The sequence below is a fragment of the Hetaerina americana genome, unplaced genomic scaffold, assembly GCF_022747635.1.
Source record: "Hetaerina americana unplaced genomic scaffold, ioHetAmer1.1.p SCAF_7, whole genome shotgun sequence".
Classification (NCBI taxonomy): Eukaryota; Metazoa; Arthropoda; class Insecta; order Odonata; family Calopterygidae; genus Hetaerina; species Hetaerina americana.
In genome coordinates, this window is record NW_027287316.1 from 48,842,417 (window position 1) to 48,986,595 (window position 144,179).

At 38.2% G+C, this 144,179-nt stretch overlaps 1 protein-coding gene and 1 non-coding gene across 2 annotated transcripts; both read left to right on the forward strand.

The window, feature by feature from the left end:
* Nucleotides 1-11,388: 11,388 nt before the first annotated feature.
* On the forward strand, nucleotides 11,389-110,431 carry LOC139696476 (platelet-activating factor acetylhydrolase 2, cytoplasmic-like). The gene is made up of 11 exons (XM_071595260.1): nucleotides 11,389-11,704; nucleotides 68,026-68,341; nucleotides 72,874-72,971; nucleotides 74,417-74,528; nucleotides 77,187-77,418; nucleotides 78,659-78,776; nucleotides 80,550-80,663; nucleotides 83,239-83,330; nucleotides 84,656-84,871; nucleotides 86,455-86,603; nucleotides 110,177-110,431. The coding sequence occupies exons 2-11, from the start codon at nucleotides 68,275-68,277 to the stop codon at nucleotides 110,311-110,313; spliced, it is 1,335 nt and encodes a 444-aa protein (XP_071451361.1). The 5' UTR covers nucleotides 11,389-11,704; nucleotides 68,026-68,274; the 3' UTR covers nucleotides 110,314-110,431.
* Nucleotides 110,432-133,351: 22,920 nt separating this feature from the next.
* On the forward strand, nucleotides 133,352-133,425 carry TRNAN-GUU (transfer RNA asparagine (anticodon GUU)). Its single transcript has one exon. It is a non-coding gene; the product is annotated as a tRNA-Asn (tRNA).
* The last annotated feature ends 10,754 nt before the right edge of the window (nucleotides 133,426-144,179 follow it).

Here is a 144,179-nt window from a genome sequence, read left to right on the forward strand (position 1 = left end):
TCGACCATATCTGTAAATAGCCATATGAAGTCGAAGACAGGCAGTAAAATCTATCTATGTAGATGACAACAGGTAAGAAAAGAGTAAAACATATCCGTCGTTAGCAACAAATCACCGAGAGTACACATAATTCTGATATACCCAATATAAAAACGCAGCACTAGAAAATCAAGACACAGGATGCTTCATATGAATGATTAAATACGAGGGTAATTTGAAAAGTTCTCGGAATGGAATAGAAATTAACGACTTTCCCTGTGAAACTTTTTTATTTTTCAATGTGTTCTCCCTGTACACTAAAGGACTTGGTTCAGCTATGTTCCAATGCCTTGCTCCCATCTGGAAAAACAGATTCCTTCGGACCTGCAAAATACCCGTCTACTTCGGCTGTTAGATCTTTGTTTGGAGACGATCTCCGTCCACCGAGGAAAATGTTGAGCTTGGGGAAGAGATGGAAATCTGATGGAGCCAAATATGGTGGGTGTGGCAACTATTCGTATCTTAGTTCACATATTTTTGCCATTGCAACGACACTTGTGTGTGGGCATGCAATTACTTGACGAAAGATGACTTTCTTCCTTGCCAAACCTTGCCTTTTTCTTGTACCTTTTGTTGTCGTTGGTCTAGGGAAGATAAACTATCAGCTGAATTCCTTTACATGCCAGAAAACTGAAGCCATCACCTTTTCGGCCGACCGCATTACCTTTTCTTTCTTTGGTGGTGGTGAATCAATATGCTTCGACTGCTTTGACTAATGTTTTGTCTCTGGGGTATAGTAGTGGACCCAAGTTACATCTGTGATCACAAACTGGCGCAGAAAATCTCGTTGGTAGCTCTTAAAATGGGTGAAACATTGCTCGGAAATTTCCATTCTAATGCGTTTGTGATCCTGCATCAAGAGTCATTTGACTATAGGGTCATCATTTATTAACTGCTTAAGAAGACCTATAGAAAGCTGAACATTTGCAGAGATATCCTCCACGAAAAAAAGTCGAAGGGATTCTTGTTACATTGAATGGCGTCTAATAACCTATTTTTTCAATTTTGGAGATCATCGTTTAAGCTAGGTTTTAAATGGACACAGCTACTTTGTAAAGCCTCGCCTAACAAGACTACCCGTTACCCACACTGCAATAAACTCTCTCTCAATTCCGCATACATTCCATTTCCCTTCATTCCGTCCAACATACCTATTCTGAAAAGGAGTTAAAAAAACAAAATCTCCAGAAGACATCATCCATACTTTCAACTCTCTCTCTCTCAAACACGCTATTTTCCTCTTTTAAAGTTTGGTTTCCAACCTACAGCAATTGCGGAAATTTCCTATACCCTTCCCGAACCGAACCTCCAAGATTTACGACCTCGTAATTTCACTAACGAAATTCAGTTTTGCCAATTATATCAATTTCTGAAGTTTTATTACGACGATTTTGGATGATGATAAATATGAAACAGGCTAAACGCTCATCTCCACAAAAAAGGAAAGGAATGACATTATAATTACGCTAACACTTCTTAGCCTCGCCTAACAGGACATAACCTGTAAACCCACGCCATAAAAAACTGCTCTTCAATTCCGAAAACTTTCTACCACCCTTCATTTCGTCAAACATTCCTATCCTTTTCCTTCCACTATCTCTATTGCTCAGTGTCCTTTTCTTAATCACAATATTCGGTATTCCATCGCCAATCAACATTCTCTGTATTTTTCCTGCCTATTTTGGACTTCCCCCCTCCCCCGCCGACGTGCCTAGTATATACTTCTTCGTTATTATTTATTTCTGTCAATTTCATTAAAATTATAGTCCATTGAGTCAAGTTGGAATTCTGAATTATGTAAAGGGGGAAAATACAACATGAATAGTAATACTATACCTTGATGCTAACCAAGGATCACCGATAATAACTCATTTCATTCCAGGCACCATCTTAATTTTGATGATACCCACATCTCGTTCTGACTACCTTAAAAACGCCTTTTCCCTTTAATATTTTTTCAAAGACAAAATTAGGGTTCTAGGTTAAAAACAAAATGGTTTTTAATTATTAGCATTACCATTCCTTTAGCAAGATCACTTCAAGCAAAAAAACAGCACGCCTTAGAAACGGAAGAATTAAGTCCAAAATCCTTGAGATTCTTTTTATCTTTTAAATTCTGTTAATTCCTAACATACGAAGAAATAAATATTTTCAATCCCTGGCATCCCATCGCTATTTCCCATACATGCATATGGGGACTATCTTTAAATTACAGTCTTAGGCCTTTTAAGAGGGCATCATTTCATTGTATTGTCTCACTTGAGGGCTTGAGGAGGAGTCATATTAAAGGTTTATTATTGCATTATTTCAGCCACAGTTTAAAATAAAAGGGACCTCAGTCAGTTGATTGGGCGATTAATATTATAAATACGAAGTGTTAATTACTATTAATGAGCACGATATGTCTGACTCAACGGCAGATATGGCAGAGTCCCGGATCAAAAGCGCTGGAAAAGCGCAATCGAGTCGCCCAAAATTGCGAATCGTCTTGAACATTTCTCCCTCGCCTCTAATCTAGGATCATATGCATAAACCAATGCAGCCTAGTTATAAGCTATAATTTAGATAGTGTGCAGAAAACCAAGGGCAAAATATACACGATTTCTCGTAACTGAAAAGTATTATTATTTTGTCAATCCTATTTTTCCTACTGAAATTCTTTTCTTTAAGTCCAAACTACTTTGCCCTTTCTCCCCTCAAATCGTTTAAAATATATGAACTTTACAGCCAGCACTGTTCTTCTCTCTTCGATGGTTCAAAAATAGCTAGTGATAGGTCACAAATGGTTTTCTGTTTACCATTTCCACCATTGATATTCCCCCGATAAGTGCGCTAATCTGTGTGAAATTATTAGCGATGAAACATGTGGATAGATACCTTTAAAGAACAAATGAGGGATTCCCCGTTTAATGCAATCGTTCCACGAGTTCTTAAAGAGTAGAGTCAACACCCACCTCTAAATGAACAGTGCGTACGTGGTTAGCAATAGTGTACTCTTGTGCAAAGCTTTGACGGGTTCTGGATAAATAGAATTTGAAAAAAGTTTACTCGAGGTGTCCAGGAGCATTTTCTTGCATGTCATTCTCCACTGATTCGCCAAGAATCAATAGTTCTAAAAAAATTCGGTTAACATAAAAAATGCCAACGAAATTATTAGATACTAAAACAATATATTTAGAAAAATTATCTGAAAATTTGAGCATCATAAGTATTCAAATCAAAGGTTTTTTATAAAATATTTTGGAAATACTAAACGAAACATGAGAAGTTGCAAGGACGTGTGCGATAGTAGTCATTGATCGAGCTTGATGTCACAAGTATTCCTAGAGGTAAAATTATATATTTGGCGCCTATGGATGAGTAATAGCAAAAACTGCTAGGATCGGCGGAATATAGAAATTAAAAGCCTTCCCTTCGTACCTATTAGTGCGTATTAATATATATATACACGCACATGTATATACAGGGTGCAGCAACACAACTTCCTTTTTTCAAACGCAAATCGCTTTCAAAAAAGGATCTTATGTTGCCACACCCTGTATACAGTTTTTATGTTTAACTAAGTTTAGAACCAGAGTTTACACATATATTTGTGTTGTCACTAAAGAGCAATAATTTTGGAAGATTATATATATGTGTGTATAAATAAATAAATAAATAAATATATATATATATATATATATATATATATATATATATATATATAAAATTCTCGAAAAGGATTGCTCTTCAGTGGCGACACATATGTATGTGTATAGTAGATCAGCGTAGTAGCATATATGTAGATTAGCTATGCACAGAAAATTAATTTTAGAAGAGAGACGATAGTAAGTCGGCTGATCATCATTTCTTACGATCGTCGTTAACCTAACAATATGAATGAGTAACTTCTGAGAAAGGTCAATGCAAATAGGAAAGGAGAATGGGTTGAGACAATGCGAGGAAAAACCAACCCATGTTTCGAAAACTCCGGGGTGTTCATAAATGCAATTACTCACGCGCTCATCCGCAGTTGTTCATGAGCAGAAGGAGGTAACACTAGGACCTCTTCTAGGTGGATGCGGGTGTGCTACTGTGACGAGTCTACAAATTGATCTTGATCGACTCAGATTCCTATCCCGAGAGGTTTACGCACCCAAACTACGGTAAGCTCTATTGTTCTTCCACGAATTTTTCCCTGAACTGCTTCGAATGAAATGAGGTAATTCATCCTTATCAAACTAGAACATCGATACTTGTAATCTCATGACTGATGTAGTGGCAGAACTAATCCATGACTGCAAGTAAAACCCATTTTTTCACGTAATAATGCTTTTTCGTACCACGAGGTTAGACTGTTAAGGTAATTTAAAAGTAAAATATCTTGTTTTCGAAACTGGCGCAAAGCATCAGAATTAGGAATATCAAATAAAAAACTTTATTTAGAAGTTTATTGCAGGAGTATTTCTAGTAATTATTCAACACCCGTGGTTTAATTTGCAAGAAATTACGCTGACACCTGATTGAAAAGGGTGACTTCTGCTAATCACTACATTTAATGACGAGCATGAAATCTTGTACTTGAGCTATTTATCGAAAGGCATTTTTTAAATCACTGCTTAACGTTTCAATACATTTTTGAAATCCATGCAACTCCTCGAACTAAAGCCAAATTTACAACTATTCAGAGTAATTTATGCCTCCCCAATATCTGATTATTAAAAATGAAATAAAAGGTGAGTATAATGGAATTCGAGTCGCGTTTTTGGAATGAAAGAGATAATATATCATCATCCTAAGCATGGGAAGATTTGTAATCAACGACTTTTCCATTACTTTACTACTCCTCATTTTCCTAAATACAGGTTGGTGCAAAGAGCATACTTAGGTCTCAAAGGTGGATTTAAAAAAAATAAGTGTTTAGGAGAGGAGATGTATTGATTTCCAGCTGATTGAATCATGATATTATGTTTGCTTCCGGAAAAAAATTACTCCAATTTTAGCACAGCTCTGTAAAATTAAAGAGCTGTTAAATAGGACATATTAGCAAGAATTTTTTCTGACATTTTTATTTTTTACGAGTATTTTCGGCTTTAGTTTGGCTGCTTCTTGCATTCTAAATGCTTTTCATTCAAATCTCTACGTCTTAGTCTCACTTATAGCCGTTTCTATTTCAATACTATGCTCCTAATTTTTCCCATGCTCATTTTCTCCTTTACTTTAAATGTCAGTTCCAGATCTTAAGTGATATTCTACCATCGTCCATACCACGTAAATGGTCGTGCCATTTAAGAGTTTTCAGTTAATGCATATACATATAACTGTGAACACTCCGCAGACCTTCATCTTATTTTTCGTTTTTAACATGATCTGATTATATTAAATCGGGGTATCTTCTCCAATATACTATTTCTACCTACCATTGACAATTAAGCCATTTATTTGTTTATTTTCAATACTAGAGTCCCACACGTAATCGCATTTTTCAATTGAAGCTGCAGAATGAAAAACTTTAAAACTACACACCTAAGCTGTTTGGGCCTATTGGGATGATTAAGAGAACATTCAAAAGTATTTAGGTGCATCGGGAGAACCGCATGCAAAAGTATTAAGCTCGAGTATAAGAGTTTAATCAATTCGCATGAAGTACCAAGTAGAATATTAGAGCACGAGATTCATCAAGGAAAACGTACTATTTAGGAGTAAGTACCTGTGTATGCTATGGAATGTTAGATATATGAGCTCATGATAATTATTCAAACTTAAAGGTAATATCCTTAGCAACTTGCCAATATATTCAAATATTTTTCCCAGCTCTTCCTTGTTTCAAAATTGGAAAAGAATTTATGTCAAAAGTGAATTTTTCAAACGCGATACAGGATTGCGCCCAGAAAAAGTTCCAGTATGTAAAAAAAATCATCTTTCAAAACATAATTCTAGTGCTAATTTGAAATACCCATAGCGGAAACGCATCCCATATAGCGAACATTTCTTTCTCTCGGTGCGAAACCATATTTCTTTGGATAACCGTAACTTTTGAGCTAAACTCAGAATTTACAGATATTTTGGGGAGTCGACCGACATCTGAGGTCATTTTCGCCATAGTGGATGGACAGGAAAGGATGAAGGGTAGAGAGAAACCTAGCGTCGGCATTGGCCTACTCTTAACGAAAGGCGCCAAGGGGTCCGCATCTTAACGTCCCATCCGACGGACGCCTTACTCACCCAAAGTGCTCTCCACAAAGCCCCTCAAGTAGGGATCGAGATACCTCTGAAAAATATTCAACACCGCCGGGATTTGAACCCGAGCTCTCTGGGTGGGAAGCCAGTACGATGGCCACCACATCAATCCCGATCCACCCCCAACTTTGGTACATGTATTCCAGTAGAAATTTACCTGAACGAATATTTTATGTACAGACCTGAGTGATAAGTTTATTCAGAGTCGGGTATTGCCACTGCTTCCGAAAAACATTGAAATTAGAGTATAAAATAGGGCAACGCAAACTATGTCCTTTATACTTAATATTACGCATTTACATTTTACAATAAATGGAAACAAACGTCAGACCTATTGGGTGGAATCTCTGAATCGGTGAAAATAAATAAGATTTGGCAAAATTCCACAAATACGTCTTTTCATTGATACCACAAGACCGATTCCACCAGTTAGGGCATCATTAAAAATAATGCACATATGTGTCAAAATATATCTGACGATTCCCGGATGTTTGAGACCGTTTGGTTGACTAGGAAAAAAAAAGGTTTTTTGAAATTTACCAATTTTCAATTCATTACGCCATTAAAATAATGATTTGGAGTAACTTTGCCTGACCCTGAATCATGCAATCGCCACTTAAGCTCGAGAAGCAGTCATCTTACCATTAATTGAGCAGGTACTAAGGGAAAAATAGGCGCAAGGAGAAAATTTGTTATTCATCCGCGAAGTGTCAGATTTTGATTTCGGACTAAAGCTTGAGTGGTCGGGAGAGAAGAGACTTGGTTATTAAGACCTGTAATGCACACACCGATCGGGCAGCAGGTCGCGAGTTCGTGATTTACCTCTAACAAGGATATTCCGGTTTCATAAAATAGATTTTTGTGAATTTACGCTGCCATTTGGTCTGAGATACAGAAGTAACTTCAAAAGTGCATTGCCGGTAAAACTTGGCAGAAGAAAATGTCAAGTCTGTTGTTGTTGATGATGATATCTTTACACTCGACTGATCGTACATTCACATCCGACACTGTCAAATCAGGCACATTTATGAACGGGAAACTTTAAAATAACTTTATAATTAGTAAAATCACCATATAGTTTTATAGGGTTTGAACTGGGAACAAAAGCGGACGGTGAGTTAAGTTAGATTTGCAGATGCTTAAGCAAAAGTGAGTCAAACAGACAGGGGATTGCAGTTATTATTGAGTAATTTAGATTTGTGTAATAGTGGTTCATGCATGAGCAGTATTTTTAGAGGAAAAAAAGCTATAAGGAAAAGAATTAAGTTCAGAGGGGAGGCATTTAGAATAAGAAGATATCTGATGACGGGTACACTGAATAAAGATGTGAAGAAAAAATAAGACTCTATTATGGAGCGGTGTGCTTTTTATGGATGGGAGATATGGTCTTTGAGGTAAGAAGATGGGAGTAGATTGGAGGTTTATGAGATATGGGTGTGGTGAAGAACGGAGGAAATAAGTTGGAAAGAAATGCTGGCAAACGGCTGTTTAGAGACTAACAAGTGAAGATAGAAATAATATTGGGCAAACAAAGTAGAAGTTCACTCGATACTCAGAAGTAAATAGCCCTTAGGAACCGTCCAAAAGCTGCCTTTATATCAGCAGAATACGCGTACCTTTTTTTGACCATTCCTCTCTGCAAGCTCCAAAGGAGGTGATTCTATCAATTCAGGACGCGAGAGAAACAAGAATGGAAGAAATCCGACAGGAGTTTAAAGACCAGTTTATTTAGACCCTAAGTTGGCTTCACAATTGACAATACGCGATTGGTACCGAAGATACAAAACGAGCGCAAGCTTCTCTTAAATGTGCCGAAGCTCCTCTAACATTTCCTCAGATGCTCGTGTTTGCGCTTCAACTTTCTCTCGACCCTCCCTGAACTTCGTGCACTTGGATTCCACCATCAAGAAGGGACGCACTCGAAGTTCACGGACTGGAGAGAGATCGCTTTTCAAAAAAACCTTGAAACATATCTCACCTTTTTGATTTTCGCTCTTAAAATTTCTTCTTGCCTGGCCTCTGTGCGATGCCGGACACTTAAAGTTTGTAGCAACCTACGTAAGTAAGTACGGCAACCTACCACATAGTAACCTAATAAGAGTGAATATCGATACCTTTTACAGCTCCGTTTAATAAAAAAACAGACTGAAATCCCACGCTACAGTAAATTATTCTTCAATCAGTATACTTCCTACCTCTCTTCATTCCGTCCAACATGCATATTCTTTTCCTCTCTCTACCTTGCTTGCGTCACGCTCTTCCCTTTATCACAGTCTTCAATAATCCATCCTAATGTGGAAATCTCTGCAGCCGCCTTTCTTATCTCCTTTAGGTTTCTCTCAAAACTTCTCCCTCCTACCCGTAATACGCCTTGTACGTCCTCCTTGTTTTTCCTTTCTATCCATTTTATATTTTACATCCTTCTCGACAGCCAAATTTCAAAAGTCAACAATCTTCCGATCATCTGGCTCCAACGACGCATGTTGCCGCGCCGTACGAGACCACGCTCCATACGAACGTTTTTGAGTGTTTTCTTAACATTCTAACTCATCGCCCATACCATAAATACATGCATGTGAAAGTTCCCCCTCCCTCAACGTCCCAAATACTTTGACTCTCTTTATCCAAAACACTGCCAAGATTGATAAACTATTCCACCTTCCCCATTTTTGTCCTGTTTTAACGTTGGACTTAGACTTTCGTATTTTTTGACAACATCATAGCCTCATTATGCACAATTTAATAAACCTGAAATAAACAATTTATGAATGAACTTACTGTTTGAAAAGAATGCACAACTGCAGGTTAAACTTGGTACATTTTTGCTATCCTCTGACTTCAGCATCTTCAAACTATATTGTTAATATTTTTGGCTAATATTGGGGGAATTTTTTAAATAGAGTCCACGGAACCCCAGAGTGCCACACTCTGCCAGAATGTAACAACATATTATTTCCTTAGTTACAACCGTATTTTCTTTAAGCCTAGCAGTTGCGTCTTAGTCATAAACGCCTGCTCTCCGCTTGATGACTGCCGTACTTCTACCATTCCATTTTATGTTGCTCTCCAGTTAGGTTAAAGATTCCACTTGCTCCAATTGCCTTCTTCTTAGAGCAATAGATGGCCTTAGTTTTTTTCCTTCACACACGGAGATTTTAGTTTTGGAAAAATGGCACGGGGTTAAGGCCACAAGCCAATAAGGCAATTAGTGATATTAGCGCTGGATACCTATTTAATTGGGGGAATTCAGAATTTTCTTGTGGTGTTCCTTCTACTATTCCGGGCAGTGAAAGTGCGAGTGAACAAGGATTCCCTTGTTTCGGCAGTCAGTATCACTTCTCATCGTAGTCTTACAATGCAACCCGCGGAAAAAAGTAGCTACTTCTGTAACCGCAGTGAATTCCAATTATTTTTATTTTAATGAAAGTCTGAGTCGTGCACACATACTTCGTGCTTCAAGTGGCTCCTAACCCACGATTCTCGATAATGATTGAAGTCAGAAAGCTTCTTTTCGTTCATAAGGATTTTCTCATGAAAATGGCAGATTTACAATATCCCGTAATTACCATTAAGTCCCTCGATCCCTTCCATGCTCCTCATCATGACATTTCCATTAGAGTGCAATACGTCCAATATCTAATTAAATACTGGCATACTCCTCCAACCGAAGGACAAAGAGTGTGAAATTTGCTTTGGACAATGGGCACCTGTTCGCTTGAAAAATATAGATCGAAGAGTTTCGCTAACCATGCCTCCGAGGTCGGCGAGAACGAAAGGTAGGTGGCCGAAACGTTTCCCCGAAAGGTTTGAATTCCCTGGGGAGGGGATGCGGGGAACAAGGCACAAGCCCTCACAGAGATGTAGGAGAGGCTAGGGTGGGGCTTTGAAGATAGTGTCCTAGGATGGAAATTGAGGATTTTTTGGGATGTTTCTTTCTCATGAAGACGTTTCGGTGGTATTGCACCTTCCGACTTCAGGCCCTTTTTTCAACATTCAGAGCTGAAGGTGTAAACTTTGATTACTCGGAAACGCAGTAATGAGAAGAACACCCTGGCGGATTCATGGTTTTTCAGAGGAATGCTGAGAAAGCCTCGAACATGGTTATTGACGTTTACGATTACTTCGTCATCAGTTATGGATAAACAGCAATGAATGCATTAAATAAAATACTTTAAAACCGGTTCGTTACGTCCTACGTACATATTAATACGTATGCAAAAATCCTGAAAACTCTTCAAGCCTTCTTAACTCCTAATTCTTACACCTTTTGCCTGCGACCAAATATTTAGGTTTGCAAAATATTCACCGCATTGATGAGTTCAATAGTTTATTTTCCAAGAACTGTCGTGCATAAATTAGGACTCTAACTATTTCAATCTTCTAATTCATCTACTCTCCTACTGTTGAGATCTAAATTGGGAAGAATGGCGTCTCTTACGAATGGCATGCAGACGTAATTCGCTGAGAGCTAATCGACCACAGCTCCTGAGAATGGTTGTGACATATCATCTATCCGTTAACGCCTACTGCAGGAAAAACCTGACAATTAGCTTCAGACTTTTATTCAATTCGCGAACAGCGACGTGGGTCCCACACGAATCGCGGAGCACACATTCCAGGTGCGACCCAAACGTCATGAATTCCAGGTGCTCCGCGACGACTCCTCCTGGGGGAAGCCCGGGTTAGGGCGATTGTGGACACTACTCACATAGTCAGGGGACTTGTGCCCGACTGCAGGCACAACTCCCGGTGCGCCGTCGGCACGCGAGGGACTTGACTACTAGGTGACGGCGTGCGAGTGACGCGACGGCGACGACCCAGTGAAAAGACAAGAGGAGAAAGATGGGAGGGAGGGAGAGGGGAATGGACAATAAACGGGGCGGAGGGAGGCGAAAGAGAAAAGGGGGAGGGTAAGCAGAGGGGTAGGGTGGGAAGTGGAAGAGAAGGAGCGGAATGAAGGAGTGGGGGAGAAACGGCGAGAGAGGGGTGGGACGATGGCGGCGCCTGATTGGTCCCCCCCAGACGCTCGCGCCTCCGTCAAAGAACACCCGAATAGTGGAGGAATATAGTCGCTTGGGGGCTGCGGGCTGATAAGATAGCACTTAACGTCCATCCACCAAGGAGACCGGATTGAGCGCCGAGTGCCATCCCTTGTTCCGGAGTTGGGCTCACTTACCCCCTCCGGCCAATTGATTTTCCACCTTTTTCTTCACTCAGGGGTGCGAGAGAAGAATTCACGTGTCCAACTTGGGGGTTTCTATTATCGAAGTTTCCCGGGGAAAGGGTTTCTTCGTGGAGGGAAAGGGTGGACGTGAGCGAACGAAGTGTGTTCCCCAGGCATTTTGCCAGTCTCCATAGAGAGGGAGTCTCGGCCCATGGACCACTGACGCCGAAGTGTGAGGTGAATGATCTGCACCGAAAACAAAGGGCGAGATTCTTCGATAAGGTAAGGAAAGTGGAAAAGAAAACCACTTCTGAGGTGTGAAGGATAACTGTGAATCATTCTTCTACGGACTTGAAGAAATCTGAATGCAAGAAATCTAATATTAAACTAAAGAATTCAGATCCGTGGAAATTATTTTTACTTGGGACGTTTTATCCATGTGACTGGTACGAAATAATAGAGTGGAGCAGATAATACGTCACAGCATTTCCATTGACTATATTAATTCGTCTGTTTGCAGTTACCATGCACAGGAAGAGAAACACTAGAATTTTTCACACACACTTTCTACTACAATACTCGGGGAGCATTCTGCCTGTGTTAGTCCTTACAAACCCTGACTCTAAAAATTAATCAATTATTGCCATGCATCTAAAACGCAACTAAAGCAATTCTGCCAGTTTTCGGTCTAATTTGGTAAAATGAGCGGTAAAGGAATAAAGTGACCGGGAATGGCAAAATCTCTCGGGAAAGATAATGTTCTAGGAAGTAGAAAGATGGTGGAGAAGACATTGGTAGTCATGGAGTGAAGAAAGTGCACACATATCGAGTGGAAAACTACTGAGAATATTGTATTTTAAAGTATGGCGCAATACTTGAATTACGCACTGAGGCTCAATTCAATTTCTTGAAACTCCCATTCATGATTCACTGCGGACCTCCTAGAGAAACTACTAAAAAAACTTGCCCTCAACATAAATGTAGATTTTTGATTAACTTTTATTTGATTTTTGATTTGATTTGAGTAACTGGGTGGTTTTTTAAATCAAAACTGAATTTTCATATGCGTATTAAAACAGATAACGTGATAATTTTTCATTCGATCGATATTATTTGCCAAATCTACAAGGCCTTCCTTCTTCAGAAGATATTGTTTGCAGCAGAACAGAGCGTTTGGTCATTTCCTTAGATCTTTCTCACAGCCCTCCTCTATCAATACGTAACGGGATTTTAGGTGGTTAATTGATTTGATGACAAGAGAGAAAAATAAATGAGATTCACAACACTAATTAGCATGGTTAGGGAAATATTTCATGAGTCGTTCGGGTAGTCACTCAGGGAGTTAAACCAGGAAAAAGTAGGGAATTCCTCAATGTATTCAAATATTTGGAAAGAAAAGAGGAATATGGCTACTTAAAAATAAACTGAAATTTGAAGCTCGAATCTGTTTTATGGAATGAGAATCAAGTACCCCAAGTTAGAACAATGAGCGATCAGTTCATGTTTGCCGTAGCCCAATGCGCATGCGGGACCTGGTAAATATCATAACTATAATAATACCACATTCGAATATATCAGTAATACTCGATTCAATAAGCTTTATTCCAATTTAAAAAAAATACAACATGAATTTACAAACTCTCGGGAGAATATTTGGAAAGATGACGGCGTGCTCGTCGGGAAAATTTCGGCAATGGGAATCCAGAAAAACTAGTGATTGCCCTCGTTGTATATTCAACGTACATTCTCAGCTGTAGTGAAGTGGAACAAATGGCTTTCTTCCAAAATACTCCCACACGTGTAAATGTTGTGTCGCGCTGTCTGGGCAGTTCGTTTTCATAGGGCTCACTCTTTGTGGTGTGTCTGCAAAATAGGGAGTGAAGAATGTGTTACACTTACCATCTTTCACATACCCCTCCTCATTTTCACGTGATGTCACACTTCCGCAGACTGGTGACAGATGTGGACAGGTTTCAATATCTTTTTTGTTAAATTCCAAAGAAACTGCGGGAGATGCCGCAACAGTAACTTTTAACCGAGTCATCCGCTAATGTGCATTTCAATGCAACAATTTCAGAACGTAAAAATCATTCGCCTTGACTGGGACTCGAACCCAGATCCCTCAATATCCGGTCGAGTGCTTTAGCCACTTAAGCTACCGAGGCGTCCTCTTAAACTCTGAAATTTTGGGGCTTTTAAAGGAACTAGATGTTATGACGAAATACCGTACATACAATGTCACATGCATTCGTAGTCGTGCGCGAGGCGCCACTGTCCACGAGGTTAAAGCCAACTTTAAACACTTATGGTGTTTTCCCTTTGACAAATTCCAAAGATCAAGGTCAAGGCGAATGATTTTTACGCTCTGAAATTGTTGCATTGAAATGCACATTAGCGGATGACTCCGTTAAAAGTTACTGTTGCGGCATCTCCCGCAGTTTCTTTGGAATTTGTCAAAGGGAAAACACCATAAGTGTTTAAAGTTGGCTTTAACCTCGTGGACAGTGGCGCCTCGCGCACGACTACGAATGCATGTGACATTGTATGTACGGTATTTCGTCATAACATCTAGTTCCTTTAAAAGCCTCAAAATTTCAGAGTTTAAGAGGACGCCTCGGTAGCTTAAGTGGCTAAAGCACTCGACCGGATATTGAGGGATCTGGGTTCGAGTCCCAGTCAAGGCGAATGATTTTTACGCTCTGAAATTGTTGCATTGATCTTTGTTGTTATTTTGTTTCATTGAGGTCGACCCGTGGACGATTTCGATCCCAACAGCGAATTGGCGAAGTCCTTATTTAACAATGCAATATATATTCGTCTGTCTTGTTGCGCTAATTGAGGATTTTTTTATTAGGAGCTAAAATGTTTTACAGTTTCAAATTTTGGAGAAATAGTCAACTTTGAGAGAATTCCGTTTTGCACCATACATTATATTAGGCGAAGGAATTTTCCTTCATGTAGGTATTTCAGTTCAATTCAAGAATGAAAACGAATCCAGAAGGAAACATTAACGGTAATTTAACTCTCAATTTTTCGATACGTGCCTCTGTTATTTGTAAGCTGTACGCTGCAGTCTGGTAATGTTCCTTTGTTGAAACGGAAAACTGAAAAATTTGAAGGATTTTTATAACTAACTGTTCTGTATGTCCCATTTTATCGGTGAAAATATTGCAACTTTCATTCGGCTGGAAGAAGCAAAGCAAACGGAATAACTGACGCGCAATAGGACAAATTTTGGAAAAATGCAAGAAGTGGTTCTAATTAACTTTACGGCCTATTTACCTAAATCACTTGCGGTATCCTTTGAAAATTGGTTAGATAAAATTGAATTCAACATTTGGTTTGCCGGTTTGAACCCCCAAATGGTGAGTAGGCTTGCTATAAATATTATCATTGCATTAGCTATATTGAAAATCCACATTCACAACCGTACGTAGGAGAAATATAAAACAGGAGGGACATGATTACGTATATGCTACGTTTCGTACAGGAAATGGTTGCTTCCTTACGGTCTACCAATCCCTTGGGATTTGGTAGCAAAAACCATCTCATTTTAACTGGAATTGCACTAGCATATAATTTCGTGATATATTTGAAAGAATTTTATGTGTGTTTTACTAGGTGTGGAATTTCGACCACTGTACAAAGTTGAGTTGGGCTCATTAATAGTAGATGAAGTGATAACGACAGCGTTTGCAATATGAAAAGAAGATTGATTCATTTTTTGATGAAGATGTTTCCAAGTTCGTTGTTAGTAACATAAAAGATATTTACGCCCAGTTTAAAAGGCCTGCTCGGTCTTTCAAATGATACAGCTAAATCAGGAAATAAAGAAACTCTCCAAAAATCAAAGTGGTCACTCAAGACAGGGGCCGAATCCATACAGACAACCTCCATGACTCAATGTCCAAGGAAACTGCTAAACTATTTGGAAATATTACGCTTATATACCTGATTAGAATTAATTAAATTGAAACACACGGGAAAAATCAGACGCGGGTGCAACTGCTTCCGAAGTGAAGAGGTGTGAAAATTATATTGCAAACAGTAAGAACTTCACGAAGAAAATAACAATTTTCAGATACTTGATGTTTTTTCGCTCGTATGCTATCAGTGACTTATGAAGAAGGTATTTAGTAATAAAAAAAATTGGATTTAGCAAGTGACGAGGCATGCTGTAGGTACAGCAGACAGCCAGTGTCAGGCTTCAAGATTAATTTTTGTAGGGTCACAATTCTTAAATTGTGGGACATGACCTTCACGCCTAGATTATTTTTGATTGTTTTTATACTTGTAGCTTACAAAATGTGACGGTTTCTTGGTAGCAGGGTATCGTTTAATCATCAAGTGACTGATTACGGAACTTATTTAACGATTCCTAGGTTATCCCTGAAAACATATTGAGTTGGTTGACAGTGATGAAATTTTAATAAAAATTTGAATAAATAATTTACCATCTATTGTTCTCACATGATTTGTAACATTCGTCTTGAAATGTATGGACGTATTGCGGCGTAGATATCCTCGAGTTTTTCTAAGTGAAGAAGTTAATAGATCACACTGCATGCGGAATAAGTCCGGCATAAAATTAATTAGACATTTGTTTACATTTTAAAAGATGGCTTGTATTGCTCGTTATAGATAATGAAGTTCAAAGGCAGAGCACGCATTAGCTATCGTCTACTGTTCTCAAATGAAATCAATAGTGATCTGCGATAAATTATTGCAGGCCATTACATCCTCCAATATATCTTGCTCAAGTCAAAAACTCATAATCTAAGTAGAATAAATTAACTATGCAATTAGTCAAAGCTCTATGTTTACATGAAAATTGTGCAATGAGCAAAGTGGAACAAATATTTAAAATAGCATAACGGAAAAATGACAAAAGTCACTATTTCAATATTAAGTGGGAGTATTGTCAGAACAGTCATAATGAATTTGCACCGAAAGTTACCTTTCTTGTGCATAAAACTTCTCGTAAGAGAAAAACAGCATTCCGAATTCTGATTATGGCCATTTTTCCTGTTGAAATGTTCAGTTGTTTATGAAAATTGAAATATATGTTTAAATATATATTCCTTTTGAAGAACGATTTCCTATGATAAAGTAACTGAATATAATATACTTATGTATTGAGGGGCACCACGTTCAACGAATAGTGCACATTTCTCCCAACCGGTTAGATACGCAAGCATGGATCATTCCAGTAGCTCTAGGTCGGGACTCGTTCCTCCACACAGTTGCGCCTTCGAGATAGGCGTGGCCGGATTACTGTGTAACGACTGTGGAAGAATTACAGGGGGGAAGCATTCTCGGTGCCCGAACAAGTGAAACTCGGATTACATGCCAAGGAAGCAGAATGTCAGAATATTTTACAGTTATGCCTCCACAGAATTATACCGATGGCCATACCACCATAAATAATTTTACCATGCCCAAATAATACAAGGGATATAAAATGAGAGACTATTGGAAAGTGTGTTTAGTGTTTAATTGAGGAAAAAAGGGAAGTTGACTTTTAAATTTTGATTAATTATAATTTAGAAAACAAGAAGTTGAATAACCCTCCTGTATTAAAGAATTTACAATCTGTCGGCATGTCGATTTTTGGAATGTATCGAGTTGAATATGAGTCAAACTATAATAAAGCAGTCTTATGAGCTGATTATGGAACTAATGGCATGCACTACGGTTTGCTCAGCATTATCTCGACAACTGCTTAAAATATATGTAATTATAAAACAAAAACCTCCATGGAGTCAGTTTTACCTGAAATCTATATTCAACGAGGATTAACTATGACTGATACCTAATTGGAATTGTTCATGTATATCGTTTATTAACACTTGTTGAAACTCACGTATTACACTATTATACAGGTACTGTATTTCGTCAGTGGCAAAGATCAAGGTTGTGATAATGAATTCATATCCATTCTAAATGTGCAATGTTTCTTTGCTAATTCGATAATAATTAAATAAATGTGCACGCATAAAGTTTTTCATGTTTACTGGCGGGAATGGTTTGAAATACTTTATACCATTTGAGCTCAAGGTAAAAGTTTTCACGGACTTTGAATGAAAAAAATAAAGGAATTGTCATTTGTGACAAATTAAGAATTATCAAATTTTACGTCGCCGCTTGAGTTACTCATTTTTTATTGCGTTACTCAATGACTCAAAAAGATACAGCGAAGAATTACGATCAAGAATATGCAAAGAGATTTGGAGATAGCCATATTCGGGTTATTTTTTTTAATGAGGCAATACTTAGAATAAATAGTGTTGTCATATTTACCATATGTTTTATATCTGTGACGTTTTAAGATGCTTTCAAGAATTGATGTTGAAAAAACATAAGAGCGGAACTGACCTTTAACATTAGGAGTGGAATGGATGTCAAAGGTTTTTTGAAAACATTTAAGAAATATTGAAATTGCACATTCTGATTGGACACGCTTGTTGCCGTTAGTTTTCGGTGTAGTCAAAGGTTTAGTTCTGCAAGAGATACATTACCAAGGCGATGTTCGAATCGCAAAAGTTTGTTTGAAAGGTAGGCATCTCAAATAAACTCATTTCTTAGATACGTAACCCTTCTGGTAACTTGTATTTGTATTGTAAGATCCTCAATCCCTCCTAAATTAAGATACACATTACTAACGTTAGATGATGAGCAAAATTTCCAAGAAATACAGTTCTCTCTCACGCAATTTCTACGATATCTTCATTAAAAGGTAACCATGAATTTGACTCGGCGAAAAATATCTCTCTCGGAAAATCTTACCGCTCACCCAAAACGTTTAATATGAAGGTCGAACAGCTAATGAAAGCATTACATTTATAAAGATGAATCAAACACTTATGGACATTTTCTGAATATATCACAGTAAAAGAATGCAAATGACTTTTTATTGAACGAGGTAGAAATGTTTTGTGTGCAGTTAAAATCAAGACGACTACAGAAAGGGAAGCCAGAGAACCGGATCATCGGTGACGACCGATGACCCAGACACAAATATAGGCCACGGAGGTTTTTATGCGGACTAGCCACCGCTCGCATGCGTAATGAAGACGTGTCGAAAATACGTCTGACGTAGACATGTGGCGTGCCGCGCGAATTTTCCCATATCTTCACTTTCAATTCTCACCAAGAACTCAGCACTTTAAATGCAGACGGATCCTGGTGGATGACAACACGGAGAGACGGCAAAGAAATGGCAAAGAAAGCCGGTCGTACGCTGGTGAGCTAAGACGTTGCAAGAATTCATCTCACTTGATAGCTGCGAGATTTGGAGTTGATGTTGGTACTGGAGTAGCTGCCGGTACACTGAAACTGACGAACGCGGATGGCTTGAAAATCGAATCGTGCTCTGATGCCCTCAACCTGGAGGTTCGGAGTCGACAAAGAAGTCGTGGGTTCCACAATACCTCAAAATTAATTTATAATTCTTTCCCGCGGGAATTAAAACCCGAGGTTGACTTTAAAAGAGAGACTAGGGTATCTAAAAGCATGAAACTTAAATGCATATCATAAAGGAAAATGGCTTTCCTTGCGACTGAAAAATTAGTAGACAACTAATGGTGTCGTCGGACAAGGGTAGAGGGCTTATGTTGAACATATCCTCAGAAAACAATTACAATGGTCCAATGCGTTGTCACCGGAATCTAATAGACACTTCCTTGAATTTCACTATAGCGTTCACGTCTTGATAAACAAGGTTGAAAGTGACGCATGTTAGATCAATGAAACTATATGTTATTATGTAAATATAATCGTTTGAATATAAAGAGAAGTGAAAAAATAGAAATATTTTTCCTTCGAAATATTTTGATAAGAATATTGCAAGGCTCTTAAAATAACACGGTCAAAATGTTACGGCCTTCAGCGGAAATATAATGCTACCGAACGCTAGGGATTGAATTAATATCAATTTTGGATCGTGCAGAATAAAGATTTTGTTTATAATGTCCTTATCTGCATAAACTTCACCAATTACACCATTGATTTTTCTCCATTAGCATCCGACAGAGGTGCATGGAAACTCCCAGTTTCTTGAGGATTCTCATGCGTGAGATTTAAAATCTTCAAATTTGCGTGGATGACGATGAAATCGTATTGTATTCGAGCCCTAAGGGATGAATTAAAATAACATCCCCTCTCTGGGAATTACGGCTGAACTTTGAAGCTGAGAGAACAGTGAATTGAAGTGAAATAATAAATTAAAGCTACGAAGAATCGAAACACAACACTTCACCTGCACGCACTGAAAATTGCCATAATTTATCATTAAAAATCAAAATAATTATGCCGTTCATATCATCTTAGTTTAGAATAGACTAACACTACCACCTGGTATTTTCTTTGGCCTTCAGAGTACCTCTTAAGTCTCAGATGGTGAAACGAATAATGTTGATAAAGGAGGGGGCACACGGAAGATCCCTGACCTCACTTGACGTATCTCTTCCATCACAAGTGAAACATTACCCACGTCCAAGCACAAAGTATAACTTGGGGCCATTGTCAGTTGGCATTTCATGAAACTTCTAGTGGTTAGTTTACATTACTCTCTTGTTTCGCCATTCATGATAGCCAAGAGGAAACACTATAGTAAGAAACCCGAAGGTTAGTATAAACGCTATCTCTCCAAGGAAGCATGTTGTGTCTTTGAGAAAGGTCATCTGTTTTCTTAGCTTCAGCGCTTATTGACTCATAATATTACATCCTAAACAAAACTACTGACATTTGTTAAAAAGCTCTGCACCGAAATTTCGAGCGTATATCAAGTACGTTGCGTATTTTTGAGCGTGCTGTTAATTGGTTATGATACGCATAATTACGAGAAAACATATTTTCGGTATCGTCTTTTTCTTTAAATAGATTTCAGGAAGTTTGAATATTAGCAACTTCATCCATCGAGTTACCTTTCAACATATTTGTATCTCACAAATGATTTTTCTTTTTGATTTTAAGTTCCCTTGCTCCCGTTGCCTTCTATAAGTCTCTCTCCCGTCACTTTATAGCGTAAAAACCTATTAACTCTATTTTTTATCGAATTATATAAGTCTGCTGAGATAAATCACATCCTTGCAGAAGTTCTTGAGGGTTTATAAAATCTTGAAGTTTTTATGGGATAATTCTTATGATAAGTTAATAAATAAAATAATAAAAATCATGACTAAGAGGATGGACAGGAGGGCATCTGATTACTTAGGGGATGATCACCTTCGGTTCAGGAAGGGAAGAGACACCTGTTATACGTACCATTACAGTAATTAGGTCACTAATGGAGAGGAACATAGCATAGGATGCATCTGTCGAGGGATAGCGGACTTATCCGCACGCAGTACATATCTCAGAGTTCTTAGATGCGTACGTTGGATGGAGAGTCGGTCGGGACGGGCAGTGCTTCGTTGGAGATTGAGACAGGAATGTTGACTACCAACTGTCCTTTTTAATGTATATTTCGTGGTAATAGTAAGAGAGGTAAGAATAGGAATGTAAGTAGGGGTGAAAGTAGGTGGGGAGTTCATGATATTAGATTTTCGAATAATGAAGCTTTAGTTTATAATTCAGCCAATGAATTGCAGTCCAAGTGCATTAGAAAATCATTTTGATAGGTATTGGATGAAGATCAATGCAAAAAAACATAGGTTATAAGGTTTTCGAGAAGGAAGAGGAGTTAAAATTAGAGGACAAGGGCAACTAGGGGACAGCCCAAAGCACTTAAAATATTACCCGAAGTAACACTTTAGGTAATATATCTTTGAAGTGTTTTGGACTAAGATGGTCAAAAAAGGATGGACCAAGTGAAATGGACGGAAAAGAAAACAAACAATGAGGAGAGGAGAAGATTGTTGGAAGAAATCCAAAGAGGCAGGAAAAATGAATGCTGAGTGGCAATGAAGTATTGAAGACTCTGGTATTGGGGATGTTTTAGGCAATATATTTTCCATTAGGCAATCGAGGATTAGGGAGGAAAAGGATAGGCATGTTGAACGAAATGAAGGGAAGCATTACACGTACACGCGGAATCGAAAAAAAAGCTTTTGTATAGCGGGATCGGGTTGCCTTTCGGGTGAGGCAAAGAAATACATAGGTGTTAAGTTTGAGTCTGTCCAAAATATAAATATCCGCATGATGGTGGAAAACTAAATAACAATATTTCATCGTTACACGGGAAGAGAGTTGATGACTGGGCCATTTCAGCCACAGTGGTAACACTAGAGTGATTAGTGGAATTAATGCCATTAAATTCGGCACCATTTTCGATTGAATGTAATTGGAATAAAGATTTTTTTATTTCTCAGATAAATTCCGCAATTTCAACGGATTAGTCTAACATCCATCCGTCATAATCCGCGACAATAGTCAGCCACGCGTATCATTCGTCTTCTAATAACGCCGCATGCATCTACTCTTGGACCAACCGTGAATGATCAAGAGTGGGCAACGAAAACGAAAATGAACTTGAGTACTTCAAATTGCGAATTTCAATTGGAAAATTTCTATTACTTACGCGCCCGTGACAGAGGCAAAGCAATCGGTCGTTCGAAGTTCGCGGCCGCTTCCTCCGATGGCATTGCATTTCAGTCACGCCAAGGTCGCGTATTTGCTTGCTTCGTAATCAATCGCTGTTGTTCACATAACTTCGCGCATCTCCACGCCGACGGAAGTGAAAATATTTGCGCATCGACATGCGTGGATTCCGAAGAACCGAGCCACGAGAATGGGTTTCCACGGTGCTGACGCATCTCACTACCCGTTCTCGAATCTCAAGCGAATTATGATCGACACTAACGGCAAAAACAGGTCAAAGGCCTCAGGAAATACAACATGGACGTTGCTGAAGACTTGGGTGTATAACAAACATTATCACTCACCATACTGGGTCGCATACTCGTTACGGGATAGGGGGACTTCTCACGAAGACGTCACCGTTGCGTTACCCTACTCACGCAGGTGTCTCTATGTCCTTAGTAATTGCACCGCCATTTTACCCGGAAAGCTTTTCTTTCACACCACGAGAAAGGCAGTAATGATGTGTCCTGGAAAATAGAAAAATAGAGTTGATCCAAGAAAACACAAAAGGAAACTTGCTTTGGGAAAGGTCCTTAGCGACTTTTTCATGAAAGCCTGCTACAAGGAATTTTAATACAATCCTGAGTTGACACATTTTAATCCATTTCTAAGTTACATAATAGAACCCGAGAGAGCCAAAAATACTTTGTATTCATGAACTTTTCTCCAAATTAAATTCCAATTTTCTCCGAATCCTAATGTAAATGTAAATTTTCCATTTTGCTTGCATTGGAAAGGTTTGGTCAAACCTAGTTTTAATATTAGACAAATTCCAATGACGAGACGACATCTGCACCGATTACTTAGTCACCAAATGGAATTTTCCTCATTTCAATAAAATAAATTCGTCATGAAAATAATTCGAGTATATGCGAGCAAAATTGAGAACTATTTCAATTTAACAAATGGTTGAAAATAATAAAATAATATTTAAACATTATCAGACAATCTATAAGCTAGAACATTCAAAAATGCCCAATACAAAAATCAATATTCATGCAATATTACCTTCTAAGTCCCCTAACGACGTGTGGCAGATCGCACTGATACCAAATTGTACTTAATCTAAATTAGATGATTCTACAGACTACCTCCGCTAAAACAGTAACTAATCATGGTTTTATTTTATGTTTTCTACTACTATGATGGTGTATTTTGTAAGGTAAGAAGATTCCAAGCATAAATCAGGCGTATGAGATTACTGGACATATGAAGATTTGCTGTTTGACTGATCCATTAACTTATAAGAGACATAGGAAAATGAGGCGAAAATAAATCCGTACTAATACAAATATTCGAAAAATCGACAGGATTCTACTCACTGTAACTGAGGTTGCTGCAATATACTCTTGCGCGTCTTGTAAACTAAAATTAACCAGTAAAACAACATTCAGGTAAACTTAAGTATCGATCAACTTCTATCAATAAATATACATTTTAACATAAGAACACACTCATAGATAGCGTTGTTGAGATAAATTATGACCTGAATTTTTAAATGTAGGCTTTCACCTTATTCATTATCATATTTGCTATTTTTTTTACTACAAAATGAAGTTTTTCCGACCATTCCGTCAGAGAATTCAGGTCAAAGGTAAATGTGGCCTTCAAGTACATATTATGGATATGCCCTTGGACGTTACGGGTCAAGCGATTATGATTTTGAACTTCTGAAAGTAATACTTTTTATGCAGCCTTGTCCAGGAATGTGATCGCACGTATACATTTTTGACTTTGGGCATTTTACTAATTCTCTTGCCTCTCTCATTATTCTTGGGAAACATTCTTTTTGCTCCAAAACTGCGGTTTTATCATAGGCAATTTTATGTTCTTGGCCTAAAAAGACTGATTTTACTTAGGGCACAGGCCTAATTTGAACCGGCCTGAATTTAATTTCTTAAGGATTAGGGTATGCTGCAGTAGATTTAGGATGAAATAATTGTACTTAATAGCAAGAATTACATGGCCAATCTGGGAATGTAAACGTGTAAATATTGAAATTTACCTCATATTTTGCTGACAAAAAGTTATCGTCCATAAAAGTTCCTTTAGGTTTCTTTTCCTACAAGTCTATGTTCTGAGTGTTATTTTGGAGCCGTTTAAGTTACATACATTTTTGATAAGTATTTCCGTCGTGATTATACGACACATCAAAATACACAGGCGTATGCGTATTATTATTTTTACTATTATTATTGGTATTTTAGAGGGTTTTGGCTGGGCACAGGCAATATAAAGATACCAGGCATCCGACACTATAATGAACTCATCTTCAATTTCGCATACTTTCTTCCTCCCTTTATTTCGTCCAAAATAACTATCCCCTTCTTACTCCTTCCTCGTTTTCCTCTATGACAGTCTTCAACATCCAATCAAAATGCTTTACATCTTTCTTTCCACCCTTACCATTTCGGTCCAAAGCAATTCCAAGATAGATGAGCTGTTCTACCTGCTCTATTTCATGAACTTATATTTGTATATTTTTTTCAATAAATTAATATATTTATTACAGATATTTATATTGTTATTTATCTATCAATACAGCGCATAGCCCCTTTTTCACATTTATTCTCATTTCTTACCTATCACACTGACTTTCCAAAACGCTCAGCAATACTAGCAAACCCTAGGCTGACTGACAAACTAAAGCTTGATCATTCACAAAAATAACTGATTTTATAAATTTCCCAACTTTTATCCCTTTCTCTAGCTTCTCCTCTGACTCTATCCCCATTTCCTTCACAAATACGTTGAAAAGCAAAACACTGTCCAACTTGGCTCTTCATCCACCAAAGGCACCTCAGCAGTCGTAGACTTACAAATGTTGCGGATAAGTTGCCGATCCCTCTAATTCATTCCCATTTTCTGCAAAACATTCAATAATTGTACCAAATTCAGTTTATCCCGCCTTCTCTACCGTCCGAGCGGCAACAGATATTTTTCAGTGGCATCCCATTCCCTACTTGAGGTGCTTTGTGGAGGGCACTTTGAGTGTGTACGCCGTCCGTCGGATGCGACGTTAAGCTGCGGACCCCTTGGCACCTTTCGTAAAGAGTAGGCTAATGCCGACGCCGGGTTTCTCTCCACCCTTCATCCTTTCCTGTCCATCCCTAATGGCGCAAATGACCTCAGCTGTCGGTCACCTCAACTGAAAACTACTACTACTACGGGCCGAGCCTCAAAGTTGCCAGAACTCATGCTCAGATAAATATTCATCATTGTTTCTTGGAATAGTAAAATGAGACGGTTTGGTTGGCTTCCTTATTAATTTTTTTATCTTGACTCTTCGAGTAATCAGAGCGCACAATTGTTATGCATGTTTCATATAAAATAAATATATATGTTTAAATTTGTGAGTGTATATATATATATACACACACACATTAATTTATTTGGGGAACAACACACTGATTTTTATAGAAACATGTTTGCTCATGCTGAAAGTTTTCGAAGCAAACGAAAACGTAGCCTACATAAGGTAATTATAAAAATCCAAAGATGAACATGGCAACAGTAATGGAATGCTTTCACTCATGTTTTCTTGTCTCGTCATGCGACCGTATTTAATTTCTTTAATTGGATTTGTTGACTAAGATTTTTTTGAGGTGAATAAGTCAACACAAGACCCTACATATACGATGTGAAAAGGAGAAAAAAAACTTCTGAAAGACTCTTAAAAAGGGCTGCAGACCGAGTCAGATTTCATAGACATTTATGACACAGATGAATTTTCGTTTTCGCAAATATAATTTTTATTCATTAAAATGCTTGTTATCATTTGTCATTGAAAATGAGATGAAAAAATTTCCCTAATTTCTATACTTTCACGAGGGTAAACCCCAACTTATCATCCTTTAATGGCATCTAGAGAAAAAAAACATCACCCCAAATTCCGTGAAACGTTAACAGCGGAAAAATCAGCCAACGAGTGCGTCTTAAAAATAATTATCTTATTTTCAGTAAAATCGAAACTGCACTAATATATTACTGATTGAGTAATTAACGATTAATGATTAAGTATTAAATTGAGTAAGATCTAGTGATTTCAGAATTTTTGATCAGGTGTCGTATTTCTCGTCAAAGATATTTCTTATCATTCCGGTACCCCGAAATATCAAGCGTATTATTTTTAAGTAGCTTAATTGGTGCATCGCATTTGATATTCAGCATCAGAGATCGAAAAATCTCGTATTGTAGCTATTCGAGATCCCGTAAGGGACACTGCTATAATGATAAATGCTTTTCCAAACATACGCGGGACCGTGAGGTTATCCCATTATGAGGTTATCACTTAACGATGACATCGTAAGAGAAAAAAGGCTAAATGAATCTACCACACCGAATGGGAAACTTCAATGGAATTTCATTTGATCTTCCAATTAAGAAAAAAAAACCACATGGAATTTTAAGTTGTGTGTACAACAAAATCAGAGGTATTCACTTTTTATTTCTAAATTATAAACGCACTCGAATACACCCGTTATTGCATAATGTAGATAGGGATTAATGTGTGTGCTCGACTTGTATTTTTGTGTCTGCAAACACATATTTACACATATTTAAAAGTAAATTGTTGTTCGTAGGTAGATACCGTTTAAGGTAGTCTTTGGATGCACACAGAGTGAGCGACACGACGATACATTTTCACACGTAAAAGCGTGCTGTAATACCACCACCCGCCACACACCCTATAGACAGCTTTAAGTGTAGGTGTAGAAGTTGCTTGCCCCTCATTCAGTGAGACTCAACCCAAATACGTGGCCTCAACTTGAATGTGCGGGACGCCGCATAGTCTATGACGACGACGCCATTGAAATAAAAACTACGGATAATTGGACGATTAAATCAAGTCCGACCACAAGACAGTGTCTTCTTCGACCACTTTCTATTTCTGAGTGGACGGGTCCCCCAAAGAGGTGAGAGCGTCGAAGCGGAAGGCGTTTAAAAGTCAATGCCACCGCTATTAGATTCCGATAAGCTTTCCCCGTTATGACATCGGGGAGGTCAACAGCGAACGAACTTCCAACGTCACGCCTATAGGCCTTGTCATTCCTCATAACACCGTTGAGGGTGTCTGTCAGGTGAAATGAATTAGTATTAACATCATTTGATGATGAATTATTGGACGGAAGTGAAGCGCAAAACAGGAAAAGTCAGGTGAAAGAAAGATACCTTTAAGTACAACCGAAAAGGAAGTATTATTTAGATTAAGAAGTAGTTTTTTCAAACAGCAAGAATGTTTAAATGTACATACATTTGTTGCTACTCATTTTTCTGTTTTATTTTATATGGGACATGGAATTTTTGGAATAGAATAGGTGCTATCTTCCTTTGGTATCTCCAAAATTTAGACAAATGGCAGTTGTTGATCATACTATTTCAATGCCATAATGTTCCTTCTTCTCTATAGATTCCTCTGACGGCTTAATCATGTTTTCAATCGAAATGCTACGGCACACAACGAATGCTAAAAGAGGTAAAAACTCGCCAGATTGGGAATAAAGCCCATTATTACTATTACATCAAATCTTTCATCAGGTATACACAGAAGAATACACTTGTCAACCTTAAACAAAATAGTTTAATTTGACCGGATAGCTGGATTTTGTTCTCTTGACAGACGCGGCCGAAAATTTAACAAAGAGAGAGGGGTGTTAGAGAGAGCTGTTACTTCTATTTAGTTGGTACACTTTTGGAATACGCAGCAAGAATTTGGGATCCTTAGGATAAAAATTCAGCTTGGAAATGGACAAAATTCAGAGAAAATACGCCGTAGTTGTAAAATATTGCTAAGAGAAGAGCGTTATTCTGACATATATTGGAGGGATTAGGTTGGCCTCCTCTTGATTCATGAAGGGAGCAAAAAAGACCAAGACTTTAAGAAAAATACTGAATACCCGATTTCGCTTGAACATCGAGGAAATTATAATATCCCAAAATGTTGGGAGACAGGACCATATGGATGAAATAAGAGCGACAGACACCGTTACATTCAAGAACTCGTCCTTCTCTCGCACGGTGCACAATTATGATAAAATCAATTCGCACACCCGAACAGTTTAAATTTTAAGAGTAAAATTATATTATTTGTTCAAAAATACTCTCATTATTTCATGATATAGATAGGCTTGTATGTGGAATGTGTACGCGGATTTGTACGTATTAGAAAATAGATACTCATATCAGCTCATGCATGAATAGCTGGTGCCCTCACACCCGCCGCCACACGCCTCTGTACGGCTATGTATGCAGTTATTTTTACTTCGAGCTTGGGTTCCCAACCAGACCTACTTATCTCGTTTATAATTTACCATATGAACTGAATATGACGGGCGACATCCCATCTTCACAGCAGCATATTTCTTCGGATCGTATTCATGATTTGTATATACAGTATGTACTATACACAAATATATATACTTCAAAGAATCGCCCTTAGTTAAAATAGGATAGCATAAGTACTGAGCCGTTGGAGAATGGCCTAGGATTAGGAAGTGTACCATAGTCCGCTGACCTGAGGAGCCAGTTTTCCTCCATATTTTTCCTTTACCAATAACTTTTCACACCTAAATTATTTATCTTCATCTACATAATACCCCGCAAGCGCGTGTGGCGGGGGGTGTTAGGTCACCACCCGTAAACAGGAACACAACCACATGCAAAATAAACGCATACATGCAACACTATACCCACAGTGGCATATAAATTCATGCAAAAATCCTTTCATTCTACACGCATGCAAATACATATCATTTCACGAATAATGGCAACTTAGAATGCAGCAAGAAATTTATCCAATAACATGCAATTGGAAAAGTAGGAAGGCGAAATTCCACCACCATATGGACATGCAGCACAAAACGGTCTCTTCCGCAAGGAATATTAAATATAGTAGTCTCGCCTTGCCTACATATTTAATCTTAACGAACGACAAATATTGAGCAGAAATATGATTGCGTGACGTTTATTGGAAATGAAAATAATAAACATTTAGATCCCCCAAGTTTCCTACCATCGATATGTCTCCCTATTGAAGAGAACAGAAAGAGATAATACCTTCCTGGTAAGCGACTATTTTACGCGTTTTTGACTATTGTTTTTGCGGAGGCGACAATCCTCATCTTAGTGGAAATTACCCCTTATGAACGACTCAGTGTGTCATGTCACATCCCAGCTGAAGGACATCAGCATCGCTCTTCCATTCACGCACTTGAGCGTGATTACGCACCGAGGAGACCTCGAGTAGCCCGGAGAACCTCTAGCCCCAAGGCCGTTGAACAATAATCCTGCTAATAGCGCACACGTGGCATTAGGAGGAAATTGCCATTTACGAATTATGGGAGAGTACTGAAATTAATAATGAGGCTGGTGATATTATATACAGGTATGAACTCTTCTCTAAAGGTATGACAGCAATTTTTTCATCCAGATTCGCTAGCATAGACGATCATATTATATATACTATATATATATATACATATATATATATGTATACATTGTATCTACATATATATATATATATATATATATATATATATATATATATATATATATATATATATATATATATATTTATATATACAGTGGGTCGCGGTATTCCAGGGGGTAGAGCGTTGGACTGCCGACCGATTCCCAGGCAAGGCACTCTGGGCACCTGCAGCTCCACCCAAGCTTTGTGATTTTTCGGGTACCAGATCTTCCTGGGAAACCATAACCGGCACAGGGAAAGGAACTGGCCCCCCTACCCTGATGTGTGAATTTCACACGCCGTCGGGCTTAGTACCGGGTGAACTCTACCGTCACCTACCAAACCGACCTTCGGGTTGATTACTGTGTTTATGGTTTATGGTTATATATATATATATAATACGAGGGTCATCCGGAAAGTAGTACCCGTTCGTGCCGCATGAAGTGCTGACGACGCGAGTAGCCGCTGGACGAGGTCAGATAGCTTCAGTGGCTTGTCTGCCTTCTCTGAGCCAAGTTGCGTGACGCTAGCATTGCCTGTGTTGTTTCTGTGATTGTTTACAATGTTTAAAAAAATTGAGAACGCCGCCAGTTGTGAAGTGAGGGCAGTGATTAAATTCCTCAATGCAAGAAACGTTCGCCCATGTGATATTCATCGCCAATTAAAGGAGGTGTATGGAGACAATGTAATGGACGAGTCGTCTGTTCGGCGGTGGTGTCGCAACTTCAACATGGGGAGGGGGAACACACACGACGATGAGCGTTCGGGGAGACCGTCTGTCATTACAGACCAACTGGTGAGCTCAGTTGACGAATTCGTGAGGAACGATCGGCGCGTCACAATTGATGACATCTGTGAGCATTTTCCCAATGTTTCTCGAACAATTGTTCATGAAATTGTTAAACACCATCTGCATTATGCAAAAATTTGTGCAAGATGGGTCCCTCGCGTATCTCAATGAGCTGGCGGCGAAGGACTATGCAGCAGGAATACAGAAACTTGTCACACGTTATGACAAATGCCTTAATTTGCTTGGAGATTATGTTGAGAAGTAGTTTAAAGTATCCTCTTTCAAATAAAATTTTTTATGATTGTTAATATTTACTTTTGTGTCTTTATTTCACGAACGGGTACTACTTTCCGGATGACCCTCGTGTATATATATATATATATATATATATATATATATATATACACACACACACACACACACTCATACATACACACACAGTCAAATTCGAAAACTCGCCATATGGCGAACCAATATTTATTCCCATGGATGTAGGGTTAGAGATGTAAGGAAAGGGATAGGGACCCATATAAAAGACAAACGATCGCCTTTAAGCTCCTTAAGGTTTTTCGACCTGAGTAATCGATGATGATAATTCATCCCGTGAGAAAACACGCTTTTTGGGTAACCCGAGGGTCGGGGGGTTGCATCGTTATCGTTATTGGTTTTCGTGTCGTCACATATGCATGATGTGTTCCTGGGGAGAAATATTGGTGTGGCGCGATATGATTTCAATCTTACGACACTAACAATACATAAAAACAAAATCGATATCAAGCACGCAATTATTTTTATTTAAAAACGAAAATTGGGAAATTGAGCAATAATTACATGATTCTTATGGGTATATATGTGCATATAAAAAGCAAATTTATATTCATATGTATGTATGACTTTTGAGTATGTAGCCCTAACACCCTCTGCCCACCACATGCCCTGGGGGCGTGCATATGTGTACTTGAACCTTTGTAAATTCTGGCTAAACTTATTGGCAACTAAACGCAATTAATCTGATCTGGGGAATGCTTCCAACAATAAGCTTGAAATATTGATTGTTTAAATGAATGTACTTTAAACTAGTACTTACAATTTGAACGAAACTAAGGACGCGTCGCAGCGATCACCTGGAACTCCCTCCCTGAGATTTCATAACTCCTTTCAAACTTTTGAACATCCCATTTCCGAGCCATAATTTTCATAGTATTTACCTTTGCTCTGAACCAGTTCTGTTTGCGTTCCGTACATTCCCCAGTTTCCGAGGACTTTCACTCCTAGTCCTTCGTATCTCTGGACTGACTATTGCTCAAAACTTCCCCTTCTATGCAATGCTGAGTAAATCTCTTTCACCCCTCGAGCAAACACTATTTATGTAATGAAATATGATTTGTCAATACTTCTATAAGTACCGCAGTACAACATACTGACTCGCCGGAAGGGAGCAGAGCCGTTTCCTTTGTTTTGATGTGGTGTTTTAGTAGGCTAGTTTTCACATGCTTGCTCCAACAGCGGAAGCCTTATCGCAAAGCAAACACAAAAATTTCTTCAGTGTGTATCCATGGTACAACGATGCGCAGGCTTAAATTCGAATCCACAAACTTCAAGCAATCACAGTTAAAGAGGTGGCCAGCCACACTCTTTACTCTTCCTTCACAGTTGAAATAAGACGAATCAGCTTTTGGATGGAAAAATCTGTCTGGAAGCATTAGCACATTGCCTGTCAGGCATATTATTTTGATGCAGGCCGGAATCTCCTGTCTCCTCTTGGTGGTGATCATACCTATGCAATTAGCTTACCACGGCGTTCCATTTGAGAATAGAAGATGAAAGTTGGGATCGTAGCAATTCAAGATGAAAGAATTACAATACTTACATTTCCTCAGAAAAAACAGTATTTTTTATTCCCGAATGTTTTCGCTATATTGCAGAATCTTCAGGTTTCTAAAAATGCTAGAGTGTTACAAAGTGAAAAAAACTTTATCATTTGTAAACGCAAATATTTTTATTATTCTTTGTTTATCACTACGCTGTCGATTTTTCACAACCCGCAAAATAGCGCACATTGATTTTCCAAAAGGAACTATATCTGCGACAGCAACTTTGCGTTGATTGTATTTTTAAATTTTTCTTCCCGAGTTAAATATTTGTTCAAAAATTTAGGCATATACGAGTGAAATTTGCAAGTTTCGTGGATGGGTAATTTGGTGGCCAAACATGTCCCTCATACATCCCCAATCAACCTGACGTCTCGTATTCATAAGAAGCGAAAAATAATATGTAGAACACAGAACAGGAAGAGTTTTATGGGTTTGCAGCGCGAATTGAGAGCCAATTATTCTGTCATGCAAGCCATTCCAATTTCTCGTTAAAGATTTATGGTTACTGCAACGGCGTAACAGCACAATACATCACCTCCTCACAAGAGATGTCATTCGACTATTCCCACCGAAGTGGCAAGAGGAATATTTTTTTGAGAGCAAAGGGTTATCTCAATCTCCACGGAGAGTGCCTCTCTCCTTTCTCCCAGGATTGCTGCCAATGTTTGCAAAACGGCGGGGCGAGGGGGCGACGGTCGCATTCCAAATTTAAGAGCTTAAACGGTTGCAAAGCGAAAGTTGAGTGACTGAGGTAATAACAACTGAGGTGACAACGGAAATAATCTTTGTCGCGAATTCATATCGAAAGAAGATAATATATTTTTGTTTTTCAATGAGGTTGGACCCAGTACTTAATCTCTAAATAAGTCATGTTTTTAATGCCGATGAAACATACCCTTCAATTCTCATACATAAACAAACTTCTAATGCCGATTAATACCTCGTACTTGATTCTGACCATTTCCTATCGTTAGTATAAATAGATATATCCACAGTATCACTCAACCTGTAGAGAATAACAAAAAATGTTATATTTTACCACATTTTTCCCAGGGTTAGTAAGAGCGATGGATATCTCTGATTCTTTAAAATGCAGTCAAATAAATTTAGAATCCAACGAGAAGAATTTTCAAACCTTTACACTCTTTCTTTTCACAGTACAGTCTAAGTATGGGCACATAAAAAACTATCGATTTGAAGAAAGGAGTCCTATTGTGTACATGAAATTAGTGTTTTTCATGGAGAAAAATTGTTTCTCCATATCGTCATTGTGCACCCATATAGTAGAGTGAAATTCAATTTACAATGAACACAGACTTACATACACGAGTAAAAAACTGTGGCTAAATGACCCACGCCATATTTACTGGAGACAACATGCAACCTACTGAGTAAATACACTTTTTTCTGTCTAACATTGGCATGGGTTTCTTACTGCACACGGACCCATTCTAACACGCGCATGCGTCAGAGAAATTAGCAATGCGAGCTAACTTCAAAATAAGTTCAGCGACTGAAAATCATCCTGGTATCTAGGCTGATGACACCGCATTAAAAACATTTGGAGTTTCGGACATCAGAGCGCCTTCTTTCTTAGCAGGTGAAATAAGATGCTGCGCAAGAATAATCGCAAGAAATTGTCTGAGTTAATGGAGAAATAAATTCCATTCTCTTTCTCTTTGGACGGGGTGTATAAGGAAAAGAATAAACGGAAAAGTATGGGGAGGGATTGTGTTTTATAACCTGTTTTCGTATTCTCAGTATCAAATTATTCAACCTGAAAAATTTGCAGCAGGTATCATTAATAAATTGAAAAATTAATTCTCTATGTCACCATATGCTACCCTAAAGTTAATACATAAGTGTCCATTTCGATTTGGAAGAAAAATAAATTTGCGGGACCAAGAGATGGTATTTGCTCATCAATGCCGTGTGAAATGGATTACGCGGATAAAAAAATTTTTGCGGCCTCCCTTTCCTGTGATTTTAGAGAGTAAGTTTCCTAAAAATGACAGTCGCTATTATTGATGGGATAGTTAGTCTTCGTCCGATTACCCATAACTAATCATCAATTTAACTTTAAACGAGGAATAACTTAAGTCTGAGCTGAATTTAGTATGTGCACATATAATTTAACGCAGAACTTGATGATATTGGTTCTACGAGGGTCATCCGGAAAGTAGTACCCGTTCGTGAAATAAAGACACAAAAGTAAATATTAACAAACATAAAAAATTTTATTTGAAAGAGGATACTTTAAACTACTTCTCAACATAATCTCCAAGCAAATTAAGGCATTTGTCATAACGTGTGACAAGTTTCTGTATTCCTGCTGCATAGTCCTTCGCCGCCAGCTCATTGAGATACGCGAGGGACCCATCTTGCACAAATTTTTGCATAATGCAGATGGTGTTTAACAATTTCATGAACAATTGTTCGAGAAACATTGGGAAAATGCTCACAGATGTCATCAATTGTGACGCGCCGATCGTTCCTCACGAATTCGTCAACTGAGCTCACCAGTTGGTCTGTAATGACAGACGGTCTCTCCGAACGCTCATCGTCGTGTGTGTTCCCCCTCCCCATGTTGAAGTTGCGACACCACCGCCGAACAGACGACTCGTCCATTACATTGTCTCCATACACCTCCTTTAATTGGCGATGAATATCACATGGGCGAACGTTTCTTGCATTGAGGAATTTAATCACTGCCCTCACTTCACAACTGGCGGCGTTCTCAATTTTTTTAAACATTGTAAACAATCACAGAAACAACACAGGCAATGCTAGCGTCACGCAACTTGGCTCAGAGAAGGCAGACAAGCCACTGAAGCTATCTGACCTCGTCCAGCGGCTACTCGCGTCGTCAGCACTTCATGCGGCACGAACGGGTACTACTTTCCGGATGACCCTCGTATTTGTGCGCGTGTTAGATTTTGAGATATAGAGAATATGTGGTAGTATTTAGGGGCGGCGACCGACAGCTGAGGTCATTTGCGCCATAGGGAATGGACAGGAAAGGATGAAGGGTGGAGAGAAACCCAGCGTCGGCATTAGCCTACTCTTTACAAAAGGCGTCAAGGGGTCCGCTGTTTAACGTCCCATCCGACGGACGGCGTACTCACTCAAAGTACCCTCCACAAAGCACTTCAAGTAGGGATCGAGATACCTCTGAAAAATATTCAACACCGCCAGGATTTGAACCCTGACCCTCTCGTGGTGGGAAGCCCGTCGCGGTGTAAAGCCAGTACGTTAGCCCCCGCACCATCTCGATCCCAAATATAGGTTGGATAAGAATGGAAAAAAATGCTTGATTGGGAGTAATGATGAAAATGGGTGAGTTTATGTGAGAAGCAATATGCAAATGTATGAAAATCCAACATTGGCCGTAAAAAGATACCATTATGGTTTATACTAGCGGCGGATATATATATATTTCCGCTATATATATATATAATATATATATATATATATATATATATATATATATATATATATATATATATATAATAATGGGCTGACACAACATAACACAAATAGAAAAGAATAGACACATATAAAAGAACACTTACACGGTAAATTGTTCGAATTGTTTTATTTTACTTTCTATCTCTCTCTGATTGCGAACGTGTTGTTACGAGAGCGTTTCGGTAATATCCCGGTCCCAGCACACTTTCCCCTCCCGACCGCCATCCCTCCCATCTTTCGCGGGGCCTTCACACTATGCAGGTCACGTACGCGCTGTGCTACCGCCGTGCTCCCGGACCTCCCTACCCTCAGATCCTCCGCCCCACGGCCACGCAACCACGTGCTCGTGGGCATTTGGAGGCGCCAGGTCACGATCGCCGCAGTACTCTTACTTTCGGCGACATTCACTCTCACTTTCGCCCCGCGGGTCGTGTTTACCACACGCCAGCGTCGCCGGCGGACCCATCTCCATGCACCCCGCCCCCCAAAAACCTCTCCGCTTGTTTCGATAACTCTTCTCACCCAACTGGAAGTCACTCTCCCAAGTTTGAACGAGGGCGCGGCAGGAAATAAACACTTCAGACTTCTCTGTCTTGGCGGGAGTATGAAAAAAAACGTGTGAGGGTTTCCGAACGCATCCCACGTAAAAAAATCGAAGAAAAAAAATGCATTCAAGAGAATGAAAACAGAAACTATGGCTTTATATCAACGCCGTTAAGGTGAGAGATTCTAGAGTTCTTCACAGGCTAATGTTGTCGAAACAGGAGAACACACGTCATCAACGTTGGTTTTTTTTTGGTTTTAAAATACTTGAACTATTTGACCCCCCGGGACTATATTCTCTCTATTATGCGATGCAAAATATTAATGCGTTTCAGGATTTCAGAGTGTGACTTGAACAAAATCTCATTGACATCATCGTAGAGAAGGCATTGTAACATTAGTACTTCAGTGATACCACGTCTTTTCGGAATCAAGCCAATAACATCATAGATCATAGATAGATAAATACCGCCTAGCATTAGAATCCGAATTTAAAGGAGAGCGTATTTAATCATTTTTGAAGCCTTTTTCTCTCTGTTTAGAAAATTTCCACCGTTCTTCCTTCAGCCCTAACAAATATCCACAGTTAAATTCTACGTAAATGGAGGAAGAGGATTGAAATATTAATTATTTTCGATAGAAGTCTTTAAAAAAACACTTGGTGTTAAACAGTTATTAATGGATATTCTCGCGCGACTCTTCTTGGGTCCAGAACGCGCTTATGCTCTGATCTTAACATGTCAAAGTCAGAATACTGTAGATATTACACATTATGCACTATTTTTGAAAATATTGCTTCAAGTTAGAATGGATAATATAAAAGAAAATGAATCCTGGAGAAGGAGATAGGTCTATAATTGGGGAGAAAAATTTGAGATTAGCGCAGCAATTGCACTTTTATGGATGACACATGAACATTTTGTGATATTTATCAACAAATAAAGTCTGTATTTCGTCCAAGCAATGGGTGCTTCAGCTATTTCATTAAAATAACTAGGAAAATACTGCGGACTGCTACTGTGCTCGGTTCTTGTGTTTATTTCTGCAGGAAGCAAATATGTTTCAAATTATTGACATGGTTGTTAGAAATGTATGATATAATTAACCATGTTTCCAGTAAATCAACCGATACACTAGTTATAGCCGTACCGTTAGGTGTATTTCTGAAATGCGCAATGAAATATTTTGAAATCATACGATAATTCAGTCTTTCATTTTCCAACTGAAAAAAAATACTAAACGAAATAATATTCTTGATGTGATGTGGACTCGAAATTACTACTGATGGTGTTGAATTTCCCACCATTTTTCAAAAGATTCTCTAAAGAACTATTTAATTATTTTACCTAACGACAACACTCTTTTTCAGCATTTATATTCCATACTAACATTCATTAAGATAAAAAGGAACTGTAGAAAACTCCCTTCAAAATTAACCGTCGAGCGAATGAGCCAATATTAAAATAGTTAGGTAATGACGGAAAACAACGTTTGAACGCTTTGATGGGACGGTCCGATGTTAACTCCCAAGCTAGGTTGTCATCCCGTTAAAGTCTACTGGTAACTTCAAATTCTACATCCCAAGAAGAATAATTGCGATTGCTAATCATGTCTCAGAAGATAATATATTTGATGAAGCGAATCGATTAAAGTAATCGGATCGAATTTGGGTTGTGCACGCCTACTAAAATGGCAACTTTGCGGAACAGAAATGAAGCTTGACGATACCGTCCTCCTCATTTCGCGTCTTGAGACATTCTGTCAAATCAAGATGCCAAACGGCGCGTGATTTTAGGCAACACACCGCGTGCACGGATTTCCAGCGATCAATCCTAAGTATATCGCAACGCGTCCGCCTCCACCGCCACACCCGCGAGACGACGACTCCGAACTCCCTTGCCTCTCTCAGCGACGACGCATGACTACGAGTGGTAGTGCCTTAACCAGGAAGTTATATCATCCGGCGCAAGAAGCACGATCCATCGTCCTAAACGGACCCATTGACCCACTGGCCCGTTTCATTCGCGCCGGAGGAGAAAGGTGGGGAAATGGTGGCGTGGAAATGATGCGGGGGGCGGGGGAGGGGGGTTATAGAAGCCGCGGATTTCAAATGCGAGATCTAGCGATCACAAACGAAAGGTGAACTCGGGTGAGGGACTTGAGGCACTCCTTTCCGGCGATCGCACGTGGTTAGAATCCCCGGAAAGCAGCCAAGAAGCGGGAGAATGAATGGAATTTAGAAAAAAAAGGTTTTCCATTAATCGCCGACGCCTATGCCAACTACGCCTAATTCATGAAAACTATCTTCGAGAACTCCATCCGAAACAATCAAACGAATATTGAGTATTCTCCTGGCCTAAACCTGAAGGGCGTTGCTTTTGGCGCGTTCCAAAAGGTCCTAAACTACCCCGCAATGAGTATTTCTTCAAATTTTCACGCCCGTGTAAAAACATGCTTATTTGCAAGTAACATGTGAAGTTTCACGACAAAAGTAAAAAGTCTGATGCCTGTAAAACATATTTTGCTAACCAATCGATACATCTTGAGCATATCCTTATCTATTCATAATTCAAGCTTTGTCATCAAGTTAATAGATCTCTTTTTTTAGGGTGAGATATTTGTCAGATTAAACGTGACGGTTTTTCATGCATAACTCGTACAATGCTTTTTAGAGTTGATATCGACTCCTTTGCGTGCTTCCATATCTAAAATTGATTAACGTAAAATGTACGTCAATAAATTTTCATGGTGTATTTAGCGAATAAACGAAGATTTCAGAGTCTGTATAATACTTTGCACTATGAAAAAGTGAACGGAATAATATAGTTTCTAAATCCGTGGCTCTGTCTTTTTGAATCCGACAATCTAGCAGACAAAAACTGCCCGTAGGATGATATCCATTTAAGTAGGGCATGAGTAGTGCGGAAAACAATTCAAACCAAGCCTCTTTGCCAGTCTTTACTCTCTAATTCCCTCCATTCTCTTTTTATAGACATTACAATGCGTTCTGGTGCACATTGTTATAATTTATCTATTAAAGTTCTCATTATTTATTAACGGCTACTCAAAAATCTATGAATGGTTACGCGAAGTCAGGTCTGGGAGGATGTCTTTTAGGGACTAAAATTTATTTCGAGCTTTTTCGTATTTAAAGCTTCTCCATTCAAATGCAAAGATCATTCAAACCTATTTCCAAATTGAAGCAGAATTTAATGAGTTTAATTATGACATTCATGTAAGACTGGAAAAAGCATATAAATTTGCACTTTGAACCAAAGGGTATACACTGGTCATTATGATTGGCCCATTGTTTATCTCAGAATCCAATTTCCTTCGGCATGTACCAAAAATCGAATATTTTTAAAGTTTTCTGTGGCACATTATCATACAGGATATCAACTTACCAATGATATACATTTTGAATTGATTTTCCATTATAGTTTTAACAATATTCTATGCTCAGACTTTGAAGGATATTTTTTTAAACAGCCACATGGAAATAAATTGCCTTAAGGATCAAAATAATTCCTGTTATTTATCTTAAAATCCACATTTTTAATTTTTTTTCTGATTATCTTGTACAAGTGACTAATTTTCTGTTTAAGTCGAACGAATAATTTTGATGATGTTTTACTAAACAGGTGAATCCACTTTTTTCAATTTTTAGTAAATTAAAGGTCATTACCACAGTAGGCCAAATAAAATATAAAATAATAACCATTCTATCATCTGCAATCCCCTATTTCAAAAATAACTTGCACTCGAGTGTAGGCCTCAGGTCGTAACTTCATATTACTGGATGCCACTTTTACGTTGATCTTTCATTATCACATTTGCCAAAATATAATGGAACATAGAAATACAAAGGGGTCCGTATGCTCCATTATAATATGATATACGAAGTTACCTACAGGCTCTAGATAAAAAGTTTTCCTGATTTTAAATATTTTACCGACCTTGACGTGCCTCATGACAATGGGAAAAGTATCACACACTACCTCACAGAAGAACTGTTTTCAAATAAATTTAACGAACGATTTAACCAGCACCATATTTCTAAGTGATATTTTTGGCTACGCAAAGTGTGATGACCCCAAGATCGATTCCTCCGCTCACTCAGGACGACCACAAATTAAAATTGCTTGGCCGAGTGGGTCACCTGCAGCGATTGGCTTTTTTTAAGTTTTCCATGGACCTCGATCTCTTTCCAAACTCAACGGGATTCTTGCCACGCACGCCGATCATTTGGAAAATCGAGTGCCTTGGGCATTTATCAACTGCTGGTGATTGGCCTAAGGTGTTGAACCGCCTGTGTTCGTTTCGCAACACAAACGGGCTTCATATAGCCATGCTCTAAAAAAAACCGAGCTTTAGAGCAAGAAACAGCACGCTTATAAACTCTGGAAAAATTGAATTTACTTAGTAATTTTAAATAAGACCTGACATATTTTATAAACTCAACTGTAATGAATTGATTGGACTGCACCCTCTGGAAAAAAGTGCAATGCTCAAAGTTAGCGAAGTATTTGTAATTGTATTTCTCCATTTTGATCAATATAAAAAGATAAAATGGTTAAAGTATTTGGGCATTATTTTAGAGGAAAATGAGAATAATTGTCCGGATGAAGAATGGCGATCACGACAGAGATATTTCAAAGATGAGATTTGAGACAGATAAGTAAATATGCAAATAAAGGATTATTATATACGAATGGCGGATTTAAAACCTGGTCTTTCAGGTGAGAGGATAAGCGTAGATTGGAGAATTTTGAAATGTCAGTGTGAAGAAAAATGGAGATAATAAGCTGGAAAGAGAGGAAGAACGAAGTTTTGAGAATGATGGGTGAAGAGTGGAAGTTCCAAAGGGAATTCCGAAAAAGGCTGAGAAAATGGGTGGAAGAAAGGTAGCGGGATGTGAGTAACATCAGCGATAGCGATAGAAAGGAGAACGTTGGGTAAGCGGGGTGGAGGAAGGTAGAGAGTGGGCCTTACATACAGGTTGAAGGCAGGCAGAAGTTATGAACAAATAAATAAGTAAATACTATAGGGTAAACAAAAGGATGTTCTCATCATATGTAGAAGATAACAGTCTTTCAGGACCATAAAAATTCTACCTTTAATGGGGAGAATACCTGAAATATATAAATTTTCAAAGCATTAAAAAAAAACTAAATAATGACCACGTTTTTTTAGTGCATTTTCAACATTTTCCATTTCCCTCTTCAATTTAAAATGAGTTCAATAGCTTCACTCTCAATAGTTGCCGTTTCCATTTGCGAGTTGTATTCCCATGTCCCACATCTCAATTTTCAAAATAAAAGAGTTCGGCACCCGTTCACACAATATATACTCATAAAAAAGCAAACGCAACCCCACACCTATAACCCTAATTAAAGGATCATAATGTAAAACTTTAACCTAACACGCCCATTACTACATGAAGTAGAACGTACTGTGTGTGAAAATTCACGTGCATTTGTTTAAATATTTGCAGTTATATGTTTATGTACAACTGCATATTTATACGCTGCGGCAGTTTTCGGGGTATTTGGTAAATGGATGTATCAAACTCTACTCAAAAACTAGCTTTTTCTCTCTCATATCTCTCCGTTCCTCTAATATATGTGGCGTGATAGGTAGTATATGTAATATGTAAATAAAGGCAATCTTTAATCTCTGCCTGGAAATGACGATGAACTTTTGAAACCGGGGGTGGAAATAAACATTAAAGAAAGAATGTGACAAATAATGGTTCAATACTAGTTAAATTAGGAGGTCGCGTAATTTGAAAAACGAATACACTCTGACAACTTACATTCATCTTAAACGTGATTGAAAAGTGATTTAAGTGAAATGAGTAGGTCGCTGAGTGCTTGGGGCGCTAACCCGGACAGATATGCGAACAGAATATCTTCTAGCTACCTCGAGGGGATACGAGGGAAAATAATTCACAATCCTATTCAACCTTGGCAGGCAAATTCGAAAGGGAACATTGAAAGTGCGTCTCGTCTTTATTTCATAACTGAATCGAATCGGTCAGTCACTTAATTGAGTATCATACTTCACGTTGGATAAAAATATCGCTGAACGAATAAAAAAATTGGACGATGATTGTGCAGTCTCACGAAATATATGTGGACGTAGAACGCACGACAATTGACCGCAAATAACTGTATGCTGGGTCCTTGAATTGGAAGCTGCGATTCTCTAAGTCATCTTGCTACTGATTGGAGCTATGAGGAACAATGGGGGTTTTCCAGAATGCCAAGTTGAAATCTGTCATGGCAATGACTCGTTTTTATTCCTCTATTGAAAAAGAGAATAAATATTCATCGAATGGAGTAAGGCAACATTTACCACGGTGTAGAGCGTAAGTTGGGCATTTTTACCAGTCACCTTTATCAGGTACGTTTGGGACCTGTTTTTCAAAGGTATCAGTCATCTAACAATAATTCTAAATTTCTATTACTTTATTTTTTTGTTCACTTAAAATATGAAAACTAGACATGGGTAAAACATTTCTTGTGATTAAAAGGTTATTAAATGGCGAATTAGAAGAAAGTTTCAGTAGATTTGAGGTTCTGAGAAACAGGTCTCTGAACATTATAAAAACGTGTATATTAATTTTTCCACTCTGTATTAGAGGACAGTGGGATAAACATATATGCAACTCACATTCGAGGCTTTTTATCCTATAGTTTTATTTTCTTAGTAAAATGGAATTTTTTTTCCGTCCTGTCGAGTTAATAAACAACGGCAGAATGAAAAACTGTATTTTATGGTTGACTATGATTCCGAAAAACTTAGCAGGAGAGTAATTTGAAATGTCTTGAAAAGGATGTCCTTTAAAGCTACCAATCGGCTCATCCAGTTCATACGTAGCATACTCACTCTAAGAAATTTTTGGGGAATTATCATTTGCGAAAGTTGGATAATATCAGGAGGGATGTATCATCATTTCATGGGGGAATCAGCATTACCAGGCACTTACTCTGATGGTATATTGGAAACGCAAAGGCAAATATTTATTGTGAAGCTAAGGTTATACATATAAACCGTAATTGAAGTAAATGGTACATGGATTTACATCCTTATGCGTACGTAGTATTCATCAACTGCTAATTCTTCGTCCCGAATTGTTAAATATACAAAGTTGCATTCTTATTTCGGGTAAATACTTAATTAATTTTAGCTTTTTAAATGATAACCAATCTTTGGATTGAAAAATGAATCGGGAGTGAAAACAAAATTTGATCATAAAAAAGTAAATCAAAGTTCGCATTTTTCACATAGATAGCAACTTGTATGTTACCCACAACCGTATTTCCGTGGAGTGAATAACTGATCGCAGCACTTTTACACTTAATAATTATCAAGAGGAAAAGTGCTACGATCAGTTATTCATTATGTTCCACTTCCACCACATCATGCCTGAAGCTAATCAATTTCCGTGGAGGTCGTCCAATGAATATGGTTCTCTATATGCTGACTTTAAGGCAATGCTAACAATGACAAATATTTTGAGAATAGATTATCACCAATAGGTTAACTATAAACTTAAGAATTGTTTGTTCAAATTACTTAAAATATAATCATTTTGAATCATTCCAAATAGGAGAATTTTATTATAATCGAAAACTACCGTCCAAAGACACATTCGAGAAAGAGATTTGGTGTCTGTATTCCTTAATACTAAAACTTCCAGAAATTTTTAAAAGGACGTCAAACTTAATAAAGTACAGAATCATAGATGTTTTAAAATTTCTCACGCAAATTTTCCTGAGCGATCCTCTATTTCTGAACTGGTGATCAATACTTTCAATGTCACGTCATTAAACGCTCCATTTTCCTGCTATCCAGAGAGAGCACATGATAGATGACTTCACAGAACTAAATTTAACAATTCAAGTGACGCTCCATTTATTTTTGAAAAAGGAGACGGTCCCAAAATTATTATTATCAATCAAATTATGAGGCATTAGTAACTCAGTTTCACCATTTAAGGAAACCCAACAGCAAGTCACATTAAATAAATTCATTTACAATGGAAATAAATGAAAATTAAGGTAGGTAACTTAAAACTTGGGAGTTTAATTAAAGAAAACCTTAGGAGTAGAGAGGTATTTGCTTGGAATAACATCCTAAAGCGTTTAATTCGTCATTGGGAGTTAATTAATTTCAAACTAAACAGCCGGCGTATTAAGTGATCCGCAGACGCAAAATTGTCGTGAGCTTAGCTTTTACTTTCAAGTCATGCACTTCGACAACATCTCACTAAATATTTGTATGTACGCCTACCACTTCTCGGATTGATGAAGCAGCATTCTATTAACGTATTATCGTAAACGACGAATTGATGGATGTTGAAATTCCCGGGATAAAACCTAAAAACAAGTTGCTTCTTCAACTACTTAACTATATTAATGGGATAATCTCAGACTTAACCCATAGATTCTTGTTTACGTGGTGCTTTCTTCCTTTGTTTTTAGCCTTTCAGCAACCTAAAATTATAGTCGGTATTTCAAAATCTATTTGTAGAATCGTTCTAGTTCTCACATTTCCCCCCCATTTGGGACAACTTTCATTAACCTCGAGACATCAAGTTGAGCGCAGGAGGGAAAATAATTCATCATTGTCACCTCATTTCTTTTTCCATTTGATTTTCCTAAATGCCTCATAGACCGAGATAAAAATATTCAAGAAACAGGTGAAACAGCTGGCCCTTTGTATTGCCAACGTGACTTGTGATTTTCGTTTCAATGACCATTTAAATCCGTTACCCATCTGCTTCTCGTGCTGGGATACAAAAGTTGCGGGCGGCGGTGACGGGGTAATCGGTTGCGGTCACGGACAGCGCCGCGGGAAACATCCGACTAGCTAGCTCTCCCTAAATAGCAATTTGTAAGAAAATGATACTAGTCTCCAATGTGAATTTCACTCCTAGCCTTCCAAATCCGACTAGATGTTCCAAAAGGGCCATTTTGTGGACTGAATTCGTTCGCCGAAAATACAACGCCATCAAATGACTACGCCGGAGCGGATGACGATAAGTGGTAACCTAGTTTTTTGCGTGTAATGAGTAAGAAGGCCGATGGTTTCAACAGGTATATCTGTCCTCCTTCCCTTCGAGTGGAAAATCATCTGTGGAGAGACTCCAACAGTAACGTAGACTGCAAGCCAAATGTCTCAGTAAATAATTTATATTCAGACGTCTCGCAATCAACCAAAAGAAAAATTCCTTTCTATATTAATCAGGAAAATTCTCAGCACACGACGAAATAAACTATACGCCTTACAACAAGATGACATGGGTCACAATCCAGAATGATTCAGCATTCCTCGGTGCTGAGCCAATGTGTTAGACATAGCGCTCTGATTAAACATTATAACCGAATTATAATAAACTAAATTTGCGAAAATTGGCGAAACTCGGAAAGTAAAGATTCTAAGTAAACGTTGCCTTTGGCTCATGTACGTTCAAAAATTACATAATGGTTCAAAACTATTGAAATAGGATACGATTCCCCTTAATAATTCAATAATTATTACTACTAGTACTGATAGCTCAACCATTTAATTATTACTTTCTTGGAGAAACTGTTGCCGAGATCATTCGATAAAATCATCTTTCGGCTTTAAAAACCGGATACATTATTTCTCCCTTCATCCCGTCCAACATACCCATACTATGTTTACCCCTTCCTTGCTTGTCCAACGTTCTCCCCCTCCAATACGGTCTTCAACATTCCATCCTAAATCGAAATGCTCTATATCCATCTTTCCTGCCTCCTTAGGATTTCACTCAATAACCCTCTCTCCTCCCCACCACACCTGGTACCTCGTCGTTTGGTTTTCTTTACGTCTATTACCCTTTTCCAATCCACATCCACATCCACTTCTTAAAAGCTTTTACATAATATCTACTTCCAGTTTATCATTTTTCTTCGACGACCATGTCTCCGGGCCATAGAAAACCAATTTTTTATGCAATATAAGCTTTGGCTTAGCCTTAATTTTCCAGGAAATTACTCCAAGGTACACATTACTCCCGAAATTTATGTGGACGGCAATCAATTCGCTCATTTCAAGTATTTTTATGTATCTAAAATGGCATCGGCCACTTAAAAAAGTTTAGCCCACTCTTTGTCACTCAGTCCGCCACCTTATTTGTGGAAAATAGTTTTCTTTTGTCGCTATTTGGTCTGGCTGGTTTTTCGTAGCTGGGCGGAGGGCATCGAGCGGATACCCCACTAAGGGAGTCCATCCGACGACGCAGCTACTTTCTCATTCATGACCCGACTCCCTCGTTTCGTTTGACGCGGAGAAGAGGTTGCCCTAAGCTTGCCAAGCGCAAGAGGAGAGAGTTAGCAGCCACGATAGGTTCCGAAATCGAAAGTATGACGTGAGTTACCGTAATACTTATAACCACTCCTCTCTCCAGCACATTAAGAAAAGGCGATCGGCTGGAAGAGTTACGTGAGATATTTATTTTATGATCCTTTTGCAAAGTAACCGGTCTGGCGACTTATGAAATCGCCTCGTCGATGAGTGAATGACCGCGAAAACTTCATCGATTGCCATGGGTCGGAAATGACGCGCCACCGCCCACCTATGACTCGTCTCGTGATCCAACTGTCGTTTCATCTCTCGCGTAAATATTAATATCTTTTATTTGTCATTCAATGTTTCAGTTTGTCATAAACTGCTTTTCATTCTTTTCGTGTCTTTCATTCCCGGAAGAACAGTTTAATGTAATGTGGGGTGTCAAGGGTGTCATATTGGGCGAGGCCTAGCAATGTTGCGATGACAAGTCTGTACCCATCCAAAAACTACCTTAAACGGTAAAATAGCAATAATAATTGTAATAAAAATATTCATTTCACAGAATAAGGCACCTATTCATCCGCATAAACTTAACTTTCGTAATTGCATTCCCCAGTCTCAGTCTCAAACATCTCGCATATGAAAATATGCTACAGGAGCAATAGAACGGAAAATTTGCTTTTTAATTGCACGAAGTGGAACGGGAAAATAACTGGGTTGAAAAGCAACTTATATGCTGCAAAATAATATAAATTTATTAATCAATTTTCGTAAAATTATTGATACTAGGAACTGAAATATTCTATTTTAACTAACAGTTTTCTGAGGGTCATCCCTCTAGCAGAAACAGTATTGAGTAGGTAAAATACAGGTATATACAAATAACTCATAAGATAAATATATTTTTTCAGAACTGAATTACTCAAAATAGTGCATTAAATGATGATAACTTTTGATTTCGTCTACACCCGAACTCTTGAGCTATTTGGAACAGCATAAAACCATTTAAAAATTAAGATCCGTAAAAAATATGGATATACCTCCCAAACCATGTATCGTCTAATACCAAAATGTGTGCTTACGTAAATTTTATGAAAAATTATAACATTCAAAGAATATTTCCAAATATGGTTTGGAATGTAATAAAAAGTAGTTACACGTTGGCATCATTCAACTTTGAATTTACATTATGTATTTATTGTCCTATATTGGTATCGCATATTAAGACGCTCGAATAGACATTTGATTAAAAAAAGTAGAAATGCTTATAAATATCTAAAAATCATTCATATTTACTCCAAATTATAGATATTACATGTCCATTATGAGTTTGACAAACATCTTGAAAACCTAGCCCTAAACGCATCTCAATTTTGTTCCCGCTGCCTTTTCCTTCAGAAGGAAAATTTTCGTCACGAATTTTATTTAATGCCTTACGGATTCTGGGGAAATGAAATGTTTCATTGGTGCCGTTAAAACAAATTATCTCTAATTTTTCTGGAAAAAATACTCATATCAAAAACTATCTCTAGCTGGTTCGGGTCGTGAAAAAGATAAAAAACAGACATTTATATTCCACGGAATTTTGAATATCATTATATGCGGCTTTCGGTAGCACTGAGCTCAATTTCAATGCATCTTGAATTTAAACAAAACTTAAGGAAAATAATGGAAAAAACAATATCTCTAAAATTTTCAGTCGTCAAAAGGTGATAGTTTAACTCTTGTCATTTCTACAATAGAAAATTATATGCCAAAAAATACAGCCGCTTAGGGACGGCTGATTTGGTTGATGGTCTGATAAAAATTGTCTGAGAAAGTGTCACTAAGGTACATCTAAAAGAAGATTTGCAAATCAATAATTAATGGTAGAAACATTTATTTGTAAAAATTAAAAAACGCGGGTACACATCTAAAGGAAAATGTATCATTCCATTTATTGAACTTAAGCTGGCCTTTAATACATCGATTGGACATGATCATCAATTAGAGAAATGGATGATTGAACAAATATGCAATATTTAGAGACTCCGTTTTAATATAAAATCATTCGATTTTTACCACAGCAACCTTTGGCAAAATAATATCAATTCATATTTAAAAACCAATATAGGAGAAACATTTCATATTAATCGTCATACCGTTTTCCTTTACATGACCAAAAATGCAAAATTGGAAATAATCTTATTTGTTGGCCACTATTTCTTTATAAACTTTCTCCTTTGTTTGAGAAACTGAAGTCAACTGAAATATCGTGATGCCTAAAAAATGTATTCCATACATTCACTGCAAAAATATGACCTTTAAAGTGTATTCAATGTCTTCCAATTTGAAATTATTTATTCATTTACTTATGCACATATATTGCAACCACTGCACACTAAACGAGACACCCAAAACTTTCCATTTGACGTCATGAAATGAACAGGTCAGTCTCGTAGAACAACTTTTGAGAACGCCAACTCGATCGATAAGTCATTCGTACGAGATCACAATCACCTGTTTCATGCGTAATATTCAATATTTTCCCACTCACTTTTCGTTTCAACTAAAAAAGTGGCCTCCACATCGCACGAAGTGAGCTCGGGTTAAATATGTCGGATACTAACCTACAAAGCACATCAATAATAATTATTATTACGTAATCTACTGGTTAAGGTAGGTTTTGGATGGACACAACTACCAAATAATTATTTTGTGACTCCTAATAAAACACAATTCAGCAACCTGCTCTACATCAAATCTTCTTCATCTCTGTGTACTTTCTTCCTCCCTTCATCCCGGCCAACATCCCTATCCTATTCCTGCCCTTTCCTCGTTTTCCTAACATTATCCCCTCCATTACAGTCTTCAACATCCCACTGCCGGTCAATACCCCCTTCATCCACTTTTCCCGCCTCCATAGGATTTCACCCAACAAACCCCTCTCCTCGCCCACCATACTTAGTACTTCCTCATTTGTTTTCTTCTCTGTCAATTTCACTTTCTCCATTCTTCTCCACACCCACATTTAAAAAGCCTCCAGTCTACGTCTATCCTCCTGCTTCAATGACCACGTTTCCGCGCCGTTCATAGCTACGCTCCATATCAAAGTTTTTACGAGTCTTTTCTTAACATCCTTACTCAACGTCCCCGTCATCATCCTCCTTGTGAAAGCCTCTTTGCCTAGCGCAATTCTTCTCCTTACGTCCCTACTACTTTGACCGTGTTGGTCCAAAACACTTCCGAGATACGTAAACTGTTCTACGTACTCTAGTTTTTGCCTTCCTATTTTAATGTTTAGCTTAGACTTTTTCTTACTAGAAAATCGCATAACCTTTGTTTAGTTAATATTTATTCTCATCCCATACCTGCCGCACTGTATTTACAATTTACTCAGCAATACCTGCAACCCCTTGGCTGACTGACAAACTAAAGCTTGGTCATCAGCAAACCTTACTGATTTTACGGATTCCCTTACGACTTTGATTCGTGTATCCAGTTCTTCCCATGCTTCTTTAATTATCTCCTCCAAATATACGTTGAACAGCACCGGTGACCCTGCAGTACACCTCTTCCTAACACTGGCCATCCAGAATCTCCGTTCCCCGATCGCACCTGAGCATTCTGATGTACAGATTGCGGATTAACCTCCTGTCCATTCAATCTATTCGTATGTTGTGCAAAATACTCATTAGTTTTTCCCAATTCACTCTAAAAACGCCTTTTCGAAATCTACGGAACAGTCAAATACGTCCAGATTGTATTCTTTATTCCTCTCGATTAGTGATCTTATTACTGCAATGGCATTAGGCGTACCTTTCCCCTTCCTATACCCATACTGATCATCCCCTAAGGAATCATTTGCTCTACTCTCTATCCTTTCATTGATGGTTCTGAGAACAACTTTAGCTGCATGGGAAAACACACGTTTTGTTCCGTAGTTCTCACATGACGTAACCTATATATTTTTCGAAATAAAATCAAACACTGATCTCACAAAGTTTTTAGGTCAGACTCCTTCCTCATAGTTGCTAAGAATTAGTCCATATAGAATCTTCCTCCCACAGTTTCCTAAACATTTTAGTGGTTCCGCAAGAATGTTGTCTAACTCCACTGTCCTATTTGATTTCTGCGTAAGTTATAATGCGAGAGGAACCTAACAAGTGGTGTTTTAAAAAATCAGAGTCAAAGAACAAAGTTGTTCAATTTAATAATAATGGAAACATAATTTTTACTAAAAATGTACCTAAAATGAGACAGAAGAAAATAAACACTTAATCTCAATATACTAATCACTAGCAGCATCGAATTTCTCGGATAAACGGCATAGATTTCACTTATGTTTTTATGCTTAAAATCTAATTCGAAGTTATGCCACATTAGTTTGATGCGAAATATTTTGCAACCACACATACCGAAGCAACAACTATACCGAAGGAAATGAAATGCCATTAAAATAAAATTAATTCTATTGAATTCTTTTATGAATGACTTTCGCGAATGAGAAACAAACTGCCAAACGACCTTGGCCTTGCTGAGTTACTCGTTCTTCGAGCGCCTTCCCAAGGCGCGTCGTTTCGTCACCACCTCAAATGCCATTGCCACTTTCACTCTCGCCTCGGGAGAGATCTCGCCGGCACATGACGTATTTCCCGTTGCTGGGGGTGTATTTGACCGCAAAACTTATTTATTCCCTCCACCGTAGCATTTTTTGCATTATTAACTATTGATTTGTTAAAATAACACTGCGCAAGTATTGAAAATGAGTCAGAGAATGTACTTTCCTCTTAACTATGCATTGTTAAGCTTGGAGACTTCAACGCTTGGAACACACATGACAGGTCGATAGAATCTTTCACAAGAAACAAAAAAATGATTCAAATAAGGGATGAACTACATGACACATTATCTCATATGATGTATACAAATACGTTTTTGAAGTCATTAGTGGACTCAGAGTTATCGGAGGAGAGCTTTCCAATGGTTCTCAGTGATTAGAATAGCACAAAAAAGTCCATAGTTTGTTTTGCAAAATATTAAGCATATTGTTCAAAAAAGATTTCTTAAAGAGAATATTTAGCATGTGCACCGGATACCAATATACTTGCTCCTTAACCTATATTCAGTCATAGATTTTGCAGAAATTAATAAAAATATTTTGACCTGATTAACTGTCTAGTTAATATCTTATTGTATGTAGTTAATGGCAATAATACTTTTTTGTAATAGTTTTTTTTCAATTAAAATTTATAATGTCTTTTAATAAAATAGAACGGAAATGATTCAAATAAGCGCAATATAAAAGATAATTTTTGAAGCATTACTAATTATTGTAATCAATAGAGGTAGACTACCGAAATCTACACAATGACTGTTATAGTTGAATATCTTCTCAAGAATCTAAGATACTTTTAAAACACCTCACAGAATAATTGATTTTAGCATTATTCTACTTCACTTTACAGTTAATCATACTTTATACGTCCATACTGGAATCTATACTAAAATAAAGATGCTGAACTTTTGCGAATCTGAAGAATATCTTAGAGTACGGAAAAATATCTTCCGGCCACCACCTCATATATATATTTTTCCTTGAGCCACATAAACCAATTTATCATTCCACTTTAATTTTAAACCACTTTAATTAACGCGTTCTTTCTAGCCACATCAAATTCACTTATATGCATATTGCTAAACATATTAAGAGTCGAAACAGAAATTTAACTTTTTCCAACGTCATATTATTTCATGGCATCTGAGTTTAAAGCAATACTTGCAAACGACGATTTGAAATTTAATTCATATTGTTGCCTAGGAGCATTGCATAATGAAATTAAATTGGTAGACAAAGCTTTTTAAAATAATCACTTATTACTTGTCAGTTTGATCCATCCACGTAACTATAAGTGACATTTAGTCAATGAAATTACGAAATTTTTCTATTGAAGCACATACCTTAAAATGGCAAATTTGCAGCTATTTTTTTTACACCTTTATCAAGTTATAAAGGGTTAGATTCAGACAGAAATTACCTATTTATTACATGGGAATAATAGTAGAGGGAGTAGAAGGCTGAAGTACTTTCCTTAGGGCCTGGGTTCGATTCCAGTTGAAAAATCTTGGTACCCTGAGATTTACCAAAGCTATGTGGTTTTTTCAGGTATTAGATATTCTTGGAAAACTAGAGGCGGCCCAGGGAAAGGAGCTGATCCATAGACTCTGAAGTGTGATTTTCACTCATGAGCTTAGTGAGAGGACAGCTATAACATCACCTAACAAACCAACCTTCAGGTTGATTACTGTGATTGTTTTATTTATGATATACAAATATAGATGTGGAGAAATTTGAGGTTTCTCGACTTGATTCGCAGTGAAATTAAGTCAGTCTAGAGACATTTACATAAAGATACAGATTATTTAAAAATTCACCCGTTTATAATTTTATTGCGAGTGTCATGGCATGAGTTACATCAATTGTTTCATCGGTGCTATTGTTGACAGGACCTTTGATTAGAGAAGTCGTAAGCCCTTCTAAAATATTTTTTTAACTTGCAAAATAGTAGATAAGTGTCTCAAGGTATATTAATTAGAATTATGTGAATTCAAAGATGTTGAAGAAGAAAATATCCCGGATGAATATCACAGTAATATGTAATGGAGGTAGATATCTAATTAAATCCAAATACAACTATGTAGTTATAAGAATTTATAATATAAAATAAAACAGAACTAATGAATAAGTTCTTGATCGATTTTGATATTTAACATTACCTTTCTTAGGCCGACCCGATTATTTCTTTTGGTAAATTTGACTGAGAACCGTGGTTTTGATTTCCAATCCCGCCTAGACCTCGAACGTCGATATCACTAGCTGACATTACGGTGCAATATGATCGTAGAAGCAACAATGGAGTTAGCTACTTCTGTAATAGACAAAAACTATGCAAAACATTCCAGATAGAATTAACCATTACCTAGCTCCATAAAAGTAAAATACACATTTTTTAAAACTTACATTTCCCTAGCATTAAGTCAGATTTAAGCGATGGATGAATATGGATGAAAAACAGAGGAAACCCAGAACAGAACTTAAGCTCTTGACTAGGCAACTCTGTTCCGTGTGAGTGAAGGATCTCGTGCGGCAATCGGAAAAATGTAATCGGTAGCACTACGGAAGCCTTTGTCTCACTGAGAAATACTAGTCGTTCCTCGCAATCGCCATGTTCACTGAGCATGGTGACATTGGAGCGCTATAGTTCTCAGTGGTGCGGGTTAATTTTTCTACTCGCATTTACCTCTTATGATAGCATCATTCTTTTTTTAAACAAGGCTGCGTTATATTACGTATGCGTGTCGCTTATCGCCAAGGCTTCCGATTGAAGTGCTTTCTGAGGCGGAGAAATAACCTTGATATGAAAACAGATATTCAGGCTATCTACTTCCTTTTACATAATGTGCAATTGAAGTAAAAACATTTTCATATTACTTCCTGGATATAACTGTTGAATTTACAACTTTTTGAACAGGCAAGTGTGAACAGTAGAATAGATGATTCGGTATATCTTTGTTGCGTACATTAATCCATGTCCCAAAGTTCAATGCTTGAAATCGATTCAAGAGCTACCAACAAAAGAAAAATACCTATGCTTTTGCGTGTATTCGTGGATGTGCGAGTATGAAAAAAGATGAATATCGCGAACAATTTGCAAAAAAATGACCTTAAACAGATCACTCACAGGAAAAGTATTACTTTCAGCATCACGACACCTTCTCCAGTCAAATAAGAGCGCTGAACTTCAATTATATATATTTTTCATCGATAACTTCTAGCAGATTAAGGTGTTTTTTAATGAAAGTTTTCACTTTTTGACCTTTGTGCTTAGGATCAAATCAATTTTTAATACGATAAAAATGGGCGTCAATTCACCCGCTATCTGTCAATCAAATAGTTGTTTTAATGAAAGCATGGATCTTGGAGTGATAGCGAGAAGGGAAAGGGAGTGAGAAAAGGGGGAGTGGGAGAGGAGAGAAATGGGGTTCGATACAAAAAGTATAGAATAAGTAGATTTTCAACCTTCTTCCCTTCATTTTTGGACACTATACCCAACTATGAGTTACAGTCCTCCCCTAAAAATCGTCAAAGCGATACAGATTAAAATAACTGCTGCTTTACCGAATATTCTGTTCAAAAGTAATTCGACAATTAACCTGCCTCATGCCAAACGCAAGCTAATCCTTTCACGGACTAGATTATGCCCAAGCACTATTAATTTTAAAGCACGCTGGCCATTCCAATGATTCGCACACGACCACCTGCGCAGTGCGATGCACTCCATGGTTATCTAGGTGCGTCGGTAGCCACACTGTCGGGTGCTGGTCAGTGAAAAAATGGAGATGGAACACGTTCAAAATATTTTACTCGGTTACATTGTTTTGTTAAGTCCGCTATGCGTGTATACACCCACACATTAAGTCTATAATTGACTATAAATTATGCATTTAACAACCCTTATCAACGTAATCGGTTTTGCCGATGCTGAAGGACTGTTTGGAGCACCCAGAAGTTGAAAATTCGTTATGATTTATCGTTACGTAACCTTTAACGGTGGCTGTATATGATATGTTTTTGTTAAATATTCATTAATTCTTTGTTGAGACGCGTGGTAAGCAAACTGATATTCATGAAAGAGAATAAAATAAATCTCTAATTAAAAACCCTTGTTTGAATAGGGTTTTACTCCTGGAAAATAATTTTTCAAAATTACTTAAGTCACCATGATTGCTGAATTTTTTAAGTTTAATATTGTAAATGTGCGACTAGGGGTTAGGTGGTAGAAGATACTCGATATTTTCAATCTCGCCTCAAAATAAAGCCAACTATCTAATCCATCTATCTACCTTAAATTATTACTGGTTCTCTTTAGTTCTGTCAATTTAAAATTGCCCAAGATCAAAAATAGCAAATAGCATCAAAAATTACCTTTCCAGAGAGCTATAAAAAATTACAGCCAATGGTACGTATAGCTATCTGGGGTTTTGCACTTGGTCGTACGACGTGCCTCTGCGAAAAATAAGAATCATTATTCTAAGACTAGAATGGACAATATTTTTATGATAAAATAAATCGAATGCTATATAATTCGATAATGCATATTTTCAAGCAAATAATCCCTTGTGAGAAAATAAGATTAAAATTAGGATAACATTACCGTGAGTAAATACATAATTCTAAGTAGAACTCTAATAATCTATTTATAATAACATTTGGGATATCAAAATAATGATTACAACCACATAATTATAATCAAATATCGTTTGTAACGAATACCGACCATAATTAAGGTTGATTTATAGTTATGACGAAAAGCCCTCGTAAAAATATAATTAATTTGAAATGCACTTGATTGAGAAATCGAAAGTAGGCATCACGTTCGGTTTGACATACATGAAATTAGTTTTCATAGCGTGAAAATACCAGTTCTCCGTTGATCCTTGACACGGAATGCAGGGGGAATGCATTCGTTAGAAGAAATCATTTCATGCTAAATACACTATTATCCATGATAATACCAATTAGACCAATCAGATAGAATTACTCTTTATGTAGGACCTTATTTAACCTCATGCAAGGAAAATTAACTTACTGCCAATGATACATGCATTTCTTTTGGATTTATTTCGAAGCACCCGTTTCCACTTGAAAAAAAATATGTCCCTCGTGGAAACGGCGCGCTTAAGAGAGGGCTGTTCACCTTCACACGAATGAACACTTTGCGCAACACACGCGAGAGATCCGAGCGGTTAAGTAGGTTCGCCTTGACATTGGCCCGCTCGCGGCGTTTCCCAGACCGCGGAGAGACGATGGTCGTCAACCTCGCCGGTGTGTGCACAGACACTCTGCGCCGTAACCGGATCATCGAACGGATCGTAAGTCGCTCCGAAATCAAACGCCCTTCGGCGCGCCGTCGGAGAGGTATGTGCCTTGGGGGAGGGCTACAGGTGTGTAGGTGATAACACGGGAGCGCTCCCGCATCCCGTTACACAATTCCGGACGGGCACTGGGTACGATCAGGATGCATACGTCTGCTCGCACGCTACATGGTCGTGCACCGATGGAATGCGGTTCTCAACGATTGTCTTTCGAGGAAGGATTCTCGCGATGAAAACTGCGGAACTTTCATCCGACACCCCTACGTTTATGTCATCGGGAATCGTATTATATACGCTTCCGGCCCTCATTATCTCTACAAATGTCAAGGATGTGGAAACTCTATGAATCTGGCAACTTCGGCTCTTTAAAAAAATTTCAAACTTCTAAATATACCCGGGAAATATGACTCTGATTTACGAAATACCTAATATCATACACGGAATTCAAAATAAGAAATAAGTCAATAATCTGATAATATTCGACGGGACGGATTTAATCGCATTCTCCTATATTTGCAATTTTCTATAAAAATACGAGGGCTGTCAAGAAAGAAACTTACGTTTCGGCCAAGCGTTGCTTTGGGTAGGGCATCTTGGTGTATAAACGTCCCTACACTCAGTACACATCCTGCTGTAGTATTGTGCAGACTGTGGTTCTTCTACGAACTAGTACTTAGCTCACTGCGAACTATTAAAATGTGCGCAGTAATAGAAAATCCCGTGTGTTGTGAAGTGCGATCTGTGAATAGCTTTTTACTGACAAAAAAACACAAACCAATTGAAATTCATAGGCAACTTTGTGAAGTGTACGGAGACGGAATAATGAGTGAAGACAGAGTGAGGCAATGGTGGATTCAGTTTAAAAATGGTCGCACCACTGTTCACGACGAGGACCGCAGTGGTCGGTGTAGCCTTGTGACGGATGAACCGACGGGCGACCAGTTCTTGGACTTCATAAACATTTTTTCGTTCACTTTTAGACTAACTACACCACTGACGCACAACACTGTCACTTAGTTGGTGCACAGTACAAATTTCCCAATTAATGTCAGCAGTTTTGAAGTTGATTGCTAGTAAAAACCTCATCACTAAACGGTTTTTACATTTTGCGGAATTTCAAATTGTATTGATCATTTTGACTCGCTACTGTACAAAAGACAAGCGCTACCCTACCAAATACTGCAAATCGAGGCGCACTACCCTAGTGCGTGTTTCAATAGAGCAAACATTCGGCTGTCCCACCACTTGGTTCGCTACTTGCAAACATACGTTACTTTCTGCACAGCCCTCGAAAATGAATAGAACAGCTGTCATTTACTATTTCCTTCCTCCTTTCACTCAATCCAACATGTTTATCTAAATCCGACGCCAGGTTGTGTTTGTGGGAGAGTCAAGGGAATTATCGCTGCACCGTTGTGTAGCCTGAGACCATCGAAACCCTACTTTATCGGGTAAATTACCTATAATAATATCTGCAAACATTTTTCTGTAGAACAATAATTCCACATAAGTCGTCCAACTGACAAATAACACATTTAACTGCTAAATATATTAAAAAATAGTAACTATGTCCAACGAATGAAGTGTTTGATATAATACAAACAAAATGATTTATTTATTATACAATGTATAATATATTAGATAATTAAATAATGTATGTACAGAATACACCACATAATTAATATATTATTATATATTATACATGTATAATAGTGTGTATAATATATGCGTTATATTTTTAATTAAATACGTATTAAACATATACCTGTATATTTATACATATATAGTTTAATAACTTCACCACCCGTTTATCCCAAACTTAGACATAACTGATTAAGGTAATGGGACTAATTGCTTAACTCTCATGGAGAAGAAAAAGAGACTCTATGGCTATTAAATCTTACATTAGCCACAAGGAAACGACATAAACAGGAAGAAATCTAATTAAGACAGCTATGCTAATTACTTAAAAACAAATAATGACAATGAAATTAACTAAAATGAGCGGAAATATTAATTCCAGCATCCTTTCGGTTATTCCCTGATTCGGACATTGTTTTTATTTCATCAACAAAAATAAACAATTGAAAATGACTAAGAATGAATAAAGAATAAGAGTTGATAATGTCTCAACAGATCAGAGAAAAGATTGCTTGAACAGAACTCCGAGTCTGCAGAATGACAGGCAAGGACTTGCGAATCAGTCCGTCTTATAATCGCGAAATTCTGTAAAAAAATTTGGTTTAGAATGACGCGGAGAATAATCCGTGGAGTGATGATGTTGCGTTCAGGAGCCAACCTTTCCTGCGCCAGACAAATACGATAGACCTTGGGAAATGGTCGGATTCGATATTCTTTGGAACTTTTCCAAATTACCTGGGCCTCGGCACACCCGACCTCCACATCCTTATCGCCTTAAATAAATCAAAACATTCGTGGGTATTGCAGTTGCGTGCTCGGGAGATCATATTGGCTCTAAGTGCCCAGTCGTAAAAACGTGTGGCTATGTTGTGTGCGTGGATATTTTGAACGCAGTGAGAATATTCGAGACTGAAAATGGAGTGATGGCTGATGCGTACTGTTGGAGATATTCTATTTTGCATCGCAGTTGAAATCTTTCATTTCACTTGGCAAAAAATAATGATATTCTTGTATTTCGAAAAATTATTCAGCAGAATCAATTTCATCCTTCGATTAAATCACATGAGTTTGTGTTTTTCTCAATTTTTAAGATTAGGCATAGCTTTGCATTCTGATATTGATGGTGGTACTTTTCCTGTTTTTAAATATTATTTATAATTTTATACTAAGCTCTTTAAAGAAAAAACATACCTAACTATTTAAAACAAAAACCTGATTGAAAGCCATAGCAAAACAGAGTCACTTCTTGATATAAAAGTAGTCCTGGGCGAATGTTATAAAATAGCAGTAAGACCATTAATTGATTCAGGCTCTCGTATGGATATCTATCAAAACTCAGGAGCTTGTTTGGAAGAAAAGGAACCATTCTAACACCTCATTCATGTCGAAGTCACGTTGTACTAAGCTGATTACACGTGCACACGAAAATATAAACTTGATCTCCCTTCCTAACCGAACTAATGCTTTGGAGAGTTTTTGGAGCATGCAGTCTTACATTTAGTGACTAAACTAGAATATATCTGTACACGGGTGTTTACGTCATACGATTATATTACGTATGACATCACAGCATTGTCCGACTAGACATAAAGTACTGACTGACTGCATGCGAGTTATATTTATTGCAATAAAATAATGCCCCTTTTCGGAATAACATATAACCATAATTACTGACCACGATGGAATACAGATTTGGATAAAATTTCATGCATGCACGAGAATTCATTTTAAAATGCACATCTTAGCTTTCAGAAAATTTTTTAGTTCCACAAATGCGGAATTCAACCAAATAAAAACGCTTTTTTCTTTGATTATCTAAAATACGTCTTCTTATTACGCTAACAAATAAAACGACAAGTTTACAACACACAATTGACATGCTCGTAGTAATACGTAACAGTGATAAATATACATATAGAGAATGATCGCATGGAATTTATAACCAGATATAATAATCATTCCTGAAGACAAATATTCTGTGTCCACAATGATTTCTCTGCAATAGACGATGAAAGTTTTGTGCGTACTTTCTACTGAAATAACAATAGGAAGGAAATAATTACAGCAAGAGTTGAAACAAATGTGAAACTTTATAATTATTCATAAAACATAGGCAGAGTTTAACGAATACCAATAGTTACCAGTTTGTCACTAGTAAATTATTAATGCCACTACTTTCTCTCCAGTGGCGCAACTGACATTCAAGTTTGAGGGCAGAATTTCGCGAACAATTACAAATCATGAAGTGATTCATAGGACGAGTTAGCAGCAGGTTTGAAAAAAGGAAACCAGATCATGGACATTTCTTTAGCAATTCGCCTCAATACTCCCATTACAATTTACCACCTTGGTAAATTGTAATGGGAGTTGTTCATCGTACGCGTGCCAAAATTTGGAATATATATATATATATATATATATATATATATATATATATATATATATATACATATAGAGTGTGTTTAAATATTGATATCACATTACAAAGCAAAAGAAATTCAGTAACCGGATTTCATATACAGGTACTGTACATGTATTTACCAACTCCATGAATTTCATTTCAACATAGATATTTTCCCAAATACTTATTGTTCATCAAGTTACCGTCATTAAATAGAGGGTGAGATGGTGAATATATTTGGGCGTATCAATTGAAAATGTTAAATCGGCCAACTCAACTTATTCGCATAAATAGTGGTAGTATTTGTCTCCATGCAGTTAAATTCTAATGTTTCATTTTTCGTAGCCTGAAACCTTCAAAACTTAATTATGTCTCAGTTCTTTTTCAGAGACATTAAAACGAAAACAAATCTCTCAAAATGTCAAACTGAGGATTCTGTTAGGACTCGCAAGATATTCTTAATACATATAAAATATCATGCCACATTCACAGTCAGATTCAAATGTAAGTAATTATTGACCGAGTTTATCAAATGTTTGTTTGCGAATGTACCTTAATTTATGGAATTTTTTCTTTAATCCCAGTAAAGTATCAATTACTAGCATTTATATGATGACTTATTATAATAGAAACGGAGGCTAACATGTAATTTATGTCACAAATCCAACTTGTAGTTGCGTGCTGATAAAGCACCCTACTTGAGAGAATTCAAACTGAGAAAATCCGAGTATAGTCATTCAGGTTGACTAGAAATACTTCAGAAAGTATTGTGGACTAAACTAATAAATACACCACAAGATACAGGCATTTACTCAAAGTTGTCGATTGGTAAATATGAAAACTTAAAATAAATAAAATGAGGAATTATAAGAGAAAAAAACCACGATTTTTTTTCTGCTGGTTACTAATTTCATTTTCAATGAATGAAATTGGTAAAGATGAGTGAAAACGGTGTAAAAATTAAAATGAATATCTACATATAATTAAAAATTTACTATTATCGTGTGGTTTTATATAATTAAAATTGGCAAGGGGTGCCATTTTTTTCAAATATGCAATGAAGATCAAGAATAAATGATAAGAAAGTTCAAGATCTCACTTATTCCTAATCCATGTCGACGTCAACCAAGTTGATGACACACGCACTTTTTTCTCCGGCTTTTATCACATGCTGATTTTATAGGACAAGAGTTCATATCGTAAAGTCGAAAATTTATATCCATTAGACAATGCCTATGAGTGTTAATGATGTTTTTTCATAAACATATTCTCTTAAACTCCAGTTTATGCTGCGAGAACGAAAAATATGCAGAACTTTTTGGAATGGAGAAAATCGAACCCCTCCATGAGAAAACAGCGTTACGCCTCTTGTGCAATTATCTCAAAAGTTTGAGCCACTATTAAAGAGTTTTAACCGGAAATATGAGAATAAATTCATACAAATTAAGGTTGTGATCACCAACAGAAGTGTTTATTGCACAAAAAGTAAATTATGAATAGCTTTACTCTGAACAAGGCGATAGATGAAATATTTGGTTTTTATAAACAAACATGATTTAAGAATGATTTCCATTACCAAGTAAACCGAAATTTCACGAAAATATTATGCTTTCATATGCGTCCGAGACGTTTAATTTTTCGCGTGACTTGATAATTATTATCGACATTTTTACCTTGCTCCTTGGTTACGGTAAAGCAGATTCTTCATTTTCTACAATTCTAACTGGCCTGCTTATCTTTTAGAGTAAATACGGTGTTTGCGAGAAATATTATTCAAAGAAAACGCTTTTGGTGCCTCGATAAAAATTTCTATCATATGGTAAACCACAAAAAATATTTTTTTAGAAACTGAATTAAATGCTGTTCAGTATAGGCTCAACGATATGTGAAAAACGAAAAAAAAACCATCAATGAAGCAACAACGTCATTGACGAAAGAGACCGTTAATGACGCAACAACGTCATTGACGTAGCGCTTAAGGCCCAACACTGTAACAGGAGTGATTAAAGTTATTTTCTGCGCTTTGGCTGTGTGGAGAATCATTTCCCTTAATCGATCCGACCCATATTTCTATAGGGTAATGCGTGATCATTTCAGGATTCACATACGTAATTACGCTATGGGTAGATATCTAACAAAATATATTTTAGAATGAATACCGAAAATTCTTCACGAAGCTTACAAACAAAAGAATGGAGACTGGGAGATTCCTCGTTGTCAAGGTGACGGGATACGCAGTGTCCTTGGGTATTAAGCAGCGCGGCGAGTCATTTGTCACTACTGCACGTAGGAAGGCGTTGAGGACCTGTTAAACAGACGGCTTGGGTGGTACTTTTATGGCACTTGTGATGACACGGAAAGAATCGCGGTGACATGGATGAGTGGTTTGGGAAAAGTAAAATGAGAGGGTCTTATCCGTCGCAGGAAGAAGGATAAAGGAGAAGAAAGGATTTTCTTCGCCTTATTTTAATGCATATCAAGGGAAATTATTCATCGAAGGCCTAAAGAGGTCCCGTTAAGGAAGCAATGCGGACGGAGATGAATTATTTCGAAGAAGGAGCGAGGATTGACGGCTTGTAAAAACCGCTACTTATTGAGCCGAAGGAAAATTAAGATTTATCCCTTCCTGTTTTCCTGAGTCGTTAAGCTCCTTAGAGAAAATACTATGACCGGGGAGTAGTATTTTTCTGTATAAGAAGTCCATGCGACTGGGAAAGAAATATTATACGAACTGAATTTATATGAAGACACTTGAATAATGAGCAACTATAATTTCATACCCGAAGACCTATATTCTAATAGACCACCAATGCCTCGCACCCTCTTTTCAAACATCCTGTTACATACAATGAGTTATTCATTGGAATGTAGATAGTGGAGCAAGAAAGCGTAAATTATTCTTCCATAAATTTCCTATATACTTAATTTTCATGTAAATTAAATGTTTGCGTAATTAGACGCTTCATGATCATAGTTGATTCAATAAGCCAATCAAAGCCATGACTGCCCAATTTTCCCAGTGATTTTTCAAAATTAGGTATTTTCTAAGGAAATAAAAATATTATAAACAGGAAATTATTTTTGCAAATTGGTTTTTATTTAGAAACCGTTCATTGACAGGGCTGGGTCTATCATAATGATAGACGGCGCTAGTTAACGCAGTCGACGTCATTTATGGTAGCCTGTTTCAGGCGAATTACTGAGATAAAGTGGTTGGCATAACATTTAAATTGAGACAGGAAAGAAGCTGATTTTCACAAGAAAGTAATATTTATAGACTTCAGACCTATGGATGGTTAAATTTGGAATACAAGAGTTCTTCCTATCATGGAAGCAAAAGATACCTCGGCATTGTCAGATATATCCAAATCTAAACTTGATCAACAGGAGGTAACATTGAAGTTCAACAAGCCTGTCAGATATAATTTGAGTAAAATATTCCACTGAAATTACTTCTATCATGTTTTACAATGACATGAATATCCTTAGAATGAATTCTTTTCACAATAAAAGCCTGATGCGTTAATGTTAAACATCATCATTAAGTCAACGCCATAAACATTAAATGTAGAATAAACTCAGGGGATATTATCTACATCTACTTGATAACTCAATCGATGGACCAATCAAATCAACATTTGCTGACACGCAGCCATTAACTGAGTCAGCATATGTCAGAAAAACAAATGTAAAAACCACGCAAAGAATCTTTCAATAAGACGACCTTTCAGTCCGTAAGTCTTTAGCGTTGAATATTTATAACTTTGTCCATTCTTCAACTTCAGTGGTGCTCGAGCCATAATTCAAACGTTATGGAAAGAGGGAGCGCTATACGAGATTCATTATTCAAATAGAAAACTTGGGCATGCGCCAAAGAACTCAGCCGCTCGGAATTTTCCATGGTTTTCATGAGTACATTTTACAACATTCTCATTCATTTAACACCTTGATAGAAGTAAATTACCACTCTGGGGACAATTCTGAAAAATACTCCTGATGGAGAAAGTTTCAATAATTAATAAATCTAAGTGTTGGAGCAAGTGCCCTTATTATCTAAAATAACTGCAATGAATGGAGAAATCGATAATCAATAAAATGAAAATTTATTATTCATCGATATATCGTCCTTCCAAGACGATGGAAAGAAGAAATGAGAAACATCATAGTTGCAGATGTGGAACTCGTTATTGAGGCGCCGAAATCTAAACAGTCACGGATAACAGCTCAAATAAGGGATCTCATAGAAGCAAGAAGAAAATACAAGAATACCAGAAATAACATTGAGAAAACCCTCAATCAGAATTTGCTGAAACAAGTCAAACAAGGTTGCAAGAAGGCCAAGGAGAAGTGGATACAATGTTCCTACCAAAATAATGAAGAGAAAAAGTTGAGCGGCTTATTAACTGGTGACGAGACAATTCGGAGAAAGATAAACAAAATACCATCACGTCCGAGATGTTAATGGAAAGGTACTAATAGAAAATTAAGACCTTGGGAAGATACGGAAGGAATACATTGAAGAACTCAACCAAGATCCCAAGTCACTTGAACTTGGATAATTACGGAAGAAAGAGTGATAAAAGAAAACGGATGGGCCCGAGGAGGTGCATTCGGTAGAGCCTTAAAATATCTGAGGAACAAGCACCAGGAATCGACAAAACACAAAGTCGCCAAAAATATTACACGCGTAAACAATCTATTATAAGTGGCATTCGCGGACTTAGAGAAGTCCTTCGACGAAGTCGAATAGAAACAAGGTGTTCAAGATTCCAGAATCGCTTTGAATAGACTACAGCCACAGAAGAATAATCCATCTCCTCTACAAGCATAAGGCAGCCACTACGCAAATGTAAAACGGAAGGAAAATAGAAGTAAGATAAACAAAGGAAATGGAGAGGAATTACGAAATCTTACTAGCACTCTCCAACGTATTTCTAGACGATGTATAATATAATGTGAACTGTGACTATGTAAATGCAAGAAGAAAATGAAAATTCTTGAATGCGGAAGAGAAGACCTGAAGACAGATATCACAATTCGATGAGTGAAACTATAGCTAGTGGAATCCTTCGTCTATTTGTGCAACATTATAACTTGAGATGGAAGAACTTCAACGGACCATGAAGCGAGAATAGGTCAAATTAAGGAGGCGTTCATGAACAAGGGGCAACTACTATCTTCAAATAACCTGAGACTTCAAATAAGGAAGAAGTTTGTCAAAACTCCCTCATGGATCATGGCACTCTACGGATCAGGGACATGATGCTTCAGGAGAATGCTGAAGATTAAATGAACAGACGAAATGAGAAACGGGGAAGTAAATAGAAGAGCAGAAGATGAAAGAATCATGTGGATAACTCCATGGCAAAGAAGAACTAGGCATTGGACACACTTTGAGTCAAAATGGAAGATAAGTTAGGAACATACGAGGTCTATTCAAAAAGTATCACGACTTTTGTGTTTTTTCAAAAATTATTCATTAATTCATGAATATATTTTTTGCCCCTTCAAAGTAATCCCCATTAGATATTATACACTGGTGTCGACGTTTTTTGCAATCCTCGAAGCAGTTCAAAAAATCATTTTTTGTGATTTTGTCCAGCTCCTCCTTCGATGCCGTCTTTATCTCGTCAATCGTAGCGTAGCTACGTCCTTTCATGGACCTCTTCAGTTTCCGGAACAAGAAAAAAAATCACTGGGGGCCAGATCTGGGGAATACGGTGGATGCAGTAACATTAGTGTGTTGTTTTTGGCCAAAAATTCAAGCACAAGTAATGATGTGTGAGCAGAGGTGTTGTCATGGTGCAAAAGCCAACTTTTGTTCTTCCACAAATCCGGGCGTTTGTGGCAGATTGCTTCGGGCAAATTGCGCATAACTTGCAGGTAATATTCCGTTTATTTACCGTTCTACCCGGTGGCAAGAACTCATGATGCACCACCCCCCTGTAATCGAAGAAAACTGTAAGCAGAACTTTCACTTCGACCGAACTTGGCGCGCTTTTTTCGGTCTTGGTTCGTGCTGCAGCTTCCATTGGGATGATTGAGCTTTAGTTTCCACGTCATAACCATAAACAAATGATTAGTTATCAGTTATGACCCTTTGGAGCAAATTTGTTTCGTAGTGGACAGAGTCCAAAACCTCATTAGCAATGTTAATGTGTTGCTGTTTTTGGTCGAAATTGAGCAATTTCGGTACGAATTTCGCGGCGACTCGTGTCATGTCCAAATCATTGTTAAAAATCGCCTGGCACGAGCCAATCGATCGATATGTTTAGGTCCTCAGCAATTTCTATAACGGTGATTAGACGATTGGCCAATACTATTTTCTTCACTTCATCAATGTTTTCGTCTGTTCTTGTCGTGCTCGGGCGTCCGGCACGCTCTTCGTCGTTCACATCTCCTCGGCCCTTTGAGAACATTTTGTACCACCGATAAACGTTGCTTCGGTCCAAGGTGGCTTCTCCATATGCCACAGTTAACATTCGGAATGCGTCCGCACATTTAATTTCGTTTTTCCCACAAATTTTGATACAAATTTTTTGATCCATTTTTCGGAACAGGCAAAAATCGAAGACAAGCCAGAACACGTCCAAGCAAAACAAACAGGTGTCAACAATTAACGGAATATTCAAAATGGTCGAACTTTTCGGCATAAGTGAGAAAAATAAGGGTCAACATAACGTCACAAAAAAATCGAAAATCAAATTAACGCAACCCGCGGAAATTCAAAATTTGCGATACTTTTTGAACAGACCTCGTACTACTTGCTTATAAACAAATAGAAGAGACAGGCGAAGAGAATATCCCGTAAGGAAGACAAAGGCACAAGTTTATAGGACAAACTAAGAAGGGCGTAAAACAGGGATACTATCAGGGTGTGGGTAAATAAACACTGATTAGAAAAGGACGTAAAAGGGCGGAGAGCTCTTGGTTTCAATTTTACTCGTAATCTGTATGGAAACTTAAAAAGTAATGAATCATCATACATTAAGGTGGTCAAAGGTTAGCAAGAACATGATTACAATTGCTATTCTACACCGAAAGGTAGGTTTTGATATCCCCTTATTTTGCTTGAAAATCGTACAAGTATTTTTAAATTCAATCTACTGTGCATGCTTTCTTGGTTCTGAATCTTCAAAAAAACATTTTTACGCGTGAAAGAAAGTTTAAAAATGTATTCATGTTTCGAATAAACTGTCGACTTTGACGACGGCTTTACATACCTCTAACAATACACACAAAGAAATCGATAAAAATAATTAAAATAAAAGAGCACAGTTATTTGGCATCAAAACGAGAAAAAAGTACGTGTTGCACTAATTTATCCATTAACGGAGAAATAATTTGCAGTGAATTCAACGAAAAACCCTAAAATATGAAACTTGATGTAATGAAATTTAGATATATCTTTTCTAAGAGTTCCTTGGTGTTCTTTGATTGACACGAGCTTATTGTCATTATCTTTCAGATATAACTTGAAAACTAAATTTTACGCGACTAAATTGGTATATAATCAGTTCTTTCTTTTAAATACATAATAGTCCTGAAAATATCTGTTACAATTATTATTAACTGGTAATCCTACTCTTTCTTTGATAGGTATCCACGGACTTGACAACATCTCGGTCTGAAAACGCGGAAACCGTGCCCAAGCCACACCGCAGGAGGGAGGGACGTGGCTAGTGCGAGGAAGAACTAGCATCAATTTCGGAGGGAGCGTTAACTGCGAAAAGTGGGTGTAGTGACCAAGTGGTGGCGGGTGACCGCCCCCTTTTGATTTTTCGCGGAGACGGCTTCTCGCGGTGAAAAAGTCTACTGAGAGTGTGAGAGTACCTTCACCAAAGGGCCATGGGGCAGGGAAAGAAGACCAAGAATATACGGTGGTGGAATCCCCGAAGGTTGCCTCTTCCGAAGGGTACGTACGATCATCACGGCGTATCGTCAGCTCACTCTCATATTTTCCCCATTTTCCATAATTATTACATCTACGGTGGTACTGTTATTTTAATAATATTGTCATGGCTCTGGACGGCTCGGAATTAGAACACGTGTAAGTGACATATGGAAGATTGATTATACTTGAAAATAATCGGAAGAGTGAGGGAAAAATAAATTCTATTCGCAAAAGTAATGATAAAGACAACGATGGAATCGACTACAACCGAGAGTAGAGGCAAAAATACTCGAAGTATTACATTACGTAATCGGGTGGTTCGAGAGGGGATGTGGATGTGGAGAATCGTTTCATAAGAAAAACTATGGAAGAGCAGTTGGAATTGTTGAATAGAAAGAAGAAATAAAGGAGGCTTGAATGTACGAGAGTTTAGTGAAAATTGGGATTTGAAGTAGGTTACATACGTCGTATTTTCATCGCGTATGATGCATGGGGAAGTCATCTATGGTTTTACACCAGTTAAGATCTTAATAACTGCCGATATTTCAAAGGCCATCGCTGAAGAAGGGTAGCGTTGATGAAATTTGCGAATCTCGCGTTTTTTTAAAAAAGCGTTATTTAATAGAAGCCTCGACGACTGAGGTCATTTGCACCTTACTGGAGCTATATCAATAAAGAAAAGGGTAAGATAAAAGAGCAACGTATGCTAGTTCCTAAGGTAAGATTTCAAGTATATTAATGTTTATAACCTTAATCCATCAAAAAAGGTATCACGACAGCCATATTCACCTTCCTTTAAAAGGAAAATACTTAGAATAGCCGCTTGGCTTCAGGTTCATCAACAAGGGTAACTTTAAGGCTTCTCCTAGTATTTAGATACACTCGTACTGCCCTCCATTTTTCATCCATATTTTGTGAGTAGCAAACGGTGTCTTGCTATGCCCTCGTAAGATTAAAACCAATGAAACCTTATGGAAAACTAATCATGCTACTCCTTAAAAGACTTAAGATATTATAAAAACTGACGAAATGACTATATTTGAGACTAGCAGTCTATCCTCTATTGAATAATATAAAGATTAGAGTTCTCCAAAAGTCGAAATTACCACAGGAGTTGGGATATTTGATGAATACGTTTTAAATGTCACTCAATGTTAAAACGCAATAATTTATTTTAGCTCGGTATAGTTTCAGTGAGCCCTCGAGCAAATTAGTCTGACTACAACAGTCATTATACAAATTACGAAGATTCAATAATGATTAAAACAACAGAAACAAACCCGATTGAAGAGTTGAAAAAGGTATTGAGTACTGTAGATCGTAATTCAGCATCAGGGTAGTGGGTAATTTTCTTTTCCTGTGGTTACCGAGGAAATATTGGTCTCGAAAAATCACAGCTTGTGCGAAGCTGATGACGTATCAGCCACCTGGAACTTGGATCGAAATTAAAGACCAAGTTTGATTTTGGCCGGTTTATCTATTGCTGCAAATTTTTTTCGTAAACATACATTCGTATTCGTGTTCTGTTCATACTAGCGATAATTGAAGTATAAGACCACATCATCATCGTAGCATGTACGCCAGGAATGAGAAAAACTATGCCTTGAAAAAGGTCATGGTTATCGACCTCCTGTTGGGACCTGAAATACGGTATTGACCGCTTAAATTATGCGGTGGCTTACCTTGAACCGCAACATTCATGAGATGAAATAGCTCTCTTTGAGTTTTGATTATGTACCAATTGCAGCGCTGATCCAATATGTTGAGTTTGCCAGTTGCAGATGGTTTAGATTGGGCGGCCCAAAGTTAAGTTGCTTCATTCAGTTTGTAGAAAGTAAAGCTATAAATCATAGACGTCGAAGTCTGAAACAATATTTTTCAAATCTTCGAATAGAAAAAAGTTAATTACTAATCAAGAGATAAGGATCTCCATTGTCTCATGAAATAGACTAATTGATAAATTAACGAGAATTTCATCTTCATATTAATTTAAAATCAGATATACTAGTTCATTAACCCTAAGACACGAAAATTAATTGATTTAATTGAGTCACTTAATGGCTTAGTAATGATGAGGAACACACTTCGAATTGATTTTCGCGAGATATTCGCGACTTCGCTGAACCAAGCGCTTATCAATAAATACATCTTATACACACTTTTTCCGTTACCAAGGTGTGGGTTGCAATCAATGGAAATTTTAATAAATATTTCTGATAGCATTCTTACAGTTATTCTACGGTAATCTCTGACAGTGGCAGTAGAAGTGCTAATGTTTACTTCCGTACGAGAGCTCCGGGTCCACCTTCCTTTGATATTGATCCCCCTCCCCATTTTAAACATTTTAAAACCTTTTCAAACTGTGAAATAGATAGGAACAGACTCTCCGTAGGCCTTCTGTCGTACACAGGCCTCGGATGACGATCTGATATGTGCTGAAAGCAAAATCTCAATACGGAGTCGCGTGTTATCTCCATCGATGCCATTGGTGGACTGAACGTTTTTGTTGACAACAGTTATCGCTGATGCAATACTGGAGTCAAATGGATGAAACCTATATTTCACATACGAGTGTGTGTATATATATATATATATATATATATATATATATATATATATATATATATATATATATATATATATATATATATTTATACATATATATATTATTATTAGGCAATCTACCGTTTAAGGTAGGTTTTCGGATGGACACAGCTACTAAATAAATATTTTGTGACTCCTAACAAACACATAATCCAGTATCCTACTCTACGTGAGGTCCCTCTTCATCTCTGAGTACTTTCTTCCTCCCTTCATCCCGTCCGGCATCCCTATCCTGTTCCTTCCCTTTCCTCTTTTGCCCAACATTTTCCCCTCTATTATAGTCTTCAACACCCCGCTGCTGGTCAATACCCCCTTCATCCACTTTTCCTGCCTCCATAGGATTTCTCCCAACAAACCCCTCTCTTCGCCCACCATACCAAGTACTTCCTCATTTGTTTTCTTATCTGTCCATTTCACCTTCTCCATTCTTCTCCACACCCACATTTCAAAAGCCTCCAGTCTACGTCTATCCTCCTGCTTCAATGACCACGTTTCCGCGCCGCACATAGCTTAGCTACGCTCCATATCAAAGTTTTTACAAGTCTTTTCTTAACATCCTTACTCAGCGTCCCTCTCATCAACTCCCTCAACCTTGTGAATACACACACACACACACACATATATATATATATATATATATATATATATATATATATACATATATAACACGCTAAGCTAGCAATTAAACATGTAATTAGATTTCTGCGCTAAATTATAAGAATAGAAACGTACTATTAATAAAAGTACTATTACTATATATTTAATATATAGCAACAAGGAATGAAAGGTTACATGCAGACATATTCTGACAAGCATATATAGAAAAAATGTGCAAGGAAAAATAACGTTAGGAATATAATATGAATAAAGATAAAAATTTGCTTGTTACCAGTTTTCCAAGAGTGCGATATCGTGAATGATAAGTTCCTATTGCGATTTTAATGCATAACCACAAAAACAGTCCAAAACTCGTGAAGCTAAGCGTTAGCGATACTACTCAAAACATATCAAATTATTTATATTTTACAAATGATATCACATATTATGACATCGTTTTATGACTACGATATTACTATTTCTAATATGCTAGTAAAGAAAAACAAATGCACGGGAAGTTTGGTAATTGCGACTGCGACGTGTTCGATGAAAATACATGCTTAATTTGAATAAAGACGGAGCTTACGAGACTTCTTTCGTTTGACACAATGCCCCATGGATGACTGCACAAAAGTGCAAGGCGCATGCAAAGTGACTGGAGACATGAGTGGAATCTAAGGAATTTAAGGGCTCAAGGCTCATCGAAAGCGGAAAAGAGTACCACGCACTAAGTTTGCAAATGCTCACTCCCTTTCGCTAATACGATATTTTTTAAATAGGCTCATGAAGTCAGGGGACTACACAGGAAGGGTATGAGCGTGAAGTTTGAATTATTCATCGTTTTTTTGTAAGATGGGTTGAATCCATAGGCGTCAGGAATGAAAACTTCATTCCACCGTCTTAATGTTAAGATATTTATAGGGGTTCACGTCATTAAGAAAGTGGGGATAAATTACTTGGGAGTTGTTTTTTCTAGCAAGCCTATTTCTTGTGAGTAGTCACGAAAAATGTCAATGCCTAAGTGACCAGTGGCTCTGTGAACATTATTTAATGACTAAGCGAGTATAAAATTGCTATTTGGAATTTATTCTGCTTTTTTAAATTGTGTATCATAAACCAGCAATCTATACTTTTCTAAGAACTCAAAAGTTTCTCATCATGCAAGAAGTAATATGATGCAAATATTCAAATGCATACCTACACTAATTAATTTTGTATCCATTATGAATAACTGAAAAAAGGTCAAAGTGAATACCCATATACACTTTTGATTGGCTCACAAACAAGTAATCATGCCATTATTGCTCTGAAAAATATCAAACACTATTATACCTAATTTTTCAATATTTTAGGTCCATATGTTGTCGGCTGCGTCGACGTGATGACCGGAAGTTCAGCTTCCGGATGTTTCATCAGGTTGCACTACCCAACGTCTTTACGCGATGCAAAGGTAATTACTCATTGAGCATGATTATGCTGAAGCACCCTTCCCAACAACAACTCTAGCATAACTGTCTCTACATCTCTAATCTACGTTCAGCACATTTATCTCGGCTAACAAGTTCAGTTATATTGAATGAAAAATCGAATTTATCAAGGGAAACAGTTCATGTTTCATAAAAAAATATCACTTCTTCTCCTAGCGTGGCTATCCTCTTACTATTAAGAATATACCCGGTCAATGTAACTAAGTATTCATATGGTAACGGAAGGGAGAATTAGAAAATATTTTTAAGAGGACATTGAGAGTTCATTGTTTATTTTCAAAGGTCGAGAGAAATTTGAATGAATATGAAATGAAACGATATATGTAACTTCACTAATCAAGACTATAGATTATATCGTAGAGGGTAAAAACTGGTTCAGAAACTGGATTGATAATATATAGCGACAATTACATTCAATATCTTTATCGAGTGGCAATATACGAGGGCTGTCCATAAAGTAACCTCCATTATGGTATAAAAAACCATGGAATAGATAAAAAAAATTATTATTTACATCTCAAAGTGCGCATTTCTAGAATTTTTTCCACATACTCGCTTAACAGAATTAAGTATTTGCCATATCTATGAACTACGAGTTAAGAAGTCGTAGTTTAGAAATTCCCTCAGCATATATGTAAATTCTTCCGCGTGGGTTCGGAGTCCACCGATGACGGCATATAGGAGATCCTCATCAAGACGGGTACAAAACTTGTGGTAGCCTAACATTTTAGTCAGGAGTCCATGAAAAATGCCATGTTATTTTTTTCCAAGACAAGTTTGATTATAGGACTTGGGACTTGTGTGCCACCTGGCATTGTCCATCTGCAGATGAAAGTTTTAATAATAATAATAATCACAGACTCCTAGAAATCTGTGCAAAATACTATAAAGATCTCAGATATCGCCAGAAAACGCCAGTTATGACGAACTTTTTCGTCAATTTTCTGGAGCAGTTGATTGTTCACTACAGACGGCCGGCCACTTCTGTCATAATTATGGAAAATTGTCCGTTCACTTTTGAACGAAAAACACCTCTGACGCACAATACGTCAGTCATCACTTCGTCCGTGCACAGCAAAAATTTTCCGAAGAATGTCAACAGCTTTGAAGTTTTTTGCCAATAAAAACCTTATCACCAAACAAATTTCACATTCGAGGGATTTCCAATTGCATTGTTTATTTTGACTCACTACCACACGTATAAGCAAACAACTAGTGACACGGCCTTCCAACCACTGCAGTTCGAGGCGTACTGCCCTAGTGTGCGTGTCAACACGGCGAACATTCGGCTACCCCACTACTTCGCACGATACACGCAAACGGAAGTTACTTTCTGGACAGCCCACGTAAGTATAACTTAACGTTTTTTTTTCTCCCAATTACATTCATCATTATTTTTTAATTTCAGGCACATAAACAGCATTGGCCAAAATGGTTCATGGAAAAGGAATACTACGACGGAATGGTTGACTCACTGAATCTCAATCCACCATCTGCGCAGTACATGAAATTAATCTTAGGTAAGTCGCATCTCGATAATAAACATGAATAACAAGTATACTCACTGAAAAAATGGCCCACTGGAGCTAAGAAGAGTTTTCGATAATGCTAAGAGTTGCTTTATTAGTATGCAAATTTTCGCGCATTATTCTTCCGGGTTCATAAAACATTAAAGGGGTATCTCGATGATGCATAAGAAATAGTCGTCTCCCCATCAATGAATGAATCAACATGAAATCTCCAGATAAATTAAACATTCTTGCTGAGCGTTCAGTCATCTCCGCTCGTAAATGAAAGAGGCCTCGAATGAGAAGAGCACGACATGTCGAGAAATTTTTCTGCGCTATTTGCAAGTCGCTTTTACATGTGCGCATCACAGTGTAGAATAAAGAACTTTCCGTTAAATGCCCCACCATTAATTATTTGTAAAAACAAACAAAATAATCTGAGATTATTTCACAAATAGTGCTTCGGAAAACACGTCTGAATAGTCCAATACGCAAAATCTACTGGATTCTCTATTTCTAAGAGAAAAATTTCAAAATTTTCCATGAAAATATGTGTGGGATAAAAAAGAGTGATGATGATTCAGTTGTATACAGCTTTGAGGGTACAGGGTTCTAAATTGAAAAATGCTTTCGAACGCCCCTGGTAAAATCCCCAAATTGCGTGGTTCCTGGCCGTCAGGATTTTCTAGGAAAATGCAGATAGAGCAGGGATGAAATTGACGTCCACGATCGCGTGAAATTCATACTCCACAGGGCTTAGCACAAGAAAAGCTAGTCCGTCATTTATTGAACCAATCTTCGCCTGGAAGGCTGACTTTTTTCATAAAATTTTAATGCAAATTTAACCATGCCACACCTACTAAATAACCAACCATAGGTTTGGTTTTGATAGGTAAAGTTAGAGGACAAGGCAAACGAATCCCTACGTCGCAAGTAAAAATTCTTGCATTCAGGGTATTAAGGGGAGCCATTTCCTTTCCCTGTGCCACCATTCGGTTTCACACGAGATCCAAGAGGTTACGAAACCGAACCATCTGGATCTTGGGTCATTCCAAGGCATCAACCAAGGTTCGAATCAGGACCCTCTGTTCAGTAGCCTAAAACTCTAGCAGCTAGACTTCCACGCCAAATTTTTATCACGTTCCAAGTAGAGTAACGTTGGATAACAAGAATATTCAATGAAATAAGTGCATGATTGGTTTTTTATTTGTTTTACTATTTCTCATGCAAAGTAAGCGTCACCTCCGCTAAATTGTCGCCGCATTGGCTTTATTAAGTCACTCTGTATGAGCAAAGTTCTCTTATCAAAGTGACCTCCTTCACTCACAATGAATCAATTTTAAAGTGTAAAAATCATTCGGGATTCGACTTTCCATCCCTCGATGTCCGGGCGAGTGCTTTAGCCAGTTAAGCTACCGAGGCATCCGGACCAGACCTCCTCCAATTCCTCGCTCAATTCTATTTCCATAATTCATACTGTATAAGCTTTCATGACAACAAAACATGAATGACGACTTGATCCTTTTCAATAAATTCTACGTGCCAAAATCGTAAAAGCAATATTTCTAGTACAAGCTTGCTCTTCTCCACTTACTTGGGACGGTGATGGAGGAAAAAGAATAAGGCGCAATTCGTTTTGCCCGGTCAATGACCGGGAATTTTCCCATCAGCATGAAAATTATTGGAAGAATTCACTTGCTTCAATTTTTCAAATAAAAACATAAAATTAATCGTTTTTTAAAAAGAATATTTCCCTTAGATCTCTCCATTATGAGAAGCCGTCACTTCGCACACCACAATTTGAGAATTAATGAATTTTCAGACAAAAAATATGTTTTCTTCAAAGCTATAGCCTAGACATTCCAAGACACTAGAGTTACGCACAATACAACAATTTTCAATAGCAAAATACAATATTTACTCGGATTTAGGTCTCTCTAATATTAGTTGGGCCTGTAAGGAAGGCCTCTATACCTAATAACTTCATCCACTTTGTCTATTAAACGAGCCTCTGCTTTATCCATAAATTTACAAAAGTTTCAGGATAAAAATTGAGGTTTGTGACAATTCATACATGAAGTCGTTCTTACAATGACAATTGCGTTGGATTTAGTTTAATTATGGGAACCTGGCAGTCTATTGGGTGGAGCGTCGGTCTAGACCCGGGTTCGGGGTGGACTGGTGGGTCTGGGTTCAATCCCTGGGAAAAACCCTGGGCACCCTTAGCTTAATGCATTCTGTGTTATTTTTCCGGTGCCAGATCTTCCTGGTCAACAATAGGCGGCGCAGGGGAAGGAACTGGCCCTTCTAACCTCATGTGTGAGTTTCACATGCCGTTGGGCTTCGTACAAGGTTGACTCTACTCTCACCAATCAAAACGACCTTCGAGTTGATTAACTGTGATTTTCAGTTTAATTAACGATGCTCACCCAAGAGAGAAAGCTGAACTCTACAATTCTGAATAAGAGATAGGATCAAATTGAGTTCAGTTGGGAAGTTCCCCCGTTCTCGGCCCACTAAACTGATTCGGCTGCTCTATTCGTTCCGTATGAAACGGTTGAACGTTTTCCTTCCCACCAACTCGCACATGATCTACACCCTTCGTTCCCAAGGGGACGAGATTCGTAGACGACTCTTAAAGATCCTCTTCCAATTTTCCTTCCTGCAAAGGTGGCATCCGTATTCCCGCCGTTTGGAGGGCGACGCCACTGGGGCGACCGGAGGCGGCGAGAGAAGACGCCGGATCAGTGGGCGCCGATGACGCAAAGAAGCAACTACCACCGCTGAAAGCCTTCCCCGTGGCCTTTCTGTCGCACGGCCTGGGCGCCTGCCGATACTACTACTCAACCATCTGCCTGGAGATGGCTTCGAGAGGATTCGTCGTGGTGGCCGTAGAGCATAGGTTTACACTTCATTCATAAATTTAAAATTAAAAAAAATATTATCTTCGGTGATATGATGAAAGAATCATCACAGACATGACAGGACAAAATTACAATTTATCTAGAAATCAATCACATTAATCAGTTTGGTGGGAGAAAATGGTCCCCGAGTGTTGTATTAAAAAATATTTTTGTGATATTATAGTGGGTGACTTAAATTAACTTTCAAAGATTGTAATAATTTAATCAAACATGCTAAAGAGCCCGCTAAATATCCGCATATTCGAGTCTGAAAATAATCGTTGAAAATTTTTTAAGATCAAAATATGGAAATTTATTATTTCAAAGCAATAAACTTTTTCCCAAATGTTCAAATTTTTCCCAAATATATAGTATATTCCCAGCAGTGGTGGATGGAGAGTCGGTGTGGACAGTGAGAGTGAGACTGGCTTGTCCGCTATCACCTGCTATTTTAATTATATACGCGCAGGTATGGTAAGGGAGACATAGAAAGGGCTCGAGACAAGAGTGAAAATTACGAATTATATTTCCTATGGTAAATAGTATTAATGGATATTTTTTTTCCCAAATATAAAATGTATAATAGTACAAATTTATAATCTCCATGACAACGTTCTGCTACACTTATCACTGAGTATTTTTACTTATAGGCGCGAGATTCCTTGACATAAGATGCCAGCAGATCTTTAAATAGACTGCTGATGATTAATCATGAATATCAATGAAAATTATGCTAAGACTCATTACGAGAAAGGCGGATTCTCCATTCCAAACCAATTGTGTTCACGTTTCCATAATTTCCCATTACACATTCTCACCTAAATGGAATATTAATTATCTATTTCCATAGCGGTTTTTATTCGCATTAAACAAATATTATTTGATGATATAACTCAAGTTCCCATTAGTGTGTTTTCTATAGCATAACCATGAAGCTAACGGTTTCAGTCCTTAGAACATCCTCGGAGGAAAATTTCATTAGCAAACTCCATATTCATTGCTGTTTGAAAAGAATTTAACCTGCCTGCGGTGACTTAACTTAAAATTTTTTAAGAGGAATGGCGGAAAGGTATTTGCAAATTTAATGAGTTAAGGGTTTATTAATTATTGACTTAATTTATTCAGATGTACTAAGAAAATATGATACAGTCGATTTAATAACCAGTGGGAATGCTCATCTTGCTTTGAGGAGAGACGTTGCACGTTAATAATATATGTCTGTGGTATTTTGCAAAACAGGGATCACAGTGCTTGCTCCACATATTATCTGGTCCCCCAAGAATCTGGAGAAATGAAGAGAGAGCATTTGGAATTTTGGAAGCTTGAGAAGAAAGAATACACCTTAAGGAATCGACAGGTAAGCACCCTGGTCAGGCACATTCAATTTTACTGAGGCATGGTTGGGCGTTAAACACAAACTTAGTCAAACATAGACCCACCAATTACCAACATGCATTATTCAAAATCGTAGAGATTACGGAATTAAAAAATCTTTTCTATTATTTTAGGAAAAGAAATTGGTAAACATTGTAAGTTGAGTCAGATCCTAATGAGTATGAAAGCCCCAAACTTGAATTCAAAAAAGAGATATGACAACCAATGTGGCCAAGATATCATTTTTAGGCCAAAGAATATTGAATTTAATTTAACTGGAAAGACTTTACTGTCATTCTAAAATATCTCATAGGTTGAGCTAATCGAATAAAGTAGTTTTATTTATTTCAACAGTCACCTGAACCGTCACCAATGTCCGTTAAATGCCTCTATTGGATGATAAATTGCCAACAGCTAATAGCAATAAACCTAATAATGTTTTATGTCATATAATGTTATATTACTATTATATCTCATTACATGCTATAATTTTGCAGATGAAAGGGAATTCACAAATTTGATCAATGGCCCCTTTAACTTGGCGTCTTCGCTATATGTAATATGTCTAAAATTTATAAACGAGCTCAGGATTGGCATAAAACGATGGAATTATTGTGCATCATCGTCAAAATGTTTACTTGCCAAAAATGCTTGCCTTTCATTACATATTTCCTTTGAATCCTAAATCCTTTAAATTACAGAACAGGAATACCCAAGTGTGCAATTAAAAATATGTGATATTTGAAATACCACCATTTATAGTGGAAATCAAAGAGTAAGTATTTAAAGCTCACAAAAATATTAATAACAAAACATGCGACAGTTGAATAATATGATTAAGCTAATAATTGAATATGATTGAGTATATGAATATGATGATGAGCATTACTATTATAAGTTAACTGCTTGGGTTAACATTCTAAGGTAAATTCAAAAAAGAATGTTTTGACGCACACAATATTTTCGGGAAAAAATGACAGAATTTATTTCCATAGATAATTATTTAAAATAACTATATATAAAATCGCCTGTTTGAAAAACTGAACTTTGTGACTGCCAGAAAGAAATTTTTTAAACGCATTTTAGAATCTTGGGATTAAGGTCTAAAATCTTAATGACCCACAGTTTAGAATTGTTGCATTTCAAAATTGAGCATCCATTTAAAAATTGTTGAAATTTCAGAAAATGAAATAATAAATTTTATTCACTCACCAGTTTCTTCTGTTAAAAGAATGTTTTTCAATTTCTCTACCTCCTGGAGAGATCTTTCTATGGCATATATGCATGTATTTTACGGTGTGCCACGACATGCATGATATTATATGCGCTACCATTAGCTATACACATAATACGTGCTCGTATTTTTTGCTAAAATGCCTTCAAATGGTGGCTGTAAGTTCCAAAGCTTATCTAAGATCAGGAGTGTCTATCGCTTACGTAGGAGACAAGGGTGTACTGTTCACTACAAAACAAATCTAATATGTATACTGAATGCATTGGCGATGTCGAAAATATGATTACTTCAGAAACGATCAATCTGATTAATTTCAACCTTTTTCCTAAATCATATTTCTAAAACCCTCGAGCACTTGATCGGGACAAATCTTGACACATGAATTCGTAGGGTTAGAGGCAAAGAGAGAAAAGTATTTCGCCATATTTCCCGCATAAATCATGCTCACAGCAAAGAAATGCAATGTTTAATAATGAATCTTAATACTTTCGTCCGAATCGCCTCCCGCCTTGAACTACTAAGGCCCACTTGAGAAGTGCCGAGATCCGCCGAGCCGTGGACCTGATGGAGGACATGAACGAAGGAAGGCACGTCCACAACCTCCTAGACCCAACGTTTCCCCTCAAAGATTTTGAGGTAAGTCACGAATTTTTTAGCCGTACAAGATTGAACTATTGAATTGGTAACGTATTTTATGTTTCTGGTAGCCATTTATCAGGGCAATGAATATTTGTATAGCAGTCTGCTGAAATTATGTCTATTTCAGAGCCCCTAGTCGTGGGTTTAGCGAAGACCAAGGGTTGACTCCTTCGAGATAAGGAGTTTTCCCTCACAACAACGTGGCAGAGAGGGAAAGGCGATGTTTTCTCACCTCAGCTGAGGTGATCTTTTTCCATGATGTCCCTCGATATGCCATGAATGGGAACTGTGGTTAAATTTAAAATCAATTTTTACTAATTATGATAATATTAAAAAAATATATAATAATTGTAATATACAGCGTGCATTGTTAATCATTGTAAGTAGGCAAATGTATTTTATATTTTGGACAATCTTCTCGGAAGCGAATTACGAAAATGCTTCTTATAAATCCAAAATAGATCTTCCTACGAGTATACACCTCCATTACCCACAAAGGTCTAGGATTTCTCTAATATTACCTTTCCCTACGGGGCACACCACACACCCTCCCCTAGGAATTCATCCTCCTAAATGAACTCGTCTTCACCAAAAATACGTTCACCTCTAACAACAAATTTAATTTGCAACCAAAAAGTCATTGTAATGGATACACGCATGTCTCCTGCATATGCTAATCTTTACGTTGGAAAAGTCGAGCACACCTTTCTTCTACATCAAACCCTCTTCCGACTCTTCTAGGCCATCATCGCCATCATCTTCCTTTCACCCTACAGGCATGATACATTATCCTCGTTCATTTCCTCTCTCAACTCCTCATTCTCGGTGTCTTTCACTTTGACTATACCTGACTCAACCATTACTTTTTTCGACGTCGACGTTAATTCCCGTAACAAATGCAACACCTGAGTCTACATCAAATCGGCCAAACACCAACAATACCTTTCATTTCAATCAACAGCTGCCAATCGTCACGCATAAAACGCTCCATCCCTTGTTCATTCGTCAATTCGTGGTCTTTGAACGAACTCCCTCTCCCAATATAAACACGTGGACCATGTACACAATTCAATCAAGACACGTGGGTACATGGAAATGTTACTCAGCAACAAATGCCTCAAATCTCCCACCCTATGTACTCCTCGTCCAAAATCAAATCTCCCAGAATAACCTAATCTCATTACAACCTTCTTCCTCGGGACCTACAATATCAGAAATTCACTACACGAGCTCTACCCCATTATAAAGAAGAATTAGTCCACGTTGCTTCTATTCCCACATTGTCTATCTGCATCATTCAAACACCTGTCAAACTTGCGCGATGTTTTTGAATCTACAAGGTCACCATGGTGCCCCCCCCCGTCTCTTCGCTGCCCCACTCCGCTCCTTGTCGATCACGTTGCACCCACTGAAACTTTTTCGACCTGCCACCACCCCGACCCCAGAATCCCCACCCAAAAATCATTCTATTGCCACCAGCACATCAGCAAATGTTATCTACAGCCTCTCCTGTTACTTTTGTCCTCAATTCTACGTGGGTGAATGCACTACCACCCTTTCCATCCGCATGAACAACATATAAAAGAAAAAGAACGAAAAGAAAAAACAACTAACATTTTAAAACGTTTCGGCGGTCTTTGAGCCTCAGCAAACGGTAAATGGAGTAATTCCTGCGTAAAATATCGATGTACCTGCCTCAAGTTTGGTGGCATGGTCGAAAGTTTTAACGGTCGAATATTTAAATGAAGTAATGAAATTGTCACCACGCACTCCAGAAACAATAAACCATTTTACTAACGCCCTTCGCACATTATGATAAACAACTAAATATGGTACAATTAAGTAATGTGTATTTTATTACAATATGCGGCGGATTTCTCGGTATAATTTCTCCGGAAAATACTGTGTCTTAGGAGAAACGTTTTGTACTGAATGACCCGATGGAAATACACAATGCCAAATACTATTACCTTCGATATTGGTCTTTGGCAGGGAATATCAGTTTTTATCTCTGCATTTTTAGCACTCGGCCTCATTCACCACAAGGTTGAAATTCGATATCATTAGTTTCATATCGAGACATTCTTTCCAAATGAAAATAGTCTATTAAAGTTTCAAAAGTCAAAAAAGCTGGGAGATGTAGTTGAATCACTTGTCAAGTTGGCCCAAACAAATTCAAAGAAGGATGTACAGGTACATAAAATAATACCATGTGCAGAAGTATTTTTAAAAAATGCACGAAATTCTTCTAACCATTAAGTCATTCAAATGGGGAAATTGAAACCCAAGGATGTATGATTGCTTGTGTAAAGCACTTAACATTTTATGAAAAGAGAATCTTGCAGTTTGAACCTATCAAAATGTGGGGTAGAGAGTAGGCTTGAATGGAGTGCCCAATGGTGAGTTGGTAATGGTAACGTAAATATGATGAAATCAGCCTTTTTCTAATTTCAGGAGTCATTCCTGCTGTCCCCTTATTATGTTCTGTCACTACCCCTGATATAGGGTAGAATGAGTGTGCCATTCCTGCGCGCAATATTTCAAATACGCTTTGTCTTATTCCCTTTTCCAGGGAAGACTGGACTTCTCCAAGGCTGTAATAATTGGACACTCCTTCGGCGGCGCCACCACACTGCTTTCACTGGCGAAGGAACCGAGGCTCAGGTAAAGCAGCGCCAAGGTTGGCTGCGGCCATTCATGAAACATCTTAGTGTTCGAGAAGCGAGACTGGAGGCGCGCCTCGGGAGGAGGGACTTACGAATGGCCGCCTAACGGAGCATTTTTTGCGTTGGAATTTCAAATGACAATCCAACCCACACCTTTAATAGAATTCTCGCCCAGTGAATGGGCGATTCCATAGAGACGGCGGAGATATATAGATTAGGCCCATATGATCTCAGTTTTGCCGTCTATTTCGAAATTCAGCGATAATTAAAATGTATTCACTCCTCTTGTGTGCAAAGGAACTGGATGAAGTATGGAACCAAGCATTCGTGGTATCGGTTAAACCAAGGTTTTACCCATTCATTGCTTAAATTTGTGTCTGGATTAAAAAAAATGCAATTATGCTATGAGGACATGGCAATAACATTACCCATAGCACCCCACTTTGAGGGACTTGTTGGCATCCTACGTAACACGGTAAGACCGGACATGGACAACTTTTATGTGTATCTCAATGTTTACTTCGAGTAAAAGGATGTTTAAAAAGACTAACCTGACCGCTCACTATTTTCTTTATTGCTTAATACTCGCGGAATTCAAAATGGTGGCCTTCTTTTTGGCTTAATCATAGTTATTTTCAGTAATACATATCACTACGAGTGTTTTCCATTTCACGCAATAGTGGAATTTTGAAACTAAAATTTTGTTGAAGTTGAACTATGACTTTCATCCAATATACCAAGTATTGAGCAATGCACAACCAGGTTAAGATGATAACATATGAAGACATCGAAGAGTAAAATTTTAAGTTAAGTAAAATTTTCTGTGAGCTTGAAAGGGCAATACCAAACTTTATAAATGGCTGTATTTTATAACTGAGGCAAAACAAACATGTTTAAATTTAAATGGGTCTGCAATAGAGATCTTACAAGATAATTATCTCCTTAACCTCCAAAGGCATTTCTGCATGTTCTCTATGATATTTTACTGGTGAAATGTTAGCAAGAGACATTGATAACCATACAAATTCAAATTAATGCATACACTCTACTGAGGGTCCATTTCAGTTCAGAATGGAGGACAATGTTGAAATGATACATTATTGGAATAAATGACGAGCTACTTTCTCCTTCTGAGAAAACAAAAAAATGCTTACTTCGATAATACATTCCTAATACAATTAGAGTCACGAAATGAATCATGGAGGCGAAGCAACAGTTTAAATAAATATCTTCCCACAGTGTTTCTTTGTGGGGCAAAGTTCAGTGACATACTTGCCGTAAATTTTTATTGATGAAATCGTTTTTACGACGCGATGCTTACAGGATTGGAATCGCACTGGATGCGTGGATGTATCCGGTGAAGCGGGTCGCGGATCTACCTTTGCGTCTGCCCACCCAGCCGCTCCTGTTCATCAACATGCAGTACTTCCAGAAGAGACACAATCTTGAAGAAATGCGCCGCCTGCTCGAGGGGGCAACGAGTCCCGAGGCGGTGGCAGAAGGAGGTCCTAGTCCAGAACGCAGAGTCATCACAATACGGTTGGTCTCTGTAGAAATTGGGGTTATCAAAGGCTAAGTAACTCTAAATCATATCGCCTAATTAGCAAATGTAATAATAACACGAAGGGCGAGGATAGGAGTCGGGGAGGAGGAGAAGGTGGGTGGGGATTGGTGAGGTCCCCACCCTCCTGCTTTGAGTGTCGGGTGCCTGCCTGTGCTACACGGTTTACCAAACAACGGAGAGAGACCAATCCATGTCATAGTAGTGATCGCTGGAGTTATGAAATCCTTAAATGAAGGCGGTGGATTTCCTTTGTTAATGCTGTGATACATTCGCCACGATTTCAACCATTAGTGATTCTAGGGTCGCTTGACGAAGATTAAATTTTTGTTAAGTGTTCACCGGAATGGTGTTGATGAATAATTACTATATCGGCATTTCATCCGCGTATACTGTTTACATAACAAAAGTTTCGTCGGCGTCGTGTTTTTAACTAGCATGAATGAGGAGCGTGGTAGTCGAATGGGTAGAGCACTGGGACACTGAATGAAGCGCCTGAGTTCAACTGAGGGTGCCAATGGATACGCCCTCTTTCGTCGGAGCCGTGCGATTTTTCGGGTTTCGGATTATCCTGTAAAATCACATGTGGGAGGGGAGTCAGAACAACACCCCTACCATTTTACATGAATTTTACCATTCGTAGAGAGCTTAATAATAAATGAGCCCAAACCAACCTTTGGATTGATCACTGTGGTTTATACGTGGATTGGAATCTGAAAGGAAAAGATATTTTTTCTTATTCAGGCCTCATCGCCATTTTCCACCACGTCTTCATGCTCATTACTGCACGTTGGTAATATCTTATGCATGTCTCTTTGACGACTAATATAGTTTTTCCAGCTCTCCTTGCCTTCCACCTGCTACGAATTAGGTCCCATAAATTAATCAGAATTAATATTGGAAATGGATTGAAAACGACATCAGAAAGGTATTTGTTTCATGCACTTTAAAGGCATCATTTTCCTGTACAGAGAGAGGAACCCAAGGAATTGCTTAACTATTGAAATGCAATGGAACAGGACCGTAGCTGTAACTTAGGTGGTTCCCAGATGTGGGAACCACGCCCCAATCCGCCTAAAAAGGCTCTCTGCACCTGGGGCTATGAGAGCCTAGAACCGGCGGTAAGGGCGCTGCTGGCGTAATGCCAGGGCTTGGTGCTGATGAGTCGCTCTGGGTCCCTCTCAAAAATTTGGAATGGAGTCACCACATAGGAACAGGACCGTATATGTAGCTTTTGTGGTTCCCACAAGGGAAACCCATGCCGCCTCAAAAACCTGGAACTAAGGGCGTGTTGCTGATGGGTCAATCAATGGGTGTGGGTCGTATGGATCCCTCTAAATAAATGGATTGACATCATTAAGAATGGACGTCACCATGGAATATACCAAATAGGAATAGAACATTGTGTAACTGGATATTTAGTGTACAGGTATAAATATATTGATTGCATACAAATTATTGTTCAGGCATACATTTTACCAATATTACGACATAAAGGGTACGCCCTTAAAATTGAAAGGCGCCAAGCAAAAAACGCACTCATACAAGTTTTCTCTTCCAGGCACGCGGTCCACGAGGACCAATCCGACTCCGCGCACTTCGTTGGCTGGCCTTTTGGTGTCGTGGTTGGGCAGCAGTCGGTAGCGCCATCTCCCGTTGTATCCTCCGTCAACACCCGTCTAATACTCCAGTTCCTATCGAAACACATCGGTGAGTTGGATTTGGTACCTAATGTCAAGGAAGACACGACTTTCTCATTTTTTTGTGTTAGGATAATTTTTTGCCAGGGTGATGTCCAGGGCTACTGGAGTTGAGAGTTTCTCTATTGTGCTTTACATTAGATGTACGGGTATCTTGATTTGAAATGATTTAATGGTGCTAATCAGTGGCGTCGGCACGGAGGAGTTAGTTTTCCAACAACCTTCATGGTCCGATTCCACGTATTTCGACAAGGAACGTTTACTTTCAGCATTAATTGTAGTGTGGAGAGATCGTGACTCAGTCAGATTTACGAGAATGACGACTTTTGAATGAACAGTTTTACACTGAAGCCCATTTGCCTCCCATCACTTTCCTAAATGTACAAAAATGTATTATTAGCCTCATCGTACTACGCTAGGAGAGATCATGAGCATAGAATTAGAGGGGTGAAGTAAAACAGATGGATTTAAGATGTCATTTTTCCCACGAACGATGCGGGATTAGATTGGCGTTGTCCGACCGCGCTAGGTGGGGAAAGTATTTGGAGTCAATAGTCTAGAGAATTAGCCCCCCCCCTTGACACCTTAGCGGTGGCTTTCAGGGTACGGTGAAATATAATATATAATTGTATTGTAATGAAAACGCAAACACAATAAAATTATCTAGCCGATAAAGTTCCCTCGCCGAGGGGTCTGACGTGCGTCTCACTTGAATACAAACAATGCTATATAATACGACCAGAGTCAAATAAATAGTACAACCCACGGCAGTGCACATACCTACTATTTCACAGCAATTAAAATTCTTGCCGGACCTGTGCCAGGACGACCTGTAGCACCCTGTTATTCTTGACTCGAGTTCATGTAACCTTTTATGAATAGTAAAACTATTTTGAAAATAAAGCCTTTAACAGCCTAAAATGCTTATTCCTAACACTCCTGTAGCTCTACTAAACAAATGCTAGAGTGCTTGAATTTCATAACGAAATGTGAAAGAATTATTACAATACTAACGTTCACTGATTTATTGCCACAACTGCATTTTATTATTAATATAAGGCACACTCGAGGAAAGGGCTGGAATAGTATTGGGATATTGGACGGAATGAAGGGAGGAAAGAAGTACACAGAGATGAAGAGGGGCCTGTTGTAAAGTAGGACGTTAGTATGCGTTTTGTTAGGAGAAACAAAATATGTATTTGGTAATTGTGTCCATCCAAACCCTACCGTAACCGATAGACTACCAAATAAAATTATATTTTATATATATATATATATATATATATATATATATATATATATTTTTTTTTTAAGGTAATCTACCGGTTAAGGTAGGTTTTTGGATGGACACAACTACCAAACAAATATTTTATTACTCCTAACAAAACACAAAATCCATCATCCTACTCTATATCAGGTCCCTCTTCATCTCTGAGTACTTTCTTCCTCCCTTCATCCCGTCCAACATCCCTATCCTGTTCCTTCCCTTTCCTCTTTTGCCCAACATTCTACCCTCTATCACAGTCTTCAACATCCCACTGCCGGTCAATACCCCCTTCATCCACTTTTCCTGCCTCCACAGGATTTCTCCCAACAAACCCCTCTCTTCTCCCACCATAACAAGTACTTCCTCATTTGTTTTCTTCTCTGTCCATTTCACCTTCTCCATTCTTCTCCACACCCACATTTCAAAAGCCTCCAGTCTACGTCTATCCTCCTGCTTCAATGACCACGTTTCCGCACCGTACATAGCTACGCTCCATATCAAAGTTTTTACGAGTCTTTTCTTAACATCCTTACTCAAAGTCCCCGTCATCAACTCCCTCCTCCTTGTAAAAGCCTCTTTGCCTAGCGCAATTCTTCTCCTTACGTCCCTACTACTTTGACCGTGTTGGTCCAAAACACTACCGAGATACGTAAACTGCTCTACCTGCTCTAGTTTTTGCCCTCCTATTTTAATGTTAAGCTTGGCCTTTTTCTTTCTAGAAAATCGCATAACCTTTGTTTTCTTAATATTGATTCTCATCCCATACCTGTCGCACTGAATTTCCAATTCACTCAGCAATGCTTGCAGCCCCTTGGCTGACTGACATACTAAAGCTTGGTCATCAGCAAACCTAACTGATTTTACGAATTCCCCACCCACTTTCATTCCTACCTCGAGTTCTTCCCATGCCTCTTTAATCATTTCCTCTGCATACAGGTTGAACAGCAACGGTGATAATGGGCAACCCTGCCTCACACCCCTTCCTAACACTGCCCATCCTGACTCCCCGTTTCTCACCCGCACCTGAGCAGTCTGAGACATGTACAGGTTGCGGATTAGCCTCCTTTCCCTCCAATCTATTCCTATTTTCTGCAGAATACTCATTAGTTTTTCCCAATTCACCCTATCAAACGCTTTTCCGAAATCTACGAAACAGGCAAATACCTCCTGGTTGTGTTCTATATTCCTCTCGATTAATAATCTCATTACTGCAATGGCATCACGCGTACCTCTCCCCTTCCTAAACCCAAACTGATCATCCCCTAAGTAATCATTTGCCCTACTCTCTATCCTTTTGTTTATGATCCTGAGAACAACTTTAGCTGCGTGGGATATCAAACTAATTGTCCTATAGTCCTCACATGACGTGGCCTTTACCTTTTTCGGAATAGGAACTAAAACTGATCTCACAAAGTCTTCCGGCCAGTTTCCCTCCTCATAAATACTACGGATCAGCCCATATAGCCTCTTCCTCCCACATTTTCCTAAGCATTTTAAAAGTTCCACGGGAATGTAATCTACCCCCACGGCCTTATTTAGTTTCATCTCCCTTAGTGTCCTTTCTATCTCATGGTCTAGTATGCCTGGACCTAAGCTGTCCTCCTCTACGTCATTTTCTTTTTCAATGTCTAACTTTGTTGGTCTGAGTTCTTTACCATACAGTTCTTCTATATACTCCTTCCATCTCTCTTGGATCTTTCCTGCGTCAACTATTACCTTACCCGCCTTATCTCTAACTGTTAGCATAGCTCTTCCTTTCTTACTTCCCGATAACGATTTAACTTTGCTGTACAGCGCACAGATTTCACCCTTCCTCTGCAGACTTTCCATATCCTCGCACTGCGTCTTCCACCATGCTTCTTTTGCTTTATTCGTTGCCCGCCTCAATTTATTGTTCAATTCTTTGTACTTCATTTTGCCTAATTCTGTATTTATATTCTTCCATTTTCTCCGCTCATCCATCTTTGTAATCATCTCATCCGTGATCCATGGTTTCCTAGTCCTTTTAGCGTTAACGGTTCCAATAATGTCTTTTGCGGCTGCAGACAACCCCTTCTTGATCATTTCCCATTTTTCTTCGATAGTACTAAGCCCTTTACCATCCTCCATGATTTTCTCTACCGCCTGTTTGTATTCCTTCCTTTTCAACCCATTTAACGCTTCTACATTCCATTTTCTAACTCGCCGCCCCTGCCTTATCTTTTTGAAACGTACGCTACATTTCATAACAACAAAATTGTGGTCTGAGTCCGCATCCGCTCCCGGGAAGCTGTGGGAATTTATCACACTATTCCTAAACCTGTGTCTAACCAGGATATAATCTAGCTGATATCTTCCTGAGTCACCTGGCATTTTCCATGTATACTTTCGTCTTTTGTGGTGTCTAAACCAAGTGTTGGTGATGACTAACCCCTGTCTTCTGCAGAACTCAACTGCTTTCTCCCCGCGGTCATTCCTCGTGCCTAAACCGTAGTCCCCCACCTCATCACCATCTCTTCCTTCGCCTACCGTCGCATTCCAATCCCCCATCACTATCAAATGTTTCCCTGCAGGAACACACGCGATCATGTCCTCTAACTGATCGTATATCCTATCGACCTCTTCTTCCTTATGGTTGCTCGGTGGCATGTATACCTGAATAATAACTAAGTTCGTCGGTTCTGCTTTTATCTCCACTAGTAGTATTCTATCCGTTACCTGCTCTATGTTGACTACGCTTCTTCCTACCTCTTCATTTAATACAATATATATAACAGAAAGTATTATGATAAAGCGATTTTTAAAGGTTAATTATTTTAAGTTTACACTACGGTTACCTTCCTTAAATCAAGCGAATTCTATGTAGCGACTTACTGAATATGCCTCAATAGTTTATTTAATCAACCTAGTAAACGGTAATGCCGAATAGATAATTTAGTTTCGTACTTTTCTTATAAATCTTATTTTAACGCAAAACGAGTTTCGGCGTTACTGAGTCATCGCTGGGTAGACGCTAACATGTGCTTGATTGGTCGACTACATACAGGTATATACGAGGTTTGTACAAAAATGATGAGACTGGTCTTTCTACGCGCGAACTGCTAGACAGATCACAATTAGTGAGGAATTGTTTCTAGTGGCATCTGTGAGAAGTATAACACCGCCTTGCTTGCGGCCCTATCTTGACTTGTCTCCTCATAACAGCGATTCTTGCCTGATCTCGCACACGCTTGCTGTGCAAATTCTTGTGTCAGTAAGAATGAAAGTGTTAAAGAAGCAGGCAGAGGCAAGCGCGGGTGCATTGAATTTGGTTTTAACCTCGAGAAAAGTAAAGGAAACTTGACTAAGTGGGGTAGAGAAGGGTGTCGAGGGGAAAGGAAGGGGAAAACGAGGAAAACAGATGATTTTTTTGGGAAAAGGATCTTACATGAAAAGGTGGGGTTGATAATATAAACCAAAGTAACCAATTAACAACAGATTTACACAAATTAGAGCCTGCCATAGTTTCTGAGATTCTTAAGTATTGAAAATATTTCGGCAAGGAATTTTTGTGCGAGTATACTTGCTGAATCCATACGTTTGATGGCTCATGCGTTTGATGACCGGACTAAATTATTTCGTGAATTTCAGAGTAGCAGTTTAATATGACTTCCCACAACCACATTATCCTGATTACGGCACTAGTCCTAGCACCTTTTCATGGAGAAGTTACTAGGACACAATGGACGTATGGTGAGAGATCAACATGGTAAAGAAGATGAATCGTCCTTAAGTAGCACCGTCAGAAGTAAAGACGCCCACAGGATCTGAATCCTCAGCCGTAGGATTAGAATCCAAGTGCATTGCCTATTCAGCCTACCTAGTAGTCCTAACGAATGCATTTAAGTCGGAGAACGACAAGTGGATTTTTGTTAATAGGTTACAACTCATTTCGCTTTGCACTAGTGAATGCGTTGTGTGCAGCTGCAGACAGGACATGACTCGCTAACATTGAGCTCGAGCAATAAAACACATTAGCAACCAGGGACTGCCATTCAGACATCTGGCCGACCTTCCCACATCCACAATGAGGGTCTCATGTGACCCTTAGGAGGTCAGGGAGAGTGTGCCCCTTGAGAGAGTGAGTCGGCAACTGCGTCGCTTGATCGACAGGTCAAGCTGACGCAGTAAGAAATAAATAGGGGAAGAAGAATAGAAGGAAGTCTGGCACACTGCTTAGTGAGCTACCAGCATTTGGACTTTGCATTTTGGACTCAGGGCTGCTGTAATTGATTTGAGATAAACATACACAAACATGGCATGGCACAATTGTACATTATATATTTAGAAAGCTTGAGACCTCGGAGTATTGTGCACGTATACTCGTACTAACGTAATAAATTACACATAATTTTAAATTATGATTTCCAAAACAAAACGCCGTTTTCGACCATCTGCAAAAGTGCCCTTTCTTTCAAACTTCTATCATATTTGAAACATTCAGACATCTTTCTATAAGTGTTCGTTTGTTCACGACAATTAAAGTATGTATTTCTTGCCTAAAGACTCCCTTCGGCCCCATTCTGTCATTCATTTCTCAATCTACCCCATCCTCTCTCAGACAAGGTTAAATAATAAAAATAATAAATATAACCACAATGAGGATTAGATGATCCGATTCTCACCAATTTCCTCGACATAATCCAACAAACGGAGCGTCCTTCATGCATATTTTCTCTTGATGGGGCACAAACAAATGCACATTCTATCACGATTCGCTCACTTTCTCACCCTATCTTAAATATTCCCACCTGAGTCCTTTCTCTAGTACCTTAAATCCACATCAGTACACATTTATGCATATCAAGGCATTTAGAGATTCAGTCCCACACAATGAGGTGAGAAAGGGTGCACCTCAAAACACTTCTATGATTGCTCTATTAGACAGTTACTCATTTTTTCTTGTTCTTCGATCACAATCCTATAATTGGCTTACAGCAGTCTTGCGGTATTATTGGGTTTGCACTGAACATATAAAACCACTAAGAGGGATTTTCTTATATGAAGAAAAATAATTTAATAGCAAATTTCACACAAATACACACCCGGCAATATCCTGCTTTATACTTTTGCTCGTGTGCCAACAGGTATTCAAGCTTAGTACTGGGCATAGAAGTATAATTTATTTTGAATTTGATTAGATGCAAAAATATCCCCCTAGAGGATGTGCGAGCATTTGGATATGTTTCAGTCCTGAGCCAGTCTCTTTCATCTTCTAACGTTTTTTATCCAAGCTACTTCGACAAATGCCCCATGCACTTAACAGTTTCAGGCTTAACTAGGTGGTGTTCCTTCATGCTGAGGGTAGAGAAAGAACTTTGCTATTCCACATAAACCGATTTAATATGTTCCACGACCATGGTTTCAATGCCGCACATCCTCATCAGGTCTGGTGATGATGCGCAGCAATGAAATCATGGTCGTGTAATATAATAATTCTTTTTAATATGGAATGGCAAATTTTTTTCTCTGCCCCATGCAATTCAATCTAGGCCTTTCCATGTGGTTGTTTCCTTCCACAACAACCTACGACATTGTCCCCACAAGTCCTTCGTGTCTGAGTTCATGAACAATGAATGTATTTATTTTCTACCTTTCACAGCTGATACAGTCTTTCGCCATATCTTCGAACAACCTCTCCGTTTGTTATTCTATCCGTCCATTGTATTTCAATCATTTTCTATTTTTTAATGTTCCATATTCTACCAAGTAACTGATGCATACACTCTGCACGCCTTTAAAGGTCTTATTCGCCTGAGCCATCTAATTGGAAAAAAGCTCTTGAAGAATTTAATACCTCAAGATTGTTAACTCATATGATTCAAAACCTCCAAGAATGTAGCTCTAACACTCAAACGATATAGATTATTGTATTTCACATTTATTAATTTTTATGTACACCCGTGATATCTCCTTTTGAAGAAACGGGTCGGTGCCATGATTCGTTTCTTAATTCATACCCCGATGGTTCTGCTTCGAAACTCAGTGTTGGCAGGATTTTTAAGTGGTATCCCGATCCCTGCATAGGATGCTTCGTGGAGACAACTTAGTAGAGTAGGTCATCCGTGGGATGGGACGTTAAATAGCGTGACCCCTTGGTGTCTTTCGTTGCGAGCAGGCTAATGCTGACACCAGGTTTCTCTCCACTCCTAATCCTCCAGTCTCTGAAAAACCTACCTCTACAAAATTAACCTCTATCTATCCCTAATGGTGCAAATGACCCCAAATGTCGGTCACATCTCCACAAAATTAATAATACCATTGTTCGTTATTCAAGTGCCTCGGAGAATCTATTTTTCGGTCTATAAATCCGAGGTTAGCGGGGATCGCACTCCGATCCACCCAATTTACCGATGACGTCGTCTGATTACGAATGCCGTCATGCTCTTATCTGTATCTTAATCAATTCCGTCTATGGAAAGCAGGATACGCAAACGTTCAACGAACCATAGTTTCGCCGTAAACTGAAATTTCACTTTTAATTCCTAATTAAATGAGGTACATACCACATCACGATACGTCATGTAGAAGCACCATTCTAAATCGACCGGATGTCGACAATGTTATCGTATTATACATCAAAGGATCGGACTGAGCTCGGTGCTGTATGTTGGATCGAAGAGTATAAAAACAGCTTGAAGGGTAAGAGAGTTTGAAGCTGGAAGACCGCTTATAAAAAAACGGGTAAAACGGCACACAATGGAATTTGAAATTAAGAAACTCGTGAGGACATGGCCAAGTGAACTGATGTTTAGCCGATGAAAATGGCCAAAATACTTCTCGGATGCTCAATATAGTTAAAGTTGTTCCTCTCCATCATATGTTTTCGCTACTGCGATGTTCATGTGTTTATGTTTATGTTTTCGCTACTGCGACGCTCACGTTGTAGCATATCAACTTATACAATTAACCCTAGAAAACATCTAACTCTCAGGCCTGGGACGGGATTGGAGCGTGTCGCGTTTGGTTCACTTCGATCGATGGGATGCGGTTGGATTTTCTAAACGTTACATAAAATTCACGGGAGAATTACGCTAAATCGAAAGGCGCAATATATGGGTGAAATATGGATTGTCAAATAATTAACTAATAATATAGTATATTGAAGAGAAAATCATTATCTTCCAAGAGATGGATTGCCGTAATGCTTATATTTAACGTAATACATTTTCAAACTGTAGCTACGAAACTAAGCATGCCAAAGTAAGGAGGAGTGGGAAAGTCCCTCAATTATTTCAAAGAGGAAACGATGAAGAGCGTAATTGGAAACAGGAACTAAATAATGGTGTGCATACTTTTCAAGATATAAATTCCGGAATCAGGTAATCATGCAAATATGAATTTGAAAAGACCGTCCATTTTCAGAAAACGGAAAAAATGCCAGTTGATGTACCCACGGTACTTGATTTCAATATGCTGCTCGCATGTAAATACTCAATTTCCGAAAGAATTCGCCACATTTTTCTCCTGAAGGAGACCCATTTAGTTGATGTAACCAGCAATTTAACATGAAAGCTGTTATTATTAAATTAACATATTAAATTATTCAAATTGGTCGTTAAGTTTCCACAAATTAATGGAGCTACCTCACAAGCCGACTGTGTTGTAGCTCATAAAAAACTGGGAGAAGTTTTGAGGTAGAAAAACGAACTTTCCAATTCTGAGTCAGACACTATTAAAGGCACCAGATTTCATGAAATGTCTTCCCTAATAACGACTGATCACTCTTCAAGGTTATAATTGGATTTGATCGAAGTATCGGTTGAGAACCATTCACTTCGTGTGCCCGTTATAATATCCTGACTTGCCATAAAGTCAGAAATTTCAAAATTCCGATTTTTCTGGGCTAAATTACTTACGAAAAGCACCTATTTTACGCAGAAGATTGCCTATTAAATTACCTTTTTCGCTGGAATGAGGATTGTACCAGTTTGAGAGAGTAAGAAAGAAAAAAAAGGCAGAGAGAGAGAGAGAGAGAAATAAAATTAGGGGTAGGAGAGGAAAGGGTAAGAGGGGAGAACAAAAATTGAACGCCGAGAGCTCATTACTTAGCGCACGAGCAACAATGCCCTTCTCCACCGAAATTCTCCCCCTTCCGAGGGTAAGGCCGTGAGAAATCTGACGCAGTCCGCAAATGCAAATTCATTTGTTTTCTCACTAGGCGGGCACTTCCAGCCAAGCCCTCTTCGACTTCCTCTTCATCCTCCCCCCGCCACGCGGAAATTCGTGCCTCATGGGAGGGGCTCGGAGGGCGGAGGGATCGGAGTGGGGGAGAAACCTCCTCCTCCCCACCCTCCCTCCCCCGTGCTGCGGCGTCGACCCAAGAATCAGCCGGCTCCTTTCTTTCAAACCCTTCCCCCCCTTCCGCCCCGGGGGGCGTTTCTTCGCGGGAATATTTTTTTCCCGCTTCGGCGTGAAACCAGGGAATATGATTACAGGGACGTCTCCGTCGGCGGCGTGCGAACGCAGAGGGGAAACTATTCCGCGCGCGAATACACTCGCGAACTTCGCGGTTGGAAAAGAGCGTTCTTTTGTGAGAAACTAGTTCCGCTGGCTTATTTTTTTCCGATCATTTGCATCTCTGGGTCGATGTGAGTTATGTAAAACTAGTTTCTCCAATTTTCAGTGTTCCACTTTGTTGCCGTAGGCCTTGGGTCACTACGTGTGAAGGAAAAAAAGAAGAGTCCATAAAAGTATGTTGTTGAGTTTTGAGGAGTTTTTTTTAAAGCGGAACCCGACTAAATTCACTATTTTTTCACAAATCAACTAAATGCCAATCCGGATAGCATGCTGGAGAGCTGATGCATTCAAATTCTTGTAATTTCATCTTGAAAGTGATCCCAAAATTGACTCCCATCAAGTGATCTAAAATAATTCTCTTCTTCTATCCTAACAAAATATTCTTCCTTGTAGCAAATTTCTCCATTCATGAAACCCATCCTTGCCCACTAAGCCCACTCTTTTCGTCTTATTCGCACAAAAACCATATCATTTGCTTTTCCATCGCCAAAGATTGAGTTGAATTTAAAGTACGAATACTTCAATGAATTGAGAATTCAAAAAAGTCTTAATTGAAAAATTAGGTCACTCGCACCGATACGTTGCGGGCACAATTTATTAATACGTTATATAACCTCGATAAAAGGTGTGAACTGCTCTTTGACGTAAAATGTGAAAGTTCAGAGTGGCAGCAGATGTGAATTAAGCAGTGTTCTCTTAACAAAATACTACTTTTTCGCAAAGACAGCACGAAGGGAGTTACATAAGCCTTAATCATTACCTATGGTCAGTCATAACCAGCACGCAGTAAGACATTAAAGAACGCTATTTGATGTTGATCCAGTTATGATGTCCTGCCGGAATGCTTCTTTCGATAGGACTCCATCCCGTTATCCTAAAGGTCAAGGGTTCGTATCTCGAGTCGACCCGGATAGCATAGTGGGCAGCTCTCACGCCGATCGATCCATTAGTCTCGAATTGTGGTGCCAATAATTATCAACAAACAATTACTTATGAGGTTAAAAAGAAAGTTAACATTTCCACCGAAAGAATTTAATATTTCACGACCATGGTTTCGATACTACGCATCATCATCAGGAATGATGTGCAGCATCGAAACCATGGCCGTGAAATATTAAATCCTTTTGGTGGAAATGTTAAGCTTCTTTTTACCCTCATAATGAAGGAATTCCACAAAGTTAAAACTGACACTTATGTTCAATGATGGCTTAATGGTGCTCGGCGTCCTTGCTGGCATTGCTACATATTGAATTCAAATAAACAACTTTGCATTTCACAAATTTATTTAATATGCACGATCAAGGTTCAGCTATATCGTGGCATCTTCAAATAAATAAATCGAAGAAGTTTTTGATTTGGTTCCAAATTGTTTGACGCGTCGTAATTTATTCCCTTGAATAGGGTTATGAAGAAATTAAAAATAACAAAATTCAAACAGAAAGAAAAAAAATCACATCTCTGTAGCTTCGTAATGCCACAAAAGAGGAAGTCAAAAACGATAATCGGAGGCTTCGTTGCAAATGCTGTAGACACCGGAAACTAATAGCGTCGTCGTGCAAACTCCATGCTCCGTGCATTAGCAAACACCCCGTTCCCATCGCGTCATCGCTGCGCCGCCCTTCACACGGATATCAGGTCGTAATGGTGTTATACCTTGACCCATCCAACTTATCATTTTCCCCTGGAGAGGTGAAAGAGTTTTCCTCTGTTTTCCCGCGATATCCTACATTTCCGCCGGTCTTTCTGGCGAAGAAAATTACGTTCCCCGGAGTCCATAATGGGAGGGAAACTGGAGATGGCCACTCGGAAGACGTTCGGGGAGAAAAAAAGTCTCTCACAATAGGTTCACGAGAGGGCTTTTTCGAAAAGGGGAGGGGGTTAGAGAGGAGGCGAGGTAGAATGGAAGTTCATGAACAAACAAGAAGGTCAACTCCGGCGAGAGATAGAGTTGGCGAGGGGAGAATAAGTTTTCTGTCTTGGGACTGAACTTCTCATTCAGATTCGTCTATACTTACACACATCTTCAGTTATTGATTTGAATATCTAGACGAAAAATATGATATGGTCTGTACGTTATTTCTCGGTATACCCTTATCATTTACACGACCAAAAATTAATACAGGATTTAATTACAGACGGTTAATACATTACTCAGTAATTCATAACAGAATAATACAGGCAAAATACATTACTCAATTATGCTAAAGGTTCTTCTCAATACAAAGCAATGAAGAAAATGAAGGAATGGTCTTGAATTCATCGCCTTTTATGTTTTATCCCTAAACATATAGTTTTTTAAGAAATATATTTTTCTGCAAAGGTGGAATGTCTCCGGCATCCACCCGAGTGAAAATAAACCAGCGCCGAAAATAGTTTCTAAGGTGGCAACGTTCAAAAGGACGAAACAAACACTAATACCGCATGTGGAAACAATGATTAATTTTTCTTGCGAAATGCGATTAATGGCGAAGCTGATAAGGAAATCATTTTACGGTGTGAAGGCTTAAACCCCAAGTTATTGAATCAATTTTTCACATTTTGACCAAAATATTAAAATGGATGATTCTCGGTAATACTAATCGGATTCAATCAAAAACCGTTCTCAGACCTCCTGATCCATTTGCTGTACGAGTTTCTTTTGTGCCGTTGGCAGTTGCAAAAATTGAAAAAAAACTGGAACATTCTGAGGTGGATATCGGCCAAAGTATAATCATTTCATCTACTCTTAATAAAAAATTCAAATATAAAATTTACTGCGGCTCAGATTAGCCGACATCGAACCCAAGATATTCTATCTAGGGCCTAGCAATCTACCCTCGGCACTACCACGCCTCATAATAAAGGGAGTACACCAACAATATAATTGTAATCCTGACTGAGATTGAGGGAATGAGGGTTAGAGTTAGAGACAGATGGCAGAAGAGACGGAGAGAGAAAGATAGGTACAAGGGTACAGGGTGGGGCAGACAGATCCGGAAAAGGATTAGAGACATTGAGGCAAGAGAAGAGGCCCGAAGAGACATAAAGTGAGAGAGAGAGATGAAGGTAGAGAAATAGATAAGAGGGGCGACGTTGCGCTGGAGGAGAGGTCTCGCGTATGGAGAGAGAACAAGGGAAGTCTGGCCTCTACGGAGGACATTATTTACACCGCCACGTGCAGCCGTGCGTGGAAAGATAATTAAAAGAACACGATCCCATTCAATTTCTCTTCACCCTGCCCCAACTCGCTCTTCAAGGGTGCCCACAATGCCCACCGCCATCTCCCCCCACGCACCTTGGCTGCCTTAAGGGGACGAGCCCCGCCACGTGGAGGAAGTGAAACGAATACTACCATAATGGGGGAAATGTAGAACGTTTTGCGAATCAACCCATTTTTTCGGGCCGCGTCCAAATGGATAGGTCAGGATTCTGCCGATATATTTCGCGGATTTTTTTCCCTCTATTTCTCTCTCTCCCCACCTTCACTTCACCTCGCCCCCCGCTCTTCTTCCTTGGAAATCCTCATTAGGGGCATGCCAAGGCTTTTGACTGGGACGCATACAAATATATTCGCGTCGGCGAGATCGTTTACGGCTGTTTGGGTCTCGTCCCTCTCGTTCACTCAATTAGCGCTCTAAATTTTGCGAGATTCGATATTCCTTCGGTGCGTTTCCCATCCGTCGGGTTTAGAAATCGTGGGCTTAACAGGATGTCGAAAGTTGAAGGGATTATCCATTATTTCTTTTTTTTTCTTTGAAGGAAAAGGAGGTCGAGGGGATATAATGCTTATAAATAGAGTATAAAAAAAGCAGTAGGTCATTAGTGCCTAACAGTAGGAGGTACGACGATAAATATTCGTTTTGAGCATTTTCTTTACAAGGTCTCAATCTCATGAGATACTTCGCAGGGTTTTCCTTGTGCCGCGGAATGAGTTTTTTTTTGCGCGGAAACGAGGAAAAATATTCGCCATTTAGCCCCCTCGGAATTTGAATCTACTACCACTTTCCCAATGCCAAAACATCGTCCATCAAAATATTCACTTTGTCATGTGTAAGCCTTAAATTTATTACGGGAGTAAAAATGCAGCTTTGTTAAATTCTACTTAATGTTTTAATCTCACGACCCGGGTTTCAATACAATACCTGATGATGATAGCATGCATTGAAAGCCGGGTCGTCAAATTAAAATATGAAGTGGAATTTACAAAGCCTTATTTTTCTTACCGTAATGGATAAGTTCCACAAAGTCAAGCTTGAAACTATGAAGTTTATTCTTAAATTCATTACTAGAGTTAGTATAAGAAGAATGTTCATATTTTTCCACAAATAATATTGATTTTATTGGTAGTTAATCAGACATATATCACTGAATGTACAAGCTTTCATCACTTAATTATTTTCACACCTTACGTTATAACATTGTGGAATTGATGTGTCATGTAATAAAAGCACACTTAATAATGCTTCACGCATTATGCATGTAATTGGGTTCCGAACGCTATTTCAACCACTTCGTGCACTTGGTAAAGGTGAGAACATAAAACAAGATATAACAACAGGATCGTATCCTGAAAAACAGGAGGTAAAAATATCTCCCTCTTCCGTCCCATATTTATTTTTCAGTATATAAAGCCTGATCATTGCTAATTACGTATTCTTGCCTTTGACAATAGCACGTTTTTAAAATAACTGTCGAGACCAACAACAGTGTACGAGGTATTTCTATGGCCAGCTTTTATACGTAATTTCTCGTTGAACTGAAGGTTAACGATAAAATCCGGTTAACTCCAAATAGACCGTGTAACTTCAGTTTAAATATTCGCATTCATCAATGAGTAATCTTATTTGCTTGTAAAATGGGAATCGGTATCTCTATGTTAAGTTAAGAATCACATTAACTAACCATTGGATTTAACGAGAGATTATAAAACCGGGCCTCTATTTGCTTTTATTTCTCTAGGTTTTTATATTAAAATAATATTCCTCTGAAATTAGAGTGAAAATCAATACAGAATTTTTCGCTGTATTGGCAGCAAAGAGTTACCAGAATTAACGTAAAATTGGCAGAAAAAAAAACTAAATCAGGTCGGTAACAAAGTTACAGCCATTATAATATGCTTGTTTCACATTAATTATCGTTCCTATCGTATATTCTCTGAGTAAAACGCGCGGAATCTGTAACACAATGCTTTCTTAGAGAGAGAGTACGATGAAATGGCATATTTGGAATACAATGCAAGGCTTTCTGAAGTACCGTGACCGAGTCTAACTTAAAAGAATAGGTCAGTCACGAATGATATTTATCTCAAATCGACTCCGCGCTCGTTAGCTACGTTCATGGGAAGAGCATATGCTTTTCAAATATGCAATAGACCATTGCTATTGGCGAAAAGTATACCAAAGATACGCTGAGTCATTTCAAACCTTCTGAAAAAATAACATTGGCACTTTATGACAAATCGCACGTGGGCATGTGGCTCATTGAGGGGAAACGGCGAAGAAATAAAAATGATCGCAATTGGATTCGTTGAGAGACCCCACCGTTTGAGGATCGCTTGTTGGCATGAAATGGGTCAATAACGGCAATCTCAAAGGTTAAATTTTGACCTGAAGGTAATTGCATTTACCAACACGTCTTGAGGAGTGGAATGAAATTGTTCAGCCAACTGGAGTTTGAGATAAAAGTTTAATCAAAATGAAAGTGATTGACAGAGTGGAAGAAAGTGAATGACAATAATGAAATGATTAAAGTGCTATCAATAAAGGCTTTACCATCCATCTCCCTTCATATCTACATGGTGCTTTACTATCCATCTCCCTTCATATCTACATGGTGCCCTATGAGTATTATAATTATACAACGCTGTTGTCATACTACCAGTGAAATGGATCGACAAAAATAAATAAAACGCACAGCAAACAGTCGGCATAGGCTTTCGGAACTAAAGAGTCATTTCGAAGTTTAGATGACGCGTTAGCATATAAAAGCAATATGTACGCATGAACATTCGTATTACAAAAAAAGAGAACAACCGGTAGCTGCCGGACACAGTGGTCAGCTATGAAGGGCAAAATTCCAGCAAGCAAGATGCGGTTATACGAGTACTCGTATTAAATCGGGATCGGCTGCAAAAATCCAGGCTTTGTGGTTAAAATTAAGGACAAAAGTCCACTTTTTGGAACCTTTTACTAAAGAAAGAGCGATTACCAGAATTTAGAACTGGTTACTCAAACCTGTAAGTCACTTTAAAGCCATCTTTCAAACTTGACTTCTATGTCATGTGGACAAGCCCTGCGCCATTTATTACCATCGGATTTCGGATACCATTTTGAAACTAAAATGATGCATTATAAAACAGAAACAGTTAGTAATAGAATAATTCGTTAAAATTATGTTCTTAGCCCAATTGATGTGAGCTAGTATGTGATAACGCTGGTAAATCTTATGCAAGCGACACAATTAAGAAATCCTTGAGTATAGTGTGAAGGATATCACTTGAGAAACCGTTTTTTCTAGAAAAAATTAGCGATGCAATTTCGTTTCCACATTTTAAAGAGTCCCTAGGAAAGGCCTAGAACATCACTTAGCAGATATCCTTTCACGAACCACGTTGGCACTAGCCTATTTTGAAAGCCTACCTGTTCTTCCTCATATTGTTTTCAAATCTCTCGTAAATATTGAAACATTAGGGAAAAAGGGTAGTTTTGAAAGGTTTTTACGTAGAAAATATTTTTTACAAATTTAATGATGCATTCCACTGATACGGGCTTCTATGATCTTATTCCACGATTCTAGGTTTTCCAGTTTTCTTGATTCACACAATTTTTAAAAATATGATGTGGCTATGACGTTCATTTCCCCATAAGGATTTTAATTTTATGACCACATATGAGGACAGCGTTACTAATCGATGCAATGCTCTAGGCCTATTCAAAGAAAATTAAGAAATACAAGATTTATGGCCATGTTCTAAAATTACAAAACATTTTTCTCGAGACTGGAAGTAAAAGATAACTGTGGTTGAGCTTCAAATACGCGGGAACTCCTTATGAATACAGGTCATAGATGGCTGCAACGGGCAGTTAATAGGATTTTTATAGATGCCGCTATCTAATATACTCTTACAGGCTTATCGAGTACCCTCCCATCTAGATGTATCATTTTAATAGTTCAGTGAAATGGACATCCATTTCCTCAAATTTCAAATAAGACTACCTCCAATTCCAAGATGAATTGATTAGCAATAGATGAATATTTACACAAACACATGAGCCATTCAAGTCCTTAGACTCATCTTCAGTTGGTTGCAAGAGTGCTCCAACTTTTGATGGAGTTGTTTGGACTCCCAATTCTTGTATTGGAAAGTGATTCTCCAAGACTGTAATCCACCGATAGTTTTTTTCTTAATTAATGTTAGTCAAGTAAAACGAATATTTAAAACTGGTCACAATTATACACTACCCCGACAAATAACAGAATCGAAGAGTTTTCAAAGAAAAATGAATGACAATAATTTTATTAAAGTCAATTTGGATGGACTTCTGGAGAAGTAAAAAAATAATTACCAAAATTTGCCCTGGAAACACACAATGCCAGACAAAAAGAAAAGACCAAGTTGTACTCAGAAAGCATGTAAACCTGCTCTAATAGGGCTCACGTCAAAATAGACCCTCAGGTGTCATACTCCCCCACAAAACTTGGGCACGTTATACATACCTGCATATCAATTATCATCCTTAATAAGCATATATTCCGTTGAATTTTTAAATAATTGTTTGTTGTTTAATCAGATTTTTCACGTATTTCCAAGGGACGGAAAGCAAGCGTGGTAGAACCAAACGATAAAAATATAATATGCTGACTTATACTTACTCTAATTAGAAATTCTAAAGTAAGAAAAATCTACGAATAAATATCAATGAGGACATAAAGAGTTTTGATTAGCGTAGGTCAGATGTGTGAGGTCATCTGTGTATCTGTGTATAAATACACGCGCTGCGGCGGAGACATGAAGGGAAGATGAGGAGACGCAGGGGAATGCAGGGGTTAAAAGGGTGCACACGTGTAGTCTTCACGACACAACACTCTTTGCGCGTTATCATCCGCGCACATTGCCATAATGACCTCCCCATCTCAGAGGTCTATCGTTTGCTCCCTCCGCGGGGCACTGGGATCTGGAACAGTTCACCGCTGCCCCATTTCATGGACCGAAGTAAGGGGCTCGGGAAAACGCTCGCTGTCCGTTGATTTGCTCGTGGGGGGATATCGTAGATTCCCATCGAAAGTCGACCCGCTTCTTCTTGTCATTTGGTTTTTCCTCACAATTTTTGCTAGAAAAAACAGGCTTTACGTTTTTGTAAGCTGCGCATGAAGTACATAACATTTTACCCGAAGGGTTTAAATAACATGGCCTCCATTTGTAGTCCCTAAAATGTTGCAACAGCATACACTCTTTCAGACAAAGAAAGTCGAAAACAATGGAATCCTAATCACTCTACACGTCATCATTCATTAACAGTCTATTTATGTGAAGATTGGTTGACAACTCTGTTTTGAGTGGTTGACAACAATTCATCCTAGCTTAGTCAAAGTCCTGGCTGATTCATTAATCCTTTGGTCTTAATGTTGCCTTCTAGTTTCTTTTCCCATTATTTTCCCAACATGTTTCTTCTTTTCTGACTTATGGACCATATTGCATTTTAACCCAATTATCTTTTGCGTACCTATTCATTTCTTAATTCATTGTCCGTTTGATACCCAATATCCGCCTCCAGCACCCAATTATGAAGGCTTTCTACTGTCCTCTCGTCTACAAGTATTTCCCAGTGGTTCGTGTTCCGTATCTATAAAGTCTCATACCACCACGAAAGCTTTCCGTAAGACTTGCTTGCTTGTTAGTTTCTTTGAGTTCAGTGGCTGGCTCTTCCTGGTAAACACCTTCTTAGCTTGAGGTTTATATCCACTTCACACGTTTGAAAATCCTTCCATCCCGTGTTTTATTTCTTTCTAGGTAGCTTAAAGGTGCCACCTGTTCCAATTTATCTTCGCGTAACGTTTGTGAATTCAAAGTTTCTTACTAGTGTTATAGTGTTCTTATACTGTGACATTATTCTGGTCGATTTTCATGCTTTAGTTCAAAATAATTGAACCATTGCTTTACGCTGCTGGACTACCTTCATGGCTTCTTGATTACCTACATGTATTTCGCTGCTAATTTGCTTTCGTTTATTTTTATCCACATTGCGGTAACTTGATACTTGTAAATCTGGTAGATTATTCTTCTTTCGTTGCCAAATTTGCAATCAACATGGCTCCATTTAATCAAGTAATTTTAATAACTTCTTACGCTCGGAATTTTCAAAGATCACATTCAAAGACATTTAGATAATAATAATCTTTTATTGCCGTTGAACCCTGAGGGCCTAAGGCCTCTGAGACATACAATGCATGTGCGTCCGTCACATTTCATTTTTATTGTAAAACAATATCGTAAAGTACGTAACAAACTACAAAAGCGGAATTCGGAAGGTCATCTATGAAGAGTGAACAAAAGGGAACGAGCCAAACCTTGAACCACTACAGATGCGACGTTTAACCAGTTCAAAAATAACTGTTTTTCCTATTAACACCCAGACGGGTACGAACGGAGTATTTTATTACTGATTATTTTTTCCTAATATCCTTCACGATTAGTAGTGCAGTAGTAGTGTTAGTAGATTAGATATATGAGAAACAAGATCCAAGGTTCAGTGCTCCTTCCATCTCTCGGCTATTTCTTCGGTATCAAAATTATTAGAACCTTCTCGAAGTCTTAAAGTAATCATCCACTTTAGGGACCATCTTCGACTGTCGATTTGTCATAGAGTAGCGTGTCTTTTGCTTTCCCACCAAGCGTCTTGATAATTCCTCCGTTGATTGCGCCGTCCCGGGCATCATGTTGTCCTTCAAATCTTAAGTTGAAATTTCTAAATCATTTATAAATTTATAGGAGGCACGGTCGTATTCGTGCAACATACTCATTTTTGAGATATTTCAGAGCTTTCAGTCCTCTTCAGTAATCTTTCAGTAAGGGATCTTCAGTTTAGACCGAAATTTTCTAAATGATTGTATTCAGTTACCACCCTCCCATTTAAAACTCTGAAGTTGTGCTATTTCCTTGTATCTGCTACAAAAGTCGCTCTAGGTTTCGAATTTCTCTTTTCTTCTTGCCGTCGCTGATTTCTTCGGGGTAGCCACTTCTCCATTGCCTTCCTAAATTATCGCACTACTCCGTTTCTGTCGTAATTCTGGTCCTAGGCTAACTCGTCTAAGTTTTTAGAATCCTTATATTTTCCCCTCTATTCCACAGGCCATAAAATATTTCGTTATCCTCTTAATCACATTCTGCCCATCTGTAACTTTTGTGATTGCCTTCTTCGGTTAATTACAATTTTCTTCATCACCGGTCTCTTTTTCTTTCTCCATTCACCGGCGACCATAACGAATCTTTCGCTCATTCGATTTCTCCAAAGCTTTCCTGTTCTATCCGAATTCATGTCTTACCTTCTTAATCTCCTTGTATCGCAGACCACCCTCCTTGATCGCTACACTGTGGTCAATATTTATGTCTACGCCGGGATAGTTCTTGCGCTGCTTCACTTGATTCTTGTACCTCTCTCGGACAAGGATGAAGGTGATGTGATATCTGACCCTGTACTTGACATCTTCCATGTGTATCTTTGGGGCGGATTTGAAAATAAAACTGTTCTTACACAAAAACAGTTTGACAAGAATATTTGCTCACAAGTTGAGGTGAAATAAACGATTTCGTCCCGAACAAAAAAAATCAACTGTATGTTTTCCGTGGCCTCTAAAAAAATACTCTAAACGAGATCTTCTGATTTAATCTATTAACAGTGTTTTTGAAGCGGAATTGATATTGCTTGTTAACCACACGAGACAATGTGCTAATGTGTTAACTACACGGCTCAATGGAACTAGATGTCGAGCAACGTCTCACAGAATCCCTGTTAGTAATTCGTCCTCTCAGCTCAAAGGTTTCTTTGCAAAGTACCAGAAGGCTTTACTGGGGTTTTATTGGATGAAAAATGATTGCTACTGATATGAGATGTAAAATAAATCATAATAGTTTAGTTATTTAGCTATCACGGTTTTATTCAAAGTAGGATTCATTAATGCCAAAAAAATTGATTATTTTAACGAGTGAAATGTAAAGGAAATTCTTTGTTCCAATTGATTCTCTCGAAGGAAGATTTATTTATTGCATTTTTACAGAGTGAGGCTATATCCTAATGCATTGTAGAAATTAAAATGAGTTTTTTTGCTAAGGATGTCTTAAATATATTACCGTTTGCTATTGTACACAAAGTATTACCTTAATTATTCCAGCGTTCAATATGTATGGATTTGATAAAAATACTAGACATTTCTAATCTTGCAAAAAATCTTTTCAAAACATCATCGCACCGAGGACGATGTCGGATTAATTCATTGACACGTCGACAGTCGACCCCTTGACCCGGTGAAAAATCTTCGAAGATGTCACCGAATTCGTGCGCCGGCAAAACAACAAATCTCATAATTTAAAATATCTGTTTCGGAACTAAATTGAATAGAAAATTGAAAGAAAAAAATGAGAATAATACAATGAAAATTACATCTAGGAAATTCACAATTAGAAAATGAGAAACAAGATTTGTCCAGGCACACGCGTGCATCCTAATTACGTGCAGCATAGAATCCATATTGACCTCCAATGCGGGAGACTGGTGTACTAGGTGCTTAATACCGCACAAAGAAGCAATAAAAAGGCTTTTGAGGATCATAAACAGACAGACAGCATGTTCGTAACGTTACCGATATGCAGTTTAATGAAACCACTCCAGTCATGCGCTCTTACCTGACATTTTCGACCCAGAATCCCCTCCCACCTCATTGAATCGTGTACTCATGCACCTGGAACGGGAACATTACCGCCTCTCTTCAACGTTCAGTAAATAACTATTGCTACCTCCGACGAGGCAAGAAAGGTCACGGGATAAACGACCATAGCATTAAAAATCACGCTCCATTAGTTGGCAGCTGAAAGAGTTAATCATTGGTTCGACAAGGAGAACTATTTCAGAGTGATAAAATGGACACCAACAGTGAATTGAGCTCATGACACAAAAAACCTGGGGAAGGATGTCTCGTTTGAGGAGCAAAATATCGTCTCTCCAAAGAAGACACATAGAAAGCAATGACTGCTTTCGGCTTCTTAATATCTGCATAATCACTCCCATGTAATATCTCCTAAGGGTCCTATTTGTAAATCATAAAGGGAGGTTCACACTTAACCACTGAGCATGAAATCTATGCCCTATACATTTAAACCCTATTTATGCCCTATACAGCAAAATAAACAATAATGAATCGAATTTGGGCTAAGTCCTGCCACTCTCTCCACTATTGGAAAACAAAGTAACCCTTAAATAAATACCTCCTATCCTGGTGGTTGTTGGATCATCTACGCATATTTACCTATTAATCAATTTTATCTGTTATTTATAATCACAACCATTACTAAACCTCATTTTCACCCCAAATTCTGGCGTGCTTCACCTTGGTTTAATTGTAATAAAAAATATGTGCTGGAAAACAAGTTTTTCAGTTCATCATTCCATGGTTTCACTTGTGTTTTTACCCGAGTGGCCTAATCGCTCAAGAAGAGCGTGAGGTTTAGATTATTCCCTCGGTTTCAGAAATGAATTTATTTGATATTTGCCTATAACTGTCGGCTTCTTGATAACACTATACGAGATCAGCGCTATCAGTCGACCCCTTCACGATTAGTCGACTTCGACGACATCAGAGAAAATGCCAATGTTGGTGTTGCAAATACCAAGAATGTCGAGGTCGGCATCAGTCCCCTCCCCAATCACCCCTCTCTCTCTCTCTGTCGTCTTGTCTGTTGAATTGACCTGACAAACCCATCACAGAAGAATTTAACTTCGAATTTCGACTATTGTACGTTTTGGAACTCATCCCGATATGATTCCCATAGGGTGAGGTCGAACGGGATGGAGTTTTCTTTCAAATTCATCCCGTCATATTTTTGTAAGATTTAAATAATATTAAGTCATAATGAGTAAATATGCAGAAAATGTGTTATGTTTCTCCAAAACATACCGAGCCATGTGTAGATTTTTCTCATATTTATGAAATGTTGCATAGAGGACCTACCTATGCCTACGTTGATGACCAAATCAATTTCAACCTCGACATCGCTAACGACGTCAATATCGCCCACGATGCGTCGGCGACACCTTAATCCAGTGTCGAATACTCGACATCAAAGTTAATATCGACACTCACTCCATATATCGAAGAGTCGTACTGCCCCACTTGTACCTTAATGTTAGATCTAGTTTATACATGTAAAGATAGTCCCTCTTAAGCTTGTCTAGTTCCTTAAATTTACCTTCTTACAATTATTTTATTATTATGAAAATGTTCATAAATTTGGGAGACGATGAGGCCAAACAATTTGTTTTGGTATAATTCCCAACAAAAAATGTTAATAAAAGCACATATATTCTGGACAGAGTATCGGTCAAACTTATGCTCTTCGTATTCCAAGGTTAGTAGCTTTTAAAATACATCAATTATTCGTTTTAATATCAAGGTCATTACTATTATAAGGTAACGCAATATCTAGAGGAATAGATGTTACTATGTTTCTGCAACACTGTTAACAGGGGAATACTGTTTCATATTAAGCTGATTTCCAAAATATGATCCGGCTTTCGATTCTCTTCCAGATTCAGTGGATCTCGGGGAACATGAACGCTTCCTTGCCAAGTGGAAGTGGCTGCTCAAAGAAGGGCTTCCAGAGGAGGACAAAGGAGAATGCTCGAGTTCGGATTCTGTGAGCGAATCGAGCTCCACCACAAGCTAATGACCATACCTAAAAGTTCTCCGCCTAAGGAGAATTTTCCTCATTTTATTTTTGTTTTATCATATATAGTGTACGTTATTGCCTATTGTATTTTTACACCGTTGAGTTATTAAATGAAACATTGTAACAAACTCATGGCATTAGTTGTCACACTTATTCCAGAGTCTTTCATCCTTTTCGAAACGTAGATTACCTAAATGATGATGCAAGAATGAGATGAAAATGATTTAAATCAAATGATAATACGAGGATAAGTTAGTTTTTTAAAACGATGTGATAAATCATGTAACACATTGTTTTACACAGAGTTTACTTTCATAGGTAATATTTTAAACAAAAGATAACACTTATGAGCCGCACACTTACGCAGTTTTCTATTACTTCACTCAAACATGTTTACCATCACTTTACACAGTTTAAGCTACAAGATTGCGTTATATTTGTCCTACTTTGAATACGGCTTTGTTGTAGAAATGGAAAGACAATGAAGAATTTAAAAGTTTTTTCATTCATTTTTCATAAAAAAAATTTCATGTGACAAGAGAAAGAGTGAAGTTTTGTTTGAAAACAGTCTAAAATTTAATTTTAAATCCAAGAACTACATCTCGATCAAGGCGAATGATTTTAGCACTTCATGTTGTTGAATTCATGAAATACGCTTTGCGACGACTTTTTCCGCCAACTTAGACTAAAGTGAACATCAAAAACATGATCGGAAATCAAACAGAAATAGGAATCCCGTCAGATAACCAATAATAATGGTAACGAGCGTGTTCAATGCGGGAAAAATTATTCCTCCAATCAATTCCTACCTCCACAGAAATTTAGTATTTTTAACAGGTATTAATCTTTATCTCATAACACAATCAACTTAATTGAACAATTAGCAATATATTTTATAACTTTTATCAAGCTGACGTTAGCCATTTTACTTGTTGGGATAACTTGAAGTATTAAAATTGATAAAGCGGACAGTTTGATTAAAGCATCCGGAATGACGTGAAGTCATTTTAAACAAATCAAGCGTCACCTAACAAAATTAAGTTAAGGTAATGCTTCGTCACTCAATATAAACAGATTATATTCATCCCTAACGCGGGGAAAGCCCAAGAAGCATTTGAAGAAAAATGAATTAAATATATTTTTCAGTCACGCCAGTAATTTATTCCACCCAAACCATTGATATGGAGTTTTGTTGTGCACGGTTGTGGGAAACATGGCCATTGAAGCAAGATGACAGGCTTAGATTGGAGGCTTTTAAAATGGGGTTGTGGAGAAGGATGGAGGAGGTGAAGTAGACAGAAAGGAAAAAAGGAAGTGGTACGAATGATTGGGAAGAAGAGGCAATTGTTGGGTGAAATCCGTAGGAGGAGGAACTCTGGATTTAGAGCATTTTGATTGGTGGTGGGATGTTAAAGACTGAATATTAGACAAGAGACTGAATATTGGGCAAGCGTGGAAGGGGCAGGAATAGGATAGGGATGTTGAACGGAATGAAGGGATGAAGAAAGAAAACGGAGATGAAGAGGGAGTTGTCGGAGATCAGATTGTATTTTGTTGAGAGAGGCAATGGAATTAGTTTTGTGCTGTTTCCTAGCCTGTGTCCATCTAAAACCAACCTAAACCGATAGATTACCAATAACAATAAAACGGCCTCTGGGCTCAGTTTGGCATTCCAGTCAAAACTTTCTTTCCATCATAGAGATTTTGCCATCAGAGTAAGAAAATAAATTCCAATACTCATGCAGTTCATCGATTACTTATTACTCCTGTTTTTTGCAGTAGTTTTCAGAACATATTTAAAAAAAGATAGTTGTTTGTGGCGGGGGAGGCCAGGTCACTCAGGTATTTTTAAAGGGAAGTCCTCCAAAGGCAATCGGGGCATATAACCATTTAATGCAATCGGATATGAACACTTTGGTTCCATCTCTGCGTCATGTTTTCTCACGACCTCAACGTTTTCCTTCACCTCTTTCATTTTGATTCCTCTTCCCTGGACCTCAACTAATTCATTTTTTTCCCCTTTTTCAATCGAAAAACTCGGTTTCTGTTCATCAAAAGTTACATCCGCTCTCCTTTCATTCCTCTCCAACTGAAAATAATAAGCACGTATTCATTCCGAGGTGAAAATGCTTAAAATGTTCCGGATCCGCTGCGCTTCCATCTCTCCTAAACATTCCTCCGAGGCCGGGATCCAAAACTGTGCTGCCGTAATAAAGTCATTAAAAAACTTCGGAAGAGTGCCACCTCGAATTTTCATGCTTCAGAGACGGCCGTGTAAGAATGAACGACAGTGGAATGGTTTTAGCACCTCCACCTCTCTTGAGAGACGGTTGCGAATGGTAAAGATGCAGAAAACATGTGCCGAGGAGCTACTAATGTGAGAATATCTTCCCGCGTGTTCCTATGGTGGCCACCATTTACACCTGGGGAGACAATTCAGTAATTTGACGTGATTTAAAGATCACGCAGTAGTTACTGAAATGGATGTATGTCCCCTGATTATTATACCCTTTTGTGATTGTAGATTGAAATGGGGACGGAAGGGATTAAAAAAATGGAAAGGTTGGAGCGAAGCGGAAGTTGATAATTATTTAGGTTTATTTTCAGTTGGAAGTTTTATTCTGGCCCTTATGCCTATGGATCTAATAAGTCACTAATTGTTCGTAATTGGTTTTTTTTTGGGGTTCGTAACTCTAGTTTACTCGTCGTCTTTACCCTGGGCGAAGCTTAACATCTTGACCTTTGGGGAAACGGCTGGGTGGGCTACACAGTTGAGTAACGCGGTGGATAATTAGAAAAGTCAACAAGAATATGTAGCCCATCCAAAAGGTAATGTAGGTCACTCCAAAACATTCCCGATAGAAGAAAATCGGAATCATACTCATCCTAAGAAGCTTAAGTTACCAACAGGGATATGGAGTGAATCAATCGTGCCTGGGCTTAATTTTCTAATACTAACCTATTGTTTTTCGACTAGGTTGACACATCCAACATGAAGTTTTGGGGTAATGGGTGATAAAGCGTCCTCAGAAACCATGAAAAATATGCACCTTTGTTCACAGGCGCAACTTAATGATGGTTGATACCACGTATCGATTTTTCAGCTATTTTAAAAAATCATGCAAGAGAAATGGAGGGAATGAAAATGTTGCCGATTACAAAATAGTTATTTTCCAGTTATGACTATCGAGAGTATCATATTTCAATGTTTGAGAGCGGATAAAAACACATTATAACAATGAAAAACAATGAAAAGCGTAAAACTTGATTTACAACCTATTTGATTAAGTGGGACAAACGAAGCGATCTCTGATGAGAAGATGCGTGTTCAATATTCGCAATTCTCATGTTATCGATGAAATATAACCACTTCAGTTTCATATACACGGCAAACGTTCCAATAAATCTACCACTGACAGAGTTAGGAATATTGCGGACTGACACAGTACGGTCATTAATAAACGAAACCCCAAATCCACTGCTTTACATTTCATTGTGTGCAAAATATAGTGATTCAATCGCGTTTTGTGCTAAAGTTATTCAAAATTTACGAGAAATATGGAATATCGTCAGAACAGTAATGCATCATGAAAAATATTCTGTACAGAGACTCTGCGGAGATATTGATACTCTTATGAGCTGGAATTTTCTACTAAAGCTATTAAAAATTGGCAAGAACCTTCAAGCAATAATTTGTGCTGGATTTTTAATATTTTTTAAATACTTTTCACGCATTTCCCTACGCTTATATTCTATTATTATTATTGAAGTATTGTCTTGTTTTTTGCGGTAGTAAGAAATGATACATTAGAATTTTAGGTTGCAAATATGAAAGAATTTGAAGCCGTGAAAGGTACCCGTTTATAATCTTTTCTTATCGCATCTTCATTACGTATCGCATTCGTCAAACGTTCCTGAAGCGATACTCTGCAAGAGAATTTAGTGGATTCAATAAGCTGCTGAGCTCTGAAAATGATAAATTGGTTTTCTGCTTTTTCATTTAGCTAAGTATGCACTTAAAGTTTTCCTTCTTTCTCTAAACTTATTACTCTCTTGTCTGTTATGCTGCGAAATTATATGCACAAACATAACCAGCATTAACAATGCAAAAGTACAACATCTCTCACGGTAATGGAAATTCACACGCTCCTTTTCTTAAACCTTCAGCAGTTTCTCGCTAAGTTCTAATCGATGCCTTGTATTTGGACAAACATTCAGTGGTATCTTTTTTCCATATTTAAAATGAAAAAAGCACTGCATTGAATCTGGAAAAACAGTCAGTGATATTTTTTTCTATATTTAAAATGAAAAAAACCATCATTGAAAGCTATACATGTGACTTAATACGCCATCTCTGGAGTCCTATTATAGTAAATTAAGGCGGTGTTTATCTACTACGCATGCTGTCCACATTCTTTTGAGAACTGCATACGTGAACAATTCGACAGGGACACATTTAATGAAATAAAACCAGCTGATTTTACAATGAAAGAAATGGAAACATATGGTTTCCGTATACTACACAGTTTTCATGGGAATATCCGCTGGTTTGTATTTAAAATTATTCAAAATAACTAAATACATTCTTTCCTACAACTTTGACTCTCCGTGGCATTTTTCATTCTTTCCTTCATCAGGATGCAATTCGCTCATTCTAGGGCATGAATAACTTTTCCTGAAATTTGAATATTTTACAGGTCATTCCAGTTCCTCATTACATCAGATCCTCTTTCTATCTGGTTATTACTCATGTAACATCATTTTTACTTATCACCATGTAGTCCTATTCACTTGACACAGATCTGGTATACGTGAAGAGAGGAACAGTTATGGTCGATTTTGTTAAAATCATTCTTCGAAGATAATTATGATAGCTCGATTAACGCATATACTGTAGTTATTTCAATAACTAATCGTAAAATTTCGATCCATACTCATTTGAAGCTCAATAATACGTCTTATAATAACCAATGCATTCCCAACCTTGGCATACCACGTTTCCTTACTCACTGAGGATACTGTTACTTGTCTGAGTATTTTAAAGACATATCACAGACCCCGATTTACTATGGTAGATCACATAACGTACATAAAATCAGGGAGATAGATAGTAGAACTGATAGATTTAAAATGCCGTTTTATCCTCTTAACATTAGAGAACAAAATAGACATGACAGCAACCGCGTAGGAGATAGTTAGAACTGGCGGTTTATCTATTTTTTTTCCATATCCTGAATGTTCTTTCCTGCATATAATTTTTCTTATTTAATACACCCATATTTTTAGCAATTCTACAGTATGATTTGAGTATACATATGCAGTTATTGAAAATGTTTGCAAGTAAATAATTTCTTTCGTGTGATTAGCATTTTTCGAGTGCATGATCAAAATAATGCTTGCATAGAGGTGACATGATAGGGGTTTTCAACACATGGATGGTAATATAACATCCCCCGCCACACGCCTTTCCGGCGGCTAGCGGGGTATTGTGTGGATGTGCACATGTAGGTTACTTCATATTAGAACAAAAGCATTAAACTCAAGTTTAATGTAAGTTTTTAATGAAAGACTTCCTAACGCGAGGGCTTAATGTTGAGTTGCCATTACACCTTGAGACAAATCTCAAAAATGGCATCGCTCCTCCATGGTAAAAGGGAATAAAAAGGTTGCCCCGTAAAAGTAGTCTCTGCATTCGATGAAAATTATCGCAGCGACATATTTGGCAACGCCGCCCTACAACACCACAACCACCCCCGATGCCACCCCCTACTCACCGCGGCTGGAAGCGCCCAACAGGCGTTCACATGACACACGTATGCACATATACACCGAGCTAGCGACATAAGTAAACCGTGACGCACCCTCGGGGCTACGTGTGTCCCGGTGGGAGACGATGAGGTAAAATTTCCTCGGCAGAAGAGGATGGATGAATGGGGATGGGGTGTGGGTTGGAAGGGGAAGAAGGGGGTGGGGTTGGAAAGGGGAGGAGGAGGATAAAAGAGAGTGATGGGAGAGGAACCGAAGGCGGTACCACTGCAGACGTGAGGAAAGGGGCGATCGGGGGGCGGTGATGATGGGGACGCCAAAGACATCCGTTCCCCGTGATACCCCATAGGGAGAGGTAGGTATCAATGTTGCAGAATGACGACGAGAGAGGGCAGGAGTGACGTGTTATTTCGTTACACCCATTAATGAACAAGTTAAATGTAATTCTGTAACTTACATGACATGATGAGTGACATATTTTATTGCGACTAGCCTTAACTTTCGATTACGTAGTTATTTTTCAACTCGCATTTGCGCGCAACAAATATTTTATCTTGTCACTTACGTTAACGTAAGGGTAAAATTTATTTTGTTAAATTTATAAAGAGAGAAGTATGGGTAAATTTATGTCAATAATAAATTCGTCTCGACCGGGTGAACGCGTTTCCTCAACTTTCACGTAATTCTACAACTTTTTCTGCATACGAATGTCATAATGTCGTTGATCTAGTCTCTTTATAATCCCTCTGTAATAGTTATAAACTATAACCATCTGGTGTTTAAGTATCATCTGTCTTTGATTCCTTAAAATCTGTCCTTTGTGTTTCTATTACATCAACCTAGCTAGTTGCCTTGGTTAATTACTCGCCGATGGTTGGTTGATTACTCGGTCTGGTCTACCGAGATATTTACATAATAAATAAAAATTTGATGAGGCGATCTTTGAAAGCAAGCTCTTAAATGGCTGGTGTGAGGTACGTCTCCACCTTGTGGGAGCGACAGATTTAAGACATTTTATTCATTCATATCCCCTGCAAGCCATCGCTAGGGTGTGTGGCAGGGGGGTGAACACACCAGAATAATTTTACCCGAACATGACCCTGCCGCAGTCGGACAATGTTATTATGATCCTCTATCGTTCGTGGAAAAAATGATATCATAAATTTATCTGTTCTACACTCAATCCCTCTAATTTTGTTAACATGATCTCTCCTACCGTAGTACGATGGGGGTAATAATATATTTTCAACACCACTGCTAGGAGACCTCCTTCCAATTTATGCAAGAGCTACAATCTATAATTCAACCTTCGCTCCATAAGTGATTCCCAGCCTAGCTGCTCTAATGTCACGGATATGCTACGAAGTTTATCATAGCAACGTTTCATATCATCAACGTTTCGTATCATATCTAGCTCCTCTACGCTGCACGCGATCCAATTCGACAAATTAATCCAACTTCGTGAGGATCACATATACTTGCAGCATATTCTAAATGAGGCCAAACCAACGACAGATAACATTTCTCTTTTACCTTATCATCACATTTACCTGGTACTTTGCTGATAAATCCTAATTTTTTGTTATCTTGTCCACATAGTCCCCGTATGTGTTTCACCCAGGAGAGATCGTAAGTGCGGGTAACGCCTTGGTATTTAATTGAGTCTAAACATTCCATTTCCATGTTCCCAATGCCGTTGGCGTTCGGATGGGCATTGCTCTTTTTGCAAAAATTTATGGCTACGCACTTTTTTACGTTTAATAATAATTGCCAAGTGTCGCACCAGTGTTGTATAGCATTAAGGTCATCTAAAAAAGCTGCTGTGTTCTCAGGATCACAGTAAAGCACTCCATCATCGGCCAATAAACGTATTTCACTAGTGACTACGGAGTCAATGTCGTTAGCATCAAGTAGGAATAGAAGAGGTCCGATTACGCTTCCCTAGGGAACACCTGAAGTAACTTCTACTGCATTTGAGCTAACTCCATCCAACACTAATCTTTGTACCCGACCATTCAAGAAGTCTTTAATCCAAACCGGATATTTTTATCTATGCCATACTTGAATGCTTCTAGCTTTGCAAATAGTTTACTATGGGGTACTTTGCCGAAGGCTTTCTTAAAACCCAGAAAAATCGCATCCCCTGGAACATTGCTTTCCCCCGAAATAAGAATATCATGAACAAAAAGCGCAAGTTGTGTCTCGCAGGATCTACCTTTCCGGAAACCGTGCTGATTTTTCATTAATAACATCTGATTATCGAGGTGTCTCACGATCGAACTAGAAACTAGCTACATACTCTAAAACCTTACACGAAATGGATGTGAGGGAAATAGGTCTGTAATTGCTCGGTTCCTCTTGTCTCTGATTTCAAATATTGGCGATACGTTATCCGTTTTCCAATCGCTGGGAACCTTGTGATCTTCCAGCGACTTCTTAAATATTATTTCTAGATACGGCGCGATTTCCGAAGCTAGACCCATTAATATACGAGCGGGTATTTCATCAAGCCCGGAGAATTTATTGGGCTTAATATTTTTCAGCACACGCTCTATTCCATTATATGAGATTTCAGTTTGGGGCATGGGTTGAACGGGGAACGATTCGGTAAGCTATCGGAGGTATCCTGTGAGATATTAGTGAAGACGCTTTGAAAGAAGGAATTCAATAAGTTAGCCTTTTCCAAACTGCTGGATACTCTTTCGCTTTAACCATTTTTGAGTGAATTAACAGTATACATATCTTCCTGAACTTCTCTGACGCAATACCAAAACAGTTTTGGATTCTCTTTCAAATTTTCCTGAGGAGGTAGCTCCCGGAATACTGCTAACCCAATCTCTCTCGTCTCGGCCTATTGTAACACTTCCACCGAGCCGTGGTGTCGTCCTTTCAGTACGGGTTTGACTTGGGAGAAGAGGAAGAAGTATGGTGGGGTATTGGCTAAAAAATTTGGATCCTCGCGCACTTGGTCGAGAAGCTCTTGGCAGATCCGCATTCGAGTCTCCTTTTGTCCGTCCGAGAGCATTCGCGGAATCAACTTCGCATACACCCTTCTCATGCCCATGTTTTCGTCAAAATCGATGCACATCACTTTTAGGAATGCCGAGTTCATCAGAAACCATGCGAACTCTTGATCTATGATCCCTGTCCAAAAAAACCTTCACTCTTGCAAGATTTTTGTCACTTTTTGAGGTCGAAGGGTGTCTTCAATATCTTCCCTACCCTCTCGAAACAACCTGTGCCACTCAAAGACACTCTATTCACCCATAGGGTTATCATCATAAACTACCTTGGGCATGTCATGAGTCTCTTTCCCGGATGTACCCAGTTTCACGCAAAATTTGATGGCGTAACGCTGTTCCAATAACCGGTTCATGACGGAGAGTACGAGGTCACGTTATAGAGGTTTCGCAAACGAACGATCCGCAATCCGAAGAGGCTGGAAGCCAACTGCCAGAGACCTCCAGCCTTTCCTGACACTCCCCTCCCTTGAACCCAGCCAGAGAAACCGCCGCTTGTCCATCTATCCGGTAAAAAATAAGTCATACAACTTTTGGGACAGATCTTTTATATTCAGGGTTGGAAGAAGCTTGAATCACTAAGATTGCATGTGCACCTAAAATAAATACTCATACACCCTAGATAAATACAAATTGGATTAGTTTAGAGCGATATCAACTCCTGATTTCCGGAACGGGAAAAAAAATAAAATCTTAGCCAAAGCTCCTGCACTGAAAACCAACTACTGCCTTAACACATTTTAGTGACGGTGGCTTTGCATACCCTTATATTAGATTAGTACGCATATTGCATAGTAATAAGTACGCTAAATGGCGTTTGCACATAGGAGCCCTTTGCGTATAGCTTAGTTAAATTAAGCATTAAGGAGAATATTGATAGAATTGAGCTCTTACGGCTAGTAGTATTGAATAAATGAAAAACTCCAATAGCCGTAAACAGTTTACCTTTTTAAACAAAGCACGAATGAGATTAGATGGCTAACGCCACAAGTCAAGGATTGGGTAAAACGTAAAAAGGAAAGGGATAAGAAAGGTATTACGTATTTCGGCCCCAAAGTAGCCCTCTTCAGCGTACTGAAGGTGAATTGTCCCGACAACACAAGTCGAAGTGAGCTATTTGTATTCACCATTCTTATCCCTTTCTTTTTTACCTTTTACCCAATCCTTGACTTGTGGCGTTCGCCAACTAATCTCATTTGTACTTTGTTTAGAAAGGTAAACTGTTTACGGCTAATTGAGTTTTTCATTCATTAAGGAGAATAATTAAATTCTTGTACGAAATTCAGATCAAGATTTTAATAATAAATAAACGGTTACCATCATGCTTACGTCATTGTGAACATTAGATTTTACATAGGATCATACTTAACACAATCAGAATTCATGGACTGAATTTACAATAAAGTCAAAACATGATTTTGAAAAGAGATAGCTGAGTAGGCTAGCCGTGATGTGAATATATTACTACCCAGGGATCTGATAATCCGATAAAGTTTGCCAAGATCCACGAGAAAACAAGTGGAGACTGAGCGGTTTCGAAAAATATTTACATTTTCCAGATTTGATATAATCGCGGTATCAACATCCCCAGTACATCTTTGTTTACCAATGAGTAAATGACTCATAGAATCATATCTATGGAGTATAATTTAACTCGCTGGTGGAGGGGTCGTGGGAGATAGCAACAATATAGATAAGAAGGTTAAGACTGTTGGAATATTGGTGTCGTAGAAAGATAATGGGAATAAAATGCACGAACCAAGAGGCAACGGGAATCCTTTGAGAATGACATAATAATGATATTTATGGAAGAATCTCCCGAGTGAAAGAAAAAAATGGTTTCGTTACACATTCAGATACAATAATGTACTTAATACAGAAATGGAAAGAAACCATGCAATAGGTAGTGGAGGAACAAAACGGAATCGCCGTATTTAAGTTTTGAAATAATAAATGCGGGTAACCGTGAAGGAATTAAGACAATATCACAGAACAGAATATACAGGACTAGAGAAGGGCTAATCAAAATCAATCAGGTTTTCAGAGCTACAGAGTTTTCTTCCCATATCATTAAAGTGGGATTACTTTGAGTTGGCAGAAGAGATTTGAAATACGTGATACTCCGTGTATATATATATATATATATATATATATATATATATATATATATATATATATATATATATATTGGAGACAAATTTGCTGTTCATTTTAATCTAAGTTAAAAAGGATACCGTTTAACCTCTAGACCCGGGAAACTCATAAACTCAATCCAGATATCCGTAAACAATAGCGACGGGGAAATTACAATACGCTACTCACCTAATAATAATATTACCTACCAATACTTATCTAGTAATAATAATGCTGCATCAATGATGATTTTTGCTGCGCCAAATATACCGTGGACGTTAATTCCTATTTGAAAAGCTCTAACTCCTCAAGATCGTCAACCCATGGCCAGTCATTCGATTCGGTTTCAAAACCTTGCATGGAGAATACAGGTGTTTTGGTTACGTCAGGGGGTCAATTGATAGGATGCAATTACTCTGCTCTCATAATACAGCATCCCAAGGTCCACATTCCAGCGGGAATTGAATCCCACGGTGTCTTTGCCTGTCATACCTGCACACTACCCACCGGCCGAAAGACTATCAGGACCGTGCGAAAACTGGTAAGGCGGCAACCGAACCCGCGGTCAACATTCTGGTACATTTACACCGGAAAAGAAACTTTTTTTTTATTATGGCCATAACCTAAGATTTTTAGTTCAGGCATCGAATGCACGAATTGCTTATGGCCGGCAGTTAATTCACAAACTTTATCATCTTCTTTGACTGAAACAGCGGATCTGGATGCTTTAACGAGGGAGGGGTTATTTCCTTTCTCGTCGGAGGCTTGCACGACTTAATCTGGGAGAAGAATGTTTTCCAGGGTAGTACAGCGTGAATAAAAAATGCAATAAATTTGTAAAAAAACATGTAAACATCACACACATATACGTCACGAGAACATTGCTTATCCTAAATTAATGTCGCTTTGGAAAAATGCCTCATCTTGGCAATATTGGAAAAGTCTGAGTTCTGTTTAAAATGAGAAAAGCTGCTTTTGAATGCTGTCATGAATTCCGAAAAGAAATCAGCAGGAGTATTTCACGAATACGTGATTAAATTTTACGCTATGACTTCCATCTAAATTCAATTTAAGGAAGTTAGGTGTATGAAACATTATCAATTCTTTTTCGTAGAGGCTACCCAAGTGTGTCTATGCATGATTTATTTACGGTTTTATCTATCATCCTTCATCCACAGTTTCCGACCTCTTTAACTCCTTATCAGTCAGAGGTGCCCAAACTCTATGACTCACTCCCCGCCCCCAAATCAAATCTACTCTTCTACCCCAAAAACGAACGAGAAATTAACGATATTCATATAATTTTTTTACTATCATTAGCTATAACTTGAATTCGTTTGCCATTGTAACGTGCGAGCAGTATGGTTTCAATATTAACAAGGACATTATTAATGTTTTACGCAGATAAACATTTTCCAATCACACAAAAAACTACGATAAATTGTTGTGAAATGTTTATTTTAGTTTAAACTTTGGGAGATATGGTTATGGGAAAAGTTAAAAGGTGGCGTCAGCATTATTGAAACGTGTTGAAAGCCTTGTACATGAGGACGCCCCCGGCGGGCACTTATGTACTAGCGTACTGATAAAAAGACACGGACCTGCCACTTGGCGTCAACAAAAAATACAGTTGTTTCCACCTGAGGAAACGGTCCCAGGTTTAATTTTGTGTACATATCCGATTGAAAAAATTGAAAAAAAACGCTGTAGAACCTAATTAGTGATTCTAATTAATTCGACCAGGATTTCGTCACATCGCGTTAGTACTGAAGTTGTTGTGACGCAACGTAACCCGGGTCGTCACAATAGAAATAATTAGTCGATTTAACGAACTAGCTCCCAGACTTCCGAATATTACTTGATGGAAACTGTCAACTCTCCTGGGATCAAGAGAGAGTACTCGGCACCGAAGTAAGCAAATGAAATTGAGTCTCAGATAAAGCTATGAGTAAGGAACACGCGGAAGGAGATGGACCGCCGGCCGAGGAACGCATCTGACGCCCTAGGAACCACTTTTTTAAATGGACGTCGGCATTTTTGCTGAGTGATGATCGCAACCATTACCCTTTCGTCCCATTCACCGCACTTATGGTCGCTGAGGGAGACGCAGCGGGCTTTGATGCACTCACTCGACACACGAGAACGCTTATGTACTCTCAGTGCTTCGCTCAATTGCTGTCGGCTCCATTGTCCAACATGTCGCTACCACTAATTTACCTCACGCGGGGCTTGAATCGTCTCGGGACGTCACGATATGCTCATAACAACTATTCACTCTCGAGCGTGTGCTGTGCTTAGCGGCAAAAATTTCCCTCGACGAGTAAAATCAACGAGTGAATGGAAAAAGAACTCCGGAGCAAAGTACCGCTTCGATCACAACGCGGAGTATCTTCCCACTTTCCAGTTTAACATTAATTTTGACTAAAAACACACGAGGACATCTGTTGGATTTACTTGAGACGCAGAAATTCCGCAAAGTCAGCGCGACGAAGAATTGTATCATACCGGTATTATTTTGTGTTGATCCCTGGAATTCTGACTGGGGGGCCCGGATTCAATTCCGGCTGACGCCTTTGAAAAACTCATAAGGTTCACCTGAGCATTTTGGTTTTTCGGACAGCAGATCTTCCTGGGAAACCGCAAGCGGTACCTGGAGAGAACTGGTGGCCCTAACCATGTCACTAGCTTCAGTAGTGGCCGAGTAATACCCTCGCCTGTTTAAACAACCTTAGGGATAATAACTATTGTTATCAGGTTATCAGGTTTTCGTATCGGAGTCATGTTTCTAATGACTCCTTATAAAACTTTGTTGAAACAAATACTTCCACAAAACAAAACCATATGACAACACGCTGCTTTTTGCACACAACATAACAATAAAATGTAATTATATAATTAATAAATTACGTCATTAATATATTTTTTGTAATTCCACCACACAAGTATTGTCAATAAAAATTAAGGTGCTGAACATGTGTGTTTACCTTGGATTCACAAAAAAGTAAATTGCAATGCGATCGTCAGAGAAGAAAGTATACTAGGTACGCACAATAAAGTTCACGATTATGAATTGAAAACAATAAAATAAACGGGAAACTGGGATCTTGTTGTAACAGATATTTATTTTTCATGTGAATTGTTTGAGCAATAGTGAGATAGGTTCTTTTGTATATTAATTTTATAACGCTGGCAATTCCTTTGAACTTTGAAATAAAATTGACATTACTGACCATAAATTATGATTGGATTCGTCATTTAAATCATGCTATTCCTAAAACAACTGACTTTACTAGGAATATATAATGCTATTCTTTAAGATGAGGCAAAATACTATTAGGGTAAGTAGTATTATATTAATATGTTTGCCTATAGTTATTCAATAGACTTAAGGTGCTCCTTACCTATAGACGACATATTTGATGACTGCATAACAACGCGTACGATGATCCCGCTAGAAAGTGACGGTCATTCACACAGGAGCAATTAACGTAGTCAAGCATCTGAAATGAAAACCAAAGCTCAGATGTAAAAAAATAACTGGAGTTAGGAATACTTTCAGTCTTGTTGCGGACTACAAATACGATTTTTCGATCGCATTACTACATAATTGCTACCTGTAGAAAGTACATAAATACACGCAAAGGTCTGGAAAAATAAGTGTGTATTCTGAAGGGAATATGAATTGCTTCGATCTAATGGCTTTCTTTGACTACTGCTGAATAATTAAGCGGTTATCCATCTATTGATGTAACTATCCGAAAATCCAAAATGCTACCATTTTTTTCAGTTATAATAAGATATCTTTCTTCTCTTTTTTCTTAAGGAACTCGCATCTGATATTAGTTACCAAAGAGAGATAGAGTACTAACTACAATATTTCCTCCATGTAAACACGTTATATCTAAATTTCGAAAGTAAGCGAAGACCATGTGATAAAAGATTTAGAGGGGAAATATACAAAGATGTGATACATTGGGGAACATAATTCATATCATCAGCCATCACTCTCGACGATGATCTTTTTGCGTATTGCCGTATTTAGTTACATGTTTAAAAACCATTTGTGTTTAAAAACTAAAATAAAGTAGATTCAGATATGATAAAAATATCGGATTTATCCAATGTTTGCATGAGTGGGGGAACCTTCTCGTCCGGTAGTTAAACTAAATGCCGTCCGTCCTTCAGCGAGCCCGTACATATTAGGCAACCCAAGCTTAATTTGCAAATTTATCATGGAATGCGAAGATCTTTTCAGAAATTGAGAAAAATACAGATAGTAAGAAGTGAATGCTGTGATAGAGTCGGACAATTGGACGGGGAGAATGCACATCCACCGCCCAACACTCGCTTTAGCAATGCGGAGCTAGCAGCGAATGCTCAATGACTGCAAGAAGAAGTAGATGTATCAGACTTGGTCACTGCTTCCATGTGCAATCTTAGTTGGTGTGATTCCCGGAATAATTATGAAGCGCAGCGTGATGGTCAGCTAATCCAAAAGCGGTTTCGAAAATCTCCGGTTTACGTTACGCTTCGGAGACGGATTCTTTTTTGTACTAATTGTTTTTCTTGATTTATGGCCACATTTAAAACTTTTCCCTGCATATGGAGCAACTAGCACAACTTATCACGACTGATTTCGTTTAAAAATCCGACCTGGATGTAATATTACGGGAATTTTCCGAGTGGCGTCCACCAGCCACCATCATTTCTATAAAATACTTGTGCAAGGGAAATTCTTAAGAGGCATTAATTCCATTCAAAATAAAAAAAACATCCATTTAATTAGTAAATATGCTAAGTAAGCACCATATTTCGGTTCAAATTCACTACAGGAACAATGATTGTGAATAAAATCTTTGTTATATCCAAAATAATTGAAAACCTTTCCATAGAATAGTTAACTTATCAGCAATAAATGTAGGATGTCGTATAAAATACGGTAAAAGTTAACCTTTCTGAGAGTATATATACTAATATGGAATTGTAGTCATAGTATGGAATTGTGGTTTTGGTATTGTAACAAGAAGAAATTAAATTCGGAACAAATTTGCGCGAAATAAATTTTATTCTTTAGGCAAGTCCATTCCTCAGAGGAACGCGGATAAACCGTTTGTATTTGATATAGAGTAACTATTCAGTTCCCTTAGGAAGGACGTTCGTTTTCACGTAAGACCGAGGCAGAAGGAGCTTTTGCTGCAAAGTCATAAACCGAAGAAGTGGGGTATGAGAAGAGTTTCGTGGATTAAATAGATGAACGAATCAACACAAAATAATTTCTACGAAGATTATATGGAGAAAAAAGTCTAAAAAACACTCCTAAAAAAATTATTCGAATGAGTTGGAAAAACTTCGACAATTGGGACGGATACGATCCGAAGTTGAGAACGTCATCCCACGAAGGTGTCAAGAGCTGATTCGCCTGACGAAAAATTTGTACTCAATTCAGCAGCCTTTCAAATTGCTTAGTTCTCCCAAAACGCCTGTGTGACCAGCTAATACGTAAGCAAGGCGCATACATCAGAGAGTATTCCCAACTTTGTCGAATAATATAACAGACATCCCATGAGAAAACTTGAAAAGAAAATTGATTGAAATAATTCAGGAGTAAGAATAAGAAATGCATGAATGAAACGGATAGTTACAGAGGAATGGGGACTGCAAAGAAAGAAAAATAAGAGGCTCTTCGACACGAGAACGCCGCTGAAACCTGAAGCTAAACCCATTCAAGAATTTGTAACTGCCGACGTTATAGAGTAGTGATTGCAACAGTAATTTCCACATAACAGTGACAGAGAAGAATAGGAGAAACGAAAGAAAAAATAATTGACTTTAGGGCAGGATTGATGAGGGGAAAAAAGCATGGCGGGAGATGAGGGAAGAGCGGTGATCGATGTCCGTCCCGAGTGTGTCGGGGAGTGATTTTGGCGCGATCTAGATCACTGGGGGACCGAATTCCTTCTCATTTGGGCCATTTGGCTGGACAAAGGAGGCCGAAACGATTTTATGATGCACCACATGTTCGGTCCTCCTGCGAGAAATGATAATTTTTCACCCTCTTATCACTATTTTAATAAAAGTTTACAAAGATGAGGGAGCTCAGCCTTACTGAGAGCAGAATGCCGATTACGGACGGGCGAATTCAATTCGACTCGCTGGAAAATCGAAACTTTTAATTCTGATTATGATTCCAATAACGATAGCATTGTTTTAAACCTAGCATTATGATTACATTTTGAGCAAATCGAAAATTTGTTTGGTTGTCCTCTGATTACAACGTTGATCCCTATGCAAAATAATCCTGGACGAAAATCCTACATCGAAGGTCTATATTCTCGGCACATTGGGACAAATTCCTTCACGTGTGCAGCCGGTTCTTTCCCATAAAGTCTGATACACGAAGAATCAAACATACAGCTTGGTGAAACTATGGGGATCCAAAGGTGCCACCTGGTTTTGAATATGGGCTTCTGCGTCGGTAGCCCATGGGACCCTAGTCATTGGACTGCCATGCAGACCTGAGTCGTTGACAGGGATAGGTAATTATTTGAAGAGAGATTTAGAATTTGGTCAACCTTGAATCGACAAAAGACCTGATGTTTCTAATGAATCTGTTTAGACAATATAAATTGAACCCAAACCCGATCTATGGTGTTCTAAACGAGAGTAAAACTACTGTGGCGAAAAGAAAAAAGTTGTGGCGTACGCCATTGAAGCGAAATTTATAACAAATCGTTAGAACATTTTCAAAATTAAAATCGATAGCTCACGTTTATATGCAAGCTATGACATATGTTACAGGTTTATTTTATGGTACGTAGGCTATATATACATGCATGTGGTGGAGGTCTGTGGAACTCTAATAAACAGATTTTGCCAGCTAACACGTGGGTTCCAGGTTAATATCAATGACTCAAGAGCACCACATAAACATTCTATGTGCGTTTCCCTGGATACCAACTTTGTCAGAAAACTGAGACCAAATCAGGGAAAGCTATGACCCCTCCCCCCTGCCCTTAGTCTTTGCTCTGAAGACGGAGTTTTCACACTTTCAGTGCCTGGACCCAGTTTCAAGCAGCTCGGCACTTCTAAGAGAAAGATTCTGCTCATCTTTCAAACCAATCCTTGGGCTAAAGACACATTAGCTACGCGTTCATTTTCTAAAAAACCGTATACTTATGAAAAAATATGGTGAACGGATCCATTACAATATCCATCCGTAAAAAAGCATTACGGCAAGAAAGCACACTGAAAAGGTGGTCGTGAAAACACACAAAAACCAATTGAGGGTAGGGATAATGGTGCCGCTTGATGAAGAGAAAAAGTTCAACGGAGACAGAGGAAGTAGGGAAGGTAGTTAAAAGAATGCTTTTTGTTGGTTTATTGCCCCTCGCCGTCCTTAAAGAGCGGTGGGATCTTAAGGAGTGCACCATCACGAGGAATGCGCCAGCTGCTCGGCGGATAGCCCTCCAGGGGGCTTACGACTCACATCTTCGCCCATTATATTCGTGCGCATACATACGTGCATATACGCACTTGCTTTACCACTGCGTTCCCGCGAGGAGATTGGTGAACGCCCAAAGAGCAATCTGGGTAATGACCGACATCGCTGGAGACAAGTGAACTCATTTCCTTCCACATTTTATTGGCCAATTCAATAGAAGGGAACCATCCGGGGATTTGCTTTTCGACGTCCGCTTTGACGTTGCAAAAATTGAAGAACACAGGCTTAGAAAGAGGGCACGTTTTACGAAACTTCTGAAACGGGAAGGAAGTGGGGAAACTTTTCTTAGGGGATTATAATTGGTTATTGTTGTTGACGATCACATTTTTCTCAAAAGGAACATACAATTTTAGCAATAAGTCATTATCGAATATTTCTTAGAGCGTCGGCTGACAAAAGTAGGTATGCTTGGGGACTAGGTTACGGCGAATGACTTTCATACTTCGAAATTTATAAATTTCGGTTAACCCAGCGGATGAGTCTGTTAAAAAAAGTAACTGTTTGTGGTATCGACTGTAATTCTTTGAATTAATCAAAATAATGTAAGCAATAGCATCAAAAACGTGGGAAGACGGATGAGGATATGAAATGTAGAAGCATTAATGAGGACAAATAGAAGGAGTACCAGGAGAATATGGAAACATGGATAAGCGAAGACAGGGAAACGAGTAAAGTAGAAGAAAGATGACAATATCTCAAATGAGTTGACAAGTAAGGCGAAGAATTGCACTAGGTAAAAAGCCTTTTGCAAGGAGGAGGGAGTTGATGACAGGGACTTTGAGTAAGGATATTAAGAAAAGGCTCGTCAAAATTTTTACATGGAGCGTAGTTATGCATGGCACGGAAACATGGTCACCGAAGCAGGATGATGGACGTCGATTGGAAGATTTTGATATGTGGGTGTGGTGAAGGTGAAATTCACCGAAAGGGAAACAAATGAGGAAGTGCAAGGTATAGTGGGCGAGGAGAGGGGATTGTTGGGAGAAATCATAAAGTGGCAGAAAAAACGGATGAAGGGTATATTGATCGGAAGTAGGATGTTGAAGACTGTAATAGAGGGGAAAATGTTAGGCAGACGAGGAAGGGGCAGGAATAGGATTTGGGTGTTAGACGGGATGAAGGAAGGGTGAAAGTACGTAGAGATGAAGAGGGACTTGTTGTAGAGTAGGATACGGGGTTGTGTTTTGACTGGAGAAACAAAGTATGTATTTGGTAGTTGTGCCCATCCAAATCCTACCTTAACCGGTAGATTACCCAATAATATAATCTCAAAGAAGGGATATCGAAAGCTGCAAACAAAACTGTAGGAACAGTAAAATGATAAGGAAACTACAGATTACAGATGATATGAATAACAGAATACAGGATCCGCCCCAAAAATGAAAAGAATGATTTTTTCTCGCCGACGTGGACGGCTGAAGTGGGGTTATTTGTGGCGGGAAAAGTGGTGTCTTGGGAAACAAATCGACCCGCGTTTGTCTTCTACGGGCCGCATGGAGTTTTGAACGCCCCAAGCCGCGTCCCAGTATTTGCTGAATCTAGTATGAGGATAGTTAACAAGTTTCTTGGAATCAAGTCCAGATGTGAATGTGTTTCCCGCATAATGGTAGGTAATCCTTTATGAGTAAACATATTAAGCGTCGGTGCTCTGGGAAGATATCTGTGGTTTGGACGCCTCTCTGTTGCTATTCTCATTTATTGATTTCTGAAAATGGAAAAAATTAAGACTCGCCTGGTGATTCAATGCTCCGTAAAGTGAGGAAGTAAGTTTGAACGAATTTCGTTTCATATTCGCGAAGTTAAGATATTGAATATCCAAGGCAACACATAGTACTTGATTCGGTGAGTAGCAACTAATAAAATTTGAACATATAGCTTAAATGTACCATAATATCACGCAACTCCATGCGTGCGGACTGCGAAAAAAATCCACCACTCTTCGTCATTGTCTCCTCATCAATCCCATGCCCCCTTACCAAAAAGCCCGCCTTGCTTGCTAGACTCAGTCACACAATACTCCTATGTTATTATCGAAAGAAAGAACAGTCTTCCCAGGCTCTCCTTCCCCAACATCTCATTACAAGTCATGTAAAGTGTCACAGGGTGAATCATTGTCTACTACATCGAAATTATGTTTAATTGTGCTTCCACAAGACGTGGACCCCTATCTTCTCAATAATAACAGTTTAACTGAAATCATGTAGTCAACCATGGCCTGCGACAAAAATCTTCCACCTCCAGTGAAGGTGGCCACTCGAATGAAGTCAAAGTCTATCAAAGGACAAAAATTCTCACTAGAATACAGATTCTTAGTACACAATGTACAATGTTTGCATGACAAATATTTTTACTATGTCACCATGATATACTATATTTCAATGAAAACTGTACCCATAACTCTGAAACAAACATTTATGCCATAACTGGCTTCCGGATGGCTAGCGTATTTTGTAGGGAGGCTAATGGAAATGGCAGTGTGGTAATCTATGTATCAAGAAACTTAACTTTCTCTGCAACTGACATGGTTAGTTACTGTAGTGAAGTGCATGTTGAAATTGTAGCTATTAATTTAAAGAAATATTAAGCGTATTCAAAAGATGCAGGCCAGAGTTTGTTATTATGAGAAAGAGAAATGTGTACTTTTCCACAGAATTAAATTATTAAATCTGTGGAAAAGTGCCAATTTATTTAAATATATATTAAGTAGTCATTGCATCAGTTTACCATTCACAAAATGGGGAGTATCAGATTTTCTGTGAACAACTTGAGCAAGTCCTTGAGTTATTTTTGAATCTATGGGGAATAGTTGACATCATTTTCCACACTGGCCCAAATTAATCCCAAATACTAATCAGACCATTGTATTTTGAAAGAATTCTGCATCTTGAGGAACTCCCGTTTAGTGTTAACTATGGTTCACTTCTTACTCATCACAATGGGAAGGAAATTTCAAATAATTTTTTGCTGAATTTGCTTTTGTTTAATATCTTTGAGTCTTGTTTTCCCAAGAAGTTTATGCAGTTCAATACAACCTAGCATAAGAATAAATGGTTTACTCCTTATTTACTAGAACTTAGACAGTAGCTCATTTCAGGACACAAGCTGTACAAAATTAACGGCAATGAATTAAACGGAAAACTAATGACAAAACTAAGGAAAGAATATGATTTACAAATGAAACATGCTAAAAAAGAAGCTAACGGTCACTACAGAGCCTATTCTGGAAATAAACTTGGGGCAGTCTAGACAGTCATTACAGAAAAGGTAGGCATCACCAAAAATGCTACGGCACTATCACTAACGCCAGATGCATTAAGTGGATTCTTCATTTACTCTGTCGAAATCATTATCTTCAATAACTCTTCTGATCAAGATTCAAGATCAACATTCTTGCATAGTCGTACAAACCCTAATATTGTTGATGTTTTTGTAGATAATTTTCTAACTCAGGCCGAAGAATGGTTATGTTTTTTCACCAGACGTAGCCAAAATTAAACAGAGTTATTTTCAGCCTAAAATTCTCAACAGTGGAGGTTAAACCTGCCAAACTATTAGGATTCCGTCTTGACTCAAAACTGACATTGAACTCCCATGATAGCACGGCCATCAAAATATTATCTAAGGCCCTCTTAATCCTAAGGAAACTAAGCATATTTATTCCATATCAGCATTTTAAATCTTTAAATTGTAAATATGAGGGTAATCCTCAGATATAAAATTAGTTTTCATCCTACAGAAAAAGGCTCTCAGCATAGTAATCCATGCATCCCCTTCGGTACGCTCCAGACCTCTTTTCATTTTATGTCAAATTTTGACAGCTTATAGCATGCATATTTTCAAAATTCTCTTGCATGTAAAAAATAACCACTTTGCATGCCCTACCAGGGGTGAAAAATCATGATCACGACACATTGTAAAAAAACACTTCTCGATAAATCAATACAGGTTAACTAAATATCAAAAATTCTGTTCAAATGTGCCTTTTATATATCCGTGTTGTTGCAGCGTTTATTGTCTCGACGAGGTTCGTTGTATTTGATGCTTAGCAGCCAATAAATATTATTATAATTACAAACCTTCAGTTCCCACTAAGTGTAATCAATTATAAAAGATGAAAAGGTAAGATAGTGATCCCTCTACTCCGTTGAGTATCTGTGCCACTGTCTAGTTCCATTCTGATTACTCAATTACTCAGACTCGAAACTCTAAATCTCACGAGGATAACAGAATATGCCCCCATTCTGGAAGCCTTCCAGTGATTCAAAGTTAACTCTTAATTCTCTAAAATAACTCTAAATTTAACTAACTTAATTATTACTATGCCATCCGTATTCCAGCATTCTACCTATTCGTGAACCATCCTATCGCCTCTTATAATGCTATCGTTTTAGTATTTTCCATAATATTTTTCCACTAAAAGCCTTCATTGACGTAGGACACCTTTTTCAATCCATATTAAGTGAGGTTGTAATTTTCCACAGAAATCTTCTTCGCCTTCCTTAGATTAGCATCTCTGCAGCAAAAGAGAATGACAAGATTTAAGCTATTTGGCTGACCAGGCTAATGAACAACCAGTTAAGACCGACTTTGCCTATTCTAAAATTTATTTCCAACTGCCTCCGTGGCGCAATCGGCTAGCGCGTTCGGCTGTTAACCGAAAGGTTGGTGGTTCGAGCCCACCCGGGGGCGAATTTTTTCCACCAGCAAGGTTCCCTTATTTATATTTAACGCTATTCCTTCCTTATCCTTATAATCTGAAATGAATTCAAAACAGTCAATTAAAATAAGTCACTTAATAGTAATACTGGCTGAGATATCAAATTTACAAATTCATACATTTTTTTGAACAGAAATAATAACGTAAATAAATTTCATCACGTCGTCGATAACGTGTACCAAGTAAAATATCTTAGTGCCTACCAAGAATACGAGGACCATAGGACTCGGAAGACAATATTTGGGGAAAAGAATTTGAAAAAAACACGAAGCTATACGAATAAAGAAACTTGGTTGGAGTAAACGTGCGGTAGGTACACTCGATGGCATCAGGTTTGACTATGAGGATATACATTTTCGAATGAAAGCAGAATACAGGGTAATTTCCCCAAAACCTGCTATTTTGTTCAACAAGTTTCGACCTATGGGCGTCATCCAGTGCCTGAGGATGAAACCTATTGCTTGAAACTAGTTGCTCGAAATAAATATTTATGTGGAACTCTGAAAATGGGTCCCTGGAGGCGTCTCCTACGCAAGTTCATTTCAATACCCTTCCAAAATAAGGGGTGAAACAGTTTGCCACAAAAACAACCTAAACGACAGAAATCCACGAAGAAGAACGAAACCTTTATCAACGAGATATCTCGGGGATGTTAACATTTAAAATTTTATTGTGATGAACCAAGTGGGCAATTTTTTTCGTTTATCATGGCAGATACCCGAGTTAAATCATACCAGTGATGTGTCGAATAATTTATTTTAATACAAAAACATCCAAGTTTCATATAATATCACTTTTTATGATTATATTTCTTCAAGATAAAAGAAATACATCTATATTTTCCACTATTAATAACGATTTTAATAAATAATCGGCTATTTTCCATAGTTAGAATGCATAATATGGTAGTTGAAGTTTTGTTTTTAAGTGTTTAGCAAACAACTACAGAGATTCCCAAGGAAACAGATTTATTAGTGAATTCCACACTAATCCAGGTATTCATAAAAGATTGGATTCCATTTTTCTAAAATAAAAATGTACATAACAAAAACCAATGAAAGCCCTTTGCTGCAATTTTTAGTGACAAATTATAAATAATGATGGATGATTACTGATTAAATGACGACGTTTAACGAGGGAAAGGAGTAATCTGGTCAGGTTTGAGAAATATTCGTATACCAAGCCTGTCACCGTTTTGAAAACTGCCATGGCATTTACAGGATACAGTGAGAATATATAACGTTATTTCCTCAGTAAATCTAAATTTATCACTCAAATTCCGACTCCATACTCTTGACGAACCACTTAACCATGAAATTTTAAAAAGAATTTATTTGGAAAACCCTTCCACGAAAATACATTTGCTCGATAAAAAAACCTTGCTTGTTCCGGAAAACCTTTCCCAGAAAATCAGAAAAAAAGATCGTCTTTTTTTCACAGCTTCTATGCCATAGCTTCTTTTTAAAACCACATTCCTTACTGGACCAATCCCTAATTGAGGAAAGGTGATTACAAAGTCTCCTCACAGAATCTTGGATCCCAAATCTTCCTGGAAAGATCACGTGTTTCCCGGCATCTTACCTGTAAGTACGGACTTCTCTTTAAAAAACAACATCCCATTGGCAATGGAAACCAAATGACATTAGAAGCTCTATTATTATATTATCCAAAGTTAGAAGTAATTATTTGGACGAATCGCTGGGGAGAGACTCACGAACTGAGTCACTTCCAATGCATTAACTTCTGTTGGTTGGCCCTTTTAAAGCTCAGATATTAATGTCATTCAATGCGTTTCAAGCGAATCCATCATCCGGCTGAGTTTGGGTCAAAGCGTTAATTATGAAAACATAAGGTTAGTCCAATCAATGACTGCTTTTAATAAAATTAACCAAATATTTCCCTTTTAGCTTCAGTTTCTACCAGAGGCGTGAGAGCTAGAAATTTTACCCTATAAGAGATTGAAAATAGCTCACGTGACCAGAGAATACTACCGTTAACCACCGGAAATTAGTATCTCTGTGTCATATTTCCTTTCCCACGAAGATTAATTTCTATAAGGCTGCCAATCACATGGAATTTTTTAGATTAACATCCCTAGTATCTTCCCTAAATTAAGATAAATTTAGGAAGGGGGAAGATACTAGGCATACAGATAATAAAAAAATACCTTAATTAAGATATATTTACAAGGTCATTAATATTCGTCATATTTTTCGTGAAAAAAAAACAAATTAAAAACATTTAGAATAATTAGATTTATTGTAGAAATCCGATAATTCTTTTGATTTATTCATACGTCGAAGAATAAAAATCGTGTTGCCTCACGAACTGTTTTCATTGCCATGTCATGTGAAATAAACCAAGCCAAACAAAACCGAAGAGAGTCGAGATTTGAGTTAGGTATGGAGAAGGTAAAGGGAGAAGAAAGAGCACCTGGAGAAGAGGCCTACTTGGCCAACCCGTTTAAGTTCTACCCGTTTCCTATTGACTCAGGAAGAGTGTCATCTGGAGGATATGTGGGGCACCAAAGGCGGAGAGGCCTGGTCGGGTTGTTGTAGGAAAGGGGCATGAGACGGAATTATTTCCTTTTCCTTGCTGCACCCCATACACATCACGGTGCTCCTATTACCATCACCGCCTCTTCCCCATCCCATTCTCAAGCCTTTTATCGGCATCAACATCACCCTCAGCCAGCACATGGTTAAAGGGCAGAACGGAGAGCGAGAGGTACGTACAGATTATTACACGAGGGGAAACGGAATTTAAGAGTGGAACCCGTGGGAAGATGATGCTCGCTGGCGACCAAATGGAACCATCGGAAAAAATATCTTGTCATTTCCTCTGTTTCCTTTTCCTCCTTGCAACAATCATTAAATAAATAAATTTGAAAGAGCTAACCTATAGGTGTAAGAAATTTGGAAATAGTCAACGATTAGAACTAATATGAGGGACCAATTCATCCGAGTGAAAATCGCCAGCGCCAACAGTTCTTTAGGGTGAGAGAGCTCGACTGGATTGAATGAAACCGTTTGGAAAACGAACTTATTTTTCGCCTGAGGGATTCTATGCAACCAACACCATCTGCAGGGATGTAATTCGGAGTCAGCGTGGCCGCTAAGGTTAGCTTCGTTGGTTTCCTGTTCAAATTTTTCATCTTTAGCGACCATTCTACCTCTGATGATACCTCCTAGGGCAAATGAGGCATTCACCGATATATACTTGTACTTGGACCATACAGAGCCAGTACAGAGGTAATAAATAGATAGATTGCTGAACCTCCTCCAACTTCATACTATTTTAGTTTCCTGAGAAACAAGGTCATGGAAGACATATCGATTGAGAAGTAAACTAAAATTTTACCACGATAAGTGTATGCTCAGCAATGGAAATTTAACGTCAGTAAAAGGTTAACTGAAGTTGCTAAGAGAAACAAGGTATTCATAATGTTTTAATGCTGTTAGTATTCCGTATGTATTTTTATTAGTATAATCCAGATGAACGATGCTCTAAATGCTGTGTTATTGTTTATTTGTCCTTATGTCATGCATTCAAATTAAGCGTGTAAAAATAGATCTAAAAAGATCTCTCAGTTTCACGAATTTTTTGCTGGGGAATATCACATTAGGAAGTGACCTTAGGAATCTGGGAACTAAAATTCAAAACTCTGGCGGTGATTTATATTCAAGGTAGGAGGATGTGAAACTTTACTATGTAAACCGCCATAACTACCAAGCATTTCACGATATTCCCAAAAGTCACCAAAATAAATCAAAATATTAAAATTTTCAAAATTTCCATGCACAAAACATCGTAATCACACATTCATCTTTTCAATTTTATTTAAAAAGATGAAAACTATGAAAGAAAGCAAGCGCTATATAGCTATCTAAATCAACGTATGGCGTATGGCGGGAAGCGTTAGAAAACCGGTTATTTAGGTATGAATATTCACTTATACGAGTACCCTAGCATGCTTGGGGCACCATAGATATTAGATTACAACTGGAAAATCGGCGATACTAGTATTTAAAGGATTAAACATGAAATGGTCGCGTAGCATGAGTGAATTAATTTACATCCACGAATGATTTAATTGGAGTTTTTGAAGTACTTAAATCATCAAAAAAATCTTTATTTATGGAATACTTAACTATATTTATTGGAGGTCAAAAATATTCCGCCAATTAGTGAGCGAATAAATGGAAGCATAATATATATATTTTTTTCGTGTTAATGGCAATTTCGAAAATTATATCGACATTTACCTGGCCAGCGGGCTGGTATGACATGGACATACATAAACTGCCCCAGCGTCTACAATAATGTGTCGACCGAAATAAAAATTTTGAATACAAATAGAAGAATGTGTAAGCTTTAAAATAAAGCGTACATTTGGAAAATAAAGGTTTATTTCTATATTGAAAAGAATAGAGACCCTCATTTTGGGATTTCCTAGAATGTTTTTTTAGCACCCCCAATCCATTCAAAAATATTACCGAGGTAGAAAAACAGTTTTCCACGCATTCATTATGGAGAGATTTTTGAATTGGCAAATATGCGAATTCAGACGTCACCCTTCCAAGATCCTTAAAGAGTAGATAAATATGGATACATATTTTTGGATATGTTTTCGTCTCGATACCTGTTGTAATTTACTCCATTTCATTGAAAACAAATAGGCACTCGTATGATCTTACCAATAATATTATTTCAAAATTTATAGATGATAAGGCAACAGGTGAAACTATACTTCCTCTGGCTGTTTCACAATACGAACACTAACTAACCGAAAACCTCACCTCTACGTTTTCAGCCGTTGGGACCCTGACTCAGTATCCTATGCGTGCGTATGGAAGTATCTCATCTCCTCGGGGAGAAGAGATTACGCAGCATAATATATGCATGCCTACAAGATGTGATATTGCTCGTATGAAGAAAAATGAAACTTGACTTAGTTTCTTTACGGCTACATTGGAATATTTCAAAAGGCGGGATGCTAGAGGTACGTTTCCAACAAATCGCCTCCCATTACCATACCTATTCTGCAAATTGAAATGTGGTCTTCTCCCACTATTCAACATTCCCTCCGATCTTCCATCGTGCATGTTCGTGCACATCTCATCCGTCGGAGGGATAGATTTGAAAAGCGTGTGCACAGAAAAAAATCTAACTCGGCAGGAGGTTCCTCGGCGGTGCCCCTCACGTTACCATTGCCTCACGTTGTTGAGTCCTCGCTGGGCGAGACTCCCTCCCTTCCAGCCTCCCCGCACACTTCCTCCGGAGCCGCACAATGCATTCCCAGGTCAATCAATCCATCCTTTCCTCTCGCCCTCCCTCCCCCCTCAAACCCGCCGAAGGACGACGACCAGGGTAACGCGAGAGAGCAGAGCGGGACAGGAGGGGGGGAGGGAGGGCTTCGAATGGACCGATGGGAGAAATGATTCTGTGCCGACCGTGGAGCAGCCGCCATCCTTCACGGTCAAGCGCACTTCATTTGTCATTCCGCATCGCGCTCTTTGGTCGCTGGCTCCATCTCACTCGATCGGCGTCCTCTTGTGCCTCGTGCCCGTATCAATCCTCCCCTTTGCCCTTCTCCCGTGAGAAAAAAGCGATCGAACATCTCGGTGGTCGACGGAGAGTTCGCTAATTTTTTTTAAAGAGCCGTACGATTCTCCCACTTCGTTTTTAGTGTTTAATTTAGTAGTCTCGAGCTCCGTTCACCGCACGGAGGACCCTGAATTTGCGCTGGGCCAATCATTCATTTGGCTGGGAAAAACCATTGCTGATATGGAGTAAAAAATCCATCCCTTTGAAAGACCTGATTAGCATTAGGAAAAAATAGCGTTTTTCGGAAGGAAATACAAGAATTAATAAATGCGTATTTAGTTGGGTTATCAGATGACGAATTACAAGATTTGTAAGACTATTTTTCCATCAACCCTTCACAGTAGCACTAGAATAGTATCATTTGTTGGAATACTTTGACGTCGCGGTCATTTTGCGCCACACGCATATCAATCCATCGTCTATTTCAGTTAAATTGTATTGGTAAAATACATGACTGTTTGAAAGGCCATGAGTAATGAAGCAAACGATAGAGTAAACGAGTAATTACAAAGGGAGCAATATGCCAGTAATGATCATAAATTGTAAAACTCGACTAAAAATCTCCTGGCTATTTACTAAAACAAGGTGCCTTAAAACAATAGTGAATAATAATGACACTCATGGAGAAAAATGGTTAACTGATTTTTTAATTCAATTCAAAATGGCCAATTAACTATTACGAATTATTTTAATTGTTTAATATTTTTGAAAGTAAAGCATAGTGTTTAAATTAAATGATTATATATTAAGTAAAATTTACGATGCTGCATCGCCAGTTAAAATAATTTTTATCAGCGAATTGCGCTCAATTACTTACATATATTCAACAGTTTCATTGCGATTTACCCTTTGAGTTCCTAGGGAGAAAAATGGTAATAGGGGTCGGACCTATGTTGTAAATGTTTTCTAGTCGAGTAATCCACCCGTTTCTCGATCTACTAATATTCGTATTACTAACGTACGAATAACAGCCATGTATTAACATTGTACCCTGTTTAATACCTAGCAATACCATTCCAGAAAACTTAGCAACTAATATGTACTCTAACGGATATCCTTACTCATGTACTCCTGCTGCCCTTAAACCCTCGGCAGACACTTTGTGTCGTTTAATATAAAACATCTTATGCCATTACACCCCTTGCCTACTCCCTAAATCCTCTCCTATCAATCGCTTCAGCGAAAACTTTTGCCTTTCAATAACTCATGAACCCTTCTATTCCATAAGCAGATCTCAACCAATCCTCCCCTTCCAGTAAATCTAAAACTTCCTTCGAGTTCTACTCTTTCTACCCCACACCGTCCAATAACTCACGCCGAGAGTCCAGACGGTCTACAAGTACGAAAATACTCCCTGAGTATCCACAAAGCGACGAACGGCATGCTTATCGATAACTTATAATGGGCATTTGCTCTCAATATTTGCTATTAGTCACTCATTTTTAAAATAATAACTTATTTCTCCATCACCATTCAAATGGATTCATTTTCTGACCAAATGAAATTCTTAAAGAGTCTGCGCAAAGGTCACATCGTTCGTGGACGGCGTGGAGCTACGATTAAAATCACGTGAGAATCGTATTCACTACAGTAATTGGACTGATTCATGAGTTGGTGTGATGTTTGAGGCTATAGCTCATCTAAGATATCACTCACCGTAGCTTGTGAGACTCATATATTCAGGATAGAGGGTGGAAGACAGTAACTTTTCCTATGAGATCTTTAGTTTTGCAAGACGTTCCAGTAACCTACATATCACACTGTTTAGATTTTGGACGGTATTATCGGAAGACAGCAACCAGATTTTGAACCAGAAATACTTCTCTAAGGGGACTAGCTCCTCTATCCATTAGACTTCCGGTGGCTATCGTACTGGCTTCCCACCTAGGGAGCCGGGTTCAATTCCCGGCGGTATTGAATATTTTTCAGTGGTATCTCGATCCCTACTTGAGGTGCTTTGTGGAGGGCACTTTGAGTGAGTGCGCCATCCGTCGGATGGGAAATTAAGCTGCGGACCCCTTGGCGCCTTTCGTTAAGAGTAGGCTAATGCCGACGCCGGGTTTCTCCCCACCCTTCATCCTTTCCTGTCCATCCCTAAGGGAGTAAATGACCTCTGCTGTCGGTTGCATCCCCTAAATACTACTACTACCACATAAGACTTCCGTGTCCAGAAGTATTTCTGCCTTTGAGTTAAAACTTTCTCAGGTTAATAAAGCCGTCTTTTGGGAGACGTTTTTTGCGGAATTGAATATGTAACTGGAATATTTCCTTGCCAGCGGGAAGTATGAAAACTGGCATAAAAATACCCGCCAATGACACGAAATTAAAATTGTCTTGTTTGTTTTGGCCATTTAAATTTATTTCCCAGAGTATTCTAATTACACATAATTAAAAAAACTAAAGGGAAACTTTCTCCATTCCGGCATCACCACCATTGAAAAGGATCACATGCGAGGAAGTGTAGCGTGTCATACAGGTATGACGTGAAGGGGAAAGAGGGAAGGAATAAAAACGCCTAGTCTCCTGATACAAACGCCTAGGTTGATTCAAAATCACCTAGTGCTTCTTGATCTATCCTTAGAACAGACAACACGAGGCCAAAATAGTGAATATTAATATATTATAATGAGGAGATACATTCATACACCATCCTCCCATTGCTCCACGTCTTCACACCTGAGGTGGTACAGTTTCTCAACTTTGGAAGCGAGTGTGCCTTTCTCAAAGAGGATTCGTGTCGCAAGTGGGACGAATAGCCCGATCTCACTAACATTTGGGGTCCGGGAATCGACGAAGAAGACGTCTTCCTCCGCCCCACTTTCAATCCGGAGTAACGACAAAAATACATTCCTACTCTTCGGCGCCTGCTGCGAGCGCGTGCCATCCGCGATCGCTTCCGTGGAGAACATTTTTTTTGGGGTGAGAGATTCCAACAGGTTTTCGTGGTGGACATGCAATTTGTTTAAATCTCTCACGGGGATGATTAACTACGACGGGTCTGGGAGGGAGGACAGATTTCCAGTTGTTTACATCTTAAGAGCTGAATATGACTCGGCAAGAGTTTTTTTAAACGAAAAATATGCACGCCGATTTCGCATGCGAGAGATTACGACGGTTAATCCACGAAGAGAACGTTTGTTTTTCCATCCAAATCAGGAAACGTACTCGTATTTCCTCCCAGCAGCCTGCATTAGATGTGCTGTCTGGGTTTGCACAAAGGTTGTTTCCAAGCTGAGATTATTCTCGCTATTCACAACACACGCAATTCCGTTGGATTTGCTGGTTTCTGGACCATGGACATTATTTTGACAAAAAAATCGAAGAAAAATCAATGCACATGCATTTCCTTTAGCTTGTGTAACAAAGGCGCAATTAATTAGTCACTATCTAATTCTTGAATATTAGTGTAAGCAATTTAATATTAGATAACTTTTGCTTTTTCATCAGAGGTTATGTTCAGTGACGCATAACCTGTAATCTTCAGTACATATTCCAATTTATAAAAACGGTATTGTATTGGAAAACATACCTGTATTGGCTAGCAAAAATGAAACATAGCATTTATGTAACCACATAAAACATCGTAATGCAGTTCGCCGATTATTAGATAGGAGTAAAGATGGTAAAAATAACTAATATCGATCAATAAGTATATTTTTCAGAAGCTATTTGAAGCTCGTTTTCGTAAAACCTAATCTTTCTTCAGCTGCAAGAGAGCAAATTATGCGATAAATATTTGATTTTTAATTTACACGTTATTTTCATTTCGTTTGCACGTTATCTATATAAAAAGTAAAATAATGTCGATTGTAGTTACCTCAATTGAAGGTCTCCAATGCGTAAACTTTCTAAAGTTTGGTACTTGTGATAAATAATGGTAAATTTTTATTTAAATGTTCCGGCGCTTACGAATACATAGCTATATCGGAAAAGTCTACTCAGAGACAACGAACACAACATCTACCACGGCGAGGATCTCCAGTGAAACCTGTATTAACGGACAAGCACGTTACAGATCAGACTAAGAAGAGGCAATAAAAGGGACCAATAAAATATATAAAATGAAGTCCAAATTAATATAATAATTAACTATAAAAATACCGGTGGTCGATCAAAAGAATTCATCTTACTTTTGAACCATTAAATCTTAACAACAATGAGCTCTCTCCGTCCTGATTTCCCAAATTGTCCGAAAGTAAATTCATAGTAGAAGATATGATCCTTCATATTAATTCCCAATGATAAGCTGGAGACACCTGAAGGAAAAGAAAGCAGTCTTCAAGCACTCAGTGAGGAATATTTTAATGTTGATCTAGAGTGATTCTTTAGTTTTTAATCTTGCATGTGACAGATTTAACACCAAAAGGGATTCAATGTGAAATATTCCCCAACAAATGTGATAAAATAATGTGGCATTCAACCTTAAAAATTCAGCAATAACAGATACTAATAAAATTCGAACAGAGTCATGGACTTTTGAATTTAAATGAACGCCACATTAACATCGGCTAAAAGTTTTCCGTGAGAAAGAGTTTAAGTTTCAATATAATCATACGAAATAACATCAATTAATTATATAACTTATTGAATAAGAAGAAAGCCAAGTTCTACTTTTTGATAACAAGGAGGGAAAAAATATAAAGCGCGTTAAATATTTTCCCAGTTTAATGAACCTTTATAAAAACCAATCACAAAAATTCCTCAATAATTTCCCAATGAGGTTGACTGATCGAGAGAGGTAATCACGTCGATTATTAACAGTAGTCGTTTCACTAATATAACATCCTTTGATTTCTCCTCCATTCCGGTCTTCTGATAGCTAGGGAAGTAAAAAAAAACAACTGTGGCTGAAAGTTTGTTAGCTGTTTGTTTGCTCAGTGGCTGCACGGTATTAAATTAATGAATTCAGTTCCTTCGCTCAAAGAACTAGAAAAAAACTATGAGAAAAACACCAGTACATCCGTTTCCAACTGTTTGTCATGAAAATTTATGAAACTGCTCATACACAAATGTTCCACGTAAAAGACAGAACAAGCACTGAACAAAAAATTAAATACACGTACTCAAGAAAGTTGAAACGGATCAAATATCGCCACAGTAACATATTCATGTTTGTGAT

Bases quoted from the DNA above. Each gene is read 5' to 3' on its own strand.
- LOC139696476 (XM_071595260.1), top strand. From the start codon at position 68,275: ATGGGGCAGGGAAAGAAGACCAAGAATATACGGTGGTGGAATCCCCGA. The intron at 68,342-72,873 runs GTACGTACGATC...TCAATATTTTAG, and splicing joins AAGGTTGCCTCTTCCGAAGG to GTCCATATGTTGTCGGCTGC. The intron at 80,664-83,238 runs GTAAGTCACGAA...TCCCTTTTCCAG, and splicing joins TTCCCCTCAAAGATTTTGAG to GGAAGACTGGACTTCTCCAA.